Here is a 140,655-nt window from a genome sequence, read left to right as displayed (position 1 = left end):
GACTATTTGAGCACTTTTAGTATTGTCTAAGCCTACTGATGTTGCATCCCTCTTGATAGTACGGCATACCTATACTCAAGTGTATAAATGAAATATACAATTTTCACAATCACAATTGAGCTTCACATTTTGATCATGCCGTCCTTTCTTCAATACTTTGAGGGCATCAACATCTTCATTCTTTGAGCATACCCGCTTTGAGCTAGTGACTTTGAATCTTTGATTTGCATAGGAGTGAAATCCAACTTGATTCACAAGTCACTTTCTTTACTTGGATATTGACACTCTTTAACATAGAGCTCTCCATGACTCTAGGATCTCCGGCCTTTGACCCATATTGGTTTCTTTGCTCCCCCCAAGCCGTCGCTTGCGTAGCCTCTTGAAACACGCCTCTCGGTCCTCTACCTTTATCCTAGCCATCCATCTTTAACTCATATTGATTTGTGTCATGCATGAAATCTTCATTGTCAATTCGAATTCTCAATTCAATCTTATATGCAAGCTTTCCAATTTGAGACATCATATATGCATCAACTCATGTCTCATTCTCTTTTGCCTTACTTGCTTCTTTAGTTAATAACCATTTAACACATGTGACAAGATCTTCCATATTTCAGATTATGCATAAGCATATCACATCTCATTCACAAAACCTTTACTTGTCACTTTAAATCCCATTTTAAACCGAAACAAGTCTTCGCATATTAGAGCTTTTATATCAACCATGAATACCTTGCTCTATTTTCCTTTTCTTGTTTTGCTTGTCACATACACATTTTACCAATGGGATAAACACACTTGTTTGCAACACATGAGCCATCTCATTTAGTACCCATTACTTAATTAAATATCTGCTCATGATCTCATGCAAACAAGTTAGTCCTTTAATCATGTTGTCAATCAATACTCCAAAACCCACTAGGGCCCTAGATGCTCTTTCAATTTCGACTCAGGTGCTTCCTCCCACATGACATCTAATCCTTCCACTCTTTCTTTTGCTTCATCCCCATGGTATCCCTCTCCTTCCTCAATTGTTGTTGGTAACGGTTTACTCCTACCTGTCACTGCCACTGGTACAGCTCGCCTTCCAGGCCCCTTTTCTCTTAATAGCGTTCTCGTTTCTCCGAACCTTATTAAGAATCTTATTTATGTACACCAGTTTACTTGTGACAACAATTGTTCCATTGAGTTTGATCCCGTTGGTTGTTCTGTGAAGGATCTACAATCCCGGAGAGTGATCGCCAGGTGCAATAGCTCCGGTCCCCTCTACCCGCTGCAGCTGCCCACCACCACCTCTCTTGTCGCCGGTGCTGACGCTAAACTTTGGCACCGCCACCTAGGACATCCTGGTCTTGAGGCTCTCGCCATGCTTGCTCCCGCCATACCTTCATGTAATAGAAACAGTAGCAGCTCTTTGTGTCATGCGTGCCAGTTAGGTTGCCACATCAGGCTTCCTTTCCCTACGTCCTCCTCTCGTGCGTCAAATAAATTTGATCTTATATATTGTGATCTTTGGACATCTCCTGTGGTCAGTGTCTCAGGTCATAAATATTATTTGGTCATTTTGGACGATTTCTCGCACCACTTATGGACGTTTCCATTGCGCCTTAAGTCTGACACATTTTCTACGCTCGCTAACTTTTTTGCTCATGTGACCACCCAGTATGGCGCCACTATCAAGGCGGTCCAGTGCGACAATGGCCATGAGTTCGACAACTCCAGTGCCCGCATGTTCCTCCTTGCTCATGGGGTTCATCTTCGTATGTCGTGCCCCTACACTTCCTCCCAAAATGGTAAAGCTGAATGCATTATTCATTCCATTAATAATGTCGTTCACTCTCTACTGTTCCAAGCGAACATGCCTGCTTCATATTGGGCTGAAGCACTCGCCACCGCCACATACCTCCTTAACATTTTGCCTACCAAAACGTTGCAATTTGCCACGCCGCACTTTGCTCTTCATGGGTCACTACCGTCCTATGATCACCTTCGCGTTTTCGGTTGCAAATGTTATCCTAACCTTTCAGCCACTACTGCACACAAGCTGGCTCCACGTTCTGTCCTTTGCGTCTTCCTTGGCTACTCAGCTCATCATAAGGGATACCGCTGCCTTGACCTTGACTCCAACCGAGTGCTCATCTCTTTGCCATGTCATTTTCGATGAGGCTGCTTTTCCCTTCGCTGAGCGCTCCAATGGCTCCGCAAGCCTTGACTTCCTGGATGACTTCACTAATACTGAGCCGGCCCCCATTGGACCGACTCATGTTTTGTCTCGTGCAGGACCTCTTGGCGACATGGCGCCTCTCCCTGGACTGCCACATGCGGCAGTCCACCCCGCACCAAGCGTGGTGTTGACGCTCCTTAGCGCCCCTGATTTATATATCGCAAGCGCACGGTTTCGTGTAGCTTTTCCCTCAGAGTATTCCCCCAAGGTTTATCAATCCACGGAACCAAAGAGACAAGAAACAATCTACTAGCATAGAAATTCCTTTGTGTGAGATGGTGAAAACGAATCTAATCTACTAAAAACAAGACAAACACCGAAGGTAGCAAGAGAAAGTTAGAGATAACCAATCTAGATCACCTAGATCATGCATATGTTGTAGTTCCAGCTAGATAAAGTGAAGTAAGATAGATGTGAATCTCAATGAAAAGCCTCTTTAAACCCAAAATCTCCAATCCGATCCTTCGATACCCAACCTACTAAGTGGCAACGGCCTGTCACGACACCACCCCTTTCAACGAGATACCCTGAAGCAAGTCGAACCCCCTTTGGTAGTTCCGCCATGAACCTCTAGCCACCATGACTATAAGATCATGCTAAGTGATCTATCTCGATAGTAGATCTAAGATGAAGCGAACCCAAAGAAAAGAATGAAATCGAAAGAGGAGTACATGGTCGCTAAACATTCGGAAACACAAATAACTTCACCATGAATGATAATACATCACAAGATCACAACCGGGGCCCTACCTTGATCTTGATGATTCTAGCTCCAGAACTCCGACGTGGTCTTCCTTGCAAGGTTTCCACGTCGGCTAGGGCGAACCCTAGACAACTAGCACGACCCTCGGCTCTCCGACAGGTGTCCCTCTATCTTCTCTACTCCTTGGCGTCGTCTCCTGAATTGATCTCTGCGTGAACCTTGGGGAGGGGTCTTTAAATAGCCTCAGGGAACTCTTGGTCAAAGGGGAGGTCGAACCGACCTAAAAAAGGCCTGGGCCGGCCGGCCCAATGAGCCTAGGCCAGCCGGCCTGGCACTTTCCTTCGCCGGCTCGTGCTCAACTTTCTCCCCAAGCCTCCTGGAATCTTCTAGAGTTTATGTCTTTCACGATTGCACCCCTTTAGACGTCGTTATCTTCGAGATTTCTTTGAGGAGAAGGATAGGATGGAAAATCCTTTCTTAAATATCTCTTTGCTTTGCTTAGCTCCGAAGTATCTTGATCTTATCTTGTGGGCTTTGTCTTCTGGGCTTCATTGGAGGGTGGATGTGCATGAACGGGCCTCTAATCATCATGGCCTTCGATCCTTTATTCAGGCTTTGGCCTTCGTCTTTCTTCGTGTCATCGCGTGATCGTGGGCCTCGCCATTTCATGCTCCAAAATTGGTCAAAATCCTGCAAAAATGAAGTACCTCCAAAATATATGTGCAAACGCGAGAACGACCAATAATTGGGCCGAGGTTAGGATGGTTAGTGATTTTGATATTAAATTCATGGCATTATCAAAGTTAAATAGGGGATAAAATGGATACTTAAGGAGCGCCAACACGTGGCCAGCCAGGTTCCGAGCTCGGCCGGCCCGCAGCCACGTGCGGCCCTTCCCAGGATGGCGCTGATCATCCTACCGGGCTTCCAGCCCCTGCCAGCTGATCGGCAACCGGAGGATGCCACCCCGACGTCCTCGCCCTCGGCTGCGCCGGGTTCTCAGCGGATGCCCCCGGTCCGCAGCCCTCCAACCGGTAGTATGACACCCGCAGTCACCTCGGTGCCGGTCGTCGCCACGCCACCACCGCTCGAGCTGCGTCATGTCTACTCGCGCCGGCGTGTGCCTCCACCCGCTGCGCAGGCTTCTACCCCGCCGACCGCTGCCCCGCTGCCTCGTGTTGCGGTGCATGTTCCTCCAGTGACGAACCAGCACCCCATGACCACGCGGGCTAAGCGCGGCATTTGTCTTCCAGCACTCTACCATGCTGCGCCACTGTCCCCGCTTCCAAAGACCTTCCGTAGCGCCCTTGCCGACCAAAATTGGCGGGCTGCTATGGAGGAGGAACACGCCACCCTTCTGCAGAACCATACCTGGGATTTAGTTCCGCGTACGCCGCGGGCTAATATCGTTTCTGGCAAGTGGGTCTACAAGCATAAGTTCCAGTCTGATGGCAGCCTCAAGCGCTACAAGGCTCATTGGGTTCTCCGGGGTTTCACTCAGCGTCCTGGTGTGGATTTTGCTGAGACCTTCACTTCGGTGGTCAAGCCTGCTACAGTGCGTACAGTGCTCTCTTTGGCTCTCTCCAGAGGTTGGCCTATTCATCAGCTCGACGTGAAGAATGCCTTCCTCCATGGCACCTTGTCCGAGATAGTCTACTATGCTCAGCCTTTCGGTTTTGAGGATCCTGTTCACCCCGACTGTGTTTGCCGTCTGAACAAGTCGCTCTATGGTTTGAAGCAGGCTCCTCGTGCATGGTACAGTCGATTCGCCACCTACTTGCTGTCTCTCGGGTTCGTTGAGGCCAAGACTGATACTTCACTATTCATCTTCCGGCGTGGCACCGACATGATTTACCTGCTTTTTTATGTTGATGATATTGTGCTCACAGCTTCCTCCTCGGCACTCCTCCGTCGCACCATTCAGGCGCTACAGCTGGAGTTCTCCATGAAGGACCTTGGTGAGTTGCATCATTTTCTGGGCATGTGTCTGGAGCGCCAAGGTTCTGGTCTTCTCCTCATTCAGCGGCAGTACATGTTGGAGATCTTGGATCGTGCAGGCATGGCCGAATGCAAGCCCTGCTCCACTCCTGTTGACACCAACCCAAAGCTCTCAGTTGATGGTCCGCCTGTTCAGGACGCCACAGATTTTCGCAGTCTGGCCGGCGCCCTCCAGTGGCTGACATTCACCAGGCCTGATATTGCATATGCGGTGCAGCAGGTGTGCCTACATATGCATGATCCACGAGAGCCTCATCTTGCCGCTCTGAAGCGTATCCTTCGCTATATCCGGGGTACTCTTCATCTGGGACTTCTAATCCATCCTTCTGCCCAGGCTGAGCTGACTGTGTACACCGATGCTGATTGGGCTGGCTGCCCCGACACCCACAAATCCACCTCGGGTTATGCTGTCTTTCTTGGAGACAATCTTGTCTCTTGGTCATCGAAGCGTCAGAACACAGTGTCCCGGTCCAGTGCAGATGCCGAATACAGGGCTAAGGCCAATGGTGTTGCAGAGGCTTCATGGCTCCGACAGCTGCTCCTTGAGCTTCATGCTCTACTCCGGCATGCCTCGTTGGTCTACTGTGACAACATCAGCGCCGTCTACATGAGCTCCAACCCCGTCTAGCATCAACGCACCAAGCACATTGAGATCGATCTCCACTTTGTGCGGGAGCGTGTTTCCATTGGTGAAGTCTGCGTCATGCATGTTCCGACTGCCTCCTAGTACGCCGACATCTTCACCAAGGGGCTCCCCTCATCTGTGTTTTCGGAGTTCAGGTCCAGTCTTAATATCCGCGGTGCCGATGATCAGACTGCGGGGGGGTGTTAGCATGTTGTGTATAGGCTGGCCCACGGGCCTTGGTTAGCCGGCCTAATGGCCATTGGGGCTGGGCGCCCACTGTCTAGATGCCCCCCCTCAAGATCTCTCTGTTGATTAGGATAGGTAAGGATCCCCCTGATAGAGTTGTTTCCATCTACTGCGGCATCCTTGCCTATATGTACTTGTACCGTGCTTTGCACCCTAATCAATCAATCATATTCCTAGCCATATTCTCTTTCAGCTCGTATGGTGGCGGGCCCACTGATCTGCCAGTTTGATTATTATTTAGAGTCAGTATTACAAAAGAAGGTTGTAAGCATACGGAATAGGAAGAAAGGAGAGAAGAGAGAGCACAAACGACATGTAAGCTTACAGCCTGCTTGATACAGTAACTAAGAAAAATTTTGTGAGAAAAATAAGTGAACCATATATTAATACTGAAGGACTAACCACTATACGAGTGGGTTAAGAGATGGGCTACAAGGATATTTGCAGCCAGCAGCAGCAGGCTAAAATATTAATCCTACTCTTAGTAGTACTGTAGACACAAATCATGCAGGCAAGGATACATGGGGTAGTACAAGGCATATCCTGAGAGGATAATGAAGATGTGAGTAATTAGTACTTCCAACAAATACGGGTACACCGTATATGAAATTCATTAGGATTCCTATGAGATGTATGAACCCATAGAAAAATTTGGGAATGAACCTAGTGAAAACTTCCACGGTGTCCCCTCTCTCTCTCTCTTAAAATTCCTGTATTTGTCCTGTGCATCATTCAAAGCCATGCTACTTTAGAAACTTTAACCTTTGAAATTCATCATGCACCTCCAATGCTGTATTTTTTTAATCCTACATTTTTAGAATCTTTTGTTTCGAATATGTCCTGTATCGAACTGTGAAAATGAAGCACGATGACTAATTGTATGCAACTAGCATACCAACCCGTACTCCCACACGGGCTAATTAGAATTAATATAAAAATATATCTTATAGCTAACAATTATAATTATCTATCTCACGACCTCATTTATATTAAATATTCTAAATATATATTTATTATTATCTTATTGTAATATAATTCATTTTGCACCACACCTCCATGTGTGTTTTATATATTTTTAATTGAACCATTCATTTGTGAATCGATATTTTTATCTCTTCCATCATATATGAATACATGGTGACATATATCGTGGGTAGTATTCTTTTTAAAAAAACACATGGTGACACATATCGTGGGTAGTATTCTTTTAAAAAATAATAGCATAAATAACATATTAATAATAATAGAAATAGCAATTTAGAATTTTATATTGGTGCATTTAATACTTTGTTATAATTATATAATTTGGATTCAAATTTAGGGGTTACTTTAACTTTAGATAATAATATAATTGAATATTTTATATCAAATTTAGGGTTCTATTGGCATTATTTTTATAATCGCAGAGGTAGGTAATTTAAATATATGTTTATGGGGTTATTTTAGCCTATCTTCATAATGGTATAGGTGGGTAATTTATTGTAAAAGATAATAGATCCAGTGACCACTATGATTAGGGTTGTCAGATTGATGACCGTACGTTTCTGATTATTGTGAGAGTTTCTAGAATTTCTCTATTTTTTAGAGTGTCATTTTAGAATTCTAGATGGTTTCATGTGGACTCTTCAAACAAACTCTAATTAGTATAATTAGTAGTTAGTAATAGTAAAATACATACTCGCCACGAGCTCACGACCACATATCGATCTAGCCCGGCACCTAGTTACTAGTTAGTTCCATGGAGCAATGCGACGCCTCACCTCCTCCGCTGGTAGCTAGCAAGTAGTAGCAACACCGGGAGTGTGTGTCCGGCGATCATCCCCTGCCACAACAAAGAAACAGTAGTTGAGGTCCCTACAAGCGCACAATGCAGGCACCGCTGAAACTCTAGCAGCTTCAACACCGTACAGCGCGCGCCAAATAACCTCCAGCTTCAAGAGCGCTTAATTCTGTCGTTATTTGTCTGCATGCACCACCGTGCAATTGCTCAGGTGGTTCATATATAGTTTCATATTAATGCATTGCCGCGCACTGCATGATCACGTGGTGCGTTGTCTATTTTTCAAGACCACTCCACTTCGATCTGGTGTTTGTTTCTTCATATATATATATATATATATATATATATATATATATATATATATATATATATATATATATATATATATATATATAATACCCTGGTTATCTATAACTAACATAGTGTGCGTAGGTTACTACAGGTAATATAATAAATCTACATGATATCACCAGTAAAGTAATATCATCAACTTTGTAGTTGTTCATTCCGTGTACATACCATGTTGTGATCATGTAAGGCATTGATTATCTGGGATCCGATTGGAATTCCGATTGATTTGTCCAGGTTCCAATTAGGATTCCGATCGACAAAAGGCTAGTCCGACTCGCATAAGGGATGGACTAAGACCCACATGTTAATTATACAAGATAGACCAAACCAAAAATTTAGGCGGAAATCTTACTTGCTTTAAAAATATATAGGTATAGATTATGATTAGGCAGAACCAACAAGGTAATAAATAAACTAACTCTAGGTCCAACTAATTAACCCAAGCCTGCAGTGATTAATGCCTGAAAAATACCAATACGTATACTACCTCCGATCCAAAATATAGAAACTTTTAAATTTTTTGTCGAAGTCATTTTTTTAATTTTTAACCAATAATATCTCCAAAAATTATTATTTTTAAATTAAAAATTTACATAGTACTTGGTATCGTTTTGAATAAATTAATTATTTTTATAATATCAGGCTTTTTAATTTTTTGTTTTTATAAAATCTGTGGTTAAAGTTTAAAAGATTTGACGTGAAGAAAATATAAAAATGACTATTTTCTAATACAGCGGTAGTACTATTTTTAATGCAAGATAGGTACTTACACATGGCGCCGCTAACAGACAGCCTGAAACGTTCCCATCAGGAGTTAGCTGTTATCACGGGAAAAATGGCGATGCGGACATGTGAAGAAAATGCACGCTACACAGACATCACGGCCGGACCCCATCACGTACTCACCCCCCAAACTCTTCTCGCATCATCCAGGTCCAGGACGTAGCGTCCCTGTCGAAATCTCGTTCCGGAAGCTACCATCCCATCTGCCACACGCACTAATCCGATGCGCATACGGTGCACGCCACATAAGATCCAGAACGGCCGGCGAGGTTTTCATTCATGGCGGATCGGAAACGAGCACGAAAGAGAAGAAAAGACGTGTTCGTGCGAGAATTTTCATTCAGGTACGTGCCTGCTCGTGTCAGTCTCCTGTGGCATCGTCAGGTTAGATCAGGACGCCGGCGACGACGAGACCGCTCCGACGACGACCCGTCCATCTCCATCCACAGGTCGCTCCTGCACGACATGGGCGGATCTGATCCGATCGGCGGCCCTGCCGCTGAGCTCAGAAGATCTCGGTCGCGTCAAACGCCGTGTTTGGATTGTGCCAGCACGTTCATCGAAAAAAAGAATCTCCATAGATCTAGGACTAAATGTAGTCTATTTGTAAAATCTTTTCAAGAATGAGTGTAATTTTTCGTGACGAATCTAATGACAGTAATTAATCGATGATTAGCTACAGTGATACTATAGTAACCATTCTCTAATCGTGTGATCAAATGCCCCATTAGATTCTTCTCGCGAAGTAGCGCAAGAATTGTGAAATTAATTTTACAAATTATTGTTATTTAATATCTCTAATTATTAGTTAAAATTTGTGTTACTGATGCTGCTCCCAAAACCAAACAGAGCCAAAGCCTTTTCCCGACCGCCTCCTCTCTCGAAGGCCGTGCGGCGTGGCGGTGGCGAGGCGAGCCAGCGACCACCGGGCACGGGGGTACGGTCCGGTCAGGTAAAGAACTCGGCCGGCGTCGTCGTCGGCTTGCGCTCGGCAGATGCCGGGGTCTTGTCGAGCTTTAATTTCATGGCGATGTGACCGATCGTGGCAGCGGGGCGGGGGGCGAGTCGCCGGTCGCCGGGTGGCCGCTGGGCCCCGGCGGTGTCGCTCGCCGCCCCGACATGGCGTCCAGAGAGAGCCTGCCGGACGGTACCAGGTGACCGTCCTGCCCATGTCGCCCTGCTCATATTCACAGCTACTGCCACGGTACGTGTACGCCTTTCCGATGGCGGCGATGCGTCTTGGGCCTCTCCGGGGGTGTGTATAGATTATTTTGCATTTTGCATTTTTGTGTTTTAGAAAGAAATTTTTAATATTTAAAGTATTAAATGTAGACTAATTATAAAATTAATTATAATTTTCGTCTGTAAACTACAAGACGAATCTAATGAGCCTAATTAATTCATCATTAGAGCATATTTACTATAGTATTACTATAGCAATTTAGTGTCTAATCACGTCATAATTAGGCTTATTAGATTCGTCTCGCGATTTACCGTCCATTTATGTAATGCGATTTATTTTTTAACTACATTGAATATATTATATAAGCGATTTATAAAAATTTTATATTTTGTATTTTGGGATCTAAACAAGGCCGGAGACGAATCCGACTAGGCAGGCGAGAGCGGGGCGGGGAGTAATCGTGCACACGAGGGGTGTCTGCTGGGATCTAAACCCTAAACCCTAAACCCTGGCCGCGGCGAAGACGAGAGGCGTGACATGGCGCCGGCACGTCCCCGTCGAGGGCTCCACCTGGCGTTTCGTTTCCCAGCGTCACGCGCCCGCGTTTCCCGGATCTTGAATGCCACACTAGCTAGCTTGCATTTGCATGGAGCCCATGGTTTGGTTTTGACCCACCAGAGCGGGGAAAGAGAGAGATCGTCGGCCGCTTTAGTTAGCGACCTAACGAAGAAGGGCGGTTTCGTTCAAAAACGAAGAAGGCCGGTTGCAGCTTGAGAGAGGCAAACACCGATAGTAAGGTGCATGTTAGTGTCAGCTTGGATATGGCCGTGACGTCTGTCAGTACGTGCACCTTGGACTAATCTTCGAAGTAGCAGCAAGTAGAGCAAGTATTAAGTATTATGATGAGCTGCAAACCGGCTGAATCCCTGCTAGCGGTGAGAGAGAAAAGGAGAGAGAGTACGAAGCGGGCGTTTCGTGAAACGCAGGCTTGAAGTGGGCGAACTGGGCTGCTATTTGCTGCATGTACGGCTGTATTCCCGCTGGTTGGTTGCATGTGCTGCTACACAACGCTCGATGTTGCTGTCGTGCCACGCTGGCATTTATTTCGCTGGCAAGCGGGCAAAATCATTGTCATTGCTCGTAGACATCAGGGCATAGTCTTCACAGCGTCTGCGAATAAAATATATGGTTTTATTTTATTTTTATTGCTTGAGAGGGAGGAGATGGGTGTGGTGTGGTAGTGCCATAAGCTACTAGTAGAACACATTGAACTAGGTTCTTTTTCTCCTTCACCAGAGAAAAACCCTCTATCCTTCACATGAGAGAACACATTGAGATGGATGGATACACTAAAGCTCAACTAACGGATGAATATTTTAAGAAAAAAACTAAAGCTTCACCTCAAAAAAAACCTAAAGCAATAAATTCGTGGCAATTTATACCGCTACCATAATTTGCACCCCCTCTAACAATTTCCTTTTTCAGAGGAGAGCAAATAAATGTGCGATACTCCTCATTTGAGAGGAGCGAAATACGGAGTAGTGTTCAACTCAGTGAATTATTTACTGGAAGGGCATGTTTATACTGTCAATACGTAGCATGTTTCTCCAATCGTCGTCGTCGAGCTATAGCATGTTTTTAATTATACAAAACAACTGTGGACCCACATGCATGTAAAATAGAGTTATTTTTTTAATAACTAGATAGAAGTTAAATGTTGCATTTGTCTTCAAGTGCATTATAGAGTGCTAATAAGAAGTACCTTAGGATGTGTTTAGTTGGTGAAAAAGTTTGGATTTTGATACTGTAGTATATTTTGTTGTTACTTGACAAATAATGTCCAATTATGGATTAATTAGGCTTAAAAGATTCAGCTCGTGCTAATCAGTTAGATTGTGTAATTAGTTATTTTTTCAACTACATTTAATATTTCATGCATGTGTCTAAAGATTCGATGTGACGGATAGTGTGCAAAATTTTTGGCAAGAGTACAGTTTTTAATTTAAAAATAATCATTTTTGTCAAGTTTTTCGTGCTAATAAGTACCTTAGAGTGTGTTTAGTATAGTTTTTCGTGCTCAAAAGATTCGCCTCGCAAATTATAGTCAAATTGTGTAATTAGTTATTTTATTTAGCTATATTTAATATTTCATGCATACATTTAAAGATTCGATGTGATGGAGAATCTTATAAAGTTTTGGAATTTTTGAGTGCATCTCAATAAGACCTAGCTGAGGTGCAGGGTGCTGGGAGCCAGATAGGTCAGCAGGCAGCCGGAGTCTGTCAGCTCATACATGCAGGGCCAAGGGCCAAGGGCCAAGTGCAGTCCACTGCTGAGCGCCGCTGACTACCACCATCGCAGGAGGCGCGCAGAGCAGAGATGGCATGGTCCAGTGTTTTTACGTAGGAGTATCCGTCAACTACACACAGTGTTCGTCCATCGGTCCCGAGCGAGCTGACCAGCTGAGTTGGACAGTGCAGTGTCAGCTGGATGATCACTGTCGATATGGTCAGTATCTGGTCCAACGCAGCGTGTTAAGACATCCGGCAGCTTAGCTCTAGTACTTTCCTGCTAAATTTTCTCTGGATCTCTGTAGCATTACCTCTACCTGTCCAATTACTCATCAGTTCTTTATCAGGACGGTCCCTTTTTCAGCCCTTTCTACTTTGTTTGTAGGAAAACAAATGGAGTACTATTGTTTTATTAATATAGAGAATAAGTCGAAATAAACCAAAAGCAGATAAGCCGAAACAAGTCAGTGTCTTGTGTACCACCATCAACAGTTGCTATACATGTCACCACAACGTTCTGTTCATTTTTTTTTTGAAAAGAGACTCTGCTCTGCTTATATTGAAAGCCATAAGAGGTTCAACACAAAACTGGGTAAACCAGTTCTCCAAATAAGATCTATTACAACGCAAAAACCAACAGACTAGAGTTCAACGATATCCGACGGAAAAGTAACCAACGGAAAGTAGTCCTTAAGCCAGTTTCCTATCTTCAGCATCGTTTCTGCCAACTTCACTTGATCATCCTGCTTCAGAAGCCGTAGCCATTTCTGCATGAACGAGACAGCATGGTACAGAACATCAATCGGATTGTTAGGAAAAAATCGCATAATCCCCATCTTGTTGCGCGACTTCCATAAGGACCAAGCAATGGCACTGAAGAGAAACAAGCTTAGGTGCCCCTTCACCCCAAACATACATGATAACCTGCCCCCTGCAAGTCCCTCTAGTATCTTGGAGCCTGGTCCCAACCAAAGATCCGGCTCAAGCTACACCATATGAAGACGAGCGTTAGCTCGGTTGGTCGGTCTCCTAGTTGTGGAGCCACCACTCGCGGGATCGATCCCCGGCTGGGATGGTTCCTGCGTGCGTCACCGGGGATTTATTTCCCTGAGGGGTGCCGGGGTGTGGAGTGTGTAGGTGTGTGTGCTCCGGTATGCGCGTCCCTAGACTTCTCGGCAGTCCACCTGCATTTGATCGCGCGGTCGGCGCAGGTGCCCAACTGAGTTTTTATATAATTTCCCAGTGCTCCTGGGTGCTTTCAAAAAAAGCTACACCATATAAAACGAGCAAGAGAACAATTAAAGAAAATATGGTCAACTGTTTCCACTTTCCACAGAGGCAACAATTAGGACCCCCTCTCCATCCTCTTTTGCTAATAGCAGCAGCCGATTGGAGCTTGTTGTGGGCTAATTGCCACATGAAAACTTTAATTTTTAAGGGAAGTTTTGTCATCCAAATATTTTCTGACGCTCTTAGGCACACTCCCCTGTGTGTAATCATCTTGTAGAGAGAACTAGTGGAAAAGGTCTTAGATTTGTTAAGAGCCCATTCCACCTCATCATCCCGAGAGGTTAGTTGGATTGGTTGAAGAATATTCATTAAATTGCTCCAATCATTTGCTTCCCTGGGCGAGAGGCTCCTTCTGAGTTCCACATCCCACTCCATGTTCTCATAGCAATTTTCCACCGTAGCATCCGGGTTTGTACAAATGTTGAACATATTTGGAATTGTACATGCACGGGGTATCTCCCACCCAGATATCATTCCAAAAGGAAGTTCTAATCCCATTACGTTCTGTTCATTTGGAACACTGAATATACATATATTTGTTTTTATTGTGGACATCAAATTGTTTAATTTCCTTGTGCTCATGTCTAATCCTTGTCAACATCAACGAGCCTGGAATCGGACAATAATTAGTGGCCCTATGTATCTTACATATACAGTAAGCTAAACGTGGCACTTACTTGGCCTTTCGAGCTTTACATACGTCGTTGTATTTTCCCCCTGTATTATGCACATATACAGGCAATACAGCTTGTCTTGTTAACACTACTGGAAAAACGCACATTCGTCCGCGGCCGTTAGTACCGGTCACGGTTTCGGCCGGTACTAACGTGCAAATTTAGTACCGGGTCAAAGAAACAGTGCCCATGGGAGCCGATTAGTACCGGCTGGTGGCTCCAGTCGGCACTAAAGTGCGCCACCGACAGCCCCCGACAGCCGCATGCAATGGCTAGTGACAATTTATTACCGGCTGGAGCCACCAGCCGGTACTAAATTGGCGCCAGGAAACTTAGTACCGGCTGGTGGCTCCAGCCGGTACTAAATGGGGAGCTTTAGTACCAGCTGTAGCCACCACCCGGTACTAATGCTCCCACTATAAATTGGGGCTTCTTCCTCCCCGAGCTGAGCCAGCGCCCATTTCACCAGAGAGCTAGTTCGAGCTCGGTTTCTTCTCTCATATTAGAGTTGCGCCGCCATTATTTATCCATTTTTTGTGTGATTTGGATTCATTCAAGTGCGCCAAAGGTTTGCAACTTCATCATCTCTTCATTGATAGTCTTTATTCTTCGTTTTATGCTCTATAGTTAGAGAAATTTGTGACTTTTAGAAATAGTGAGGATGAGTTTGATTTCTTTGATTTATGCAATGATTTGAGATATATAGAACCGATGACTTGAATGTGGGAGTAGGTTTATTGGCTAGGTTGAATATGAAAAATTTATAGACACGGGGTTGCTGAAGTCCCTGTGAGGACCCCCTGTGAGCTTCTATTTCTGCTAAGGAAAAAACTGAAAGTAGTCGCTCACGGGGTTGCTGAAGTCCCTGTTCAAGGTGGGACAATCCATGGCATGACGATTCCAGAAGGATATGCTAGAGTTATGGTTGACCGTGTCGAGAAAGGATGGAAAGACCTCGACCTCGAGATCCCTGGAGGCGATGGAGAAGAGGAACTAGGACAGGCCCTCCACACTTGGATCTGTTGGAAAAAAAACAGTACATAAAAATTGCAGGAAGGAATCCTAGACCGTCTCTGAGGTCACCGCCAGCTGCTCAAGGGTCTCCGAGACCCAGTGTGGATCCACCGTCACCGCCCGCAGCCCAGGACCCCAGCGTTAGTCCATCGCCGTCACCGGCCGCTTCTGGGGAGCCTAGTGTTAGTCCGCCTCCGCCATCTCCTCGCCCCGCAAAGAAGAAGAAATCTACTTGGGTGCCGCCACCGCCACCTCCAAGATATAAGAAGACCCAAGAACGAAAGAAGAAAGAGAAGCCCGCGCCAGAGAAGTCAGGTTACGAAATGACTCCAGAGGAATTGGATGCTTGGGTGCAAGAAGACGTGTGCAAGCAGTTGAAGCCAAAGAAGCCTCCGCCAAAGGAACCAGTGGATCCGGCAGCGAAGAAATTCTATCTATCCATGATGTGCCAACCAAAGCCTCCACTGATGTCGGACTACGACCGCTCGATTACAAAATCATGGGAGAAGAAGAGTAATCGGAGGTACAACCAAGTCCCCCAGCTCGGCGAACAACCCAAACAAAGCGTACCCCCTCTAGTAGTGCTTTCAAAAGAGGATGAAGCCACTGCTGAGTTTGTCAAGGAAACGAACCTCACAAAAACTCAGTTCCTAGGTCAGGAAAAAATCCTGGTTCACCAAGGGGCAGGAAGAAAGCCATTTGTACTGGGGGAACCTCTGATGTGGCCAGAGTTGATTGACACCCTACCAACAAGAATGCGTGAGTTAAATCAGTGGTACTTGAAAGCATGTGTAGAGGGGTATATAATGCTAGCTGCTCGAATTAAACATACCCATTTCTATCGGGGAATGGATGACATTTGGATTGATTTTGACCATTTTTTGTTTCTATTCCATCAAGACGCCCTAGACAAGTCCCTCGTCATATAAGTGTTTTCTATCAATTGTATACTCTGGCTCTACTAAGTCGTTTAGATTTCTCATTCCCTCCTTTTATTTGTAATCGTGCAGGATGAAAATGCAAGAATGCCGGAAGAGCGGGATTTACAATGTTGGCTTCATAGATCCGAATGTTATACATGAGGAGTGTGTACGCAAATATCCTAATCGGACCGAGAATAATTTAGTCATGTCCTTGGAAGGGCAGCACGATCGCACATTCATTCTGTTGCCGTACAACTTCAAGTGAGTCCTTTCACTTTTTGAGTCACTTCAACTAGCCAATAAGTGTATATATCTAACATTTCTTGTATCCATATGTATGTATCAACAGTTTCCATTGGATCCTACTTGTGATCGAAATTGATCGGTCCCGAGTTACTGTGTGGGACTCCTTGAATAAGCCACCAGAATTATATCAAAATCTCGTAGACATCATGCAAAGGGCATGGTCTCGGTTCCTCAAAACACAATTAGGAGTCACGTCAACACCGACTGAGCTTGAATTCAACTATAACAAGCCGGTACGAATATCGCACATCTACTTTCATTTATTCAAACAGCATGAATATTTCATAACATGTATATATGTATATAGTGTTTGAGACAGCAACAAGGAACCAACCTCTGCGGATACTACGTTTGTGAGCACATGCACTTTTTTGCAGAGAAACCAAGAGGGTGACACAAGAAAACTTCGAAGTACGTATAACATTAGTAACAATTTCTTGTATCTAATTTCATGCAGGTACTAAATTAAACTATTGGTGTTTATTTGTTGTTGACAGATTTGGAGACTGAAAGAGAACCTCATCGAACCAGAAAGAATCAGGGCAATTCAAGAAGCACTCTGTGGATTCCTGTTGGATGAGGTGATAAATCCAAAAGGTGAATTTTATTCCGATCCAATGATAAGTGTGGCTCGTGCTGATAAACTCAACAAACGCCGCAAGAAGGATGCCGGTGCCGATGACAATGCAGATGATTAGAATTATTGAAGAATTTGTCGGAAAAAACTTATGAGAATTCATACTTGTAAATATTATTATGTTTTATCCATGTATGTATATAATTTCTAACATTTCTTTTATCCATGTATGTATATGTATATAATTTTTTTTATTTGCTTTGCTCCATATACAAATACGAATTCTAGATACGAGTACGAGTACGAATACACAAACCGCTGCGAGTACGACTACTAATACTAATTAATTGAAATTAAAAGAAAAAGAGAACAAATATAAAACATCAAAAAGAAAAAAAAATTGTTTAGTACCGGTTGGTATTACCAACCGGTACTAAACTGCTCGGCCTAGCTGCTGGCGTGGCCAGCAGTTTAGTACCGGTTGGTGTTACTAACCGGTACTAAACATGCCAGTTTAGTACCGGGCCAGCTGACCGGTACTAAGTGCGCGTGCACTTAGTACCGGAGGAGCGGTACCGGTCGGGAAACCGGTACAAACGGGGAGTTCCCGACCGGTACTAATGAGAGATTTTCTAGCAGTGTAAGTTGTAGGGTCAGCCTCTCAGATTCCAATTGCTTTGCCACCTTCGACCGTCACGCTCACCATCTTATCTCTCCAGATACACTCATCAGTCATCACTATCATACCCTGCAAAAAGATATCTCGAGCTAGTTTCACCTGCAAATTAAAACCAAATACCAAAAGAAAAACTTTTATAACTTTGTTCTTTTGGGAGAAAAGCAAGTTGCGCACCGAACAAGCTCGCAAGTTGCGCGTCCATGAATAATGCAGCAAGTGTTCTTCTTCGTTCCAGTAGTACCAGCAGCTGCAAGTTGCCCGGCCAAGCTGCCGCCGCATGGTCTGGAAGCTCGTGTGGGGGGCGGCCGCCGGCCGGACAACGACGGCTCGGGCTCGGCACGGGTGCTCGCTATCATGGCGACGGCGACCCGGATCGATGGGTTGGGTTCCCTGGGGCTCTGCCTGCCCACTCGAGCGCGACGGCTGACGGTAACCTGCTTCATCATCCGCGATCGATCTGGATACGTGTGCGTTGTGAAGAAGCCATTTTCGTTGTCGGCAATCAGTCTGCTTGTCTGAACGGCCGGTGAGCGATCTGCTACGCAATGTTTGCTAGTGCCGGCAGGCAGCCTCTCCGGGGTCCTCTACCTTTACGACGAAAGGCACGTGCGATTTGTCTTTCTTTCTCTGGGACGCGAGCCGTTGCCCGTTGGATCAGGAAAGCGAAGGACCGATCGATCAAACACCTTGTTAGCGGGTGTTTAGTTTCTAAAAAAATTACTACAGTACCCGTCACATCAAATTTTTGAACACATATATAGAGTATTAAATGTAGTTGAAAAAAATAACCACATATATAGAGTATTAAATGTAGTTGAAAAAATAACTAATTACACAGTTTAACTAATTATGATGAGATTAATTTTTTAAATATAATTAGTTCATGATTGGATATTAATTATCAAATAATAACGAAATGTGCTACAGTACCAAACCCCATTTTTTTCACCAACTAAACACCCCCTTATCTGATCGACTGTTCATCGACCAGCTCCAATGATTGGTGCATCGGATGGTCCATCACTCCTCTGACTCAGCCTAATCTGCCTCAGCAATCGGAGAGAGCCAGCTCGATGAACCCTAGAATTAAACAAGATACCCTAGTGCCTGACTTTCAGGTGCAGGTGCAGATATGCGCACACATGCCTTTGCCGCCGGCCGCCGCGGCGTCTGCTTACGCGATCGGCCGATCCGCGTCAGACGATGACCGTCGTCGCCGTGGTGGAGGGGTTGGGTTGGCCGGGGAAGATATAGTAGCTAGCAAGGGTCATGTCTCGAATCATGGAGGCAGATCTCGGCGGGGTCTAATAAAAAAGAAGTTGGGGAGCCGGGTGGCCGTCGAGCGTCCACATCGCCGGCGGCCGGCGACGGCATAAACAATTGCGGCCGATGGGACGGGAGCGGTGGCGGGATCCGGTGGCCGGTACGCGAATCTTCTGGTTGGATTTGTTTCGCTGGGCAGGAGGAGCTTGGACTTGGAGGGAAGCGCCAGGAAGGCATGTTGCCGGTTTCCTAGTTCTGCTGCAAACCATGAGACAGGGATGCCTGATGATGAGCCATCTAGCTTGGCTTGGGCGCTCAAGTTACGAGATGGCGTTGGATTTTTCCAACTGTGGCAATGGGAAAGATAAGGTATTCAGGCCCAGTTTAGTTCCAAAAATCAAAATTCCAAAAAAAAATTCCGGCACCTGCATGGAGACTTAAATCTAGACGAAATAAAAAAACGCATTGCGACTGCTGCCTGTAAATCGCGAGACGAATCTAATGAACCTAATTATGCTGTAAAAAGACGCTAAATTGCTACATTAATGCTACGGTAAACACCCTCTAATGACGGATTAATTAGGCTCATTACATTCATCTCGCGATTTACAGACGAGTTCTGTAATTTATTTTGTGATTAATCTATGTTTAGTACTTCAAACATAGAAATATGCATTTTCAAAAACTTTACGGAGTAACACGGCCTCAATCATGCACATGAGAAAGGACAGAAAGTTTCCGCAGCCGTTGCGTTTGTTTATGCCCAATTGGAACATAGGAGTAGAAAACACGAAAAACTAACACACCAACCACACACTTTCACCTCCAAGTGCATGTAAAATTTACTTTGAGACATAGGTCTCGTACCCGTTATCTTATACATGTGTATTTTAGGGGAATACTAATGGCAATCTAGTCTACAATTAAAACTCTGATAGACTGGCTGTGCACTGACAGTGTTAACCATATGGCTACAAAGTAGCTTCTGGTTCTACATTTTTAAAAAAAAAATCGTACTACTAGTTGGTTTGTGTGAAAGACAATGCTTTTTGAGCTCCATCTCTTTCTTGGGTTTTTTTTTTTGAGGGAGTCCATCTCTTTCTTGGTGTCCCACACGTAACGGTGGCCCAGGCATTTTATTCAACGTACAACGGCCTACAAAATTTTTTCCTCCGGCCCATATTCAATTGGCATATTTCTTTGTGGGGGTATTGGGCCACACCCACCTCATCTCAGCCCACTGACATGACAAAATGCAGTTCAAGAACTGGAAAGACGACTCCTTTTCAATCCTCCTTCAGCAATGTCACTAGGCAACTATCAGTTATTGAGTTAGTTAATCCATGCCAACATGCATGCTACATTGACGGCATGATGAACGCCTAAAACTATACTCCACCGCCAGGACAAGCGTTCACTAACCATTCACCTTTGTTTACACCCACTTACAAGTTGGAACACAGTAAAAAAAAACACTCAAACATACATTACACCACATGCGCACCTATGTACGCACGTCTTTTTACAGGTTCGAAATTTACCCAAGACAGAAAAAGCCTGATGTAACACAAACTGACAGACACTAACTTTTCCGCTGCGTGAATTTTGTAACTAAACCCTGATATACAGGCTACGGACAGACATAATTAACCATCCGGCGACATAGCAACTTTCAGTTTAAGCTTCATTCAAGAAAGAAAACACTGGATCCCACTGTGGTGATTTAGAGCTCTCTAACAGCTAAAATTTGGTGACTCAAAGTTATATATGCTAATGTTTCTACAGTTCTGCTATTAGGATGGCGAATATATGAGGTATGAAAAATACAAGAGTTCCATGGCACCTAAGACCTAACACCTGAAGTTTGTTCTGTGAAGCAACCACTTCATGACCTAATAAAAATTTATGTTGATACCATTGTACGTCAGTACGTGTTGTTGTTGGTACAAAAATCGTAATACTTTTTAAATCCACAAATTAAGGGATGTGTCCTAACTGCGTGGCAACAAAATTTACAATCCATTATGTATTGTTAAATCATCAAAATATATGGTAATTGGTTTTTAAAAATAGATATATGTCAATTGAAGAGTCTTTAAGATGACACCAATTTATTTGCCCTAGCAGATAATCAAATTATAAGACGATAAAGAGGAGGATATTCCTTTTTTTTAGTTCGATGTTGGATTGTTGGTTGGTTCCAAGTACTGCATTTGTTTTGAAACTCCATCAGTCCATCTTACTTCGTGTCAACACAGTGCTGGGCCAGGCTTATTATTGTTCAGGCCTTCGGGGTACCACGGCCTAACATTCTTTCGACCCGCGTAGTCAGATGTTAATTATCTCTTCGGCGTCTGTTTTATGTATTGGGCCATCCACCATTTCAGCCCACTAGCTTGACAAATGGCAGTAACCCCTTATGTCAGTTAACTCACTCAAACGTGATTCCAGGCGGTTGGCTCTCACGTGTGGAGCCACAAAGGAAATGCGATGCGTCCATCGCCTACGGAGTCATGGATTCCGGTGATCTCAAGAAGGACACGGTCTTAAGTTTGTGTGTAGTTGTAGGCCTGGTTGTACACGAGTAGTGAGTGTGGTGTGCGTGTGTGTGGAGTGGGTGCGTGTGTACGAACAGATACTACAGCTGTGCCCAAATGAGAGGAAAAAAAACCTGAGCATCATAATGACGCCATTAACGCAAACAAGCGTTCATTAATAATTTCCTCCTATAAATATCGAGGTTTTGTCAAAGGAATTGTTCGCCGCTAGTTCCTCCAGGTTCGTCCGCAGCTGCATCGATTCGCGGAGCCACGCATTCCTGAAATCCCATGGCCCGTGTCGGGAGGAGCGCCGCAGCCACGGCCGCCGTCCTCGTCGCCATCCTGATGGCGGCGGCGTTCCCAGAGCCGGCCCACGCATCCCATTCCACGGAGGAGCTTTCTGGTGGTAGGATCGGGTGGCCGGCGTTCCTGGTGTCCGAGAGCCCCGCCCCGTCAAGCCCGGACGCCGGGGCCATCGATGTCGCTGACGCCTTCCCCGATGCGGCCGCGCCGAGCCAGCAGCCGCGGCCGCCTCCGCGAGCGGGTTCCTCACCGGCGCACGGCGTGCTCGGCCCGCGATACTGCCCTGAAGACGCCGGCCGGGCATCGGAAGAACCGAGCGCTGGGTGGAGAGTGGCCATGAGATCTAGAATGTAGCTGGAGCACAGCACGGCGTCAAAAGGAGATTTATATACACGTGTATATTGAGACTGATGTGGGAATCAAATTTGAGAATAAAATCGTGGCTGGCCAAACAACAACTGCTTCTGTCGTCCATGTGTCTAGTCTAAAACTTGGTGCACTCTGAGTGGATGATCTGGTATGTGAACTTGGCGCACGACCAGGCGAAAAAGAAACCAAAGCAGCAGATCGAACGCTCTCTGGGCACACTAATCCCTCTCGCAGTCTCGCACGGTTGCGGGGGCGGGGAAAAAAATTTCGTTGAGGACTAATCGCCGACATTGCACGCTCCTGTTGGAGTAATGGGCTTGGCTCATTTATTCTAAAGCATTAAAAGAATTTAAAGCCCACTATTAATGCTAGGGAATCAATGTTTAATTCCGTACCGGGAATTGAGGAGGATCTCAACCGACTTAAAAGGTGGACTTCTTGTACACCACTTGTGAAGCCGGTAAGAGGAGGACGGTGAACCACACGCGCGCGCTCGCTCGCCGCGCCGCGCCGCGCCGAGGCCGAGGCGCGGCGCGATGCGATTAAACGTGCAATTAAATCTGTAATTAATGGCCATAACCGCATCACCTAAATGACTCTGATGGTGTCCAGGTTCAACGAGGCCGAGGCCGAGGCGCGGCGCGATGCGATTAAACGTGCAATTAAATCTGTAATTAATGGCCATAACCGCATCACCTAAATGACTCTGATGGTGTCCAGGTTCAACGATCCTGAGCACCTGAGTCACTATATAAGGAGTGACATTCCCCTCATCCATCCTGCACCAGAGCACTGAGGCAACTCGGCTCCTCTCTTCTCCCTCTCCAGTTGCAACAACTGAGTTCCCCAACGCTAATTTCTGCGCGCACAGAATTAGCGTGAGCAGGCCTCCGAAACCTTGCTCGCCTTGAGATCCTGCACGGGATAGGCGGGCAATCAGGTTTTTGGGTAACGCTTTAGCGTGACTGCTCAAAAATACTAAGGCTTTGCCCGATTGTACGACTACTTCCTGGTGGACGAGCCGAACGACTACGTCGACTACATTCTGGTGGCCGAACGACTACGTCGACTACATCTTGGTGACCGTTCGTGGGACTGCACTGCGAACTTCTTCCTGCACCGATTTAGTTCGACTACTTCGACTGAGGCCAACCGAGTAGATGTCTACTCCAGTTGGTAACAGCGCAGCCAATGCCTCCGGCAACGGCCCCGCTTTAGGGTACTCCCTGAAACTTTGGTTATTTATATTGTTTATGCTTATATGTGTGATAAGTATAAACATGTTCACATATTTTATTTTACTCCTTAAAGTCATAGAAATATTGCTAGTTTATACATTTAATTTTGGAATTAAAATATATCGAAAATTGCCTAGATTTCTAACAATCCAAAAACCTGACTGTATTAATAGGCTTTCGGTATCTAGCTTTGCTGCATCAATCAAACCATCACCTTTTGATGGTTCAAATTACAAACGTTGGCAAGAGCGGCTTATACTGTGGTTAACACTATCGAGAGTGATACATGTGAAAGAGGGTAAGCCTGAACAATTCTCTCCAGAGGAAGGGAGTGCGTTCAATGAGGCTGATATCCTCTTTCGAGGCTTGATCATTAGTGTTCTCGGCGATAACCTGGTGGATTCTTATATCCGGCTGCCAACTGGCAAAGCTTTGTGGGATGCTCTTGAGGCTCAATATGGAGTATCTGACGCCGGAAGTGAGTTGTATATCATGGAGCAGTTCCTTGAGTACAGGATGGTCGAAGACCGTTCTGTAGTGGAACAGGCTCATGAAATACATACTCTGGCAAAAGATCTCAAAAATTGCAGCAAAGAGTCCCCATGTGTGTTACCCAATAAGTTTGTGGCTGGAGGTATAATCTCTAAGCTGCCACCTTCTTAGAGGGACTTTGCTACTTCTCTAAAACATAAGAGACAGGAGTTCACAATAGATGGACTCATAGGGACTCTTGATGTTGAGGAGAAGGCGAGAGCAAAGGACATACGTGGGAAAGGAGTTGTTGGTGCTTCAAGTGCCAATCTTGTTCAGAAGAACAACTCCCATAAGAACAAGAAAAAGCCACCGCAGAACCAACCAAAGACTAAGAAGACAACCACTTTTAAGAAGAAGAAGAAGACGGGAGCCTGCTATGTGTGTGCTAGTACGGATCACTTTGCTGCAAAGTGTCCGAACCGCAAAGGCAACGACTCCGCCAACATGGTTATTAGCGAGCCTGGAGGAACTTCGGGGTACGGTAATTTATTATCTACTGTTCTTTCAGTCTTTGGTTCACCCGAGTGGTGGGTTGACACTGGTGCTAATATTCATGTTTGTGCTGATGCTTCTTTGTTCTCTTCTTACCAGACCGGCGGGACTTCCTCCTTGCTGATGGGGAACGGATCACATGCGCGTGTTCTTGGTGTTGGTACGGTAAATCTGAAGTTTACTTCGGGGAAGACCGTGCAGCTGAAGAACGTGCAGCATGTCCCCACCATCAAGAAGAATTTAGTCAGCGGCTCTCTACTGTGTAGAGATGGTTTCAAATTAGTCTTTGAGTCCAATAAATGTATCTTGTCTAAGTTTGGTACTTTTGTTGGAAAAGGTTATGAAAGCGGAGGTTTGTTCCGTCTTTCTTTGTCAGATGTTTGTAATAAAATTGCATACAATGTTATTAACGTTGATGAAACAAATGTTTGGCATTCGAGGCTTTGTCACGTTAATTTTGGTTGTATGATGCGCTTAGCTAATTTGAGCTTAATTCCAAAGTTCACTTTTATCAAAAATTCTAAGTGTCATGTATGTGTTGAATCAAAACAAACTCGTAAGCCTCATAAGACCGCGGAGGCAAGGAGCTTGGCACCCTTAGAATTAATTCATTCCGATTTGTGCGAAATGAATGGAGTGTTGACAAAAGGTGGTAAAAAATATTTCATGACTTTGATTGATGATAGTACTAGATTTTGTTACATCTATTTGTTGAAGTCAAAAGATGAAGCTTTACACTACTTTAAAATCTATAAAGCTGAAGTAGAAAACCAACTTGAGAGAAAGATCAAAAGAGTTAGGTCAGATCGTGGTGGCGAGTATTTCTCAAATTTATTTACTTTATTCTGCGAGGAACATGGTATTATTCATGAGAGGACGCCTCCCTATTCACCTCAGTCAAATGGGGTTGCCGAAAGAAAGAACCGCACTCTAACGGATTTGGTTAACGCCATGTTAGATACAGCGGGACTTTCCAAGGAATGGTGGGGTGAGGCTATATTGATTGCATGTCATGTCCTAAACCGTGTTCCTACAAAGAATAAAGAGATAACTCCTTTCGAGGAATGGGAGAAGAAAAGGCCAACACTGTCATACTTACGTACATGGGGTTGTTTGGCAAAAGTGAGTGTGCCAATAACCAAAAAACGTAAGCTTGGAGCTAAAACTGTGGATTGTATCTTTCTAGGTTATGCTATTCACAGCGTTGGATATAGATTTTTAATAGTGAAATCTGGTGTACCTGACATGCATGTTGGTACTATAATGGAGTCCAGAGATGCTACATTTTTTGAAAACATTTTTCCCATGAGAGATGAAACAAGTTCATCTAGGCAAGAGTTCATCAAGGATGATGGCTCTGCTGAGCCGATAGAACACAATGAACATACACTTGTAGAAAATCCTGAGGAGGATAACAATGATGCTCCGAGAAAGAGCAAGAGACAAAGGACTGTGAAGTCTTTTGGTGATGATTTCATTGTATACCTCATAGATGATACACCCAGAACCATTGAAGAGGCATATTCATCTCCTGATGCTGACTATTGGAAGGAAGCAGTAAGGAGTGAGATGGATTCTATTATGTCTAATGGAACCTGGGAGGTCGTTGAACGTCCTTATGGATGTAAACCGGTTGGATGCAAGTGGGTGTTCAAGAAAAAGCTTAGGCCAGATGGTACTATTGAAAAGTACAAGGCTAGGCTTGTGGCCAAGGGTTATACACAAAAAGAAGGAGAAGATTTCTTTGACACTTATTCACCAGTTGCCCGATTGACCACAATTCGAGTGTTACTTTCCTTGGCAGCCTCTTATGGTCTTCTCGTTCATCAGATGGACGTTAAGACGGCTTTCCTCAATGGAGAGTTAGAAGAGGAGATCTATATGGATCAGCCGGATGGGTTTGTATCAAAGGGTCAAGAAGGAATGGTTTGTAAGTTGTTAAAATCTTTATATGGTCTCAAGCAAGCGCCTAAGCAGTGGCATGAAAAGTTTGATAGAACTTTGACCTCTGCCGGCTTTGTTGTGAACGAAGCTGACAGATGTGTGTACTATCGCTATGGTGGGGCTGAAGGAGTGATTTTGTGCTTGTATGTGGATGACATACTGATCTTTGGCACTAGCCTTAATGTGATTAAGGAAGTCAAAGAGTTTTTATCTCAAAATTTTGAGATGAAGGATCTGGGAGAAGCTGATGTTATCCTTAATATAAAGCTGGTAAAAGAGATCAATGGTGGGGTGATTCTTACACAGTCTCACTATGTGGAGAAGGTGTTAAGTCGCTTTGGTTATAGCGACTATAAACCTGTCTCAACACCATATGATGCCAGTTTAATTCTTAGAAAGAACAAAAGGATAATGCGAGATCAGCTGAGATATTCTCAGATCATTGGTTCATTAATGTATTTAGCGAGCGCTACAAGACCTGACATCTCGTTTGCTGTAAGCAAACTGAGCCGGTTTGTTTCAAACCCGGGAGATGATCATTGGAAGGGTCTTGAAAGAGTAATGCGCTATCTGAAGGGGACAATGAACTATGGAATTCACTACACCGGGTACCCAAGGGTACTAGAAGGGTATAGTGATTCAAATTGGATTTCTGATGCTGATGAGATAAAGGCTACAAGTGGATATGTGTTTACACTTGGTGGTGGAGCTGTTTCCTGGAAGTCTTGCAAGCAGACCATCTTAACGAGGTCAACTATGAAAGCAGAACTCACAGCATTAGATACCGCCACTGTTGAGGCTGAGTGGCTTCGTGAGCTCCTTATGGACTTGCCGATAGTTGAAAAACCGTTACCGGCAATCCTAAAGAACTGTGACAATCAAACGGTAATTGTCAAGGTGAATAGTTCAAAGGATAACATGAAGTCATCTAGACATGTGAAAAGGCGGTTGAAATCTGTTAGAAAATTGAGAAACTCCGGAGTTATAGCCCTGGACTATGTTCAGACGGCTAAAAATCTGGCAGATCAGTTTACAAAGGGTCTTTCACGAAATGTGATAGACAATGCATCTATGGAATTGGGCTTGAGACCCACGTGAGTCATTCTATAGTGGAAACCTGTCCTATGTGATCGGAGATCCCGTGAATTAGGATGGTGAAACAAACTAAAGTCTGACTGTGAGAAGAGAACCTTTGTGAAAAGGGCTCATTCCGTGTATAAGGTGCATTTCTCTTCTAATCTGTATGGCAGGTTGGTCTATACCTTAATGTGTGCCAGGTGGTTTCTTTTAAACAAATGAGTTGTTTTCTTGAAACAAAGATGTTGTCCTACAGAACATCTGAAAGAAACACACCTATATGAGTTTGACCACTGGTCATGGTCTATGAGAATTGGGTATTCTCTAGAAACTCATGAAGGGCCTAGAGTATGACTTATAAGCTCCAAACCGCGGGGATGCTTTTGCAGCCTAGTACCAGTGTAGGGCTCTGGTCAAACTTGTTTGCACAAAACTGGCAATTCAAGGCATAGTCCATTGCACAGTTGTGAATAAGTGTAGCCTTTGTCCTAGATGGAAGTTCAACTTAACAGTCTCTGTCGAATACTGGTATATCAATGAGAGAATGAGGGTATTTCTAGTGTGGCTTAAATTTCTTGGTAGGGATTGTTGGAGTAATGGGCTTGGCCCATTTATTCTAAAGCATTAAAAGAATTTAAAGCCCACTATTAATACTAGGGAATTAATGTTTAATTCCGTACCGGGAATTGAGGAGGATCTCAACCGACTTAAAAGGTGGACTTCTTGTACACCACTTGTGAAGCCGGTAAGAGGAGGACGGTGAACCACACGCGCGCGCGCTCGCTCGCCTCGCCGCGCCGGGCCGGGCCGTGGCCGTGGCCGTGGCCGTGGCCGAGGCCGAGGCGAGGCGCGGCGCGGCGCGGCGCGGCCGGCCGGCCGGGCGGTGCGGCGCGGCGCGGCGCGGCGCGGCGCGGTGCGATGTGATGGCTATTTTGCCGTTGACAGCAATTAATCGTGCGATTAAACGTGTAATTAAATCTGTAATTAATGGCCATAACCACATCACCTAAATGACTCTGATGGTGTCCAGGTTCAACGATCCTGAGCACCTGAGTCACTATATAAGGAGTGCCATTCCCCTCATCCATCCTGCACCAGAGCACTGAGGCAACTCGGCTCCTCTCTTCTCCCTCTCCAGTTGCAACAACTGAGTTCCCCAACGCTAATTTCTGCGCGCACAGAATTAGCGTGAGCAGGCCTCCGAAACCTTGCTCGCCTTGAGATCCTGCACGGGATAGGCGGGCAATTAGGTTTTTGGGTAACGCTTTAGCGTGACTGCTCAAAAATACTAAGGCTTTGCCCGATTGTACGACTACTTCCTGGTGGACGAGCCGAACGACTACGTCGACTACATTCTGGTGGCCGAACGACTACGTCGACTACATCTTGGTGACCGTTCGTGGGACTGCACTGCAAACTTCTTCCTGCACCGATTTAGTTCGACTACTTCGACTGAGGCCAACCGAGTAGATGTCTACTCCAGTTGGTAACAGCGCAGCCAATGCCTCCGGCAACGGCCCCGCTTTAGGGTACTCCCTGAAACTTTGGTTATTTATATTGTTTATGCTTATATGTGTGATAAGTATAAACATGTTCACATGTTTTATTTTACTCCTTAAAGTCATAGAAATATTGCTAGTTTATACATTTAATTTTGGAATTAAAATATACCGAAAATTGCCTAGATTTCTAACAGCTCCATCGCACGCTCGTGGCAACTCCGGCTCTGTCGCTCGCGCCTTGCGTCTCGCAGCTCCGAGGCGACGCTTGGTTGCTCGGCTTAAGCCTCCTTCAGTGGTTGGAGCCAGCAAGGGCGACGTCGTTGGGTGGCACAACAGCAGCAGAGCCTCAGGTCGCATGCGCGTGAGCTGTGAGGAGGAGAGCGTTAGAGCATGGCTAATGGGAACCTCGACCGCCGGCTGAGACGCCCGCTATGATGGTGGCGGGCTCGAGTTGCTCACCCAATAGGAGTGGCGGGTCCGAATTGCTGAGCCAATAGGAGTAGAGGCAGCGGCTCTCCGCCGGTTGCTACGGGCAGATGGTGAGACGCCCGTCACCTTCTCTCTCATCCTCACGTACACTCTCAACCTGCTATACGACATCTATATAGCCTGCTATACGCCATCTATAATACTTGTTCTTATCGCAAGTGAGAACTACAGCGCTAGCGAAAGATATTTTGCACTGTTCACTAATTTAAAAATTGATTTAGCTAGCGACGTCGCCGGCATTGAAGGAGGTCTTAGTTATTACATTTGTGGGGATGGTCCTCACCGATTTTTTTTTCCCTGCAGGGACACCGCGTGATCTTGACTGTCAACGGACGCCAGAGGCGATTCACTGTTGACGGCACACCGCACTGTAAAAATAAAGCTGTAACGCGAACTTAAAACGTGCTTAGATTAATATATAACCGCATAACGAAAGTTGAGAAGAGAGTTCTCAATTTTGTAAGTTTATAAGCACAAAAAGGAAATGGACTGGATCTGAAAACTAACAAGCTTTTTAACCATCAGACCTCAGAAGTAAATCAGAAAGGGTCAAGACGAGAAACGCGAGCGTTTATTAGGTCCCGTCGCCACACCATCAGTCGCTTATATCTACTCGTTGACCAAGTTCAGTAGTCCTTCCGCCTGTCGCCGGCGCCGGCGGCCTCGTTCGCCCACCGGAGCACGAACCACAGGATGTCGGCGATCGCGCTGCTGCCTCCCTCCCGCACCCGGTCGCCGCCGGGAACCGCAGGCGGCGGGACGAGCCCCGACGGCGACTCTGCTTCCAGCGCCAGCTGGGGGGCAGGGCCCTCGCCGAACCCGGCGTCGTCAGCTGGCTGCTGGTGCTCGAGGACGCGGGCGCCGTGAGCCACCGCGACGGCCGCGTAGAGCAGCAGCGCGGCGGCAATAACCCCGCGGGCCATTAGTTAGCTCCGGGCCTCCGGTACGGTACGGTCGAGCTCGGCGCCGACGAGCAACTGGTCGAGATGGATCGACGAGACGAATTTGCTGTCGCCGCTAGCTAGCTTCCACCTTCCACGGATCAGTGCATTGCGACTGATCGAGCCGTGCTATATATACACACACGATTACACACGGTGGGATGCGTCTGGAGAAACGAAACTGAGAGTTGAATTGAATTGCGAGATGAATTGGCCAGCCAATTGCCTGCCATCAACTGGCGATCTATCGAAACCGCCGAGTTACAGGACCAGCGCGTTTCTTTTCGACTTTTTTTTTTTCGGCCCGTTCCATCGATGTTGAGGAGCCACTTCAATGCCGGTGAACCTTCAATTCGTCACCAGCCAGTCCAATCTGTCACCACACCAGGCCACAAACCCAGAGCAGCGAGGCGCGGCTACAGTGACTGCTCGATCAAGTACGGTTGATCTTTGATCGCTGATGGTTGGTAGCGTTGCTTGGAATCCAATCCAGGTATATACCTAACTTGCGGTCGCAAAGATCTCGGCGACGGCGACAGCTCACCGGACGCCGGCCCGGCCGAGCTTCGGCGGCGACGGCGATACGCGTGCCGCGTCCAGCGCGCCCCCGGGCCACGTGCGCGGCCCCAATCCGTTTCGCAGGCCATGAGGGCAAAATAGTAAAGAAAATACATAACGGTCACCATCCATAATGACGATCGCATCGCTGGAGACTTTATTTATTCCGGTCCCGTTTGAAATCCGGAAGAAAAACAATCGTATTTCAAAAGATTTTTTTCCTCGATGTATTTGGATGGGGGTAAATATCTATTGAAAATGGGCGCCACCGCATTTCAGTTTCGATGGGGAATTACTGCATTCTTCAGGGACGTAACGGCAAAAGCACCACCCAAGAAGGAGCGATTTCAAATTGGCCCATCGCACAGTGGCCCCTCCAATAAAAGTCCCTTCCCATCCCTCTCCTCCCCCCTTCACGCTCACTCCGCCTCCCCCAAACCTCCCAAACCCCACCGCCTCGCCGGAACCCTAGCCCCCCTCCCGCCGCCCCGCCCCCCGATCCGCCGCCATGAGGGAGATCCTGCACATCCAGGGCGGCCAGTGTGGCAACCAGATCGGGGCCAAGTTCTGGGAGGTGATCTGCGACGAGCACGGCATCGACCACACCGGCAAGTACGCGGGCGACTCCGACCTCCAGCTCGAGCGCATCAACGTCTACTACAACGAGGCCAGCGGCGGCCGGTTCGTCCCGCGCGCCGTGCTCATGGACCTCGAGCCTGGCACCATGGACTCGGTGCGCTCGGGGCCCTACGGCCAGATCTTCCGCCCCGACAACTTCGTCTTCGGCCAGTCCGGCGCCGGGAACAACTGGGCCAAGGGCCACTACACCGAGGGCGCGGAGCTCATCGACTCGGTGCTCGACGTCGTCCGCAAGGAGGCCGAGAACTGCGACTGCCTCCAAGGTACGTGTATATCCCACCGGATCTGATGTTTCCCCCCTTTTCCTTTCGGTTTGTGGAGCCGCGTGCCTTCTGGATCTAGGGTTTATGCGACACTGCGCATGTTCCGAGCTAGTAGATCTGAACTTTAGGGCCTAGATCTAAGCGGTTCATGAGATTTTCGAGGAATTGAGCGGTTAATTCCTGGCCATTTTTGTAGGATACTTGTAGTCCTTGAGTGGTGGTTCGATTATTGTTACCAGGCTTTTAGTATTTAACTAGCATTTCCTCCTTACTGCAGGGTTCCAGGTCTGCCACTCGCTGGGTGGAGGCACTGGCTCAGGAATGGGCACCCTGCTCATCTCCAAGATCAGGGAGGAGTACCCGGACCGGATGATGCTGACGTTCTCTGTCTTCCCATCGCCTAAAGTGTCTGATACTGTGGTGGAGCCCTACAACGCCACTCTCTCCGTGCACCAGCTTGTTGAGAACGCGGATGAGTGCATGGTGCTCGACAATGAGGCTCTCTATGACATCTGCTTCCGCACCCTGAAGCTTGCAACACCAACCTGTGAGTGTTAAATGCTCTTCAGCTTTATGTTGTTCAAAATGTTTAGAAGTTCCATTTTGCATTTCTGTCCTATCTGCTTATGTTGTTGATCCTTAGGTGGCATGTTCACAGTAGAAAATTTTGCTTGCATATTCTGCAAATTGCTGATGCAATGACGTCTTTCATGCCTTGTGCTGATATCCTGTTATTAATTATTGTATGGGCAGTGACTCACAGGAGTGTTACAATTTTACTCTGTACTCTTTTTTTTTTTTGCCTGGAAGGCAGCATATGTAGAATACTTGTTAATTGTGCTTGTAAACCTGCTTATCTTGTTTATTTCCAGTCCACATTTTTTCCCCTTTGTATTCTACTTGTTATATACATGTTAACACCCAATTACTAAGCTGTTTATCTTGAATAGTATCTCTGCATGTACTATTTGGAGGGGTTGATTTTTTACTTCATGTTTAATGGTCTTTTAGTTGATATTGTCAATCTTATAAGCCAAAAATTGCATGCCACTGTCATAATCTGCTTCTTGTTTTTGTACATGCATGTGTTTTGCTGATCTAGTTGGCATTTCATTTAACCTTGTCTTTGTTGTGCAGTTGGTGATCTCAACCACCTTATCTCCGCAACCATGAGTGGTGTCACATGCTGCCTGCGCTTCCCTGGTCAGCTGAATTCTGATCTCCGGAAGCTTGCAGTCAACCTGATCCCCTTCCCACGCCTCCACTTCTTCATGGTCGGATTCGCTCCACTGACTTCAAGAGGCTCACAGCAGTACCGTGCCCTCACGGTGCCCGAGCTGACCCAGCAGATGTGGGACTCCAAGAACATGATGTGTGCTGCTGACCCTCGCCACGGCCGCTACCTCACCGCATCCGCCATGTTCCGTGGGAAGATGAGCACAAAGGAAGTCGACGAGCAGATGCTCAACGTGCAGAACAAGAACTCATCGTACTTTGTGGAGTGGATCCCCAACAATGTCAAGTCTAGCGTGTGCGACATCCCACCCAAGGGCCTGAAGATGGCATCCACATTCATCGGCAACTCGACATCCATCCAGGAGATGTTCCGCCGCGTGAGTGAGCAGTTCACGGCCATGTTCAGGAGGAAGGCCTTCTTGCACTGGTACACGGGTGAGGGCATGGATGAGATGGAATTCACCGAGGCTGAGAGCAACATGAACGATCTGGTGGCTGAGTACCAGCAGTACCAGGATGCCACGGCGGAGGACGAAGAGGAGTATGAGGAGGAGGAAGAAGAGGTTGCTGCCTAAGCCACCTTCCTGAGTACTTTCTCCAGATGTGACATCGCTTGTATCGCTGATGCTTTCTGTTAGCCATTACGTCGATTGAGGTGCTTGTGGTGATGTTAGGTTATAGGTGGGTGGTTATTGCTTATGTATGCGAGGTTGCTGTGACAAAACTGCATTTCTTTGTGTTCTGGTTGCTCAAGCTGTTGTTAGTTATTACTATGAGGTAGTAGCATAACTGATTATTGTTATATCCTTATGCTGCACTACAAGTGTTATATGCAGTAGTAGAATTCATCAGTTATATATCCCGTGGTGCATTGGCAGTTTGTTCAAGCTTTAGACTCTCTAAGTTTTGAACCATCTTCAATTTACTTGCACACGTTACTCATTTGGACGGTGAATATACTTATTTCTCTGCCAATAAATGCTATTTGATGGCAATACGGCATTCTCTACCATTCTGACAAAATCGAACAACGGAGTAACGAGTTGCAAGAATGTAATGATAATTGGTGCCGAGTTGCAAGAATGTAATGATAATTGGTGCCGTCGCCATTAGAAGTTAACAAAAGGCGACAGCTAGGCTCTGTTTGGATGTGGTTTTACAAAACTATAGTATCAAGAAACTGTAGTTTTAAAAGCCAAAGACATGCAAAACTACTGTTTAGAAAAAAGAGGTCTAGGGTGGAGTTTTTAAAACTCCAAAAGACTACAATTTTGATTGTGCTACGGTTTTTAAACCATAAAGTTTGTTGCATCCAAACACCCATGAGCTTTTAAAAACCAAAGTATTTTGTAAAACCGTGGTATTTATTCAATACTCCAAAAATACTTTGTATCCAAACAGCGCCTTAGACAGTTTGGTTGAAGCAGAGAACGGAAGGACGGGCTGTGATGGATTTTTTTTGTGATACCAGCTCTTTATATTCTCAGGAATCATGAATGTCATGCCGCAACACCCAACCTCAAATAATCACCATGAATGAATACAAACAATGTACTCTCTTTTCTCTCTTACGCCCATAAAGAATGTAATGAACAATTGAATATCGAATCCACACGACCAACCAATTCACTCCTCAGCATAGGAGCGGAGCTCAGCACATCTCACGCGGCCTCCAAAGAATTCGGCTGCAGGTTTCGCTCGAGCATCAGCACTTCTTGGCGAAGGGGCTCTTGGCCTTGTGCCTGAACAGCACCTTCTTCGAACAGCACCTTCTTCTTCTTGTGCGAGGTGTTCTCGACGGTGAGCACCACCTTGCCAGGCTCGCCGGCGCGGAACGAGTTGCGGACCGCCTCCTCGCCGGCCCCCATCTTCTTGCCCTTCCTGACGATGATGGTGTAGGAGCCCTCGTCGGCCGGCACAAACTCCTTGTAGTTCACCTCCCAGCCCAGCACCATGTCAGGGTGGCATCCGCCTGAGATATCAAAACCAAACCAACTCGTGTCAGAACATCTCTGCATCATGGTCTGAATTGTTTGAAGAAATTTCTTACGGTACCTCAGTAGCTTCAATCTCAATGGTCTCGGTGGAGCTTCCCTTGACAGTGAGCTCTGTGACTTCGCCGTCATCGGCGGAGAATTCAGCGTCGTCGTCGCGTTTCAGGCCGCCGTACTTCACCGGGATGGCCTCGATCGGAATGTACCTTCAGAAAGGCGAATAATTTTTGTCAAAATTTGTCCAAGATTACACACAGCTATATTGCTTCTTGCAAGACTGGCAACAGGATATTTCCACAAATTCTGCTGATTCTTACTTGAGGAGGGTCTCGGTGACCTTGGACGGGCGAGCAATGACGAACTTGCTCTTGGTCCGCTGCGTCAGGAACGGGTTGAACAGGGTGCTGAACGCGTAGTACCAGAACGGCACGTTGATCAAGATCTGCAGGTTAAATCATACACAGAAAAAGGTAAATCACACGCATCGGCCAAGAATTCTGAGAAGAAATCCCTTTTGGTGATGGTACTCACGTTTCTTGCGACGAGCTCGGGGTAGTTGTCCTGGAACAGGTCGAGCACCTGCTTGACGGCGATGCGGAAGTCCTTGGCCGGCCCCGGCGAGTTCTTGAGGTCGGTCACCTGCAGCAGCGACGCGGCGCCGCCGGGCTTGAAGTCCAGCTCCGCGACGTGGCGCTCCATGGCGCGCACCCGCCACCGGAGGAACCGCGCCTTGCCTTCCTCGGTGCCGAGCGCCTTCTTGTACACGGCGTCGTCGGCGAAGACCCCGAGCGCGTTGTAGCACACCGGGTGGCCCTCGCGGTCCGCGCCGTCGAGGTAGCACGCGCCCGCGAGCTCCTCGGGGAGATCGGCATCGGCGGCGGGGTTGAAGCCGCTCCAGTCCCTGCGCCAGCGGAGGGTGCGGCGGAGCATCTCGAATGCGGCGCCGGCCTTGAAGTCACGCGCGCGGAGGAACTTGAGGAGCACGACGTCGGTGGCCTCGTCGCCCTTGCTCGGGAGCAGCGGCACGCCCCACAGGGCGATGTCCTTGTCCACGACGACGGCCGCCGCCGTCTCCGCTGCTTTCTCCTCCGCCGCCGCAGCATCCTTCTCGGCCTCGCCAGCTTCCTCCTTCTTGCCTTCCTCCTGCTCCATCCCCTTCTCAGCCTCTTCCTTGCTTTCTTCCTCCTCTTCCTTGCCCTCGGCCTCGGCCTCCTTCTTGCCGTCGTCCTCCTCCTTCTTCTCCACGGGTTCGGGCTCCTTCCCTTCCTCCTCTTTCTTCTCCTCAGGCGCCTTCTCAGCCTTCTTCTTGGCCTCCCCCTTCTCCTTCACCTCCGGCTTGCCGTCATCGAACAGCTTGCCCTCCAGGATGGCGGCTTCGACCTTGTCGCGGAGCTCGGCGAGCGCCTTCCGCTCGCTCTCCTTGAGGTCATCCAGGAAGTTGCTCTCCTCCCTGAACGACGCGTTCTTGGTGACCGTGGCCGCCTCCTTGGCCTCCTCCCACCTTGGCGCTCACCTCCTTCACCGGCGCCACCGCCACAGCCTCGCCGCCGTTCCCGGACACAGCCTCCACGGCCATGGCGCTCACACAACACCGAACACAAGAACTCGGCAGGAGGCAGGTGTGCAGATCCCCAAGTAATCAATGAAGGCGGCGGCGGCGGCGGAGAGAGAGAAAGGAGTGAAGAGCAGAGGGAAGAAACGGCTATATAGGCCTTGTTTGGCATGCTAGTGCACGCTATGAATAGTAAATTTTGACCGCTAATTACGGTGTCAAACAAAGCCAGTTTACAAAACCAACTTCAGAACCCCTGCGCTAGTGACCCTGAAGAATCTAATGAGGTCTTTGACCGCGCGATTAGAGGATGGTTACTGTAGCACCACTATAGCAAATTATCGATTAATTACCGTCATTAAATTCGTCGCGAAAAGTTACACCCATGCCTAAAAAAGTTTTGCAAATAGACTTCATTTAGTGCTTCATGCATGCGAGATTTTTTTTTCGGGATTTGTGCGTGCTAGAATCCTAGCGTTGCCAAACAAGGCCATAGTGAGGGGGCAACGGCGCAACGGCTACGGCGGGGGCGGCCAATGGGGTGGCGACAGGTAGGCAGGTAGGGAGCCGTTGGGTCGGTCCGTTGGGCTCGTGGGGCCCATGGGCTGCGGTGCACGGCAAGCTAACCACCCAACCTGCCAACGGCTAGCTGCCTGGCTTGTTAGCTTGCTTTGTACTAGTGGCTACAAAGGCTAAAGAGAGCAGAGATGGCCTGTGCTGTGCAGCAGCTGTGATGGCATATGCAAGGCTGTTCTCCCCTTTTTTGGGGGGCCTGAACGTTAATCTGACAGCTTGGTCTTTGACTGGACAGCTATGCAGCACAGGACAAAGTCATATGTTCACAACATAGTGTGCAATTATGCAGGATTTACAAGCTGGCCAAGGCAAGGAGGTGGTCTGGCTTGGCAAAGAACAAGTGCAGATTGGCCACACCACACAGCTGCAACAGATGTAGGTTAAAGGTAGTTAGGTACTCCCTCTGTCCTAAATTATTAGTCACTTTGTTTTTAAAATATATCAATTTTGCTATGTATCTAAACATGATATATATCTAGACACATAGCAAAACAAATGTATCTAGAAAAACCAAAATAACTAATAATTTAGGACAAAAGAACAGAGCAAATCAATTGACCAGGTGGTGCCTATGTGAGTGGCAAACCACTGCCAGTCACAGCCTCCTAGCTTTTGCCCTCATGTCCAGCAGCTGGTTGGCAAGCACCGACAGCTCTGAACAGTTTTTTTTTGGAAGTAAAGACAGCTCTAGGGCAAAAAGGAACCATTGATCTGAGATTTTGGAAGCATTCATTCATGGTTTCAGCTGCACAGCACAGCAGGCACAGCGCAGTTCCAGAAACAGATTGACAGTGGAGCTGGCCGATTTAAAATGCTTAGCACATGGTTGATAGATTGCTTTCCATGTGCCTGGTCGAAGAAACAAGAGCAACACCTGATTTCACAATTCTGGCACATTAAATATAGTTTCCCTGGTCAGGTGTATATAAGTGTGAACAGAGATCAACAGATGCCCTCCCATCTGCTACAGTTTTTGGAAAGCCCTACAAGATGACCCTAGCCGCTAAAAATCTACCCAACTGCTCATAGAGCTAGCGCCTGGTGTGGCAATTAATTACATAGAAGCTTACTATACACCACCCCGCCAATGTCTTGTATCCATCCAAGGGAGGTTAACCTCCAACCCCATCCGCAGCAGGAAGCAGGATTTCCAACCCAATTCAGGAGTGCCATATCTATCGCGAAAGAACTAGAGATCAGTTACCTATGTGTGAGGTGGACAGTGGACAGTGAACATAGCTGCAACAGGCCATCCCCAGAAACAATGGTGCAATCTCACTTGCGTCAAATGATACCAGTGAGTAGAGAAAAACACCAAAAACATGTCTATTTCTTCTGTGCCGCCGAATGAACGCAGGATGAAGGATTATGGCGTGCTACCATGCCAGGCAGTTAGTCTTCAGCAGAAGGCTGACCTAAAAGAGACAGTCTTGACCATCAACCGAGTCAGCTGTTTCAACATGCGGAAATGGCATCTCATTTGCCACATTGTCCTTCATACTCTTCACATAGCTGTTCTTTTGCTTTTGTACTGCCGTTGCGGCTGCTATGGTGGCTTTACCAGCATCCTTGAATTCACCAGTAACCCTGTAGGAAAACAAATGTTAAATTTGGCGATTCGCTTAGCCTAGTTGAAGATTTAGTAAAGTATAGAAACCAAAAGGTAAAGAAAATCCATGCTCAGGAAACTTAAATATTTTTTTAAAAAAGGACACACCGGTCATATGTCAAAAAAGCATCTCCTATTTGCCCAATCACTTTGTTCCGCACCTTCCTCACACAAACCTATAATAACAGTCCAGATGATAGAACGGAGAGCTAGGCATATCATTAAATTTCAACAGAAATAAGATAATATACAGAATCAGATTGAAGTAAGGATAAGCAAATGTAACCTGCACAACATCAAGAGGGCCTGCATTCTTATCCCTGTTTCTGTGGATGACAATTCCATTGTCACATTTGTTTATGAAATGTGCGCTTCCACTGATGTCATACATATTCGGTGGGCCACCATTCCAGTTATGGAGCTAGCAGAGAACATGAACTCCAAATAAGACCTCATTTTGCGACCAAGACTGAAAACTGATTATGTACAATTTAATTACCTGTCTAGGATGGGCAACAAACCATACATGACACGAATGGTGCTGAGCAAAGCGCTTAATCTTGGTAAGAATCTGGCTGACATACTCTGTCTCCGTTCTGTTAATGACATAAGTTAGTGACTTGCCAAGCATATATAAATACTATGTCGCACATGAATAACAATGATCAGAAAATCTAATGGACATCATGCTTTAAGAGAGGCAACAATGAAATGCATACTGGTTTGAGGGGCGCTGATGGTCAAGTTCATTGTAAGGATCAATCACAAGACCGCGCACTCCATGTCTTAGCACTGCAGCTTTCGCAAGGTCAAGAACCCAATTAATAGACGGAAGGCTATCATCTTCACACCTGTAGTAAGAAACATATGAATACGAAGATGCATATCATCATTCAGGAAAGACCTGATTGGAGATAAGGTAAATTCCAGTAAAGTAGGAGAAACTCGAGAAAGTTTCACATCTGCAATCAAATTTGATAAATACCGGATAAGATGAAAAGTTTCATTCAACCATTGTTTTCCTATTTCAAATTCGTCAGGAGTCATTCGCTCTGCAGACGCACCATACCTGCGCTAACAAAAACAAATATTGCTTGACCAACTCAACATAGATCCTAACCAAATAAGCACAATGAAACTTCGAATGATCCTCTGAGATAAACTCAAATAGGGGACACAACTGCAGACAACTTACCTAGCATCAAAGAATGGTTTCTTAATGCGCTTCTCTAAGAGTTTCCTAGCATGCTCCCTGACCTAAACACCAAAAGCTCCGTTATTGAAAGTTTCCAATCAGATTATTTACCTGGCATTGAATATTAAAAATGGCTTGCCTTGTTTTCCATTGAGCACAGAACAAATTTCCACCCACATTCTTTGTTTATATTGCACAACAATGCATCTATCCACTCACTCTTACCAGAATTTGGTACTCCTGTTACTATAGTCAACTCCCCAGGCACAACCTGAAAAGGGGGGGAACAAATAGGACAACATGACAAATTGCTGGTGATGAATGACAAACTGCAATTACAATCCCAACATCCTCCACGGTACTATAGGCCATATATTCTGTGCTTACTAACCATGCAATGCAAGTCATATTGTTCAGGTGATACTTATGGCTCACGAGTCACGAAGAAAAGGATGAGGGACTTTGTTGAATTTTAACCGGATAAACATTTCAACTTCTATAGGGTCAATAAAGCAAACAGATTGCCAAATTCAATCTCAGTCAGAGCAAAGGACCTTCTGCGATGAAATTCACAAAATATTGTGATCTTAAAATAAAGAAGCAAGCAAACTTCTGATTGAGAACCAACCCCCAACTTCAAGAATAAGGAACAATGGAATGCCACTAAGGCTCTGTTTGGACGTCCATATTGGAGGGCATGGCATTGAATTGGGTTCAATACAAAATTGGCCATGATATTGAAATGGGCATAATTTGAATTCTATTGTTTGGATGACCATGATATCGGATTTTGGAATCCTAATAAGCAGTCCAATGCAATTCATGTTTGGACGTAAAAAACATGGAATTGAAAGAGCAGGCCATAAGGACGACGTTGGCGACGAGAAGAGAAGGCGCCGTCGCCCCTCTCACCTCCCAACCTTCCAGTCCTCGGCGTCCCATGACTCCACCGACAGGGAGGCAGAGGGGCGCCGGCAGAGAGGCGGAGGGCACAAGGTGACGTGGGGACACGGCAGAGGCATGGAGGGGCTAGGCGACGCATCTTTGCGCCGGCGGCCAGCAAAGCGCTATCCAGCCCGCCATAGGGGTGGAGTGACGGGGCGGCATGCAGTCAGCGAGAAGCGCTGCGCCCTGCGTTAGTGGAGGGCTAGACGATGCAGGGATGCACCACACTGCGTGGCCGGCGAAACGCTGCCCGCCTGGCCGGTGGAGGGGCGGAGCGAAGGAGTGGCGCAGGGACACACCCACGCCACCGACACCGGTGGATGGGCGGGCCGACAGGGGAGCAGGAGTGGGACGTCGTAGGCAAAGAGACGAAGAGATGCGGGAGGGAGTGATTCAGCCGTATACGGAGGGTGAGGGGTCGGAATCGTGGGAGAAGGGGCAGCGGTGTGCCCAATACCGCTCAGTATTGGAGGAGGTTTCCAATGTCAATTCCTAGTTCATCCAAACAGCAGATATTGGATGCATCCAATAACAATTCCGAATTCTGGGCTTCAATACCTATATCCAAACGGGGTGTAAAAGTTACCTTGTAAAGGTCATCCATAGATTTCCATCCAGTACGAATACCGAGCTCATCCCCACTGATTCCAAGATAGTAATTATCAATCTCAGCGAAGAAATCTTTGAATGCGAAAAGGCCTCTTATAGGATACAATTCCGCATCTTCTATAACCTTTCTCAATGCTTGTGGACCTAAAAACATCAGTACCTGTAGATCAAAAGATGTGTTACAAGGGATGATTACATAGTGACAAAAGGAATTTTGACAAATTTTCAGGTACTGATTCATGAATACGTCAAATGAGACCATGTGTTCTATGACAATTAACAAACCTCATTTGCATCTTTGCAAGTATCTGTCTCATTCTTCTTTGGCCATTTGACTCTCCAACATCTGATTGCATCAAATAAGATAGGAAAAAGAAAATGAAAAAAATGTTGCAGAATCATTGGTACATATTTGTCACAAAGGTTAATGCTTGCTGATGCACAAACCTTTCTTTACCAAGTCGACGAGCAAGTTCTTCAGCCAGAGCCTGGCCTGGAGGATCAGCATCAGTTGCTAGTATTATCCTAGATGCCTATTCCCATGTGCCAGAAAAAAAAGTCAGTAAAGTGATACCTGTGCATTTCAGAAAATAAGTTTATAACTGATTGAATTCTGAAGAAAACTCCCACCGAGTCAAGATAGTCTTTGCAGTTCCACAGATATTGATACTTCTTATCCTAGCTTTACAGAGAACATAAGCAGACGTTAGATCACAGATCAAACTACTGTCTGACACTGCTAGATAAGCAAATATAGGTTGTCGATAGAGATTTACTTTGACCAATACCAGAAAATAGTTCCTAACCTGGTCTCTGTCTGGGATTTTAATGGATACTTTTGGTGGTGCACCATCTGGTACGCTGACGCAATTACGGTAGCCAGCTTCATCCATCGACAGCTTATCAATTTCACCCTCAACCTAAAATGCCAAACAAAAAAGGCAATCAAAATTATGAACATGGAATCAAATGGGTTGAATAAATTTTTCTGGGCAAAATGTCACTGTAAATCCAATTGGAGGTCATGAACATACAATGATAATATCTTGTGCGCGCTTTATATCATCTAGACCATAAAAAATTTTCTCCGTGTTTGCCTCCTGACACATAAGAAAAATGCATATTGGTAATAATATAGCAAAACTCATACATTGAAAAGAGGAAGAGGACCACAAACCTGTGAAAATTTCTTATCCACTTCCCTGTATTTGCAGCCAACAACGACACCATCACGTCTATAGGTGAAAGCAATGGATATCTGCAAATGAGATGGCATGCTTATAAATCATAATCCTATTGCAACAGATGATGCGTCCAAAGTAGAACTGCCGCAACAGTAGAGCTATACCTTATTCTTCCATTGACGTTGCATTACTTTATTCCTTCGAAGTGTTTCGGCGGATATCCTTCTCTCAGAAAAGTATGTTACAAGCTGCCAAAGCATTTTGTAGAACGATAATGTACAAATGTTTTCATTAGTATACATCAACTCAAAAGTAAAAGAAAAATAGCTTCTGGGTTTTAGTTTTATTTTCATGGTTTATGAAACACCTATTCTGGTCATATATAAGTAGCAGTTCCCAATTACCTCATCACAAAGTGGCTCAAGGTTGAGGTCCACTTCACTGATTTTTCTGTAAACCTTATTTGCTGCCTTGTTAGGTTCAACCTCTTGATCCGTTTCACTTTCTATGCCAGTTTTTGCTTGTGGTACCTTGGGAACTCCATCAGGCTGCAGAGGAAATGAGAGAGAGAGAGAGAGATTATTGTGATTTCTTACTCCATTTTTTTTTCATTTGTTTGGTGTACGCACCTGGATAAAACCTCTCCAACCACATTTCGATCTAAAACAATTCCATGATGCGTTCATACTGAAGACATGACATACAATGGACATCAGGAGACAGGCAGCCCCTGAAGTGTATAACTTAAGAAACAACTATGACCAACACAATCAGATATTGAGATGTGATATGTGACAACTCACCCATCCATTCGGATGTAGACACTGAGGCTCAACTCCTCAGTAGATCCACCATTGCACTAGCGAACAGAAGGAAAGTCATACATCATCATTTGTCACTAAAAAGCTCAAGGTCCAAATACAATGGATCGCTAAAAAGAAATTATACAGCCATGTTGCGTGTGGGTTAACATTTTATCTTGCATCAAAACAATTTCAATGTACAACTTAGCGATGGTCGCTTTTGAGGAACAATTTCTTATACTCCTTCATTATACCATAAATCATAACATTGCTAGGTTTTAAAGCTACATATAGTTCATGAAAGGAAAGTCAAATGGAAGCAGCACAATAAGGTTGCAAAAAAATGCATCATACCTTCGGGCACATCGTACGCTGAAAATTTCCAAGCTTCCACTGCTTGGGATTAATACCCTCGTTTTTCAACATCTGAACGAGCTGCCCAAGTCTCCCCTCAGAAGCAGCCTCGTAGTTGTTCGCCGAATGAACTGTTATGTCAAAAAGACATGACGTCAATTAAAACCGAATATGCATCTGCAGCCAATTGTTATAACCAGCAGGAAAATAATTAAACGGACAAAAGGTATGAGCAGCCTATGTAGACGATGTTAGCACCAAAACTGCTGGAACATTGAAATTTGGTGGCATAGTCAGTGCGTACCACCAATTAGCTTAATATACCCAACGCCATTTAACTTACATTTCTAATAACATCCGAAAAGAAAACAAGGTGCGCTGAGTTATTCTGCCACAATTCTTATACCGACTAGTCACATTATCAGCAGTACTTTTCGAGTGCGAGCTCTATAGGGACCATAAGGATTAAGGACACAACACTTCGGAGCTATTTAGATGTCGAAGATATAACAATAGGCAGCTAATTTAGTTTAGTTGAACATATCAGACGTGCAAATTAGCATCGTTCCCCAGGTGCTCAGCTCCCAGTCCAAAGTTCACTCCGTACTTAAGTTCCTTTCAAAAACAAAATTCCGTACTTAAGAAAATAGCACCAACACAGAGCAGTGAGCGTTCCAGAGAGGCGGAGCGCGTTTACCGTTCCTGGAGCGCACAGTGACGGGTCCCGCGAGGCGCGCGTCCGGGGCGCTCCGCACGCAGCAGGCCACCTCAGCCCGCCTGGGGACGCGGTCCCCCGGGAAGGAGTGGAGCAGCCGGATGCGGTGGCCCCCCGCGGCCGCCGCGGCGGGGAGGCGGCGGCGCGCAGCGAGGAGGAGGCCCGAGTCCCCGCCGGCCGCGGCGGCGGAGGAGGAGGAGGAGGCGGAGGCGGCCATAAGGAGCAGCGAGTGCAGGGACGGCCGCGGGGGCATCACGGGGGGCCGCGGCTAGGGTCTTGGCGGCCTTGCTTGCTGGTCAAGCGCGGGGGCGCGGGCGCATGGGGTGGAGCGGGAGCAGAGGAGGGGGCAAGGCGGAAGGGGTTTGGGGTGGGGGTCTTGGGGACGAAGCAAAAAAGAGAGGAGCAGAGCCGAGGATTTTCGGATGGGGTGGGAGGGGTTTAGGGTTTTGGACATCGGCCGGCCGCCGCGCGTGCGATGTTCCTGTTCCCGGGGGTGCCTTACAGGTGGGCCCCAGAGATTGTAGGAACTGAGGTGTGGGATAATTTGAAAAGATGGACGCTTGTTCATGCTTGTGTAGAGGAAAAAATGCAATGGAGAATGTTTTTGTTGTTTTTTTTCTGTGCGAGGCAGGATGTTTTTGAATGTAGCGAGAAAAAAAAGTTTCTGAAAACTACTTCATCCGTCCCACAAAGAGTGTTCGTTTAGAAAATTTCAGCACATTACTAGTAGTGAGGCCAGCCTCAATGCATAATTTTATGGCATAATTATCAAAATTGGAAATTAGGTAAATGTGGTGAGTTTTATAGCAATAAAACTCTTCTTTTATCTCATGAAACTCTCTCATTCTCTCTCCTTGCCATATCAGCAAAATTGATGATGTGGTATAGAATTTAATATCATGAAACTCTACATGAAATCTCCATTGAGACTGGATTGAGAAATGACATTATTACTCCTAATTAATTACAGCAGTTGTGATTGAAAACCCTAATATTTATTTGTTCCTAGGATTCTTAATAAGTGTTCATGCATTGGAAACAAATAAATAGCATCTACTCCCTCTGCCCCAAAATAAGTGTCGCTTGGGAATTATGTTTGCCTCACAAATATGTTTCCTGACCTGGCACTTAGAGCTTGTTTGGCAAGGCTCCGGCTCCTCCAAAAACTGCTCCGACTCCGGCTCATCTGGTGCAGTGCCTTCTCTAAAGAAACTGGAGCCGTTTTGGAAAACGTTTGGTAAAATAGCTTCACCTGTTGGATTGAGGTTGTCAAATGGGAGGAGCCACTTGGAGCCACGAAAATGTGGCTCCACCTCCCCAGTGGAAGCCGAAAGGGGCTCCAGGTGCGGCATCTTGTCTGAAGCTGCTCCATCTTGAACCGTTTGGTAGAGCTCCGGCTAGAGTCATTTTTGAAGCTGGATTTTGAAGCTATGTCAAACAGTGCCTTATTTAGGAATGGAGGGAATACATAAGTATTTAACTGGTTATGTACCTTTCTCCATATAATAACTCTTTGGTACTTAGCATTGCTTTAACTAGATAAATTTATTGTAGTCTAGCCGAACATATTTTGTAGGATAAAATTTAAATGCTTAACGAACACATTTTGTAGGATAAAATTTAAATACTTAACGAACACACTTTACGAGACGGATGAAGTATTAACTAAAATCCGGAACTTAAGCAAGTTGTGTGGCCAAGTCTGAAATAGGATTGGTCTCTCTCTCCAAATGCTCATCGTTTTGAGCAAGCGCCAGACCCCCAAACAGAGAGCCCCACAGGCGCGCAGCGAGGAGGAGGCCGGAGTCCCTGCCGGCCGCGGCCGCGGCGGCGGAGGTGGCCGTGAGGAGCAGCGAGTGGAGAGACGGTCACGGGGCATCACGGCCTCACGGGTAGGAGTGGTAATGGACTATGGTCTTAGTGGCCTCTTCACAGTTCAATAAGGTCTTTAAAAATTTTAGTTCAAAATTACATAAGATTAGAACCAGATTTTTTTAAGACCCGGTCCTTAAATTTTCTAATTCAAAATATTAAACCCTTTACCGCCCCTACTCACGGAGCCGCGGCACCGGTCTCGGCACCGGTCTCGGCGACCTGGCTGGCTGGTCAGGCGAAGGGGCGCGGGCGCATGCTGCGGAGCGGGAAGCCGGAAGCGGGTCTTGGGGAAGAAGCAAAAGGAGAGGAGCAGAGCTGAGGATTTTCGGATTGGGTGGGGAGGGGTTTAGGGTTAGTATTTTACCGTCTTGTCATTATCCCGGCGACTGAACATTAACATGGACACGTCCTTCAGCCATCGCCACCGTGCGCTGCCACCACGTGAGGTAGGGGCAACAGACATACGTTTTCCTCTCGCTCATTTGTTTCACTGACCCAGTCTATTGACTTCGTCAAACAGATTGTGACAGGGAGAGATAAAAGGTCGAGAAATGCGATGAAAAGTAACAGAGGCAAAGGAACACTGCACTGTCAACGTCGATGTTTATGAACGACAAAAAAACCCTCCGTCAGCAAAGACAAAAGAAAGACTTCGTTGTAGTGGAAATGGTAGCTGAGGATGACATAGCAATAAATCTATGGTACAATAAGTTCTCCTATCACAAATGTATACAAGTACATATAGATTTATGGCGTTCAAGCCAAGCTTGTCTAACTTTGATTATAGCTATTATCATAATTAATATATATTTATCAACTTTGATATGGCAATATAAGTTTTCTAAAGGTTTCTAATGAATATACTAATATCAGTTTTTTGTTGTCAATCTTTATAAAAGGTTGGGTTTTAATGATCAAAAGTTTAGATTTACTTGCAAAGAACTGCAAAAAAAATCACACACAATAGAAAATTAGCTCTTACTTTTCAAAAAGAAAATTAGTTGTTCGTTGCCTTAAGTTTAAAGATTGGTTTCTTAAAGGTTAAGTCAGCTCATCTATATAAAGATGGGATTGTATCTCTTTTAAGCAAGCAATGAAACAATGAACAAAAATCAATTCCCAAGTCCCCCAAAAATCTAATCTCTCTCCACGCCGACTTTGCCCGGCCATCTTCCTGGCAATGGTTATCCTCCCTATCCCCAAATGAACTAAGGTTCATAACAAAACTACAGCTTAAAAAACACAGAAACCTGAAGGCGAGCACCAATCTCACTGATGCTAAAAGTGCCATCCCACCATAGATACCGTGTGATTACCATTACTACTGTTACTCAATTTTCCATCAAGTTTTTCATGCACCTGAGACACACACGCTTGATCCTTCATCTGTACAGGCTGCACCAGGTGCTGCACAAATTTACAAAATTTGAAAATAAAATCAGCTGATTGAGGGATCAAATTAGCCCTTGATGAATGCTTGTTTCTCACTAACTAAACAGCAGTAACTTATTATTCACAGCAATATCTGTACAAACTTACTAAGATAATATGCCCTTAAATTTAGCACTGATATTGCCATCCATTTGGATATTGTTAAGTAACATTGACAGATGATATCTATTGAATGAAAATGAATAAAGATAGGGACAACACATTAGGAGTGTTTAAGCTCATCAAAGTAATTTCTTCTTAATAACATCTCCTACTGCATATCTTCCTGGCCTAGGCTAATAAGCTGTCAGAACCCTACCGTCCAAATCAACTTGGTTTGCTATCACATTGCAATATTCCACTATCACAAATTGCTAGTTGTTGAGTCTGTCGTCCAATTTTGATGCTAGTAACTAAACTATTACTCATTCTGAATATTGCAAAACCAAACTCCGAGCAAGATTGTACCTGGAGTGCAGAAGCTCATGTAAGGAATGGCAGTGTAGATGTTTTTGCCGCTGCAGACCTTCTTCACCTCATAGGTCTTTAGATCAATTGTGAGGAGCATGAGACCTACCCTTAGGAAAATCACATCAGTCCCATCAGCGAAGCCAACCACATTAGCCCAGGTGAAGAAGGCATCAGCTGGGAGCAGCGTCTCAAGCTCAATGGCTCTGTTATTGTGTGCATCCTGCATCTACCTCAGGGCCAGCCTTCCTCCAAAGGCAGAGTTTGCATTCTTGTAAGGTGGCTAATGCTAGCCCACCATCGAGCACGACATGTCGCCAGACGCCAGATGCAGAATGTTTGTGGCACTCCAATTACAGACACCTCGTGCGATTCCAGATCATACTTCAGGAGTGATTTCCTGATCAGGAACCCAAAGTAGAGTGCGTTCCCCACGAGCACACTGGGCATCAAGACGACAAAGTCCAGGGGCAGCTCTGTGCTGATCGGCTCGCTCCAGGTACCAGCATCGGACGAGTAGGTGCAGATGAACGCCTCCCCAGAACCACCAGAGCCCACATACACCACGACTCCACGAGGAATGGTCCCCAATGCAATCGAGGTGGTCCCAGGTGCTGCCGACGGCGCAGAGGATCGCCGCCGTCCAGCTGTAGGTGTACCGCCGGAGATCGGGGACGGGCAGCTGCAGCGCGTCGTTGGCGATGGGGTCCCAGACCACGAGGGCGTCCTCTGAGCTGTGGAGGAGTACGCGGCCGTGGCGGGCGTCGAGCGGGCGGAAGCCGTCGAGGTCCGCGTCCGGCGAGCAGAAGGCGGCCGTGGCGACGAAACCGGCCGTGCTGGCGTCCTCCGAGTCGTCCGCGATGTTGCAGAGGAACCCCAGCATGGGCGGCGCGCGGTGTAGCTAGCGGAACCTGCGGCGGAAGAGGGGGTCCGAGACGAGGCGGCGCCAGCGCTTGCAGACGAGGGAGGCGCGGACGAGGAGCGCGCGCTCGTGCGGAGGGAACCGGAGGAGGATCTCCTCCTCGAGCTCCTCCATCAGCGCCGGCGGCGGCGGCGTGGTGGTGGGTAGCGGCGGGCGCGAGGGTTTGGTCGGTCCGTCGGCGAGCAGACGAGTGAATCGACCCAAGGCCCAGCCAAGCCAGGTTGAGTGGCGGCTCTGGTTGACTGGTTGGGCCTCCTCCTTGAGCTCCTCCATCGTCGTCGTCGGCGGTGCCATGGCTGGTTGCGGCGCGAGGGTGTTTTTTATTTATTTATTTTGATTCATACCATTGTAATTTTTGTTCACTTCCCACAAAAATGTCACTAAATACGTATGGAGATGACTTAGACCTAGCTGCAGGTGTATATGAATACGTATACTTCATTGCAGCCTCTTTTCTCTATCAATGACATGCGGGTCCCACTTGTCATCTTCTTCTTTCTTCTCTTTTCATTTTCCATTTGCTGAGTCGCGTTCACTGTCGGGAATCTCGAGCTAGAAGGCTCGCCGGCGGCGTGAGGAAAGTTGGCGGAAAGCTAGAGGGGGTCAAGACGAACCTGTAGAGGGGCTTGGTTGGGGTTGGGATGGCCCGTGGTGGCGGCGCCACGGGTACAGGCGGCTGGCGGCGGCGCGTCGGTGAGGCAGGGAGAGGGTGGCCGAGCTTGGGAGCTTCACTGGAGCGAGAGTAAGCTTGTGGGCTCCTCGATTTGGGGAGGGAGAGGGCGGTGGCGCGGGGCGCTGTGGAGGCCGTGGGCGGCGGCGCCATTGGCGCGACAGCGAGCTCCGCTCGTGGCCGTGGAGGGCGGAGTAGAGGCCAAAGAGCTTCACGGGGGCGAGGCAGACCCGTTCCGGGGCTCGGCTCTGAAGGAGGATGGCCAGAGGTGGGGGTGCAATGTGCCGCCGTGCAGCGCACAGGCGCTACCGCGGCTCAGGGAGGCGGGGCGAGCACCAGCATGGTCAGGCGGAGCTGGGGCGCGTGACCCGCGTGGCCGGCAAGGCCGGCGCGGCGCAGGTAGCGGCGGCGGCGTTCGTGCGCGAGCAGGGAAGGCCAGCATAGTCTGGGCGGCAGCGGTGGGCTCGACTCGTGACCGTGGCGGCCATGTCTCGGAGCTCGCGCGAGAGGGAGAGGCGAGGGAGTGAGTGAGAGAGACGACGCCGTGGAAGATGGTAAGAGGAGGAAAAAAAGATGACAAGTGGGACTTGCACGTCGGTGATAAAGGAGAGAGACTGCAATGAAGTATATGTATTCACATACACTTGCAGTTGGGTCCAAGTCATCTCCATATATATTTAGTGGTATTTTTGTGGGAAGTGAAGAATTGTAATGGTATGTTTCAAAATATGCGAATTGTAATGGTGTTTCTTCAAAGTTCAAAAATTATAATGGTATGAATCAAAATAACTTTTTTTTATATCGGCGCGAGGGTGTTTGGTCGGCGGCTCGGCCGCCGCGGGCGCGATGTTCCCGGTCCCGTAGTGCCTTACAGGTGGGCCCCAGAGATCATTTTTTCAAAATAACCCCCAGAGATAGTGTGTGAGAAAATTTGAAAAGATGGACACTTGTTCATGGTTCTGTAGAGGAAAATGCAATGGAGAATGTTGTTTTTTTTTTCTGTCTGTACGAGGCAGAGTGTTTGAATGTGACGAGAAAAAAAGGGTTTCCGGAAACTCTGTCACGATGCACTGAGTTCGTGATTAGATTTATGCGTACATAGTATAACTACAACGTTAGATAAATAAAAGCAAAACTAATAATTTAGTCAATGTAATCTTAAGCTAATGTAATAGCCAACCCATATAATCGTTAACTGCACCTTTAATATTTAATTTATCTTTCTTCTTACATTCTCGTTTATTGTAGTCCGTGTTACAGCCGTCTCTTATATCGCACTTCTCTTCTCTCTCTTCCCTTCTCATTCCCTCCAATTCATCGTAAATATGATGTGGCATTACATTTAACCAGTCTACATCATTTTATAATACTTGCTCTAAATGAAACAATCTGTCGCACGAGGTTCCTAGTGACTGACAATTCCCCACAACTCTGTGCGCCACGCTATGCCATTTCTTATTCCTTTCGATGCAATTACATGATATTATTTGCAGTAGCATTGGAGATTACACAATCCACATGCATGCGGCCAGACTAGAGGCTCCACACCTCTAGTGCTCCGAGCAAGAACTATGCTGCCGCCGCTGCGATTTCAAGACCATGCTATGCCTGTGCATGACTACTGACCAGCGCCTGCGTGCCGGCGTCCCACAAGTCATGCTTTGCTAGATAGCGTTACGACGGCTCTAAAACACCTCTAAAACACAGGAAGCCAGGCAACTCTCGAACACTCTCGGCTGCACTAGATTTCAACTTTCAATCGATATTTGTTTTTAAAGTTTCAAACTTCAAGAATTATATGAGCGATATTGATTTATGCCGTCGTTAATGACTTTGCATATAGAATTGGTAGAACATACTTTTACAATAATATCATATAATACTAGTATGTATAACTTTTTTACATGAATTTGTTTTAGATGGATCTGACTTATTGGCAAAATTTATATATAATTATTATCACTATTCTTTAGAACTATTCTTTAGAGGGCTCCGACTCTAATCCCTTGCCCCGACGCCACAAATTCTCAGGCCCGGCCCTGGCGGCGGCAAGCTCTGCAGGCGGGAGGTTGGGAGCATAGTCACAGAATTCGGGATCGATGCCTCGTCCCACGACTCGGGAACGCCGTTCCGATTCGAGGGTCGATGTCAAAGAGGGTCAGTGTCCCATTCAAGGTTGGATCGCGTCCCGGTTTGAGAGGGGTCGTATCCCTATTGCTAGCAGATTTAATTAGGATAAGAAGGTTATTGATAGCGGATTGATGTGGTTTTTGTTAGATAATAAGCTAAGTACGTGTAGTATGATCTAGATGTACTATTTTGTATGTTTCTTATATGTTTGTGCAGATTAGTTTCTTCATTAGTAGCGCATATATATATATATATAGTTTTTGTCTTTTTAAAGACGCATCGACCCGAGAATATCGACCCGGATGAATCAGAGTCGCGTTCCACATAATAATTTATCGTTCCATAGAGGTATATCCCCATCGTACCACAATTTTATAAAGTGACGACCATCGATCCTCGACTCTGTTTCTCGACCCGGTCGACCCAGGAACTTTGTGACTGTGGTTGGGTGCAGCAAGCTCCTCCGTCGCTGGCGGGCCGCCGAGCTTCATCGTAGTGCGGACGCCGGACGGGAGCCGCGAGCTCCTCCGTCGCGTCCCGCCGGAGCTTTGCTGCTTGGCGCGGTTGAATCGAGGTACGGGCGTGCCGGAGCTTTGCTGCCGGGCGCGTCACGCGAACACCGCCACCGGGAGCGAGAGGGCGCGGCCAAAGCCGGAGGATGCGGCGGCCGGCGCGGGATGGAGTTTGTCCCTACGGCGGCGTTGGCTGTGTCCAGACGGTGGGCAATATGAAGGTGATGATATTTCGACCAAGCAGCTTAGGCTCTGTTCGGCTGAACTGATCTGGCTGGGCTGGAGCTGCTGGAGCAACCAGCCAAACCAGCTCGTGAGAAGCGTTTCAGCCTGGCCCCGATCCTCCCTGTGAACAACTGCAGCCTAGCTAACTGACCTATGCAGCTAATCAAACATGACCAAGATGCATTATACAAAGCCTGGCTAGCCTTTAGCCAGTAAACCAAACACCACCCTAAATGTCGGAGCGTAAGCAAGTTGTTTGTGTGGCCAAGTCTGAAATGGGATTGGTCTCTCTCGTGATGCTCATCGTTTTGAGCAAGCGGCAGGCCCCGAAACAGAGAGCCCAACAACGGGAACATGGCCCTGTGGTAAATTCAGCCTGGTCTGGCACAAACGGCCCAAACCGTGTTTGTCTTGGCAGGCACGGCTTCGTTCCCTAGGCTAATACTAGAGATCACATATATGATTGGTAGTCAAATCATTACATAAAGCTCAATAATTATTTTTGTTACTGGAATAAATTTTTTGTTGCTTGACCAATAACTATTGTTCCGGCAAAAATATATTCCGACAATAAAAAAATTATTCTAGCAATAATTTTTTTTAAACGAACCAGGAGGAGAGCTGCCCGCTATATTAAAAAGAAGGGTGCCCGATGGGCAAGAACAAAAGAATTAGCACTGTACAAAGCTCGAGCACAGGTCTTCGGAAAAAGAAGAAAACCAGCCGGCCCAAAAGGAAAAAAAAACAAGAGTAAAAACAGACTCCAGCTAAGCCAAGAGCGCAGCCAAGTGCTTGGCGCCCGCCGCCATCCAGTTACTCGCTTGGTCCTTGATCCTTGAGATCACCATCGGGCATGGTGTTTCCTTGTGTCTGGATTCTTGCATTGCGTTCTAGCTAGATCTTCCAAATCACCAGCATGATGAGGCTGCGTAAACTTTTTGCTTCGTTTGAAGGTAGCCGCGCTAACATGGTCCACCAGTCCTCCACTGATTGGAAAGGCTGCCCAGTTGCCGGACTTAGTCCCTCTATCCTAGCCCAAGTGCCAATGGCGTCCCAAATTCTCTTCACAAAGCGGCATTCTGCAAAGAGATGGATCCCCGTCTCTTGTGTTGCGCGGCATAAAACACAGCTGTTGTTGTGTGGCCACCCCCTTGCTGCTAAACGATCGGCTGTCCAAATTCTGTTTTGAATGGCCAGCCAGCTAAACATTTTACATTTCGGCGGGGCCCAAATCTTCCAGATGAAATCTACAAAGCTGGTGGCGGACGATCCTATGAATTGTGCCTCATAGGCCGACTTTGTTTTGAAAGTACCATCTGCAGTGAGCTTCCAAGTAATGTTGTCCGGGGTATCATGATGAAGTCTTGTTTGGGTAACTTGATGCCAGAGCTCGCAATATTCCCTGAAATGAGCCGCTGAGAAATGTGCGTTAAGCAAATCAAGGTCACGTACCAAGTTGTTGTTCAAAAGCGCAGCCCGGAGACTTCTGTTCTTTCTTCTTGAGATGCTGTGAACTGTCGGTGCAATGTCCCTCGGTCTGCGGCCCTGGAGCCAGGCATTTTCCCAGAAAGAAATGTTGTCACCGTTGCCCACAGTGATAGTCGTTGATGCCACAAAAAGTTGTTTGTCTTTGGTCGTGCATGGTGTTTCAGAGTCCAACCATTGGCCATTTTCCTTCTTGCATTGCTTCCAAAGCCAACGCAATCTCAAAGCTCTTGAGAATTTGTCCAAGTGAAGAATACCAAGGCCTCCCCCTTTTTTTGATCTTGCCGCTCTAATCCAATTAACTTTGCATTTTCCTCCCGTCAGTACCTCACTGCCCGCCCACAGGAATTGCTTTCGTTTGTTGTCGATCAGCTTGAGGATTTCTTTTGGCACACGCAAGGCTGAAAGGAGATGTATTACCTGTGAGGTCAGTACCGACTTCACAAGTGTGAGCCTCCCAGCCATAGTCACATTACGGCCGTTCCACGCATTCAGCTTGCCTGTCATTTTGTCCACCACAGGTTGGAAATCAACATTTTTCAGTCTTGTCGTTGACAACGGTAGCCCAAGATATCTAATTGGAAAACTTGCTCTTTTTGCCGCGAGGCCATTGAGTACTGGACTGAGATCAATACCTTGGCATCGGATGGGGATGACAGTCGATTTTTGGAAATTCATTTTGAGCCCTGTCACGTCACCAAAGGAGTTGAGGATACTGGCTAAAGTGCGGACCTCATCCTGAAATGGAGCGACGAAGAGGGCAGCATCATCTACGTACATGGAGATACATAAGTGTGGGCCTTTACCTCTCAGTTTGGTAAGAGCGCCCATCTCAGTTGCCAATTCCAGAATTCTCTGCAGAGGGTCAATTGCAAGGACAAATAGCAGCGGCGATAGGGGGTCGCCTTGCTGCAGACCTCTTCCATGGCGTATCGGTGGATTGGGCACCCCGTTAAGGAACACTCGTGAAGTGGAGGTGGATAGTAGTGCAGCGATCCAATCTCTCCAGCGCTGTGGGAAACCCAGGTGTTGGAGTAGGTTAAGAAGATACTCCCATCGAACCGAGTCGAACGCTTTGGTGATGTCGAGTTTAAGGAATAAAGCGGGGGTCTTGTTTTTGTGATACCGCCGTGCTGCCACCCTCACCGCCATGAAATTGTCATGTATGCTTCTTGTTTTGATAAATGCACTTTGGCACTGTGACACGATGGAGGGCATGTATTTCTATAGTCTCAGCACAAGAGCTTTGGTTATGACTTTGACAAAGGAGTGAATTAGACTTATTGGCCGGAAGTCTCCTACTGTGTCGGCACCATCTTTTTTGGGGATGAGAATTATGTTGGCCGAGTTAATAAGTTGCAGACTAGATGTCCTGAGGCAATGAAAAGCATTAGCCGCTTCCATGAAATCATTCTTGATGATGTCCCAGCAAGCTTTTAGGAAGGCACCGGTGAAGCCGTCCGGCCCCGGCGCTTTGTCCCCCGGCATCTGGTCAATGGCATTCTTGATTTCCTGTTCACTGAAAGGATCATCCAGCGCCCCCAGGTCATGTTGTTGAATACCTAGGAGGTCCTAGTTGAAGTCAGTATGTCGGGCTGGTGGGCGTTGCATTGTCTCCATGAAGTGAGACTGTATCTCAGCAACTTTTTCTTCATGTGTACTCACCCACCTTGTGTCTCTCTTCTTGAGTCGTTGTATGAAGTTCTCTCCTGCGTGCATTGACTCTACGGTGGAAAAATTTCGTGTTCGCGTCCCCCAATTTTAATTCTCGCAGTCGGGCTGCTTGACTGCGACGGGCGCGCTCGATGACCGCCAGCCCATGTACTCTTACCTTGAGCCTTTTACGCAGGGTTTGCTCCTCCGGCAATAGCGGTCTGTACTCCTGCGCCTCATCCAATCTGAGGATCACCTCAAGGGCCATGTGTAGTTAGAGTTTGGCGTCGGGGATGAGCTGCTTGCTCCATACACAAAGGGCCTCGGTCGTGACTTGTAGCTTATGGTAGAGCTTGTGGAATGGCTCATGATGCAGAGAAGTGTCGTTCCATGCAGCTGCAACCACCTCACGGAATCGCAGCAATTTGAGCCAAAAGTTTTCAAATTTGAAGGAGTTTGGTCGCCTGGGTCCAGTTTGGTTGGAGAGAACTAAAGGGCAGTGGTCAGAGAACGATGTTGACAGAGTGTGGAGGACGTGGCCACTGAAGTTGATGTCCCATTCCTCATTGCAAAAGACACGATCTAATTTTGCTTGCGTCGGGTTCTGTCTCTCGTTGCTCCATGTAAATTTTCTATTCTGGAGATGTATTTCTCTGAGATCGCACTCGTCTAGGGCCTCTCTGAAGCACCTCATAAGCCTTGTGTTCAGGCGGTTATTGTTTTTGTCACTTGCCTTGTAGATCAGATTGAAATCGCCTAGTAAAAGCCATTGCACTCCTGGCTGTGGCTTAAGCTGCTGCAGTTCTTGTAGGAAAGCTTGTTTTCTAGATGAGAGTGTTGGCCCATAGACAACTGTGAGGAAGAAGGCCGAAGAAGTGTCGGTGGTGGAGACGGTTGCCGAGACATGGAACTCTCTTATGATAATGTTCGAGATGTCAAGGCGGTCGTCGTTCCAGAGCAACAAGATTCCCCCTCTAGTGCCGCTCAATCCTCCTGCAGGTTTAAAAGCATACTTGTTCAGTCGAGGGCCTCCCAGGTAGGATGCCATGAACTGGTCAATGTCGTGCAGCTTTGTTTCCTGCAAACACGCAAGATGGCAGGAAGTGGTGGCAATTGTCTCTCGTACAGTGTCCCGGCGCGCTCTTCTGTTGAGGCCACACACATTCCAGCACAGAATTTCTAAATTGGTTGTTGACATTTGTTGCACGATGTTAACTCTGTTGCAGGTGCAAGTGACCTGACACTGCTCTGTTTTTTTGGAGGCCGCCGGAAGCCAACTGATTGTTGTCCACTGATGCTGATGAAGGGAGATGTAGAAGAAGCACACAACATGCCATGTAGTTCAGTCTTTAGAGTTACAACCGAAATTAATGCAAAGTCGCCGAATGAAAGGAGTTTTGAGCGTTGACAAGCCGCTCTGAAATGAAATGCTGGCAGTGGTTTAGTTATCATTAAACTAGGTGGGACGCTAGGAAGAATTGGCAGCAATCGCCGATCAGGCTGCTGCAGCCTGCGCCGACACCTGGAGGCTCGCTGCTTCATCTTGGAGATTCTCGATCGCATCCCCAGCTACAGCAGCGAGCGCTTCATCTAGCTCCTCAGCGCCATCATCGTCGAGGTTGAAGGCAGCCGTCAGTGCAGCGACGATGTAGTACGGTAGCGGTCCCTGGAACATGGCCAGGAATTCCTGCAATGCATTTTCAATAGGCAGCAATTCATCATTCAGCAAACCAAGCTTGCGGCACAGATTCCTTTGAGCACGTTGGATTGTTGTCATCGGTCGAGCAGTAGCAAGGCGGGCGCTCCGACGTACCGCAGTCATGTCAAAGACACGGCGACGGCGCTTACGCTTGGACGGCATTGCTAGTGTAGGCGGTGTTGGAGCGTCCTCGGTTGGAGCCTTGCCATTCTGTAGGATGTCGTCGTGGTTCAGCAGTGGTGGCGTCGGGGCGACGAAGAGGCAGTCAATCAGTGCCGAGCCTCGTGGGGTAGACGTGCCCTCTTTGTGCTGCAGCTCATTCATCTCCGGTGCGTTCGTAGCCGCCGCCGTTCCGTTCCCGGTGCCCGGCTCAACAGCCGGCTCGCCAGACACTGGAACGTTGTCCTCTATGTGCGCGCGACAGGCCCGCTGGTACAGGTCGACGAAGCTTCCATCAAGGGGCCCAGGCGTGGCCCGGGTTGGTTAGGGAGGGCGTTCGATCGTGGCGTCATTGTCGGAGATGTTGAAGAGGCGCATATGCTGCAGCGCTGCATCCACATCCCCCACTGACGGTGGCAGGTCGGTGAGGATGCGCTGGAAAACATCAGCCACCGGGATCAAGCGAGGAGCCGGCGCAGCGCATCCTTGCGCTCGCCGGACGCTGGACCAGGCTTCACCCCCTTCCTCCTCCGCGTCATGGAGTTGCAGCCTGTCTGCGAGTGCCGCTGCCTTGGCGATGTAGTCGTTGCAGAGGCTGTTGAGAGCTTGCATGTCGGGGACGCCGGGGAGCCGATTGCCGTTGAGGTAGTTTCTGGCCGCCTCCTGTATGGTTGAAGCCTGATTGCGAAAGAGAAATTGCAGTTCAATCACCTCTTTGGAGTGCAGGTCCATCAGCCTGGGCAGCTGCTGAGGGAGTACCACAAGCTGCGTTGGCACGTCGTCCTCGTAGCCCTTGCCGTCATGTGGGGAGCTGCCGTGCATAGCCGCCTCGTGCCTCTTGCCGCCGTGTGAGGAGCTGCCTCCCCAGTTTCGGCGTCTAGGGGAGCGCTCCCGCTCACGATATGCATCGCGGTCGCCCCCCTTTCGCCCATCGCCGTGGTCCCGGCCGCGATCGTCACGTTCGTCGTCGTCGTGGTCCCTGCGTCGCCAAACATTCCACCGATGATGATGGTCGTCGTTGTAGCTCCGTCATGGGCGTTCCTTATCCTCCCTATCCTTGTGGCGCTGCTCGTCATTGTGGCCGTCGTGGCCAGCGTGGCGGCCGCGTTCGCCAGCGCGCGGGGGAGACAGTCGCCGACCCGGCCGCTCCAGCATCCGTCGAGGGGCCGTTTCGCCATCGATGACCCCCATATGCCAAGGCGGCAGCTTGTGCGTTGTCGGCATGCATGTCCGGTTGTCGAGGTTGACCGACGCGGCGGTGTAGTCCTAGAACTCCTCCAGGTGCACGATGACAGGGTGCTTGACCCCTCTCTGCCAGCGCTCCGGTGGGGTGTCGGAGACCTGCACGGACGCCAGGTGGGGGTCGCGTGCTCTGCCTGTGAATGCAAGCCAGACCAGCTTGGAGATGGTGCTTGGGTTGGCCGTCCAGGCCCACAGATCGATGGTCTTCGTGTCCGCCGACATGTCGAGGTTGGTCTCGATCCCTTCGAGCGCACAGGTGCGGCTGATGATGCGCTCCGCCAGCTCAGCCGACCAGGCGTGGCACGGAACGCCGTCGAGGCATAGCTTGACGCGGAAGAGGAGGGTCACCCCCTCGGCGTCACGGAGGCTCCTCCACTTGATGAAGAAAACCTCTATGCCACGACATTTCGCCGAGACTTTCTCCAGGGCCACCGAACAATGGCGAGCATATTTGAACTTGATCAGACAGGACTCAGGGAAATGGCAGGTCGCCTTCACCTCGTCATGTCGCAAGTTGAACTCTTCTCGGATGGCCGCTTCAACCTCCATAGGCCCAGTGGACTCCGGGCCGCGCACCGCCCAGGTGACGGCGCCCGTAGTGTCCCAGTCGCGCAAATTGTCGTCGACGACGCGGGTGGACTAGACGAGGCAGTCCTCCGCATCAGGCCTGGTGGCAGGGTCGCCGAGGCACAACATCCTGGTCCGCGACGTCGGCTTGGGTGGAGGCGGGAGCTCCTTGTGACCGGTGCGGCGGTGGATGGCGGCCGTCGGCTGCGGCGACGCCGGTCGGTTGTGACGGGCGCGGTGGTGGCCGGATGTTGACTTGGTTGGCGGCGTGTGGCGCTGGCTGCGGTGCGGCAGGCCCTGGTCACAAGCACGTGCGCGGTGGCCGGAGCGGTTGCAGATGAAGCAGCGGTACTGGGCGCGGCAGGTGGCCGCGCGGTGGCCGGGGGTGAGGCAGATGAAGCAGCGCCCGTGCGTTCGCTCCCGGAAAGCTCGCAGCGCAGCGTTGTTCTGTTCTCTCGGACGGCTTGGTTGGTGTCAGCGTAAACACGGGGCGCCGTTGTGAAGTGAATCCCTGCATTTCCTCCACCAGTACGGCTCCTTGACCTTCACCCATCCTTCCTCAGCGGTCGGTGCAGGCGAATTGAAGGCGCCGCGAGCTGTCGCAGCAGGGGGGACGTGGTGGCGCCGCGCAGCTGTTCCCGCCGGAGCGGCCGAGACGCGAACGCGTTGAGCAGTATCCTGACGGGGTGGCGTGTTGGAGCCGGAGTAGTAATTGCTTCTTGTTGGGATAGTAATGGCGGACTTGGGCTTGGTGGCCGGTGCCTTGGACGGAGTGGAATTGAAGACCGGCTGGGCTTCTCCCTTGACAACCTCTACAAAGGAGCGTGGTGGAGGCGTGGGCATACCTTGCTGGGACTCCGGCGTGTCCGGCACCACCGAGCATCCTCGGAGCTTGCTGGCAGATCCAGATATGGGCGGGGCTGCGCTAGCGCGTGGGGCTTTGGATGTGGGTGGGGACGGCCAGGCTGCGGCAGAGGACCTGGGCGCGTCGGACGGGCGGTTGAGGAGGCGCGGCGGCGACGGCGTCGCCTCCGGCTGGTGGGGGACGAGCTTTCGCCAAGTAGACATTTGTTTTTGCTCCTAGCAATAAAATATGAGTTGACCGGTTTATTAGGCTGATTTTAAAATGAAAACACGAAATCGTGAAGGGGTGGGTTGCATGCGATATGTACATTCGGGGGATCGGGGTCACGCGCGTGACCACGAGCAATTCTTCTTTTCCCAAGCTCCCCCTCCGATCTTGCAGAAACAGGTGCCGGCACGACGAGACTCTGCTCGAGGCATCGCCTGCTTATCTCTCGGCCGGGTCGTGCCCGAAGCTCGCTGCTTCCAACTTGCTCTCTCTCTTTCTCTCTCTCTCTCTCTCTGCGTACGTTTTCACCACTGCTTTCCGTCTCCCTCATAACAAGACGCCCGGTCTAGGTTTCCGATGCGACCCGCGTGCAGGCTGTAGAAACTAGCTAGCTAGAGAATGAAGAATCGCCGGCGAGATTGGAAACGTACGGCTCCGGAGATTGGAAACGTGCTCCTATCTATACCAGCTTGCACTGGGCTTGACGTTTCTATGTCGTCGTGGGCCTAGACGCCTAGTACACGCGTCCATATTCAGACTGTCAATCGGCCGTGTGCCCTACGTTGGAGACCTGGGGGATGCGTGGCCAGTCGCTCACGTGAAATCCCACTTCCTTCTGTTGGGGAAAAAAAATCAGGAGCACATATCCTGCGGGTGTTGTAGTACAATATATCGGCGCTGCTAGTGCTAGGTGCGTGTGCGCCAGCAATGTGTAATGTGGTCGTACTGGTAGGCGTTGACATGTGGCGGTCAAACATTGCATCGCAGTGAGCACCATCGATAGTAGAGAGGGAAGGGAATGGGACAATCACTTTAATTCCTCGTCCACTTCGCAAAGGAAATGAGGTTAGGATAAGGGTGAGTAATGAGACAATCGCTTGGAATAAATTATCTGAAAATGTTACAAAGTTGCAAGAACATGGAGTAGCTTACGATGGCTCTGTTTGTTTCCGATTATAATCGGTTTATCGGTGGAAATAAGCGATAATCCTACCAAACGCCTCGCTTATTTTCGCTTCTGTGATAATCCGCTTCAGAGATTTGAACTACGAGAAGCGAGAAAATCTTCGCTTCTCTCGAACACGCTTAGATTATAAACTACATGAAAACAAACAGGGCTGACATCCCCTGTTCTCGCAAATTTCTATTCTGGCGCTTCAAAACCGGCCAACTACTCTGTACATGTGTGTGCGGTGTAGTCTTCAGAAAAATTGTTCTATAGTTGTTGGATTCAACTCTGACCGGTGACTAGTCTTCACTAATCATGAAACAGGATGTACAACACTCACTCTAATGTACTAGTAGCAGTCTAGCACTGTCGTGGAGAATCTGGACACCAAACACGACTAGTAGATGATACGCTGATCTACGATATTACTGAAAAGTTGACCCAAGTGTGTATTGATAACTTGAAAAACCTATGCTAGCTCTTTAATTTATCATCCAAACTCTGAAAACCTGACTTGAAAACTCGATTCCTTCTTTTCATTCCAAGTTGCAGGAGTGAAGCCAATACTGTAAGAGAAACATATGTGCAGACTGATCCATTATTTCCACTGAACATCGACAGGAGGCCTAACCTTAAATTACACGCGCACTGCAACGCGCTGATGCATGCTAGCTAGCAAGTCCTCTCCGTGGTCGATCTTGCCCAAACCAAGAAACCAAATAATTAACACAAAGAAGAAGAAGGAGGAGGAGGAGGAGGAGGAGGAATTAAAGTAGGTCAAGTAATCCTTGGTATCCCAACCATCATCAGCACTACGCTAATACGTAATTAACAGGTTATCAGGTGGCTCTTAATCCAGATCCGATGCCTCCGATTAACGCCTGAGTAATAATTTCGTGGATCAGTTCCTAGAGCGCGGCGAGGATACGGCGGAGATGGCGGCGAGGACGTCCTTGAAGTGGCGGACGTCGCAGGGGACCCGCAGGACGCCCTCCTGCTTGTACCCGAACTCCTGCGCCGCCATCTCCAGCAGCGCCGCGAACGACGGGTGCCGCAGCGCCTCCACGCGCACCACGAACCGCTCGCCCTCGCCGCCGCCGCCGTCGCACACCAGCACCGGCACGCACCCGCGGGGCACGCCGCCGCTGCCGTCGCTCACGCTGTCCGAGAAGCTCAGGCGCCGCATCAGCTCCCTCATCGTCGACGCCGGCGTGTCGATCCTATGATCGGCCAAGTGCAGGCAGACGACGGTCCTGCTGCAGATACGCAGCAGCTAGCTAGGCTGGTATGTGATGTTTACAGGTTTTGGTCTGCATGCCAGTGAATTGTGTTGGCTCTGCTTGGCCGGTCTCTGGCCTCTTGAGAGCTCCATTTATATATAGGACAGTACATGCCTAGGAGATGATGAGAAAGTAGACGATTACCCGTGACTTAGCGTATGTCGTGAGAGAGAATGCGCAATCCTGAATCTACGGTTGACCGTAAGTTCAAAATTTACGGTCGACCCAACTCCTTCACAGCACGCCATCCCGCAGCCTCCCCCTCCCCCCTCCCCATTTCCATTTCTTTTCCTCTTTTTCCCTTCCCTTTCCTCTCGATGGATCTAGCAGGGATCCCAACCGGTGCGCATTTCCCTTCCCCTTTCCTCTCGATAGATCCAGCTGGGATCCGGACCGGCGCGCCAGGCGGCGGCGAGAACTCGAGAGGACTGCAGGGGCGGTGACCAGTGGGCCAGCTGCTGGAGCCTGAGGCGCGCCCAGCGGCGGGCGGTGGCGGGGAGGCCGAGCGGCTCTGAGCTGCGGCGGGGCAGCGACCAGCGCATGGTGGGAGACAGGCGGTGGCAAGCAGCTGCGAGGGAGACGCGCGGCTTCCGGCTTCCCGCGGGTGGCGTATGGTGCGGATCTCGGCCGGCGCGTTCGAGCGGCTGCGGGTCGGCGCACTCGAGCAGCTACGGTGCGTGGTGACCGGCGCGGCGGCAGGGGGCGGCGACCGGCGCAGTGGCAGCGGGCGGCGTCGGGGTGGCGCGACGCGATGGGGAGGTGTGATGGTGGCGGGGTGGTGCGATGCGGCGGGGTGGCGCGGCGCCTGCTGGGAAGCGCCGGCAGGAGGCACAGCGGGCGGCGCGGAGGGGGCCGATGGCAGGGAGGCCCTCCTGCGCAAGCAGCATCGACGGCGGCCGCAGCTCCACAAGCAGCCATGGCTCCCCATATTCTCTCCGGCGACGACTTGCACTGGTGCTTGTTCTTTCTATTCCTATACTGCTCATCAGCACTCTAGATCTGGTTACATTTCTTCCTATCTGTTCTGTTTCTTGGATCTTAGATTTGCGGTTCTACCAGGCGTTTTTTTTAACTGAGTCCGGCAAATTTCACTTATTTTGGTGCATCAAATCTTAAAACTCAGGGACGCACCATTGCGATGGAAAAGATCCACTACAAGGACGGTTTACATAGTTTAGTCAGCAAAGTTTAATGGTTGGATCTACAACCAGAAACGCATATTCTCCTCTACTTAAGGTCGTACCTGTACATGTCAGGAAGAATAACCAAACAACTTAAGGTATTTTAATAGACCGCTTTATTTAAATAGTGTGCCTGCTGCATATGTTTCCATGCCCGGCCATCGCATGGCACCAATTTTTTGTAGCCATAGGGAAACATAGAAAAAAAAATTTAAGAAGCTTTTGTTACAATGCTAAATCTCAGTTAACACTTTTATGATGGTCTGAACAAATCTTATGACTGCTTGGGATACACACATATGCAGATTGGTATTTGCACCTTCATGTATCTTTCAGACAATTGGTTCAACAGAACAATGCAACAATCATCACAAGAAGGGATTCATTTTCTAGCAAAAGCATTCCACACTGTTTTTTTCCAAATGCATAATTACAGCAGCAGATAAGGGAAAATGGAGGTTGCTAATAAGTTCCTTTAGTTTCTGAAAAAATCATTATTTATGCCACTCTTTATTACATCATTATAGCAGGCATATTAGTGCCCTTCGTTTTATTTGAGTTATTATAATTTGTAATCAAGGTTCTGAAATCTTGAGCTACCCTTTTGTGGTTAATAATCAGCTACAAGTTTTTCACCCTTTTAGCATTTTTGTGCCTGTTCCTTATCCAGTCATAATGCTTAAATTGTTCTTTACCTGATATTGGATATCAACCATATCTGATTGCAGACTGCTCATGTTCCTATCTGGAGTGACAACTGTCATATCTGTTTGGATGAACAAGCTGTTACCGGAAATCATTGCATGTTGCGACATCTTCAGGTTTTAAATATGCTTCTGCATATTTCACAAGTCACAAAGGAGTTAGACAGGGGGACCCTCTTTCCCCTATCCTTTTCAAAATAGTTGCTGACTGTCTGGCTAGGATGGTCAGAAAAGCTCAACGAAACAATCTGATTTATGGTTTGGCTGATAATTTGATTGATAAAGGAGTGGCTATTCTCCAATACGTTGATGACACAATTGTTTGTGTCAAAGATAACATCGATATTGCAAGAAACATGAAACTTCTCCTCTACTTATATGAAATAATGTCTAGTCTCAAAATAAATTTCACTAAAAGTGAAGTTCTATTGATCAATGGGGATGATGAGAAATATATGCAGTACGCAGAACTATTTAACTGCAAAATTGGCAGGTTTCCCATCAAATATCTGGGTGTCCCAGTGAGTCCCAGTAGGTTGCATGTGTGTGACTGGACTCCCCTACTTGACAAGAATGAAAAGAAATTATCCACTTGTAAAGGAAGTTCCTTATCCATTGCTAATCGAACAACTTTGATCAATTCTAGTTTATCTAGCTCCTTCATTTATCATATGTCAATTTACCTCTTCCCCAAAACCATTGTCGCAAAGTTGGATAAGTAGAGAAGAATTTTCTTCTGGCAAGGGGGAGGGGCTAAAAGAAAATATCATCTTGTTAAGTGGGAAATAATTTGCAGAAGTAAGAAAAAAGGAGGACTGGGGGTAAAGGACATATATAATATGAACATTAGCTTGCTTTGCAAATGGTGGTGGAGACTTGAGAGTGAAGATGGACTTTGGCAGGACATAATTAAAGCCAAGTATTTGAAAGGGAGACCTATTAGCTCTGTGAAACACAGGCTAGATGACTTCCCCATCTGGTCAGACCTTCTGAAAATCAGAATGGTTTACCTGAAAGGGAGACAAATCCACACAAGGAATGGGAAAAAAAAACTCTTTTCTGGTAGGATAGTTGGTTAATGGGGAAACCGATTTGTATTGACCACCCTGTGCTCTACGACTTATGTGAGAACAAGATGATAACAGTACAGGAGATGTTAGCTATAAATAGTCGTTTGAACTTTAGCAGGTGGCTCCACCATTCATTGTTTGAGGAATGGATGGGGATTGTCGATAAGACATTCTCTTTTAACTTTGAGACACAAGAGGATATTGTTTCTTGGAGTTGGAGTAGCAAGAAGATTTTCACCACGAAATCTGTGTATAACCATACGTCCAGTGACGGAGAAATCAATAGTTTTAATCACATCTGGAGGTCGAAATTACCTTACAAGATTAAGATATTTACTTGGTTGTTGGAGAAAGGTGCCATTCTCACCAAGGATAATATGTTAAGGAGGAAGTGGATAGGGGATCCCTCCAGTAAGTTCTGTGATCAGCCAGAAACAATTGATCACCTCTTTTTCCAGTGTTTGATAGCCAAATGTGTATGGGCTATGATTGGACAATGTTTTGGTGCAAACAATACTTCGAGAGATTGTCGGCAGTATAAACAGTGGATTAGGAAGTGGCTGCCGGATGGGCATAATGTTTATCACTTCAATTTTGCAGCTGTGTGCTGGGCCATTTGGAAGTGTCGTAATAAAGCAGTTTTTGATGCCAAACTCATTCGGCACCCAGCCGAGATTCTATTACACTCATATGCTTTCATGAATTATTGGGCAGGGCTTTACACTTCGGACTTTCAGGGGAGGCTGCTGGATGGAGTGAAGACGCTTCTGGCCTGTGCCCACAAGGTGTTAGCACAACAGGCTGGGGGGGCCACCCGTGGGGTTGCTGCTGTCGTCGCCTGCAGATCAAGAAGATCAGGAGGGTTGATGCTGCAAAATAGCAAAAAGAAGAAGGAAAGGAATAAGTTCGTCAGAGTGAACTATGTGTGCTGCGGAGTCCAGTGGGGCTGCGTTTGTGTGATGTTAAAACCTTCTTTTGTCTTGGCTCATGCTCTGTCTTCTGTCGCGAGCTGGCCCTCACCTGGGAACCCTGGGTTTTGGGTCTGTCTCTGTTCTCTTCTAGCTTGAAAGTCAGGTTAGAGAGTGGTTTAGGCTCTGTTCCTCTCGTCTTAGTTTCTTTGCACCCTGCCTGTTTCTGACTTTGTAATTTCGTTTCTTCGAATGGAATTGGGGACGAGCCTCGTTTCAAAAAAAAAATGTCGACGAGATGCTCTGATCTTCTCGACGCCTCGACGGAGACAGTTCTTGGTGTGTTTCACTGGTTTTTAAAGAGCACGTGTTCGTGATCGATTTTTGGTTGCATGATACGCACATGCACGTGAGACAAAGATATGGAGACTAATTGTTGCGTTGGCTTGGTCCAGGCTGGGCTGGGAGAGCTTGAGATTCTAGTCGTTGAAGCGTTCAAAAGTAATTCCACGAGCCGACCACAAACCGGCCTGCATGCTAGCATCGTTAGCCTCATCTTAGTCGCTTGCTCGTCAGGCGGTGCGGGCAGGTAGCTCGATCGCTCGTGAAAACGCCATCCAATCTCCTTTCTGCCGCCGCGCCGCGTACCTAGTTTGAACATTCCAATTGCAGCTCCCGATCGCCGGTTAGGTCGGATTGGCACACATCTTGATCCGTACAGTTACATTTATAAAAATGACATTTACTGATGATTAAAAACCGCTACTAGTCGGAATCGATTCCAACCAGGTGGAGACCGCGTGGGGAGAAGGGAGGTGGATCCACGCCGGGAGTGGCAACGGAGAGACAGATCCAACAGAGAGCAGGATTCATACAGGATGGGGGATCCCAGAGGTTTCAGAACTGAAGAAGCATCTGGCAAGAGAAGGGCCATGGAGCCAACAGCCTCCGAGCGTGAGAATTACCAACAAAGCCAGCGCTCGAGGTATGACCAAAGCCACAACCCCTACCCCTCGGTGCTAGACCGTCTAGGACCTAAATCTGCTGATCAGGCTTCGATAGGGAAAATGGATTCCACCAACGACAGGGCAGGAGCTGATGCAGGGAAGGATGCTGTCAATGGAGTGTGCTTCTGGTGTCGCAAAGAAGGGCATCATCAAGCCACATGTACCAACCCGCCCTTCTGCTTCAGATGCAAAAAGGATGGTCACATCTCTGCCAAATGCCCAAGCAATCAAGGCTGTTCTCTGAACATGTATGGTTTTGGCTTCCCAAACCAGGGGTTCTACTGTCTGAAGATTCCGGGTGCGGCCAAACAAATGTCTACTGAAAATGTGGGGCTGATTCAGATCAGGAGTGGAGAGGCAAGTACTAAGAGGCTGGAGGACGAACTGAAGAATCTCATTGACAAAAACTGGGCATGGAAAGTGAGAAAGCTTACTGACAGAGAGTATTTGGCTACCTTCCCAAACAAAATGCTGCTTGACACCTTCTCTAGATCCAAAAGTTTGGATCTCGCCTTATACAGCATCTCTGTCACCATATCTCACTCGCCTATGGACCCAAGAGCGACCTCTGCCTTACAAACCGGCTGGGTGCAGTTATTCAATGTTCCTGATCAAGCTCTAAACACTGAGGCAGTAACACTGATTGCAGAGCTAGCAGGAGAGGTGGTGGCGGTTGACGAACTGTCGATAATCAAGGAGGGACCAGTGAGAGTCAGACTGCGTGCGCGAGATGTGTCCAAACTTAAAGGCTTCGTGGAAATCTTTGTCGATGGGGTGGGATATGAAGTAAAGTTCATACCAGAATTGAAACAAAGACCAACAGCTCCCCCACCTCCAACACAAGGAAAACCCAATGATGATGAAGACATGGAAGACGACGATGCGGACGATCTCTCGGACTATGAGGGGGAGATACGTCGCAGACTGCAGGAACCTATAGGTGCCAAACACTCCAGTGGCTCGAAATCTGGGAGGCCAGCAAGCAACAACCAAGTAAAATTAGTGGGAGGAAAAGTGCAGGAGGAGGGTCCACAATCTGGTGAGAAGCTAGGAGGGGGGGAGGTGCTAGAAATTCACCCACTAGCTATCTACGACCCCAAATCCGACGCCTTTAAGAACTTAAATGCGGATAAGGAGCTGTTTTCGCAAGAGTCTAACCAATCTAGTGTGGAACTTGACAATGAAGTGAGAGAGATCATTCCTCAAAACCACTTCTTGGTTCACACGGAAAATGGGGGGCACATGATACTACCACAAGAAAAATGGCCAATACCGAAACTGAGTCAGCAAACAATTTCAATGGAAAGCCAGGGAGCTGCTATTGATTCAGATCATATTCAGGATTCCCAAGAGTCTCTAGGGGGGGGAGAAGTAATGGAATACTCACTCACAATGGAAGAAGACCTAGTGAGGTTGAAGCAGGATAATCAGGAAGGGTGGGAGGTTTACTCAGCCAAGAAAAGTAAATGCAAGACCAGGAAGCTACCTGCGGTTGCAACAAGGAAAAGCGCGAGGGTCCCTTCAACCTGCTCGGGTGGGGGTGGTTTCACTGCTATTTCAGGTAACACCCAATCCACTTCTCGTGGCTTTACTATTCTTAATTCTAGTGAAGAAGAAGATCTAGTTAACATTGCCTTAAGTTGTGATATCACCTTGGGGGAGAATAAAACTGAAACTGATGTTACCATTAATGCTATGCAATTAGAGGAAATTTCTAGAGCTTCCCTTGCGGAGGCTGCCTACAACTTTAATTTAGCTAAGAGATTGAAAGAGGATCACAGCTTGGAGGGGGAAAATTTAAGCCTAGAAATAGTGAATAATTCACAAAGGCTGAAAGAAAATGGAATCTTATATGGGGGTGAAGAATTCAATGGTGAAACTCAGTCCTCTTTAAAAGGACCTCAGGCTGAAAATCTGGGCTTGAATCAACTAGGGGGGTGCTGTTGAAACAACAAACTGACTTGGAGCAGAGTGAGTTGGAACCGGGGGGAGAAGATATGCAAAAAAAAAATTCAGACCTGACTGCAACCAACACCCAGCTTGAGGCAGGTCAAAAAGGGGGGGGGGGCGAAAAGCTGCAGAATTGGGAACAAAGAAAGGGGGAGCAAGCTGAGTAGAGAACTCAAGCGCATAAGTATCCAATGAAAGCAATTATTTGGAATATAAGAGGGTTGGGGAAAAAATCTCGTGGCAGACAACTCAGAGAATTAATACAAAGTGAGGATGCTGATGTTGTGGGGATTCAGGAAACAATCAAAAAGGATTTCACGAACAGGGAGCTGGAAAGTTTGTCACCAAAAGGGGGATTTAGCTGGCATTGGACCCCGGCACATGGTCACTCCGGAGGGATTCTGCTGGGAGTAAAAGAAGACGTCTTACAAGTGGAAAACTGGGAGACTTCAGAGTTCTATGTGGGAGCCACACTAAGACACAGGCTCCTAAATATCAGATGGGATTTTATCACAGTTTACGGTCCAGCGGACCACACTCACTCCCCGGAGTTCTTGGACTGCCTTACTAGTAGATGTGAGAATGCTTCTCTACCTTTTCTTTTGGGGGGTGACTTCAACTTAATCAGATGTAGCGAAGATAAGAGCTCCGGGGTCTGTGACAACAGACTGATGGACCTGTTCAATAACTTTATTGAGAAGTTTCAGCTTAGAGAGCTACACCGAGGGGGAGGCAAATACACCTGGACTAATAAACAAGACATACCTATACAAAGCAACATAGACAGAGTCCTTGTCAGTACCGAGTGGGAGGAGAAATTTCCCTTAGCAACCCTGACCTCTCTCACAAGGCTGGGTTCAGACCACAATCCACTTGTACTAAGTCTTGGGGGCGACAACCTCAAAGGAATAAACAATTCTTCTTTGAGAAACAATGGCTGGCCGAAGAAGGTTTCTTGAACATGGTAGATGCCAAATGGAAAGCCTATAAACACAAGTGGCCGGCGGCAGCTTACTCTCTAGACAAATGGCACAGCGGATTATGCCAGCTTCGACAATTTCTAAAAGGTTGGGGTGGCAATGTTCATGGGGCCTATAAGAGAAAGAAACTTGAGATTATCTCTAAGATCAAGGGCATCGACCATCGGAATGAAAATACCGATCTCGGGGAGGAGGAAGTCCGGCAGAGAGATTGCCTGGAACTAGAGCTTGACAAGCTAATGGAAGCAGAAGAGCTCTACTGGCAACAAAGAGGGAGTGAGAAATGGGTTCTGGAGGGGGATTCTAACTCTGGTTTCTTCCATCTGGTGGCAAATGGAAGGAGGAGGAAAAAGACCATCCTATCACTAGAACATGACGGAGAGGTAATCACTGATCCAGGGGGGATCCAATCGGTCATATATTCATACTACAAACATCTCTGTGGAAAGATGCCTATTAGGACAGTCACTTTGTGGGGAGACGCCTGGAGGACTGATGGTAGACTCTCAGAGGCAGACAACATTGAGCTTACAAAACCTTTTAGTGAAGAGGAAGTGAGGAAAGTCATTTTCGATATGAAAGAAGACACTGCACCAGGCCCAGACGGATTCGGGGTGACCTTCTATAAGCAATGCTGGGAGAGTATCAAAGAAGAATTGATGGAGATGTTTAACGATTTCTATTTGGGAACACTAGACATAGCCAGGCTAAACTATGGGGTGATTACTCTGATTCCCAAAGTAGAAAATGCTAACAATGTGAAGTTGTTCCGTCCGATCTGCCTCCTAAATGTGAGCTTCAAAATTTTTACGAAACTAATCATGGCCAGACTCACGACAGTGTCAGATAAAATTATCTCCCCGTGTCAAACAGCTTTCATCAAAGGGCGTTATATCATGGATGGCGCGGTCATGTTACATGAGATTGTGCATGAATTGCAAACAAAAAAGATGAGGGGGCTAATTTTCAAAATAGACTTTGAAAAAGCCTACGATAGCATTTCTTGGGATTTTGTTGAGGAGGTGCTGAAAATGAAAGGATTCAAGGAGCAGCTTCGAGGATGGATTATGCAAACGGTTAAGGGGGGGAGAGTTTGTATAAACATAAATGGGGAGAACGGACCATACTTCAGGACACACCGTGGGCTCAGACAAGGTGACCCCTTATCTCCTATTCTGTTCAACCTGGCTGCTGACGCATTAGCTCATATCATGACTAAGGCCAAGGAACAAGGACTTGTGAAAGGGGTTGTGCCCCATTTGCTTCCGGGGGGATCACTCATTTACAATATGCTGATGACACGGTGCTCATGATGGAGGGAGACCTAAGCTTAGTTAGGAACCTGAAGTTCCTACTCTACTGCTTCGAATGGATGTCGGGTCTTAAGATCAACTACCACAAAAGTGAGCTGATCACCTTCGGAATGGATGAGGGAGATCAACAGGCCACAGCCAATATGCTTAATTGTAACATTGGGAAGATGCCCATGAGATACCTCGGTTTTCCTGTAAGCAGCAAAAATGTGGGTATGAGAGGTTTCAGTAACATAATAGAGAAAATGAGGCAGAAACTGCAACCATGGAAGAGCAAACATCTATCCTCGGGAGGGAGACTGATTCTAACAAATTCCTCTCTCAGCAGTATGCCAACCTACACGATGGGGGTGTTCATGTTACAAGAAGGAGTTCATAAACAGATGGATAACATTAGAAGCAAATTCTTCTGGGGGGAGATGGGGAGAATTTTAAATATCATATGATGAAATGGGAGAATGTTTGCTTACCAAAAGACTTCGGAGGGACAGGTATCATAAATACTAGACTGTTTAATGAGGCACTCCTGCTGAAATGGGTTTGGAGAATATATGTCAGTAAAGATGACGACTTGTGCTGCCAATTTCTAAAAGCCAAATACCTTAAGCTCAAACCGCTTCTAAGTTGCAAGGGGGGGAGAGGCTCGCAGTTCTGGAGGGGGATTAATAAGATCAAACACAAGTTTAGCTGGGGGGCCACTTTCTCAGTAAACAACGGCGTGCTAACCAGATTCTGGGACGATGTTTGGTTAGGCCATACTCCGCTAAGGATTGCTTTTCCGAGATTATATGATCTGAGCAACAACAAGAACGGAAGGGTCTGCCAATTCTATGTGAATGGCGACTGGAATCTAAATTTCAGAAGAACCCTCGGGCATCACGATCTTGAGACGTGGGGGATTCTCATGGACTTGCTCGAGGACACACATTTGAATAATAACCAGGACTTGGTCACCTGGGGCATGGAAAAATCTGGTGTATACACTACCAAATCCATGTATAGATGGCTCTCTCACCGGGGGGGTTGTCAACAAACGGCTACGTAGGGTGTGGAAGAGCAGAATTCCCATGAAACTGAAAGTGTTTTTATGGCAAATTTCACATGACAAGCTGCAGACAGGGGTGGCCCTTAAAAAAAGAAAATGGAAGGGGAGCCCGCACTGCAGCACTTGTGGGGCCCTGGAAACAGCAGAACATATATTTTTTGAATGCAACATAGCCAGGTTTATTTGGGTCAGCTTCAAAGAAGCCCTGGGCTGGAACCGGGCGCCTAGGGGGTGGCAGGATTTTCATGATATTTGGTTACCTTTTGGGTGTAATGATTACAACACTAAATTGTTCTTACTTGCAGTAGTTCTTTGGACACTGTGGGTCTCCCGCAACAAACGAGCAATTGAAGGGAAATTCCCAAGGCGTCCAGTCGAGCTGATGTTTCAATGTATGTGATTTTTGCAGAGATGGAAGCCACTGATGCGGGATGGTGAACAGTACAAGCTAAGCAAATGGGGCGAGCAGGTGACGCAGTGGATAGAGATGTTCCAGGAGCAATTACAGAGGAGACTGCCGGCTGACGACTTCATGTGATGTTTTGCGCTCTTTTCTGTCGCTTTTTGTCTCTAGGGGAGGAGAGCTCCAATCTGGTGTTTAATCTTAGCTTAGTGTGTGTTCTCAGTTTCACCTAGCTCCCAGTCAGAGGGTGTTTTTTTGGCGCTATCTTTGGCTAAACTGGTATCCCCAGTATGCTCGTGTCCTGTACCTGATACCTTTTATATGCTTTCTATAAAAGCTGGAACGTATTCTGCTTCAAAAAAAAAAAAAAACCGCTACTAGTTCCTTCCAAGCCAGGTGTACAATCACTTGACTTGCGGACGTAACTACCACCACCGGCTCCAGATGAAAAGTAGCACAGCGGCTGACGCAACTAAAAGCATTTCCTTTTCTTTTTTTAAGGGATACTAAAAAGCATTTGCTTATGAAAACACAACTAGCGCCCAGTATGGTTTTCCCTTGGAAGACGAAAAGCCTCTTTTTACACCATTATTTTTCACTTTTTCACGAGAATGAAAAGGCATTTTTCCCAACCTTTCCAAAGAGGCCAGTGAAAGTGAACTCCCCTCTAAGTCTATTCTATCTGTACTATAAAATCTATACTAAAAACTCGGATGGGGGGTTGAAATGGTCCCCGCCCACATTTCATTAAGAGGAAGCGACTACCTCGGCTCTTAACCCCAACTGAGAAACCCCCCGAACCCTGGCCGACCCAGCGAGGGGGATTTTTTCCCCGTGGCATCGGAAATTCGCGTCCCCCAGGACTCGAACCCGCGCCGCGGGGGTGCCACCAGCCCCAGCCGGCCAACTGGTCGTAGGGGCCTTAGGCATAAAATCTATACTACAAAAGTTGAAACAATTGAAACTCTTTCTCACCAAGATTAGATCCACATTTCCCCTCACGGAGGTCCCACTTGCCAGCCCAAAGGTTTGACAAAACGGGATGTAGACTCACAAAATTGATAGAAGTAAAATATTTCCACCAAAATTCTAATACTTTTTACACCAAGCACTTTTGTCTACCTACCTTTATACCATCACATCGAATCTTCAGACATATATATAAAGCATTAAATATAGTTGGAAAAAATAACTAATTACACAGTTTAGCTGATTAGGATGAGACGAATCTTCTAAGGCTAATTAGATTATGATTGGATATTAATTACCAAATAACAACAAAATTGCTACAGTGTCAAAACTCAAACTTTTTCACCAACTAAACACCCCTTTGTGTCCTCTGTCCAGCCGCGTTGGTGTAATTGTGGCATCTCGTCAGGAGAAACCTGGGGAGATCAGGGTTGTGTGTTTAGTCCCCCAACTCCTCCAAACTTTCCAAATTTTCTATCAAACATTAAATATAGCAAATGACATATGTATGAAGTACTAAATATAGATAACTAAAAAAACTAATTGCATAGTTTTGATGTACGTTGCAAGACGAATCTTTTGAATATAGTTAGCCTATGGTAGGACAATATTTACCACATACAAACGAAAAGTGCTACAGTGCTATTCGCAAATAATTTTCGCAACTAAACACAGACTAGCTATCGACCATCGTGGGGGCTGGCAGCAGGCTGCAGCTACGTGATGATTGGGTTCGCCGGGGTGGAGCCGCCAGGACGGAACGGAACGCGTGCATGATTGGGTCGATCCGGCGGCCGGCGGCCGGCGGCTCACGCGCTTTGCTTTGCGGTGGCCGGGGGAGAGACTTGTGGCCGTGCCCGTGTTGCTGCGTGTTCCCATGGAGCACGGCGGGGCCAGCGACAACGAGACGGTCCGGCCTTTGCGGTACTACCGGTCCAACCATGCAACCGCAGCGCGCAGCGGCATGCTGCTAGTAGTAGTAGTAGGTGTGTTGACGTCCTGCCGCGTCAGCAGCCATGACCCTCGCCGCCGCAACGAAAATGGCCGGTACGTGCTGCCACTACTACTACTGATATGCAGTCATGCAGACAGTGCACCGGCTTGCTCCCGTGGAGCTCCGATCCAGCCGGTCCCTGCCAGCGCCCACCGGCCTGCCAGTCCGATCGATCCCTGTCAGCGCCAGCTCGCCGGCACCGGCGACGGTGACCATGATGATGCCCGTGGCGCAAGGACGAAGCAAGCAGTACCATGGAAGTACGAGTACTGCTCAGCGCTTGTCAGTCCAAGGCGAGGACCGTACCGTCGGTTAAACCCAATCCATTATTAGCAAAAAGGATTACTAGTACTGTTGATGTTCGATTATCGGGAGGAGTAGGATTCCTTAACCTTAACGCGCAGCAAAGTACATATATACTCCGGTCAGTTAACCCAGTCGGCATTTAGACCTTCTCCAATGGCTAGCTCAAAGCTAGCTCATAGATTTTTTTATTCGATGAACAGTTCACACCATCTCCTCTTCAAGAGCTAGTTCGCACACGTCTCTAAACTCGGCTCTCTCACATCCCCTCGCCTGCTCTCCTGTTCTTTCATCTCTCTCCTGCTGTATGAGCTAGCAGTTAGCTCTTCGCCTCATTTGGTTTCCCAGCACTGTTTCCAGCACGAACTTCTTTTTTATACATGGAGTACTAAACGAAATTTATTTGTAAAACTTTTTTATGGATAGGTGTAACTTTTCGCGACGAATCTAATAATAGTAATTAATCGATGATTCGCTACAGTGATGCTATAGTAACCAATCTCTAATCGCGCGGTCAAAAGTCTAATTAGATTCTTCAAAATTCCTAGCGCGGAGTTGTGGAGTTAGTTTTATAAAGTGATTTTATTTAATACTTATAATTAATGGCCTGACAGACCAAAGCTGACAGGGCAGGAATTCTCCGTACACACGGACGCCGTACCACGAACGTTCGGCGCCTAGTTTATTCAACAGCTTGCGGTTCAAATCTGGACGTCGACGATGACGAACGACAATCGAACGACCTCACATTTGGACACTTGGTAGCCTAGTGAGTAGCAGACTAGCTGGGTAGATTCTCCGGCGCAAGTGTGCCCCCAAAAAGAAACGATCGCTTCCGGTTCAAATTTTCCTCCAGCAAAAATTAAAGCTGGAAACTGCTCCATGCCTCCACCCATGCAGTGCCCAGTGGCTGATGACTGGCTGTGAACGCGACCTTAAATCTGACCGGTCGCACCGCACAGCTCGTACGTACGTGCAAGCGTGCAAATTGACGCCCGCCCGTGCCGTCGCGTCGACTCGTGACAGCAACGGCCAAACCATTTCGGTCTCCATGGAAGAAGGGGAAGCATGCAGTTGAAACCCCGTGACGAATGATCTAGCGAGTGCGACGATCAATGGGTCACTGATTTGACTTATATAGTTTCTTTTTTTCTGCGAAGAAAAGAGTTCACATCCATAAATGATCGATCAACAAGTTTTAATCTGGCCGTGCTGATGAGTTGATCGATCGATTCGTGCAAGACATGGTTTAAAATCCCCTCGGTGGTGTTTTTAGATTTCACAAAATGACCTGGCATGGTTTAAAACCTTTTTGGCCGTGCGTGGTTGCCTGGACCGCGTGATCATTATGAACTACTCCCCCGTTTGAAATTACAGTTCGTTTGATTTTTTTAACTCTAAATTTGACCACTCATTTTATTCAAAAAATTTATACAAACATAGTCAAATTTAAATTACTTTTTAAGACCTTGTAGATAAAACAAACTACAACAAAAGAAATAATATTTTGCATAAATTTTTAAATAAGACGAGTACTCAAAGCCTCAAACTTAGAGTAAAATATCAATCAATGATAATTTGAAACGGAGGAAGTACTATTATAAACATCGCTTCCCTTGATACCTGCGTGATGCTGCTTGACGGGAATACCGGCCGGAGCCCGGAGCTAGAAATCATTGCGTACGTCCTGCTGCGTAAGTTGCGTGGAGGCCGGGGATTTCTACGTGATCTGTCCGGAAAATCAAAGTACCCGAATTTTCTAGGCCAAGCCCATGACGCCGCATCAAGTCATCAGTCAGCGCCACCACCTGCTCGACCAGGCAGTTTTCGTCGACGACGCGAGGCGCCGCGCATGGCGTCAGGCGATTTGGACCTCGGAAAATCGGCGGGATGTCACGGGAGAACTACACGCACCGGTAAACTGATAGGGACGATCTGGCCTACCGTAGACCAGTACGTACCCGCGTGCCCGGACTCGCCAGTCGCCACACCGGCTCACCACAGCAGATCTTCAGGATCGACTGCTGATGAGTGATGACCTCCCGTTTGCTCGATGGGACGACTCGCCTCTGAAATGAGCTCTATTGGTACTGCTCACTAATTGGGCGGTCAGGACGTCAGCATGCTCGAAACATCTCGGAACTCACTGCTCATGACTTGACTTGTCACCTTTAGAAATCGTTCAGAAACCGCATGCAGTGCTCTGGCTGGATGTTTAATTTGTCCTTATACCAGTCTTAGTCCCTGTTTAGTCCGTGAAAAAGTTTAGATTTTAACACTGTAACAATTTCGTTGTTATTTGACAATTAATATTCAATCATAGCCTAATTAGATTTAAAAGATTTGTCTCGTTGTAATCAGTTAAACTGTGTAATTAGTTATTTTTTCAACTATATTTAATACTCCATGCATGTGTCCGAAGATTCGACGTGACAGGGGTACTGTAAAAAAAATTTCGCGAACTAAACAGAGCCTTAATATTTGGTTTCATTGCACAGTTAGCTAGAACATAGACTAGTTAATCGAGCCGGTTGAGTGTTATGGGGATGAAACTCCTCCCACGTAACTATGGAAATCTCATGAAATTCCACTTAGACTGAACCAAGAGATGCCATAGGTGAAAATTGCAATTCGATGCTCAGGTGACTTGCACAACCTTTCCAAGAAAATAAAAGAAACGGCAAGCAAATTAAAAGCTACCGTACTTGTATCTGAAAGTCAGATATGGCGGTAGCAGCAATACCACCGTATCATTACGGAAACGTCAGTTTGTCGTGTGTCCAAACTTTTGCCGTGTGTACCGTGTGTCGATCAAAAAACATATGGTAAACTGTTTGCCGTGTGCCCAGATCTGGGGCACATGGCAAACAACCCCCACCCCACCAACCCACCCACCCACACACTTAATCGGCACCACCTCCCCTCCCCTCCCCTCTCCTGCCAGGCCGGGTGGCCCCTCCTCTGCCTCCCCTCCCCTCCCCCCTCCGCTCGCCCCTCACCGGTAGTGAGGAGCAGCGGCGGGATGAGGAGCGGCGGCGGCGTACTGGGAGCGCCCCCTGCCGGCAGCGAGCTCCAGGCGCGGCGCGAGCTTCGGCTCAAGATTCGGCAGCGGCGGCGGACTGCGCGGCGCGAGCTCCGGCAGCGACGGCGGACGACGCGAGCTCCGGCAGCGGCGGCGGACGGCGCAAGGTACGACAGCCCCCTCCCGGCGCGGCCCTCTCACGGTGCGGCGGCCCCTACTCCTCCTCTGGCGCGCGGCCCTCTCCCTCTCCTCTCCGGCCACCAGATCTGCGGCCCCCGGCTCCTCCTCCGCCGCGCGGCCCCTTTCCTCTCCTCTCCCGCCGCCGGATCTGTGGGCCTGGACCCTCCTTCTTCCCCGCCGGGAGGGCACACTGGGGGACGGCGACGGTGACGGCGACGAACTCTTCCTCCGGTGCTCGACGTCGACGGTGGAGGGGGATATGGCTCCTGCGGCGGCGGCTTCTAGTGGTAGCGGTGGTGGCGGCGGTGTGCGGCGGCCGGCAAGGCAGCAGCGGCGGGGGTGCGAGCGGCGGCGGGGTTGTGGCCGGGCCCAATTTTTTTATTTATTGTTCATTTATTTTGTCGTGTGTCGGAAGCTTCGCCGTGTGCCATAAGCACTTTACCGACACATGTATGCCGTGTGCGCGTTGCCGTGTGTTGCACACAACAGAGCTTTTGCCGTGTGCCCCAGGCACAGGGCAAACTACTCGATTCCGGTAGTGTATGCAGCCTGCAGGACCCGTCGTCCATCGTGTACACTTCAGAAACCAAACCACGTGCTGCGTATATTTTATGATACTCCTTCCGTCCCAAATTATTGATGTTTGATTTTTTCGCCCCAAGTTTGACTGCTCTGTCTTATTCAAAAATTTATGCAAAATATCATTTTTTTATTGTGATTTGCTTTATTAAATCAAGCTCTTCAAGAATAACCTAAATTTAACTATATTTGCATAAATTTTCTAAATAAAACGAGTGGTCAAATTTGATATAAAAAAGTTAAACGATCAATAATTTGAGACGGAGGTAGTACTACATAACGGCTCCCCCGATTGCTCACGAATATGACAGACATCACCTTCTTCTTTAAGCAAAGGAAAAAAAAGAAGAAAGGAAGAAAGAAAGAGAAATAAAAACAGCACGCAGCTTTCAGATGACGGTGGGGAGTCGAACCCCAAAACAACGGACCTACCAGGCTACCAAATCAACAGCTAAATATCAGCCGCAATGTGCATCCGGCACAAGTGGTGAAGTTTGTACGTGGCTTGAGCTCCACCACGCCGGGATGGTGAACGGAGACTCTTAGTGAGCGCCCTCGTCTCGGTAACTTGGGAGGTAACAAGACTCTTAGTGAGTGTCACAATGTGGATTAGGGGTGTGTGCCAACACATCGACACCACGGGAAAAAAATCCGTTTGTCTCTTGCCCACTCTTTACTTTCAAGCACTTACTTTCATGCAATTATTCATGTGCTTGACCTTAGAGATCATAGCTTAGCTCTACCTTGCTTAGTTTCATATCTAGTTGTATCTTTGTAAGCTTGTGTAGTTTGCTTAGCTAGCCGGTTGGTGAATTGAGCCTTACTAGTATTGCATAGGTTAATGTTGCTTTACCTTGTTTTAGAAATTTGAAAAATGCCCAATTCACCCCCATCTTGGTCCATCGATCCTTACACTCGCCCCCTCCGCCGGATCCCTGCCCCTCCTCCTGTGCGCCCTCCTCCCGCACCCCCGCCACCTCCCCTGCGCTCCACCGGCGTCCGGATCCAGCGCCAGGGACCTCGAGCTTGGCGCCCCTCCTCCCTCCCTCTCCTACGCCTCTCATTCATCCTCCCCCCCGGGCTCCCTCCCTCCACTGCATCGCCCCCGTCTCCCCTTCCTGCTCCGCCCCGCCGGCAGCTCCTCCAGCACCGGCGGCTCCGTTGGCCACGGATCAAGCCCAGCGCCCGCACGAGGGACGTGGCGGCGGCAAGCTCGGGGACGCGGGCGGCTCCTGCTGCCGGTCCTGGCGAGCGCTCCCCCGTGGGCGTGGAGTGAGGCCGTGTAGCGGGAGGCGAAGCTCAAGAGGAGGGAGACAGTTGCCACGACGACGAGCGCGAAGCCGAGAGAGAGCAGGTGCGCGCTTCCTCGGCGCTGGAGTTGTGCGGCCTCCCTTGGCGGCGGCGGGGGCGCGCGCAGGCGGCGCGTGGCCGCGGCCTTCCCTCCCTCCCCTTGTCCGGTCGGCCCCGAGATGAGCAGCAGCAGCCGGCCGCGGAGTGGCCATGGCCGCGCACTCACCAGCCGCGTGGCGTGCGACGGCCGGGCTCAACGCGGCGGAGGCTCGGCGCGGCGGAGGCGAGGCCGCGAGGCGGCATGTGGCGAGGCGGGCCGTGGCGGAGCGAGGCTCCTCCTTCCTCCCCTGCAGTAGCGGCGGGCCACGGAGGCAAGGCGCGCGCGCGGCGTTGAGGCGGAAGCGCACGCGTAGAGGCGAGGCGCGCCCTCCCTGCTCCCGGCGGCGCCACTCCCTCGTCCCTGCGCCGTCCGCTGGCCGTGCTGCGCGGGCATGGCCGCCGGCGCCATGGGGTGTGCGCACGCGGCCTTGACGTCATGGTTCTGGCCGGCGGCCATGGCGGTGGAGGCCTCGGCTTCCCGGCGGCGGTAGCAGCAATGGTCGAGGCGAGCCCGCTCCGTCGTACTCCAGCGGCAGCTCCTGCTCCGGCCGGGTCACGGCGGCTCGGATCCGCTCGTCCCTCGAGCCGATCTGGCGAGGACGGCGGCGGATCGGGAGCTCGAGCTCCGCCAGGCCTCCCTCCTCGGCACGGATGCTCAACCGGCTTCGAGGTCCGCGGCGGCGGCCCCTCCCTCCTGCCTTGTCCCTCCGGCCGGGTGCTCGCCGGCTGTCTCCATTCGCCAGTCCGCCGGCCGCCTGCATCCATTCCCAAGCAAAAGGGCCCAGCGGTCAGTGAGCATTCTTGGTGTCCATCTTCTTCCTCGCGTCGCTCCAGCAAGCAGGTGGGATCCCATTCCCCAATCTGTGCGCGCTCGAGCGCTGTGGCCACAAGTCTCTGCTCGATACGCCCAATCTCCCACGCGGATCGGCACCACGCTGTCCTGGAGAAGAGAAGGGCCGCGCCACCGCCGGCATGTCATGGAGGTCAGGTAGGCAAGAGGCTGCAGGGGAGGGCCATCACCGTCGTTGCAGGGTCCACCACTGCTAAGCTCGGACATGTATACTGACCAGTGTCGCTGCATCCGGCCCGCCGCAATAGCTAGAAGCTTCCATCGTGAGGGGCCTGTACCGCAAGCACACCATAAGTTCCTCCGACACGGGCCAACGGCAACGCCCTTGTCTGGCTTCCCCGCGCTCCTGCCGGCGCCGGAGATGAGCTTCGAGAATAAAAAGCTATCGGTGCAAATAGCATCCACAATTTCATCCACGAGCCAATCGATCCAGGCACTCATGAGGAGCGCCTCCTTGATGTCGGGATCAGATGAGGGCATGAGGCTGTACGTGAGGTGGAGCTTGGTGTGCGGCATGAGTGCTATCAGGCACGACGCCCTGGATTATTAGCGAATCAGAGATGAAATGGGAAGGACGATGGATGGACCTCACCGTACTCTGGGCGGATGGCGGCGAGGAGGCGATACGGGCACCGCGGCAGGTCCGTGAGGAACACCTCGTTTTGCTGCCCGGGGTGGTGGCCGCAGCACTCGAGCACGCGCAGATTGGGGAATGGGATCGCACCTGCTTGCTGGAGCGACGTGAGGAAGAAGATGGATGCCAGAAATGCTCACTGACCGCTGGGCCCTTTTGCATGGGAAGGGATGTAGGCGTTGGATTGAAAATGGACACTGGAGATGGAGCAAAGTTACAACGTGACTTCACTGAGCAAAGGTACTTAATCCGGCTCCTGCTCCGCGGAGGCGGTTGGGATGGCGCGCGGATGCACGGCCCCCCGCCACATCCGCACGTAGCGGGCCTCCTCTACGTCCGCTCAGAATAGCGGAGGCGAGCCCTTCCGCTTGTTTACCAGACGCCGTAGCGGACGCCGGTGCAGGCCATTTTCCTGTATATGCGCACTGCATCCTCCATCCCTAAATGGAACGAACGAATTATGATCAGTCCACCCAGTGCCGCGCCCCCCGCTGAGTTGCACGCGAACCAGTTCACCAACCGACTTCTACACAAAAACTCACATGTGTAAAAATCAATGGCTCCAAACACTCCAAACTCCATCCAACGGACCTAGATCATCCGCTTCAACGCGTTGAAGCGAAGACCCCCATCGCCCGCGCGCCCGCCCCTCTCGCCGGCCAAGGTTCAAAACCCAGCGATTCAATAATGTATCTGTATTTGTATGGACTTTGTATCCTTAACATCAAAACATGTATGTCTTGATAAAAAAACAAATCGATTTCCCCTCCCTCTTCTAAAAATCACGCGCAGCCTTCCCCTCCCGCGCGCCTCCCTCGAACCCGGGGTTGCCCTCGCCTCCCGCTGAACCCGCCCTGTGCCGGCTCCCCGAGTGACGCGAGCCCCGCCTCCCGCGCGCGCAGGGGGCTACTGGTAGGGCCGCTGCCACCGGGACGTGTGCTGGGGATGCGGGCTCCGGCCGTCGCCGCCTCCTGCGAACGCAACCTACGCCGCCGCCCCGCCCTGCGGGCTCCAGCCGCCGCCGCCGGGACGCGCGCGCAGGGGGCTGCGGGCTCCGGCCGCCGCCACCGTCCCGCGCGCCGGCTGCGGGCTCCAATCGCCGCCGTGCCCCGCGCCAGCCCTCATCCTCCCTCCCTCCGCTCTCTCCCTCAGCCCTGAAACCTAGGTCGTCTTCTCCACCTCCGTTTTGGGTCGTCGGAGGCCGCCGGGGTCTGAATCCACCATCCCAGTCGCCGGATCTACGCCCTCCTTGGCCGGATCTGTCTCGACGCAGAGTCCCTCCGTCTGGGCCCTCCCCTTTCCGGCGGCGGTGGCACGGCCTTCTGTATCGGTGCTCGCTCGCGAGGAGGCCCTGATTGGCTGCGCGACAGGGGGGCGCCGGCCGGCCGGCCGTGGCCTCGGTGCCCGCGCCCGCTCCTCCGCACACCCCAGGTAGGGTTCGAACCCCCTCTCCCGCACTCATTTTTTCCACCAAATTTCGGTCTTCCTCCGCGCGACTGCCGCGAACTGGCCGTGACCCGCGCCTGCTGCGGCCTCCGCCTGCCGCCGCAAACCCGGCAGCCACCAAGGACGCGTGCCGGGTGCGGCCTCCGCCCGGACGCCGCCGCCGCCCTACAAGCCGGGTGCGGGAGAAAGACGACACCGCCGCCCAACAGGCCGGGTGCAGGAGAGGAGACGGCGGGCTGGGATCCGGGACCCAATCCCCTACGCCTACCGTGAGGATGACATTTTTCCTCATTTGCTTTCTTATTTTTCTGTTTCTGGTATTGGGGATTCATATTTTTCTTGATTCTGCTTAATTATTTCACTCCTATTGGGGAATATTTTTCACATTTTGCTTCATGATTTCACTACTATTTGATTTTTGTTATTTCATTCTGCTTCATGATTATTCTTGTTTTCACTATACTATGATGATGATTTGTAGCTCCGATAGTGCGGAATTGACTCTATGGTACCATGTAATGGCTGTCCTTGTATATAATTTTGATCTAATGAGACTCTGTTATCACTCTGGTTTGCACTGTGATTTGTCTCTCCGATGGCGTTCTGGAAGCCGGAGAACGGCCTGAGGACGACGACGTCGGCGTCGAGGTAGATGCCGACCCAGCCCGGTGTCGCCGACGCCACTGGGCCCCCGATCCAGATCCAGGTATCAGGATGGCTTAGCTTTCTTCGACGGATTTATTGGACGCGGATCTGCTTGCTCTGCTGCGTGCTGCTGCTTCCGAGGCTTTTCGTCGTTCATTTGCAGCAAGGATGGAGGGAAGGAGAAGGCCCCGGCCAAGTCCGGAGGCGGAAGAAGAAGAAGAAAGTGGAGCAAGGGCAAGCAGAAGGAGAAGGTCAACAACGCCATGCTCTTCGACCAGCCCACCACCTATGACAAGCTGCTCTCCGAGGTAATCTACCTATCCTCCTGTAGCTTATACTATGTATTGTGTTGGCTTCGATGTTTGTCAATTTCTGGAAATAGAAGCTATGAGAAGTAGGCAATGTCTGGTCTGGAATTAGTGAGCAGGAGCACTTACGTCTGTCATCTTGTAATGTTGCCGTTATTTGACACTATCATCAGCAGCAACATGAATTTCTGATATTGATGCAAGAAGAATATGTTGGGTTTGTTTGCTGAAATTCTTTGGTTCGTTACTGACTGTTCATTCTGAGATGTTCATAACTAATTGCATCTCTTAAATAGTCAAAGTAACTGAAATGGATATACTGAAATGAATATATACCAATTCTCTGTCTTTTTTTTCGAAATAGCATTTCTCTGTCTTTAAGCTTTCTGAATTTAGACACTGTTTACCAGCGCTCTCAATGGTTGCTATGGCATACCATCGTTCCACTTCAAGGGTCGTCAGGGTGACTACTATATTATTCTCATGAGTTCACTAATTATATTCTAGATTTCTTTGCAGCTTAACAACTTCTATTCACTAATCTTTCTATTTTAGGTAATGGATATGCTTGGTCCCAGCCTTTGGGATGGTTCTGAAAAATTATTTTGGGAGCATCAAAAGGGTGGGGAAGGCAAAGGTAATCACAAAATGTTAAGTATTCAAATTTCTTATGGGTTAGATAAGTAGCATTGTGGCACTTGTAAAGGCTCGAGTTCCCTATATTTTTTAACCAATTAAGTGGAAGTATAGTTCTTGAATCAGTTCTTTGATTCTTTCTTACAGTGGTTATAACAGATGACATTTCATTGGTTATTTAAACCTATTCAGTGCTTAACTACTCATGCTATCCAAAAAAACACTTTCACAACATTATCTCAATGTATCTGTATCCTTCAAGCTTGCATTCTGTCTAAGCCCAAGCAGTATGACAACAAGATGCAGGTGCTACTGTAAGTCATATTGCATCAGTTTTGGTTTTTTAGCCACTTGACGTTGTGTTTAGCTCTCTATACTCACATTACTTCGTTTGCAGGTTTTGCATTATATTGTTGTAGCAGTTCTAGAGCCTCCTCTTTTCCTGGTATGTATATTACTTTCTACAGTGACAATGCTTGATCTCTGGCCTTGTGTACAATTGAATTTTCAAGTATTTGGTATCTGCCTAAGCAAAAGTTGAAATGAGGAAAGCGGGCTCCGCGTGGGATTTTTTGATAGAATCTACCTAATGAGGAATTTTTAGGAATAGAGAATGTTGTGTGATTGCGTTTATGTTAACCTCTCTGCCTTTTTCTGTTATTACCACAATCACGAATCACAAGAATGAAGAATTATATCATCCGTTTGATTCTCTGGTTATTGGGTATTTGGGTAAGTATTGATGGCAGCCTGGCAATGTGCTAAGCTAATGCCTTGCCGACTATAACAAACCAACATCAGCTGCTCAGCACCATGAGATATGGCTAATTTGATGAGTATATTGTTGGTAGTCTCACTGCTTTGCTTGGATTGCACTCTTAGGAAAAGACTGATTACAATCATTTTTCCTTGTTTCTGCTTGATCAAGATAGAAGATGGTAACAGTGTGCTACTGGATAAGAATATAGCCAAGCAAAGAGCCAGGTTGCTTCTTGCTGTGTGAGTTGCTTGAGAGAGAAGAGAGCAGAAATGAACTTCTCCATCAGAATAGGAAGAGCGGAAAAGGAAATTTGCTTCTTGCTGTACAAGGTAGCTAGCTCCTGATTTTGTTTTTATACGATCTGCGAGTTCATCTATACTTCTAAAGGCCTGAGAGTATCGTAAGAACATACTGTCTAAATCGAATGAAACATATATATTTTCTCTTTTCATTGTTTTGATGTGCATGGATGAAGTGTCACCCATAGCGATAGCACAGGCAAGCTAACTATCCGAGATAAGAGACGGGCAACCAAATTAACTGGATGACGTGTTCTGTGTCCCATTGCAGGGATGTTGAGGAAGCAAAAGCTGCGGCATGCTTGGAAGGGATTCGGCAAAAACAGAAGCTACAGCATGTATTGTTTTGTGTACGATTGAAATTTACTCGTGGCGTAAGCACGGGCACCTTACTAGTATCGTTTAAAGGGTGCCGGTGCGGATAGCCTGATGTGAGGCAGCGAGCGGCTCGGCTCGGCGGGCGCGCGCGCGCGCGCCGCACCTGCTCCGTACGCTCTCCCAGGAGTATATTCTCCGGTGGCCGCCGGGACGTACGCGGCGCGTAACCGCCAGGCGCGAGCTGGCTACGCGCCACCGGCCAGCGTATACGCGAGCTGGCACTGAAACTAGAATGGAATGGCTTTCCATTCGTGTTCAGATTCGAATGGAAAATTAAAATAGTTTGCCCGTACTCGTATTTGTTTATTTGGTCAAGATGGTAGTGCACCAGAGGGGTAGTGACGCAGACATCAGTTTTTGATTTGATTGTTTTCGGATTAACATATAACATATTCCGCGCAAAGCGAGTGGCGAAATTTAAGGATGAGACGCGTCAAGCAGGGAAGTGGGTGGAACGGTGCATAGAAAATTACGCATGCGTCAGCATCCATCGTTGACGAGAAATGGGTAGCATAGCATGTGGGAATATAATGATAATACTACGCAATACTCAACTGTCTTGCAGAGCAAACGTGACCAAGTCGTTGCATGCATGCAACTCTTTTCGTCGCAAATAAATGATTACATGATACAATTATAGAAAGGACGGGGGCAATTGTTTCTCTTCCATTTCCCCTCCCGTCCGCACATGACAATTTGAAGTCCAACGATCAGAATCTAAAATGCTAGTAAAACCACCGCTCGACGGCGTCGGAACCTTGAAGCATCCTTGCATTGCATGCACTCGGACCACCGGTGTGTACGTCGCGGTGAAATCCCACCTCGATCAACAGCGTAGTAGATGCACGCACGCACGCATCGACCAGCCCAAGGCTGTCCAAGCTGCACGCGGGACGCATCGCCGCGGCCCGAGATCCCGAGGAGGGATTTGCAATTTGTTTCAGGCGAGACGAGGGCGGGGAACGAATGGAAACGCTTGCGTGCCGTGCCGGGGCCGGTGCCCGGGCGGTCGGCCGGGGGCGGGCAGGGCAGGGCGGCGGCCGGCAGCGGCGCGTGGGAAACCGCAAACGCGAGGTCGCGCGCGCGGGCTGCCCGGTCCGCTGCTCCGTCAAATCGCCGGCCGCTGCCGCGCGCACCACGGTGAATCGGTGATGATGCTGATACCTTGCATGCCGGCAGCTCGATCGAGTACGCACGCACCGATTGCATGCATGTACGGTGGGTCACGCACTCACGCTGGCCGGTGCATGCCAGTCTACACGGCGAGGCGCGCAAGTTTTCAGCCGTGTTTGGATGGGGGCGAAAAATTTTCGCGAAAACATTTCGCCGCTTTCATCACTAATTAGACGTCTTAAATAATATCTAATTACAAATCTACCTCCACAACTATGGTTACATTAGCAGTACTGTAGCTAATGAGGTTTTTGACCCACATGATAAAAAAAATTTGGATCCAAAAACCAAATGGGGCCGGGGCCCGGGGCCAACCTAGACTAGCCTAGTACGGAGTCCTAGCCTAGCGTGTGGCGGCCGGCGCTGCGCCGTATCCGAGTGCCCCGACGGAAAATCTAATACGAAAATGAAACCCCATGACGCGCCTCCGGGCTCGCGCCTTCACCAAATGGCCAGTCGCGGCCGAGGATTCACGCGGACACTTGCCCAGCCTGCGCGCTGGGCTGGGCTGCTCGTGCTCGCCGCTGCACACCGCACATGTCCGGACCGGTCACAGAGGCGACGGCACACCACGTGGTGTGCCATCATGCGGGCGCCTGGGTCGCGCGATCCTGCTTTGTCGGTTTTTACCCAAACCGGCGCGCCCGTGAATCCCCTCCTCCTATCGTCTTCCGGTCAAGTCAAGCTCCTCGCCGTTCGTCGGCGCGCACTATCCAGCTGAATAGCTGATGCCTGGTGTCTCTCTGAACCTCGCAGCTCTCCTTCTCTCTTCTCTCCCCGCATTTGCTCGACCGGCCCTGCTCGCCGGCCGACTCTCGGCGCTCGCCGCGACCGGCGTGACTACTGACTTCACGGTTAGCCGTGGCTAGTCCGGCCGAGAAGGCGAGAAACGAACGGCGTGGTTAAAGAATGTGAGGATGCATGTGGTGGTGTCCGTCTTCCAGTGGGCGTGGAGCGACGGGCGGGAAAGTTGCGGCCACCTGACCTGGCGGCCTGGGGACAAAAGACGAAATTCTTATTGGGTGCGTGTGTGCCGCTAGCGGAAGCGGCGCACGGGGGTCGTCAACGCGGCGGCGGAGGGCGGCGGCGTCGGGAGGAAGAAGAAAGGAGAAAAGAAGAAGAAAGAGAATGCACCTGTTTGCTGGCGACACGCAGCGTCCCCCGACAAAAGAGGCGGGTGGGACGTAGGAGTAGTAGGTGCAATTATTTCGCACGCGCATCGGTGGAGCACTGGAGCTAGCGGCCTCGCCGTGCTGTGCTTGCATGGCCTGATGGCCAGGCCAGGGCCACCCTCTCACCCTAGGCTTGTTGCCGTCCGTCAGCTGTACGGAAACGGGGGCACTGCGCGCACGCAGCCAAAACGGTGGTGGTTTCTCACGGCACACCTCTACTGCGAGTGCAGCATTATCTTTTTTTTTTCAAGCCTGCTAGCTGCTGCGAATCCTCAGGAGGAGCAAGTGAGTAACTGATGAAGATCGAAATAAAATATCCGTAGTTTTTCTTATCTTTTTTTTTGGTAAGAGGTTGTTGATCGAGTTCAAGGGCAGCAACTCGACGCTAATCCTACATCATTATAAACTCCAGTTACCTTAGGCGTGGTCAACACTCAGCAACTTTGTGGTAGAGCTCGCACTGTCGAGGCACGTACGCGCTCATTGTCATGTCCATGGCTACTACCCAAACACTGTTTGCCGAGGAATCAGATACGCTCGTGCAGGTGCAGGGCAGCAGGAGCAGCCAGCGCCAGAGTTTGCACCGTGGGTGTGTTTAGATGCCCAAAAACCTCCCCAAAATCCAAATTTTCCATCACATCTCCATCACATCGAAATATTAAATATAGCAAATGACACATGTATGGAGTACTAAATGTAGGTAAATAAAAAAACTAATTGCAAAGTTTTGATGTACGTTGCGAGACGAATCTTTTGAGCCTAGTTAGATCATGGTAGGACAATATTTACCACAAATAAACGAAAAATGCTACAGTGTGCTAGTGTCCCATGCGACTTTTTCTCCTACTTATCCAGGGATCTAAACACATCCCGTGACTCTTGTCCACCCTCTCCACCGCTCGATGATCGACCTTTGATAGATCCGCGCGCGGCATGCCATGTGCTGCATGCATGCATGGATGGCGCCTTTTGATATGATCCTCGTCCGGCCTGCGTAGTGTACTGTGTACACATGCATGCTCGGAAACGAGGGGGGCCATTGGCCACGCCTTAGGCTAGGGCTAGCTAGGCACGGCGTGTCGACTGGGAGCGTCGACTCCGCCCGCCCAGTCCCCCACGCACAGGCACAGCAAGTAGTTGATGAGCCGTGCGTACGGTCCAACGTGCAACTTTTCTCCAAACGAGTCAGCACAGATGTACTAGGGCCCTGTTTATTCCAACCCCATAAACCTGTAAACTAAAAAAAACATCACATTGAATATTTCAACACATACATGAAATACTAAATGAAGTCTATTTACAAAACTTTTTGTATAAATGGGCTGTAAATCGCGAGACGAATCTAATGAACCTACTTAATCCATGATTTACAACAGTGATACTACAGTAACCATCCGCTAATTATTAATTAATTATGGATTAATTAACATCATTAGATTCGTCTCGCGATTTATAACCCATCTGTGCAAAAAAAATATAAATAGACTTATTTAGTACTTCAAATTAGCAAGATTCCACCGCAAATTTTTTTTGCAAAACATCTAAACACGGCCTAGTACTACTAGCTAGAGCTGACATTCCATTCCATTTACCACCCGACGACGTATTGACTCGGGTGGTGGGGGGTGTTTAGTTGGTGAAAAAGTTTGGGTTCGGATACTGTAGCACGATTCGTTGTTATTTGGTAATTAATATTTAATTATGAACTAATTAGATTTAAAAGATCCATCTCGTCCTAATCAGTTAAATTACGTAATTAGTTATTTTTTCAACTATATTTAATGCTCTATACTTGTGTCCGAAGATTTGATGTGACCGGTACCGTGCAAACTTTTTATCCAACTGAAACACCCCCTGAGCTTTCGGTCGCGCTAGTCGTCGTCATGCATGTCCGGCCGTCCAACTCCTATTACGACTGGCACTAATTTTGACGAAGAGTATTTTTGTTACCATAAATTACAAATGAAACTGTCCTTGAATAATCTTGTACGTACGGGTACGGCGTGCGTGCTGAGCAGTTGACCCGACGCGAGCTTCGCGAGAGGCGACGTCAAGGGCATGTCTCGACCTACATACCGGATCCTCCCGTCGGTCTCCAATCTCCCCGATGCATGAAGAATCAGCTGGCCAACCCCACTACGCCCTCGCGCACACCCACCCTATGTTTAGGCAGTCACCCCTGCCCGTCGAGTTTCTTTTGCTTTTGCCATATTAGAGCATCTCCAATTCACTGCGTTCGGCTTGTTGCTCCAGCTCCAGCCCAATAGTATTTATCTCTCACACCATTCCAGCCACCAGCTACAGCCAGCCCAACAGTATTTTTCTCTCACACCACTCCAACTCCAGCCTCCAGCTCCAGCCTGCCGAACGCAGTGAATAGATAAGGCTCGGCATTGCTATATCTCTCGTTGTACTAGAAAAAAATCACATCCAACGGTATTGGCATCCAGGTCCGCTCGTTTTTAGGCTCAGGATATCACTCCCCTCTCTCGACATCTATTTCGAGCCGCCCCCGCACACTAAATTGGTCAATCTAGTAGTTCAGGGATGAAGTTGATCTCTAAATCAAAGTTTAAGGACTAAAATGTATATTTTTGCCTTTTGAATTTTGGCGGTGAATACAATAAAGTGTATGGCAAAATATGCCTATAAATTCTTCACGTGTATTTCGCCAAAAAAAAGTTCTTTATCCTTGGTCGAAAAAAAGGTTTAGTTTTCGAATCTTTTATTTTTAAAAAAAGTTTTCGAAACTCAAACCAATGACCATGTCAAACGTTGCCATATATAAAAGGGAAATTTGTATGAGGGACATTGTGAAAGTGTGGATTTGTGTGCAGCACACTACGAAAACAGATTTTATTTTTAGCACACTGTGAAAGCTTCATTTGGTCCGTAACACACACCGCAGAGTATAATATTCACTTTTCAGCTGAGCTGTGGTGTAAATAGACTACTTTGCCCTTAGATCCACCCATCATCTTCTTCCTTACCCACTCTCCCGTCAACCCTTCTCTCTGCTAGGTAGCGGTGTAGTGCGACCTGAGGCCGAGACCCGTCCTGTTCGCGGCAGCCCTTGCGGACGACGACGTGTAGCGGTGCAAAATCAAGCATAGCAGACGACGACGTCGAGGAGCTCAAAAAGCTACCCCGATCTGGGCTAGCTTCAGCTTTAGCTCGATGAGATTAACATGCCGATCAACTGCACCTGACGTCGGCGCCGGCCGGGCGCCGGCCGGCGTCGCTACGGCGTCACGGCATGGAGCGGTGTAGAAGCCTCACGAGACGACGACTTCGAGGAGCTCAAGTGCTGCGCAGACATGGGCTTCGGCCTCAGCTCGACGAGATCTGCATGTCACTCCTCCGCGATGTCAAGGCACCAGGCTGACCTGCACTTGACGTCGGAGCTGTTAAGCAACACATATACATGTGAGTCTGAGGGTAAATTGGAACTTTTACACAACATCTAAGTTGAAAATTATTATTTTACTTGGTGAGGTGTGTTCCAGACTAAAATGTACATTCATAGTGTGTTGAAAACAAAATCAGGTTTCACGGTGTGTTCTACACAAAACCATTTTTTCATGGTGTGACAAAATTCTCTATATAAAAAGGGAAATTTGTCCGTAGGACATTGCGAAAGTGGGATTTTGTACGCAACACATCATCAAAGTTGAATTTGTTTGCAGCACATTGTAAAAGAGTTCTTTGGTCCGCAACACACCACTGCAAATAAACTAATCATTTTCGGCTGGGAGAAGAGGTAAAAAGTCTTATTTGCCCTCGGCCCCACCTGTCATCTTCCTCTCCCTCTCCTTTGCCTCTGCCGTCACGCGATGTACCGTGGCCGCCATTCTCCGCGCGCTCGCCGTGCTGCTGCGTCGAGCCGCGCTTGCCCTGCACTGCGGCCACACGTTCGCCACGTCCGCGCCACGCTCGCCTGCATGCCGCACCCAGCGCCCTCGCACCTACACCACGCTCGCCTCACCGCGCGCGCCTTACCGCCGTCAGAGCGGCTCCGCGCCAGCAAGCCGCCGCCGCCGTTCGATGATCTTATCCCCTTATTCATTCGCTTCGCACGGGTGGAGGCTCACGCAGAGCTGTGCACCTCTGCCCCCCACCCCCTGCACACCGAGGTCTCCCCTGGGTGCGCGCCCGCGACGGCGGCGGCGCCCTGCACACGGCCGTCCCACCCCTCGGCTGCTGGTCCTGCGCGCCCGCGTTCGCCCTGGATGCCCACGCCGCGGATGCCACGGACACCGACTTGCGCCTCGCGGCGGCGCCCCTGTCTGGCCTCCGCCCGCGGGCCCAGGCTCGTCTCCCTGCCGGCCTCCACCCCGCTGCTTCGCGATCCGGGACCCCGACCGCAGGCTCAGAAACGGCGCCGCGTCGTCGGAGCCGGAGGCGCCCGCCGTTGAGCCGCCGCCGTCGCTCCCGGAGTTACCGGACATCAGCGAGGCGGCGACAGGGGTGGAGGCGGAGGCGCGGGAGCGGGCCCTCCCCGTCCCCTTCACGCACCCGCCGGCCCCGGGCCCTGAGCCGGAGGACCCGCCGTCCCGAGCGGCGGGGGTCGCCGGGCTGGCGGCGGCCCCCGCGAGGCTCAAGCGGCGGCCGGGGACTTGATGTCGAAGCCGCCGTCGTCGGGGGAGGCGGGGCCAAGGCCGAGGCGGAGGGAGGTGGACGGGGACGGCTCGGGGGGAACGCCGGGAACGCCGCCGCGGCGCCGCGCCCACGCCGCCGCGTCACCGTCCTTCCGTTCGAGGAGGGGAGAGGAAGAGGATGGCAGGTGGGCCCGGGGACAAAATGGTCTATTTACATCTTCGTTCAGCTAAAAATAATTATTATAATTGCTATGATGTGTTGCAGACCAAATCAAGCATTCACGGTGTGTTAGAGACAATATTGAATTTTGTGGTGTGTTACACACAAAACTACACTTTCACAGTGTTCTGCAGACAAATTTCCCATATAAAAACCACCGCTGAGCGTACTGTGCGTACTGAGTTGCACTTCCACGCCTTCCTGAGGGGAAAAAAAAGACAGGCAAGGGATTCGAAGGAGCATGTGCCAGGTCAGTGGGCGGCGGGCCCGCGACAGCGACGCTGCGCACTGCACTCCAACCCCACAACCCACCACTCGCGGCGGACGGACGGAACCGTACGAGAGCGGCTACGGACGCGGCCGGACGAGCCGGGCGCGGTCGCGCACGCGAGCAGGCGGGCCCCAACGAGCGCACCACCCCACCACCGGGCGGGTCTCCGACCGGTCGGGGTCCGCCCGGGAGCCAAACCGGGCGCCCATTAAAGGCCGGGCCGGGCCCGCCACGCCGGCTGGCTTTCCGTGACGGCGCCTTCCGTGCACCTGCCTGCCGGGTACTCCAGCAGTACCCGTACCCGTACCTGAGTACGTACCTCCCATCTCCATGCTCGGCTTGCTACAGTTACGCGCAGTTTTCACTCTGCCTGTCGACGAACTGTTTCACCAAATGTTGAAAAGTTTAGAATCATTTTGAGTTTGTATGTTTGAAACGTTGTTTTTTCCCCTTCATATGAGTACCGAGCAAGAATTTGGCAAAATTTGGTGTGAAGTAGTAAAATTTTTCCAAGAAGGAAAGATATGGTTTGGTGTAGAATCGGGTGTCCCCAGAGCTTGGAAACTTTTTAGTGGAGTATCAAGTGGCCCCAAAACCAGCCTACCCTGAGGGAAGAATTTCCAAAGGAGAAATGAGGCGGGGCAAAAAAAATCAGGAGAAAGACCTTTGCAGTTGCAGCACCTCCGTTACTCCGGTCTGGCCGTCTCCTCCCCCGCCGTTTATAAATGGAGGCGAGCAGCCACACGGCCACCCCAGTACAAACGCATTGCTCGCTGTGCTCTGCTGTGCCGTGTCCTCTCTGCTCCCACCCCCGCCCCAAAGCGCTCCGACGCACCCGCCGCCGCCGCCGCCTCTTCAGCACGCTCCTTTCCGTTCCGCAGCATGAAGCGCCTGCTCCGGAGGCTCTCCCGCGTGGCCGCGGCCGACGCCGGCGACGCCGCCGCGTACCAGCCGCTCCGCGCGGCGCCCAAGGCCGCCGCCGCGGCGGCGGCCTCCGGCGCGCGGCTCCTGGGCGGCGGCGCGCGCGTGCCGGAGGGCCACGTGCCGGTCTGCGTCGGCGAGGAGGGCGGGACCGTCGAGCGCTACGCCGTGCGCGCCGAGCTCCTGGGCCGCCCCGCCTTCGCCGCGCTCCTCCGCCGCGCCGCGCAGGAGTACGGCTACTGCCACCCCGGCGCGCTCCGCATCCCCTGCGCCGTCGCCGACTTCCACGACCTCCTCCTCCAGCTCGCCTACCCCTCCGCCGACCACGCCGACGACGAGGCGGCGGTCTGCTACAGCTAGACGCCGCCGCACCGGCGGCATCCCCACCCCGCCGGCGCCCTCCCCGGCCCGCCCTTGCCATCCTGGGGAGAAACAATCGCGGAGGGGGGGCGTAACTGAGATTTGCCCCCACGGTGCAACGGTGGCGCCGCCGGTGTTCTTACCGATTTGCCCCTGCGTGGGAGGCCTGTACATACGGAGGATGGGGGTGCGACGGGGATTTCGCCCTCCGCATTTTCTCCTGCAGCTGGACAGTTTTAGTACCTGCTGTCTGGTAGGAATTAGGGGAAACTTTCCTTCTTTTTCTTTCTCCTTCTCCTTCTCCCTCCCGTGTTTTTGGGTGCTCGTCTAGATCTAGCTGTGGCAGCCTGGCTCCTAGGACCAGGGTTTAAAATTTCGGCGGCATACCGCCGAAATTTCGGTGTTTTCTTCGTTTTCGGTCTGCACCGGCTTTTGGTATACCGGTGTTTTTCGGTATTTTTCGTTTTGAATTTTAAAAATTTTAAAAAAATTATAAATAACTATCAAAAAAATTGGGAAAAAATATGATAAAAAACTAGGGGCTTTTATTAGCTAATAGCACTTAAAATCATTCAAATCTAAATTGATTTGGTAGGTAAAATTGATAATTTGGGTTCGAACCCGTTACAGACCCGCTGGTTTTCCGCGCGTGGGCACCGGTTTTCCGGGACCGGGCACCGGTATTCCGGCCGGTATCGCCGGCTTTCCGCAGCCGCAGATCTGTGAGTTTTCTGTAATGATTATTCATTATTTATTAGTGGATTTGAACTTTGATTATTCGTTAGAAATCATAAGGCTTTATTTCATAGAAAAATCCCTATAGGCTATGCATATTGCATGATTGAAATTTTTGAGTGCTATGGTATTGCATATAGAAATACCTAATGATTTGCATGATCGAAAAATACTTGAGTGTAATGATTTGCATGATCGAAAAATACCTTATCATATATAAATGCTTGAGTGCTAGGCTGCTTGCTATTTTTAGTTTACAAGCTTCCGTGAATGTCTAGCGTATTTACTTACACTATACTACTTCTTTGCATTATTGTAGTGTGTTTCATTTTTTATTTCTCATTGTGTGCTGGAGTTTATTATATATTGTGTATTATAATCTATCAATATAGACATAATTAGGCCAAACTCCGCCAAAATTTTCAATTTTTTCATAAACACATAATTTTCCATCATTTTCCAACCATTACCATCATTTTTCGGTGAAATGCACCGGAATACCGGTAAAATACAACGAAATTCCGGCCGGAAAACCGAAATTTCGGAATTTTGAATTTGAGAACTCTTTCCGGTCGAAATCACCGGAAAACCGCGAAATTTCGGCCGGTATACCGTTTCTGGTGGCCACCGAAATTTTTTTCAAAAACAAAAATGTAAACCCTGCCTAGGACTAGTGGTGGTGGTTGTAACGGACTGGTAGTGGGAGCACCTGCCTTGTTGTTTTTCCTAGGGGTTTTGAGATCTTAACAATACAATGTACAGCCGCAAGGCTGCTGATCTCGTGAGTGAGACCGAGGAAATTCCCAGTGCAAATTGCCTTTCACCCTGTTGCTGTTCTGCTCTAGCACCAGCCAACAGTATTTTCCTCACACCACTCCAGCAGCCACCAGCCAGTCAGCAGTATTTTTCTTCTTGCCATGTTCCAAGATCCGGAGAAGATGCATTGTTATTGCACGCATTGCGTTTCCCCAAAAATTTTCGGGAACCCTGTTAGTGCTACATTTCCCATGTCGCCCAAGATCGCAACCATGGTGATTGCTGAAATAACCAGTCCTCAGTTACCGACATTCAGAATGCGCCTCTCGAGTACTGCTGGTGCTCGATCGATCCGGCGAAGAACCGGATGCTGGCGAACGGTGGCGCTGAGCTGGGCCGCTGGGGTAAGCAGAGGCCGCCGTGCCGGCACCGGAATGGCATCTTCCGCCGTATATCCGCGAGCACCGGCCGGCCGTGCGCGCGGCCCTGCGGAGCAACGGCGCCGGTGGCTGCGTGAGCAGTCGGCCATCTGCGTCAGGTTCGTCAGGTGACGACCGAGCACCGGCCTGACCGGATGGAAATCCGGAAGTAGTCGGGTCTCGAGTCTACTCATCTGATCATTCCTACCGGAATTTCCAGGGATGCGTGTCGCTTGGTAAACCGACGAACATTTTCGATCTTAAACGTGGATGTTCTACGGGAACATGGCGAGAGCGACGAGCTGACAATTTTACCTACGCTCCGGCTAAGCGGTAGGTACCGACAACGAAAACCTGGAAACTCAAAACAAGCTTATGAATTCCATCAGTAGTCGGCGATGTCCGTACCTAGTTGTTTGCTGCAACTTTCAAAGGTTACGAATGTTCTGATGATGGAGAAATTGATGAATTTCAGCAGTAGTAGGTGGTGTATTCTGAAATCGTACTCGTTTTTTTGCTCCCTGCCGAATATCGCCATCAAATCTTTATCCTTTGCTCCATTAGCTACGCAAAAGGAAGGAAAAGGATTTAATAAAGCCAGGAATTGACCCCCTGAAATCTCCATTTGAGGACACAGCAACGCCAGCACGAACAGGGATTTGTGGCCAGTGGCCCGGACACTTCGGTCAAGCGACGGGAGCAGCGCCATGTGCTGAAATCTCGCCCGGTGCGGCGCCGCACTGTGGCCGAGCTCACGGAGGCGAGGCTAGCTGCGTGCCTTGTTCGGGCAAGACTCGGAGGAGCAGAAAAGCACAAGGCCACAAGCTTAATTGTGCTCCAATCGGAGCCTTCTGACCATTCTCTACGTGGAATCGTTCAGTCTGAATCCTGAACGCCAGATAGATACGGCGCCGGATGCAATTATGCAGAACGTTCAGGGAGGCATTGATCTTCGACTCGTCGTGCATGCATGTGATGATCGGGTCTAATCTGCACAACTGAAATCCCTGTGTGAAAGCAGCGGGCGCCGCCAGGGTATCGCACCGGAAAACTGAAATGGTTGCAGATTTTCTTTCTTATAATTTGTGTTATGCTATATACTGGACCAAAAACATGTGTGTTGGAGGGCAGAAATTCTTCGCGATGGGCTAAGCTGCACATGCCGTGCCGTGACGCCACCTCATCTTTTCGCCTTTTTCATTCCAGCCCGCGGGGGAGTCAACCGGCTTCAATGCATCGTCACATGCTGACAGGCCTCTCCAACCCCCCCTGTTATCCCGGAAATCCAGCACAAGCAAAGTGCGCGCGCCGTGACCGATGCAGATGTCCCGAACACCACAAGAAGAGCTGAAAAGCTGCGTTTCAACTGCCAGTCTCGTTTGGTTTTGGTACGGAGTGGGAGCTGCTTGCTGGCCGATCGAAGGCCACATCGCGGCACGCGTGTCGGGCTGCCCCAGGCGACGGGGGACGAGCCCCGGGGGCCGGCCGAGCGAAGGGCGCGGGCGCCATGCCGCGTGCTGCCCCCGCGGCGCCCGGCGCGCTGCGGATCCTGCCCCGGCCGCGCGGCACGTTGCAGCCGGTGCCACCACCCCGGAGGGCAGCGCTGCGCTGCCGTGTCCGGCAGCTACCGGGAACTGGCGCGCGAGGTTACGTCGAGGACGACGGCGTCGCGTGCGCCGCGCTGCGGGGCACTGTTGGTGATGGCCTTCGCCTGATGCGGTGAGATTTTTGGCGGTACGATAGGGTGGCAGCAGAAATGGGGAGGCATAGTAGCGAGCAGTGGCGCTATCTGATGCTGCTGCAGCAAGGTCGTTTGAGGCAAATGCAACTCGATTTTTTTGAACCGAAATGCAGCTCGATTTTTTTTTGAAACGGAAAATGCAGGTCGATTTTGGTAGTAGGACACAGGGATTATTCGAATCAGTAAGATTGACGCTGATGATTGGGGAGGCCACGCCTTGAGAGGAGTTCGGAGTTTTGGGCTGTCCTGGGCTTTGTTGGGCCCTAATAAGGACCGTGACCAGGCAAGAATGGACAGCGCATTGGAGCCCATAGCAGAACATTTAATTCAGGCTTTAATTCACCCCAAATGCAGGTAGCGAGAGTTCTTTCCAGCCCAAAAGCAAATGAGCGATAAAACTCAAAACAACCAAGCCCTGTTTTTGAATGCGCCAATTTTCTTGAATAATCCCGTATACCCATCATCATCATCATAATTCAGGATGTAAGCGGGCCGGTCTGCAGAGGGCCTGCAGGCCGCCGCAACTGCCGCGCGCACATGCGGTTTGCTCTACAGGAGCCCGTGTGCTAAAAACTTTCATCCTGCGTTGACCCGCTAGGCCTTGCCGGACACTTGCAGGCAGCCGCAACCGCCGAAAGCTAGATAAGGCTTGGCACTCAACCGCCGCAACCGCAAGCTAGATAAGACTTGGTCAACCGCCGCAACCGCAAGCTAGATAAGACTTGGCACTCAATTAGGAGAAATCATCCACAAGGTCAGAGTCAACATTCAATATTGTGCAACAATCTTACAAGATGCACAACACTTTGCATCAACGTTAAGGAGATAACCAATGGAGAAGGTTTCCTGATTACCACAACAAAGACAGTGAATGGGATACTGAAGTACAGCTTGGCTCCAGAGTTTTTAATGTAGTTTCAGCACGTTCTGCTCTTCTATCTCCAAAAAAAAGGAAAAAAAGAAGCATGTTCTGCTCTTCCGGGTAGAACACTTCCTTCTCTAGTAGTCAAGTGTCCACGTAGTGCAAGGATCACCAAAATTTTCTTGAATAATCCCATATACCCATCATCGTCATCATCATCAAACAAAAGACACAAGCATATGGATTTAGTAATTCCTAAACAACACGAAATGGCTCGATTCTTGGAGTTACACTACATCCATCCTACTAATAGTCCACATCACTAAGAAACCATGAAGTTATTTGTTATTTCATTCCATTTCGATTGGTGGTGGGTCACGGTGTTCAACTGCCGGTTCAGGTCTTCTTCTTCTTCCATATACGGTACTAGTCCGCAGCTACGGTTTCAGCAGCTATCTAGCGCTCACCGGCGAGTTCGCTGAGGCGTCAGTCAGTTGCTCACTCACAAGTCACACGCTGTACGTCATGCCCACCTCGATGAGGGAGGTGTGCGGGATGCCGAGCTCCGCAGCAGGCCTCCTTGAGTTGCGTCGGAGGAAGCCGTACACGACGTTGATGGCGAACTTCTTCACCGCGGGAGACGACTCGTGGGCCTGCACGCAGGTGTGGCCGATCATGTACGACCATGCTTTTAAATAGCGGGCTATACCCTCGTTATAAACCCGCTATATAGTTTTTTTTTAGAGGTTTTCCACTACGCTATTTGTATTTGTGCCGCTATAGTCTTATTCTTAGCTCAGTGCTACTATTTTGGTCTTTTGGACAAATAAATATTTGATTGCATGATTTTTATTGCATTGTCAACTTAAGTAATATTTCAATAGCTCTAGAAACATATTTATGTTTATCAAATTCGCTAATTACTATATTTTATGCATCTATTATTTATATTTTTTTATGATTTAGTAGTGAACCGCTATTTGTCATAGCCCGCTATAGCTTCCGCTATAGTCTCATAGCCTCGAAAAAAATATGCCGTTATTTTTCATAGTCCGCTGTTTAAAACCATGTGTAGGACACGCCGGACTCCCGCTCCTCCAGCAGCGTCTTCACCTCGCTGCTCTTCATCTCCTCCTCCTCGCCGGCGCCGGCCCATGGCTCCTCAAACCGAACCCTCCTGCTGACGACACCGGGGTCGATCTCGCAGGCGGACGAGCTGCTGCACGACGCCGTCGGCGCCGCGTCCACGTCCACCAGCTGCTGGGCACGCGGTGACGCCGGGATCGCCGACAGCTCGCCGGAGTCGGCCGGCTCGGACGCTTCCTCCTGCATCTCGAGGAACTCCACCACCTTCATCAGCAGCTGGTTCTCGAAGTTGAAGTGGTCCCACCGCCCCTCCTTGTAGCCGTACCGGACCACGCAGCGGAACAGCTGGTTCGCCGGCGGGCCGACCCGTCCCACCAGGAAGCGCTCGTCCGGGGAGACCTTGGGCACCGTCAGCGTCTGGATTGACACGAAGATGAGCACCCGGTGGAACGCCGGGAAGTTGGTGACGAAGTGCGCGAACATCGGCGGCACGCCGTTGACGGCTCTGGAGTACACGAAGCCGACGCCGGGGACGCGAACGAGGCCGATGCCGGAGCTCAGGCTGAGGAACCGGTCGAGGCAGACCTTGTTCTGTAGCTCATACTCCTTCTTCGTGCCGTAGTGCCACGTCGACATGGCCAGCAGCGTGATCAGCGACAACAGCAGAGGGAGCCAGCCACCATGGGGCACCTTGGCGAGGCACGCCGACAGGTACATGAGCTCAATGGATCCGAAGCCGATGGTAAAGAGCGCTGCCAATACAACATTCCGGTTCCACACGGTGGTGATGACGAGGAACATCAGGCATGTGGTTGCAAACATCACCAGGATCACAGCAAGCCCTGCAAGAGATGAGACATCGATCCATCAGTTGAAGTGAAGCAGAAAAATTATTGCCTCAAATTAAATAGGCAGCAGCGAACCATAATCTTCCATGCAGCTACTACATTTCAAATTATTCAAGAAAATTCATACCATAGGCATTTCCAATCATTTCGGTGTCGCGGAACCCGACCGTGACGGCTAGGCACAAGAACATGAGAACCCAGTTCACCTCCGGTATGTAGATCTGACCGTGGACTTGGCTTGATGTGTGTATGACCTTAATCCGCGGGAAGCACCCCAAGGCCCTGCACTGGCTTATGATAAAAAATGTAGCTGAGATGATGGCTTGGCTCCCAACGACTGTGGCTAGTGTTGCGATGACCAGAATAGGCCAAAACACTCTATCTGAAAAAAAAGGAAAGGGACACAATGAGATGCAAGAAAATTAATTAAAGTACTTATAGCTACATGAAGAAATTAATATGTGAATCGGTGCATATCCTGTGCATAGTAGAACCAGGAATACTGTAAATCAAAGTAAATGACTAAGAGTAGCAAAATGAGGGAAACAATGGAAAGAAAAGTATGTCCTAATACATTGAAACAATGGACCTTCACAGCTGAGCCTAACAGTTTAGAACACACCCCCCCCCCCCCCCCCCCCACGCACGCACAAAAACCCTATGAATGGCTAACCTTGCTATGCGTCGTTCTCCCTTCTAAATGCTCTGTTTTTTCTGTAATATATGAAACACATTCTGTTGACATTGTCCAAGAAATGTTCATATCTAATAGAGGAATAGGCATAACCTTTGATGACATTTATGGTAAGTAGGTTCCAAGAAATGACATGCTATGGAACTTGGAGGGAAAAGTGATTAGGCAGCATAAGCGTAAAAACTTATCTGACTAGATGCTAGCACTTTGATATACCTTAGAATTTATCATCAGATGTCTTGCTCTAACTATAGAGATATAAAGATAAGTTTTTTTATTAAACCAAGTGAAGAGAGTCCCCACTTGGATTTTCATTCAAAGTCTCACAAAAGAAGAATTGGAGGTAAGGAAAAATGTTGCCAAATCAACACAATGTAAACAATAAGCCCATATATACACTTGCAAGAAGCTACCAATTAGTGGATTCATGATTTTTTGAAAGGGAGAGGTTCTCTTCATGTTGTAGCCTTTACTGGTATTCAGTCAAATGTAAGGTGGAAAGCATATATTACGGTATTTGAAGGGAGAGGTTCCCTTCATGTTGTAGCCTTTATGAAATCACAATGATCTCACAAATTGCGGAAAATGAGCACCCGTAGTTATGTTTCCATCCGATCTTGCGTTAGAAAAGCATATTAGAAGAGCATGTTTTTTTTGGAAAATAAGGCAGGAGCACTATCAAATCATATTAGGAGGAGAAAAAGTTGAGGTCTTACAAAGGTTTGATTACATAAAAAGAGAAGGCTCTCTCCACTAAAAAGATTGAAAAACATTAGAAACTAAGAAATGCTCGGGGCACCGCACTAAGAAACATGTTTTCTCTTGAAAAGCATGTTTTTTGCGATGTCCAATCGAGTACTATATATCGCTCAAGGTATAGTTGTAGGCATCCGGGTGATTAGTCGTCGGCATCAACTAAATATGATTGAGTTAGTGATAGCTAAGGCGGTGCTTGGATGAAGTCAATCCTCTTGAGTAACAGGAGACATTATCAAGCACCATGTAAATCTAGGTATGAATACTTTGATGAATCATGGCCACTTGCTTGGTGGGATGGTAACCAAGAGAAGGTTGGTTTGCAACTCTAAACAACAAAGATGGTACTAGCGCGATAGATCACCATTGATGTTGAAATAAGGCTATTGATAGGCAGGCATTTGGGAAGTATGCACCTCTACGCCCAACAATCTATGCGTGCACGCACCCATGTGCATGTTGGGGAGGTGTATAGAACCTAGTGTGACATTGATTGACTTACAAAAAGTTTTTACTCCACACATAATACGACACCTATTTACCTAATTATATATATATATATTCCCTGCCATCTCCTTTCTTGTTTTAGACTCAAAAGAGGGGATCGAGAATTTCTACCTGAATTGATATAATTAATCCAAGTGGGACCAATACCAAGTATAGAGAAAGTTACAAATGTGCAACCCGGCATACCGGGGAGAAATTACATGGTATTGATATATAAGAGAATAATTCTTTCTAGATACATAGGGTTTCTTCTACTCATCTGTTGATAGATACACATCGTCTGGGAACATCATGGATCTAGTTGTCAAAGATAAGTTTCTTGCATTGTGAGCAATCCACACTCTTCAATCCAAGATCATGACAATGTCGAGTCAAACACTATAGGGGAAGGAATCCTACCAAGATAGGAGGCGGAGTGACACAAGGGCATAGAAAGACATGTCTTCAATGTGACGAAGGTAGAGCAAAAGGGGATTTGAGGTTCTCAGAAACTATGAACATCTTAGACCAGACGAGTCATCTAGCTTCATGATGGTCTTGTGCAAAAGGGTGGCCCTAGTGTTCAAGCAATTATTGCAAAGGAGTTCGATAAAGAACGTGATCTCAGGTAGTGCATGTGTTGAAAAAAATGTACGTAGTGCATGCATTGAAAAAAAATGTAGGAGACAGCTGGATTCTCCATCATCGGAGTGTCCACAATACCAACATAGGTAGGTACTAGTGGTAGTAAAACTCTTATGTGAGCCCTAGTCATAAGATGTCAGAGGGAGTGACACCCAGAGGAAAAGCTACATTGGTGAGCTAGGGATCAAAGGGAGATCAAGGCGGTCAAAAATTGCAAAGAAACATTAAGCCGAGTGGTATGAGATATGAGGATCATCCGGCGGCAAAAGAGGTAGCACCATCCTAGTCAATCTAGAAAGAGAAGATTTGCCCTAGCGACTTTGGTGATGGGATAACAATATTTCTTGTGCATACTCATCTTTTGTTTTCCACCATGAAGTCCATCGCGAATGGTTTGTAGATGTAAGCATTAGAGATGTGTCATTTGTGTATGACACCACCTGTTGATGCATGAATAGGTCCTATCAGCATGGCAATCCTTTAACTCTATTCCAATCCCTCTCAAGTGCATTACCATTGCACTCCAAATTTGCAATTTCTTGTTGATAAAAAAAAATTATGCATCTTCAATCCCAACAACCATTTCCCTCTCCAATCACAAGCACCTTCCGTCAGCAACTCAATGACAAAGAGTTGACATCTGCCTTCTACAATGAAGGTGCCACAAATCACACAATCATTTTGGCATATGCATGGAAATGCTTTTAAGGATAATAATGCATTTTTGCTCTTCATGAGGGTTGTTTTGGTAAAATGTAAGACAATTACAGTTTTTTCCCCGCATTCTACATGTTAGTTTTCATTTTCCTTCAATAGATGTTTTACCTTTTTAAGGAAGTGATGGTTGGGCCTTTTGCCGTCATAATTCAAATAAACTGTAATTGGACCCTACAACACTAGATGAGCCCAAGAAAAGCCTATCCCACTCCATTTGGCTGCAACGGAATGACATCAATGTAGAAAACGAGAGCAAGGAGTATGGTCATGTTTTTTTGGCCTTTTTTTTTCTTTTTTATATTAAAAAAAATCAAAATTTCAAAAATATGTGGCCGTTTCATGAAATTGCGAAAATGGGCCCATGTCGCCCATGGGGTGGGCGACAGGACCCTGTCGCCCAGGCAGGAGGCGACAGGCTCTTTTGGTAAAAAAATTTTACAAACAGGTCCCTGGGCAGCGTAGCGCGGGGACTCGGCGGCAGGGGGACCGGTCGCCCCCCCAACGGGTGACAGGGGGAGGCCTATCGCCCTCCCCTCGGGCGACAGGGTCCCCCACTCTATATAAGGCCTCCACCCCCATTCCCTCCTCATTTGAGCCCAAAAATTCCACCAAAAATCCAGAAAAAAAGAGGAGTGAGGAGAAGGGAAGCGGCGAAGCCCTGCCGGATTGCGCACTTGTGATCTGCAGGTAATTATATTTCACTTATATATTTTTCCATTGCTATTGTAGAGTAATTAAATTTAATTAGTGCCATAGTAGAACCATTTAAGTAGGAGTTTAAGGATATCTTAGTTACGTAGTAGTAAATTAGTTTAGGAAATTAAGATTACATGTTTATTATTACAATTGCAGTACTATTAGAGACGTGTTTATAAATTAGTTATGATTTAGACTAGAATTTCGGATATGCAGTATAGAATTCCAGTGTTATCACGTAGTTATGAATACTTATATGTTGTAGTTAAAATTCGTACTTAGTTTGTACGGATGATTGAATAATGTAGTGAAGTAAAGAGTATGACTCGATAAATATTTAGTGATGTACATATATGTCGAGTAAGATGCAGTTTCAAGTGTTTTTTTGGTAACTGTAATATTTTGTATGGACCAAATGGAGTAGACCTTTTTGCCTTGAAGTGCACATCTAGTGCCATAGATAAACCTCTAGAGAGGAGTTTTGGTTCTATATATAAGTGGCAGCAGCGTGGGTTCCGTGTTGATCCGGAGACACATGTGATGACCGTCCATGCTCTTGTGAATTGGGAGGTAGAAGGTGATTTATGGGAATTGATGATGATACACAGCACTAATGACTGGCAGAAGTACATGCAAGCAACTCTAGAGCGTGGGTGGCCTCTGGCAATTCTTGTTCAAACTTGGGAGAAGATACGAAATGAAATCTAACATGGTGCAGATCAAGCAACTCCGAGTATTCAAAGAGGTGGTGCAGATCAAGCAACTCCGAGTATTCAAAGGGAGACAAACTATATTGAGCAAGATGAGTCAGAAGAGATAGAGAACCCAAACATCGGACCACAGGGCCTTGCTGATGAGGGAGAGAGGATACATAGCATCGTGGACGAGATGAAGGCAGAAGACCATGCCGCAATGGAGATGGAAGAACATGAGGGCTCATCTGATGACGAGCAGTACTCATTGCCAAAAGAGTGGAATGAGCATGGTTTTGGCAATCATGTCGTAGAAGACGTACGACATCAGGAGTGGGAGTACAGAGGGAATGAGGTGGTGCAAGGTGCAACATATCCAAACATTGAAGCCGTAAAAGATACTGTGAGAATGTGGGCAATATCATTGAAGCGAAAATTTAGAGTCGTGAATTCTGGCAGTAAAGAATATGAGGTGAAGTGTGTGAATGCTGGGTGTCCATGGCGAGTACATGTATTCAAGGGTAGATGGAAGTCGAACTAGAAATGTTCCATCGTGACAGAGCACACTTGTTTGCGGTCAGAAGTTCAGGTATCACATCGCAATATATCATGCGACTTTGTTGCAAAGCAAATATATGGGTTGATTATGGACAACCTAAATTATGAGCAAAAAATGATTGTTCGACATATTGAGCAAATTTACCAGTACAGCATTAGTTATTTGAAGGCATGGCGGGCTAAACAAAAAGTATTCGAGATGCGGTTCGGCACATACGAGGCATCATATGATAACCTACCTCAAATGTTATCCTATGTTGTTGCTAGAAACCCTAGAAGTTTCTATGACACTTACCTCGTGCCAACCGTGAGGAGGGGACAAAGCTTTCTGCTTCGAGCCTTCTTTTGCCTAGGTGCATGTGTGAGAGCTTTTCTGTATTGTCTTCCGGTTTTATGCATTGATGGGACATTTCTGACTGGAAGATACAAAGGGCAGATACTCACCGTAATCGGGGTAGACTGCAACCACCAAATAGTACCGGTCGCTTTTGCATTTGTTGAGAATGAGAACACAGAAAGTTGGTATTGGTTCCTCAAACGAGTGACGATTCATGTTGTTGCCGCCCGTCCAGATGTGTGCCTTATAAGTGATAGGCATGCAGGTCTGCTACAAGCAATTATGAAATTACAAGTCGGAAATGGAACAACGCCTCCATTATGGCCAGATGTGCAAAACAGGTGGTGCATTAGGCATATGGGTGCAAACTTCTTTGACCACTTCAAGAACAAGGAACTAAAGGACTTGTTCAAGAGGTTGTGCACTCAGAATCAGCAGAGAAAATTTAATGCTTTGTGGCAGATGCTTGATCAGCTAACTGCGGAGCAAGTGAAGGCAAGGGCAGCAGGAACCAGCAGTAGCCAGTCAGCACATGCAAGGGCTTCTTTGGAGAAGCCATTTTCGCACTGGATTCGCGGTGCACCGAAGGAGAAATGGTCATTCCTTTATGATACAAACGGAATGTGGTACGGTATCCAGACAACAGACCACGCAGTGTGTTTCAATATGGTGATGCGATGTTATCGTGGCTTTCCTCTCGTGAGAATTGTTGAGTTCATCATGTATGGATGCATGAAGTATTTCAGAGAGTGATACATGGCTGCAACCATAAACATGAGCAACCCCCAAATTCAGTTTTGCACAAGAGTGACACAATATATGCAAGACAAGATAGCAAAGGCCAGACAGCACCACGTCATATCGACGGGTACAAGGGAGCATAGATTTGAGGTGCTATGCAAGGATAAAACTAGTCGTGGCATTCGTAGAGATAGGGTGGTGCAAGAGAGTTTAATTAGAGCAGATGGCACTGCCCGCTGCACCTGCATGAAGCCAAAGTTATTGCATTTGCCCTGTTCGCACGTCATTGCCGCTTGTGCAGAATCTGGGTTGCAGCCCGGAGTATTTGTGTAACCCTATTTCAGCAAGGAGGCAGCTACATCCACCTGGGGACATGAAATATACGAGATTGGCATAGTTGGACCCTTTATTACGGACCGGGAGGTTAAGACTTATGTTCCTGATCTAGCCGCTAAGAAAGGCAAAGGCCGTCGTCAGACGCGTCGTATAAGAAATGGTATGGACGAGTCCGAGGCAAGCAAGGCACAAAAGCGTTGCAGCCAATGTGGAGCATTGGGTCACAACTACAAAAGATGTCCTCAGAATGCAATTCACGGTGATGCAGACACTGGTCCTTCTGGAAATCCAACAAATGGAGCACCTCCTACGTTCAGACCACCATTGCCGAGAATTGCTCGTGGAAGGCACTCAGTGTCATGATTTAAGTCATTGTAAGTTCATTCTGTCGACTCGGTGCTATTGCTTGGTGGCACAATCCAAAACATATAAGGTGTTATATTGTTGAATGTGTTTCTATACGTATGTTTACCTTTGTACTAATCGTGCAACCCTATTTGAATGTTTTAATGCTGGTATGGGCTCGTTGCTAGACCCTGTTATCGACGCGAGCCACAGGTCTTTCGCCGCAGCAGTTCAGCGCCGAGCCCTTGGAGTGCTACGACCGCGTGCACCAGGAGAGGTCATCTCTATACACCAAGATTGGGTCGAAAGGTATGTATTTAAATTTTATATGTTAGTTCCATTGTTTATTTTATAATATTTGTAATATTTGTACTCACTTTTCTTCATTTGTTTCATTATTTCAGGTTACGTGAGTGCGGTCTACTGACTCTGGGCTGTCTTGTGGAGGGTGGGATTGTGAAGCTCGACCGATCCCTCCTGACGGCGCTAGTGGATAGATGGAGGCCGGAGACTCACACGTTCCACCTCCCATGTGGGGAGCTGACTCCGACGCTGCAGGACGTGGCCTACCTACTGGGTCTCCCTATCATCGGTGATGCCGTAGGTCCGCGTGTGGTGCCGGCTTCGTGGAAGGATGACCTAGAGGAGCGCTTTGCTCCGGTACAGCGCGTGGCAGCAGCAGGACCGATCAAACCGCACCCGCGAGCCGCAGGTCCTTCGAAGACCTGGTTGCTACAGTTTACAGTACGTATTTCGATTCATCTTTACACTATGTTTTTAAAATTCATATGTTTCATTGTGAGTTTAAATCGTACATCATATTTGTGTATGCAGCCTACCCAGTTGGATGCGGATGCAGACGAGTATAGTGTGACCAGATCGCTGGAGGCGTACCTGCTATGGTTGTTTGGTTACATCATGTTCAACAACACCCATGGCAACTCCGTCGATAGGATCCTACTTCCGTACGCACGAGAGATTGCAGATGCAGAGGATGACTTACCGCCCTACAGCTAGGGTTCGGCAGTATTGGCGGCCACCTACCGTGGACTCTGCGACGGGTGCAGCAAGACCGATGGTGAGGCTATTTTCTCGGGGTGCCCACTCCTGCTTCAGCTCTGGTCGTACGAGAGGATAGCGGTTGGTCGCCCTATCGTGAGCCAGGAGCCATACCACGACATCTTGTACGACGATGACGAGGAGGGTTGGCCCATGATGGGTACCCTCTGGAACTGGCGTCAGGTACATTCGCAGAAACTCTACTTCTGTCTTGGTTAGTTACTCGATACATGAAGCTCATTATTAATTTCATATGTTTCAATGTGCAGAGATCTTGGGCGCATGCCCAGGTTAGGCGCGCATATCCTGAGTTCGTGTCGGAGCTGGATATGCTGATGCTAGAGGACGTTATTTGGGAGCCATACACCCCAGAGGCGGTGGCGAGACGTGCACCTTTAGGCCTGTCTCCACACTGCTCTACGAATGCGGGCATGTGGCTTACTACAGCCGTCCTTGTTTACGACATCGTGGTTGAGGCGCATTGCTCGCACAGGGTCATGAGACAGTTTGGACAGCGACATGAGTTTCCGGTGGCCACGGCTTTGGACCGAGTCGAACGGCACAACCACAGGTAATTATGAATGCACTTGTATTATTCAATCGTATCGAATCTAATGATTTTTTTGTCTACCACATTTGTAGGTTGTCGAGGAGTGGCATACCGTGCTCAGCCGTTTGGCTCACCACGATGCAGCCGTGGTTGGAGCAATGGGACGATGTAGATGAGAACGTGGTCGAGCCGACAAGACCACACACAGACAGCTCTTTCAGGGCTTACCTCACCTGGTACTTGCCTCGGACTCGGGCTCGTTTGGTCTTTCCTGACACGAACCCGTAGCCACACCAGGCGAGTCTTCGGGATGGCTACGCCAAGCACCACGTGGAAGCACTAGCTGGCGCGGTGAGTCTCTTCATAGTGTTTGCGAATGGATTCAAATTCATAATATTATTCAGTATGCAAGTAAATTTTCCATTACTAAAATGAATGCAGTTTCGACTTTGCAACATGATGGAGGCGGACTGCTCCGCTTACCTCACGAGGGTGGATCACGGTTCCCCTATGACCCAGGTTGAGCAAAGAGAGGCATGGTCCAAGCACCGTGACCACTTGCGTACAGTACTGCACGATTTTGGTAGCCGTGTGGACTATGAAGAGAGCCAAGGATCGTCCCAGGCCTCGACGTCGTTCCCGTGTCCGGCGACGACGCACGAGCCGACCTCTCAGCCAGATCAGGGACGCCAGTGTAACACTACTGCAGATAACGTGGATACTGAATTTAAATAATATCAGTTTTTGCTATACTTTTACTAATCGACACAAACAGGATTCGGTTCTTCTTCCTCCTTCGGCCATACTGGTCATTGGGGCCAACAAGGATCCCACTTCGTCCCACAGCAGGGGATGGGAATGTTTGGAGGGACAGCGCCAGTTGGGGGACCGTACCTAGGGATGGGACCACCGCCATCGACACCAGCCTACCCAGGTTAGCTTATGATTCATATGTCATTTTCTACATGTTACTATGAATTACAATAGTGTACGCTGACGTGCAAGTTTTTTATGCATAGGATTCTATCCAGATGCGGGCGTCGGACCTTCTTCCTCAGCACAACCTGGTACATAACACTCTCAATTTTTTCACAAAGTTAAGATGCAACATATGTTGGTTCACATTTATATATTACGCAGTGTTCGTCTCAGACACGTTCGTTCCAGATAGCGGTGGCTTCAACTTAGAAGATCTCGACAACTTCACTTCCCTCTCACCCGCGGAGCAAGGTGACCCCGATGTCTTGGGCTCTTCATAGCTAGGAGGAGCACCACTTGGTTACTCTCAGCAGCAGACACCGTAGCCTTCTTTGCGTCCTCAGCGACAAATGAGGTCTCCGGATTGTCACACCTACTCGCAGGGCCATGTCCATGCCCAGCAGAGGGCGAAGAGGGTCCGACACCGTCGGGGTGGCTAGATATGACTTATGTTTGTATCTCGTATCTTTCTTTGTAATGACATAGTGGCCGAACGTTTATGTCTTATGGTACCAACGATGTTGTCTTCTCGTTGTTATTAACTACTTTTCAAGCATACGCCTCTGTTCTCTCGCGCATTTTCCATTACGTCTGAGTTATAGACATTGAAACCATAAACTAACATTTATTTATACACAACAAATGCAAACTTCTATGTTCAGTACAACACATATCATAGATCATGTCATGAAATCATCTACATCGTCATCCGAGTTCTCATAGGGTGCTGCTGCATGAGAGTTTGAAGACTTGGACGAATCTCCGGTTCTCTGATCCTATCTTGGAGGCCAAGGTTTGGGGGGCATAAAATCATCATCGTCGTCATCCCAGTTAACACAAGATGGTGCTGAAGGTGGTGCGTTACGACTGGACGAACCTCTGGTTCCCTGATCAGGTCTTGGAGGCCAAGGTTTGGGGGGCATGCAATCATCATCGTCGTCCCAGGTAACACAAGATGGTGCTGCAGGTGGTCGAGTACGACTGGACGAACCTCCGGTTCACTGATCAGGTCTTGGAGGCCATGGTTTGGGTGGCATGAAGTCATCTTGGTCGTCGTCGGGGTTAACAGAAGTTTGTGATGCAGGTGGTGCAGTATGACTTGATGAACTTCCGGATCTCTGTTCATGCGGACGCAAAGTTGTATTACCCGACGATCTTCGGCACCTCTTTCGTCTAGTTTGAGACATAGGGCCACCGAAGATTAATACCAATTTACGGAAATTGGGTATTGATTTGTTAATCAACTCCGTGTCCTTAGGAAAATCCTTGCATATAAATATAGAATAATATTATAGTTTCAAAAATATGAATTAAAAATACATTTAAATATTAAATCTGAATGAAAGTTACCTTAATGTGTATCTCATACACCTCTGGCCGCATCCATATCTTAGCAGTACTTTCTAAGAATCCAATAACATTAGAATGATTCGCAGGTTCATATATACGCATGTATACCTTACGGCGTTCTAGCAAATGTCCCTTTAGATCTTGCGTTGTAATACCATGAAACAGTGTGCAAACTTGAAACCCTAATACTTTGGCCATAACTATCTCATCGTACCATCCGCAAGTGGATCCAACTTCTTTCTAAGCACAAGATCTTTCACGATATCAAGTATTACAATAGATTTCTCTTCGGTCCAGAAAAAACCTCCAAAATTGGAGGCAGCCATGGCGAAATGCTGAAATAACAATAGCTACTATTATTCTAAGATTACGATCTAATATTTCAATATATAAAGATTACTTCTACTCTGATTCATAAGAAAATCACAATGAAAGGTCAAACGTTAATACCTGCAGATTACAGATGCGCACTTCGGCAGGGCTTCGCCGCTTTCCTTCTTCTCACCCCTCTCTTCTTTTTTCTATTTTTTCTAGAATTTTAGAGAATAGAATGAGGGGTGAGAAGGGAGGGGGGTTTAAATAGGGCAGCCCTGCCCTATCACCCGGTGGGGGGGGGGGGGGGGGGGGGCGACCGGCTCCCCAGCACCACGTCCCCCGCCAGGGACCTGTTCGAAGAAAAAAAATTACAGAAAGATCCCTGTCGCCCATTGCCTGGGCGACAGGGGCCACAGGGGGCCTGTCGCCCCCCATGGGCGACAGGGGTCCATTTTTGTAATTTCTTGAAACCGCCATATATTTTTGAAATTTTGTATTTTTTTAAATATAAAAAAGAAAAAGTGCTGTTTTTTTTGCTTGCCTCCACAAATTCAGCCCATCACATATAGCTATCCTACTTATCCTTGTCGAGCCCGTAAAAAATACCACGAGGCCACAAGTGAGGGTCCATGGTCTTCACAACCATCTCTACTCTCTAAGCTGCGTCGATGACAACCTTGGGCTCCTCGGTAGCATCCATCACCGTTCTTTTGTAATTTGTTATGTTGAAGTGTTTTTCTAATTTGGTTTTTAATGGTTTCGAGTGAATTTTGTTTCTCCTGTTTTCAGGCTATCTAATTTTTAATTGTAACTCATTTTGATCGGTTAATGTGCAACATTAAATTTTCTTGCCATTATTTATCAATAGAATCCACCATTAAATATATGAACAAAGCACATCCCATTTTCACATGTTTCTCCTACATTTTCCAATTTACAACTGTTATGATTATTTTGTATTATTAACCAAACACTATAAATGTGTAAACAACAAAATATAAAATATTTCATATCCCAACGGTTAATTAAAATGTCAAAATAATATAATGCTATGTTTTTTTTGGAAAAATGATACATGAATCAGTGAAATTTCAGTCTATCTAGCATAACATTGCCACCTCACCTGGGAGAGCTTTGTAAAAGCTACTTTCGAGATCCTCCCTGTGTTTAGATAGATAAGCAGCATCACCCATGTAAGCCAGGATTAAGCATGGATACACAACTATTGTGAATCCAAGCTGCAATTACAAAGCAACAGAAAGGACTTAGTAAAGATGTTTGCCATCGTTTGAAAACTTATGCATCCAGCATGTAAAGCTATATTATCACCATAAAAGAGAAGATATGATATACTATATTTACCCTTAGTGAAAGCTTTGAGAAATGTCCAAGATCAGCAAACATCGCCTCAGCACCTGAAATTCTAGCAGCCTCAGAAATGCCCAAGCACAACTATAAGTTACAGTTAATTAAGAAAGTTCTTAGTGATGCAGAATTAGATAGAAGATGTAAACCTGTGATGCATAGAACAATTCCTCCAAGTGAGCTCCAGCCGTCCTGGCCGGCCTTCCTGAAGAAGTTGTATATGTAGTACGGAGACAGAGCACGGATGACACTAGGGTTCCTCTTGAAAATGTTGTATATGCCGATACCACCAATGCAACCGAGCCAAGCAAGCAAAATTGGAGCAAATAGGAACCCAACCCGATGTGTTCCGCAGTGTTGCAGTGCAAAAAGGCCAACTAAAACGAAACAGGCAAAAAGCACAGTGTAATCTGTACACAACACAAAAAGGAGTCGATCATTTGTAGTTAGTCGTGCAAATTGCCAAAGATTAACAAGTAACCGAAAAATGTAGCTAGTTTGTGTTGCTAACAAAAGTAATCCATATGACCATATGAGCAATGAAGCAGCAGCCTCTTACTCTCATGTAGTTCTGGAAACTTAATTCTGAGGCCAGAAACTGCTGATAGAACTGCAGAAAAAGGATACCGTCTTTGTCAGTTGCAGGAATATTTGATGGACTTGGGTTACTAAATTTTCCCCAGAAAATGAGGAGCAGGCTGATCATCAGATAAATTACGTGGAGTATAGTACACTAAAGAGAGATTCTCATGACTTGAACTAAGCAAAACACTTATTCCTACAACACATTAAAACTGCAGTTCCAGGAAAACCACTTCAAGGAGCTCAATACGTAAGGTTCTTTACCTGACATTGTTGGGGTGAAGACACCGTCACCAATAACCATACTGGTGCCCATCAGAACGAATAGCAGCAGCACAACGCGAAGCGAGTAATGCTTCTCGAAGAAACATTTTATGGCCAAACTGCTCTTTAGCTCCTCACGAGGTTCCTTCTGGTTGTATGACGACATAGATCCCTCATGTATGTTGTTCAGAAGCCCAATCCTAGAGCGCCTGCACATTAACGAGTACAATGCAAATGTCCCACCTGTAGATATAGCACATTGCCAACAAATTCAGAAAGTTAGCAGTGTTTAATCGAAACGATAATCTGACAGAAAAAAATGTGCTGAATACAAGAGCACCTTCTCCATTGTCATCTGCTCCAAGAACAAGGATGATGTATTTGAGGAGGGGTATGAGAGTGAGGCTCCAGAAGACGAGAGATAGCACCCCAAGGATCTCCTCGTCCTCCTCATGCAGACGCAGCTTGCCAGAAAAAGTGTTCTTGTACACATAGACAGGTGAAATGCAGAGGTCGCCATACTACACGACCCCGAAGCTCTGGTATGCCAGTAAAAGCGTCGCTTTCTGAAGTCCCAGCAGGAACACGAGCAGTGTAAGTTTGTAGTTTTTTTATTTACCATCCGTAACATTGAACAAATGTTAATCTAGTAACATAAAACTGTAAATGCAGTTTTACATATTTTTTTTGACAAACTACATATACAGGTATAGGTAGTAAGCAGATAGCATTCAAAGCAACATAACAATACAAAATACGTTGAAAAAGAAAAAGAAGAGGAGCAGATAGACCAAAAGGAGGAAATGACGAACCTATGTGCACCGTAAGCAATTACATACATATACTTCCAAGGAATATACGACTGCAAAAATGGGTTGATCGAAAATATTAAACAGGGGGGCTGTTGACTTTTGCTGCCTAATCAATACATGGGTTCCTGCTCATGGACTGCGTATGATATTAGAGATAAACATGCATTACAGTTTGCAGCAAAGCCAACGCAGAATCCAAGGCTAAAGAAATTACTACAAGGAGCCTAATTGCCACCTAGATTCAGAACGAGTTTAATCGCCATTCTGAAAACTTAGCTTGCAACCTTTCTTCATCATCTCGGATTAATTCTTGGACCAGGAAAACGCAAACATCTCACTTAAACTCGAGAACTATCCAGCAAGTCGTGCCTCAGAATTCCACAGTGGGAGCAGACGTTCAGCAGAGACTAGTAGGTTCACTCCTTTCTAAAAAGAAAACCGCATAAAAAAAACCCAAACACCGAAACTGAACTCACCAACAAGAACCGTCAGTTGCATTGCAGAATCAGCCCCTAATAGTTACGCAGACCAAAGCCCTCTCCTTTCTCTCCAAGACTTTGGACACAAGACACACGCAGAGAGGCTGGAATAACCGAAACGGAGAAATCGCATGCAACTGAAACTTACCCATGATGATGAGCTCGCCGTCCTCCTCCCCGTGGACGACTGCACGGCCGGCAGGCCGCCCTCCACATCCATCTCCCCGAGGCCGGCGGGACGCCGGCCGCAGGAACACAGGACGGCGGAGGACGCGATCAATCGTCCCTCTATTATTCCGGCGTGGGCCGCTGCCGGGAGTTTTGCCGGGCGTCCACGCAACCGCTGCGGCGATGGAGGAAGAGTGGGAGAGGAGGAGAGAGGAGAGGCCAGTGCGGGGAGGGAGGGAGAGGGACTGAGGAAGGAGCGAAGCAGTTAAGGCGGAGGGAAAACGTGGTGGCTTCACGAAAAGAGAGAGAGGCCTACAAATGGTTAGGGCCTTGGCTCGTTCGTTCCGGCCTCTCCCTAGTATAACCTGTATATCTGTTCAGACACGCATGAACAGGTTAATTTGTGTGTCTGCCCAGCGGGACCCACCGTGGCCAACCAACCATGGTTATTGCTTTGGTGAAATAATTGGGGAACAAACCGCTCTTCTTTTGCTGTCACTATAGCTAGCTAACACACCTGCAGCTTTCCTTGTCTTCCTTATCAATCAGCCTGTAACCTTGATTTTGGTGACACTCACCTATCTTGTGATGTGAAATTACCTGTGCTAGACTAGGTAGCTCTTATTATTATGGAAATATGGAAGAAATAACATGTTTCTTTAGAGAAAGCATGTTGAGATTTAAAGTATTATTCTAGGGCAGGATCGGCAGTAATTTATCATGCCTTAATGAAGTGGAAAATATTTAGATATCCCATCTCTTTGGATTTCGTATATAGCAATGTTTTAAATCGCCGGCGAAGATGTTTAGCGGCAGGGCTGCCGTTACGGCGTTTAGCGGGCTATAACCGGCTTTAGCGGGCTAAATGCCATAGCATCTATCCTTCCTAATAGCTATAGTCATCTATAGCGGAAGCTATAGCCAGCTATTTAAAACTTTGGTATATAGTATCCAGTTCAGATTATTGAGCAAGAATGCTGGTGTGTCATTACTGTGGCTAGCGAGTTGACTTCGCTGATTTATTCTTTCAAATCTAAATAATATTCCAATATTTTATTTTCTCAGCCCATTTGACGATATTATTGCCATTCCTACTTGTTTAAGACTTTTAGTCGTCAGTGATGACTTATTACAGTTGCAATGCCGGAGATATTATCACTGACACTTGTAAAGCAGCGCTGCCATTCAGGCAACGTACAGTTGAGGTAGGTAGATTTTGCCGTCCAAGATTTCTTCAAGTCCAAGCATCTCAGATGATTGTTTTTTGACGGAATCTCATATGAGTTTAGATGTCTCATTACACAATAAATATAGTAGGACTTGGTTAGAGGCTCAGGAGGTGATGAGGTCAGTAAAATTTCGCCATGCCGAGTTATGTTTTCTCCGTATCTGAAAACATTGTCATTCTAGAATCTTCTCATAAGGTTACAATTCACATTAGCTTGCTTCGAAATCACAAAAGCTACACCTGATCTTGTCAGCATATCTTGACACGCCACCGCATATATATATATATATATATATATATATATATATATATATAATAGGAAAATCTTTGATAAGTACAGCATTTCCGTATGGATAGATAGATTCTTGGACCATGGAAGTTGAAAGAAATACTATGACAAAGCTTGTAGATAAATGAGGAACCAGATTTGGACTCCAGTGCCCACAAATTAGAGAATCCATGACCATGCTCTCCACTTAAATGCTGCTGAAATTGTGATGTGGAAGTTTGGGCTTACATATAGGCAGACACATTTATCACTAGGCAAATATGGATTAATTTATCGCCCTTTTCATTTTATTTGGTCGTTTATTGTTGGTACATTGTTGTGGATCGTGGAACGATTGCGCATATATTATAGGCCCACGAAATGTTTTGCAAGTAGTATTTGGTTCTTTGGAGTGTATCTTATGCCTTCATGTATCCAATGAACATTTCCCGCTTGCACTTACGACGTGTATCATTTAGATGTAGTATACTAATACTAATAGTCCATTACAAAATTCTTCAACATTTAGTAAGTTTGAAAGGACAAATCCATTTAGTATCTATGATAAGATTGTAGTATGACTTTTTGGTCTTTTCCTTTACCTTTATTTCAAGAATATTTTCAGTTATTTTGTTCGTACATAATTGATTGCATGCCATCCTATTGTTCGAGATGTATCTATATTCTTGAGACAGTTTCCATATATTTATACCAAGTACTCAAGTCATTCTAGCCTTCTCATTTATTTTGAGCTAATCCATGTCACTAGCTATATTGTTCAAGATAGATTTATATTTTCCAGTATATGGTAGCCGTTCAATTACTGCTTGAGATGGAATGACTAAGAAAATTATATCTTTGAGATCATAGATTGTATCTAGGCCATGTTTCTTTGTCCGGCCTTCTGGATTCTGCTCTACCCAGGGCACGCTGATGAACTTGTTATTTTAGTTCGTCTTCTATGTGTAAGGACTTAGAGAAGTATAGTACATAGATCGGTAAAAGTGAAATCTTGTCAATTCTAGACGAGCAACTAATTATTGTCCATTTGTCCTTGATCAGTATTCATGCCGTTTGTTGTGGGTACCAAGTGATGCCGTAGTACTGCAACTTACTTCAACCACCCTACGTATCCACATGTCGTTCCTACGAACAATCGGTCAGCAGATCTCAGAGCTAGCTAGCTCTGCAACAGCAATACTCCGTGTATTTTTTTTAAAAAAATATGACGTTTAGGATAAGCATGTGAATTTTTTTTCTACGAGCATTGGGTCATAGCTTTGTGTTTTCGCCATTTTTCCTTATTCATGACGTTGTCTATGCGATAATAATTTTGATCCAGGTTAGTTTCTGCAGAAAATGGTCGAGTAGTCGGTAAAAATAGGGAATAGACAATGGATGCTGTTCGGCTGGCTGTGACTGGTAGCTGATGCTGATTTGTTGTAAGAGAAAAGTACTGCTGGCTGGCTGTTGGCTGGTAGCTGATGCTGATTTGGTGTGAAAGAAAAACATTGCTGACTGGCTGGCTGACAAACCAGCTGAACAAAACGATCGCATCACTGTTCTTTAAACTGAAAAGTGTGCTCATGAAGGAGTGTCAACTGCTTAACTAAGCTCAGATGGGTTGTGGGCACGCGGCACTCAATAAAAAAAAGCATCCAAGAAGATGCTAGCTTTGGCTAGTCAAGGAGGTTTGCGTTTGCCCATGCCTTTTGTTACGGTTGGTGATATTCCATTGCTCGGGTAACTGCAATGGGGAGTCAGTTACAGAGTGATTTCAGCATTTGCATCAAGATACTGAATTACTGATACTGTTACAGTAATGGTGTTCCAGGAATAACCGGACCTTGTCGCAGGAAATTAAAACATCTGTTACTACTCTTGCATAAACAATGCAAGCAAACTTTGTTCAAGCATGAAGGCTAGATTCAAGCAAACTTTGCCCATTTCTTTACTGATGCTTGCTTAATGACGCAACTCTGAAAGAAACAGGGTCCTAGAAGGATAAGCAACTCACCATCAGAAGTACATATTCTGGGCTCTCTTTTCCTGTGTCATTTTACCTTGTTCTCTACTTCAACGGAACAGTGCATGCGTCATGCCTTTTCCAAGAACACTTACACTTTACCCACCTGCTCCACCTCAGCAGCTACACACACACACACACACACACACACACACACACACACACACACACACACACACACACACACACACACACACACACATGTTAATTTCATTTTTCCAAACAAGGAAAAGTACGGCAAAAGGAATGCTATTCCGTATGGCCCCCTGAAACTGAAGAAACCAGCGATGATACGCCGTCCTCTGCAACCCTCCGCATTGAAATTAAAGGGCCGTTGGTGTGGGCATATCCATTGCTCCAACCGATTCCGCCATGAAAGCTCGACGGGATCGCCGTCCACACCTTTTGCCACTTCGCCGTCGTCGTTGGATCCGCCGGTCACGCTCAACAGTTGGCCACAAAGCTGTACCTGCAACGATGAGTCCATGCCGTGTCAAGGGCATCATGAAACGAAAACGAAGGCTTGGAGAGTGAGACGAGATGCTACTCCATGGGTTTCAGGGGAGCATTGCGGGCCTTTCTGGGGCCTGCTTCACGTGGATGTGGTTGAAGGTTGGTGGGGATAAGGCTGCTGCTGTTGCGCATAAATTTTGTGATGTTTGCCCCCGAATAAGAGTGTGCTGCGATTTAATGGAAAATTTTCTTCTGTTCACACACTCATGATAGTTTGAAAAAGGAAATGCAAGCAAATCCTTTGCAAGAAGCTGGCTCTAACAGCCACAAATACTTTGCGCTCTGACCAAGGTTTGGTCAAAAATTTTATACTCTGAGCGTCAATAGTTCTCAAATTGTCATGTTTGAGAAGTATGACAAATTATAGAGAGAAGTCCAGTTTACACCTCCGACCTATCGCAGAAGTCCGATTTTCAATATTTAACTACAAAACCGGAAAATATACCATTCAAGTGTCAAAATCATGCAAATTTGGAGCTTGGGTGGTTTCCAAGGTGGTTTTACATTTTGTGAGAATTAACAATATTGAAATTGAAACTAAAATATTCATAAGTAATTCATTTTAGACAAAAAATATGAATGTTGTATCAAAAGTTTTCTAAAAATGTAACATATCTATTGCCATGATACATCTCAGTAATTCAAATCAAATTTTTTTATTTTCATAATATTTGTTTGCTTTTAGTTAAGCCTTTTATTTTTGAATTACTAAGCTGTCACACTTTTAGAAATTTTTTGGTACTAGTTTCATATTTTTCTGATTGAAAATGAATTAGATTTTATTTTTTAGATCTAATTAGAATTTTTAATTTTTTTAAAAAATACAAAACCACCTTGAAAACTATCCCAAGGTCTAAATTTGCACGGTTTTGATAGTTGGATGACCTATATTATCCAGTTTTGTAGTTGAAGGTTGAAAATCGGACTTCTGCGATGTTCGAGGGTGTAATTCAGACTTTTCCTCAAATTATATATAGGTATTTTTTTCTTGAAAATCACCCTCATAATAATCTTGTCAATTTATTATATATTGTAACATTAGACTGAATGTGCTCATAAATGCAAGCACCTCCATTTCTACTAGCTCAAGTCTTGGCCTCAATGCAGTGCTTGTATTTTCGTATCAGTTGTGTTTAGTGGTAGGCTTATAATCTATAGGAACACCAAACCGCACATGTACGATGTAGGAGCCGAGCCCTCTTTGCCTTTCAGTTGCATACACACCTCCGTTCAGTGTGTGATCCCCATGGCGTATATATGGAGGAGGCCGCCGCCGTACACTCGAGTAGTAGGGAAATTCGTAGTAGGGTGAGTGGTGGCCGCGCACGTGACGTACGTGTGTGTACCGCTTGCGACGGGTTTACCGAATACGTGTACGGCCAATGTGACGTTTAACTTGGTTGGATTCCCGTGCCGTCGACTTGCCGGCAACCAAACAATAGGCACCGCTCGCGCATCGGCATGACGACTAGCAAGGTTCAGGATTTAAGACGGCAGCACTGCCTAACTGACGTGCAAAAAAATAGCAGAAAAGGACTTGCTGGTCCTAATAAACATCTAGAATCCCGTTGGAGACTTGGGCCTTTCCAACATTCTTTGCTGGCGGAGAAAAGGGCAGAAAAAAGAGGAAGAGTTCATATGTTTTAGGACGATAACATGGCAAAAAATAACATACATGTGCTTGAAGGAGCTACTCACCCTAATTTTTTTTTTTGGAAATTTCAACTTGTTGAACGCCTCCTCAAGGAGGAAGCACCCTCCAAAAATTAGAGTATGCTGCATGCTGTGGTGGCGTGCACACGGTATTCTTTAGCAAAAGGCGAAAAAATAGTTCGCTCTGTGCTCACCACGCAGCTGCTTGGGTTTGAAGTCTGTATAGCTGCCGCCCTAAAAAAACGTGTCACTGCTGGCTAATCTCATCTAAACTAAGCAGTGTGGGACTAAACAGCATCCCCGGGCTGGGTGGTGCAGCTGCTTCTCAATCTCAAACACACCCTCCAGCATGGTGGGTCGCAGGACACAGGGTTCTTGGGGGGCCTTGTGGGTTTGCGGCCCATTATAGCCCACAGCCACACGAAATCGATGCAACCACCTGTGGAGACTAGGATGGAGCTCACTGGGCTGCTGGCAGGTGGGGTCACTGCGGGACCACTCGGATGCGTGAGGACCGGTCAATGCTCTACTAACCTAGTGACATGTGGAGCCACGGGCGGTGGAGTCTCGGCAGCTCGGAAGGCAAAGCAAAATCTTTGGGAGAAGAGGATGGCCTATCGACACCGCCGTTCAGCTCGTCTCCTCTCTGTCTCCAATGAGTCTTCTCACCTCCTCCGCATAGGAGGAATCTGGGCACGGCCTTCCGCTGCCCGCTCTGCAAGCACGCCGCCGAGAGCGTGGGGTGCAGGTCACCGGCATGTCTGACCATTGCTGGTTTGGATTGCTCTACTTTGAACAAAGCCAGCGCAAGCGTGTACTGCTTGACAAAAGTTCTCCAAATGAGTGTGCCTGATACATGGAGATCTATGGTAGTTAGTAGCATGCACTTGTCATTATCGGTTTTTAGGAGCCATCACATCTCCCAAATTTATTGGTGTTGCTTGTGTCAGACCTTCCATGCAAGGTGTATGATCAATTAGGGAATTGAATGCATGGAAAATACGCCTGCCAGCTTAGTTCCATTGCCTCTAACCTCCTATATAACTATTTCTTTTTGGCAAACCATGAAAAGTACTTGCAGAGGGAGAAACAGAGGAAGAACAGAGGAGGATTGAAGATTCGGAAAGGAGCTTCCAAAAGGTAACAGTAGGAATAGGAGGCAACAGGAACGTATACATCCGATGCAGCCAATGTCATTGTCGCCACACCTGGCTATCTTGTATCAGGTTGTTCTTTATGATTAATTTCCATTGTTCCATAGACTCAATGTCATAAGGAGCCGTGCCATAAAGCCATAATAGTGCAGGTATTTAACTTTATAGTGTTTTGAAATTAACATCTTGCATTCTTGCTTGCAGTAAAAGCTCTCTGGGTCTATTGTTTGAGCAGCTAACATGGTTCATTCGTAAAATATGTTATCTCTGTAAAAATGTTTAGTCATGGCCTGCACTAAAAGTTCTGCTCCAGTATAGTAAGCAGCAAATTAAGTAGTAAAGTTAAACGTCAATCACCTTTGCATATAGCACATTTAATTTTAAACATTCTTTGTACCCCAAAGTTTATTGACTCAATTTGAATTTTCTATTTTGGAACGCACGAGCACGCATGCTAATGCTGCAAACAGGTGTGCTTAACTGCATATATGATGATATCATACCTAAGTATCTCGTGAAGGCAAGTTCCCAAAATTTTACAGCGCAATCTATAACAGTTCAAATGATTGTGAACTTTTGCTGTCACCTCACATGAGCTAGTATTTTTCTTGAATGTGATTTTGAACTTCGGCTGTTACCCCTACATGAGCTAATATATATTTCTCTTGGATGTCTCAATTATATAATTAAGAATCAATATTTCTCTAAAGAAATCACTTTTGCATTACCTTTCCCATCAAGGGGATACAAATTAAGCTTTGAAGGGTCAAATTTCAAATTTAAACTTTCATGCATATATACAAATCTAGAGAGTGTAATTGCATATAACATATCTGCACCTACTGAATCGTATCATTGGCATTGATACAGCCCTAGCATTCCTTGTGCTAAGAAAAAACATATATATCAAAAGAAACTACGAGTAGCCTACAAGCTTCTTGATGGATGATATTAATTTAAGGTGGTAACCCAGAACAGAAAAGACCGATAAGCTGAGTCAAGTGTTACAGCTTGAGCTCCAGAGTTTTCAGTACATAGCGCTTCAGCAGTGAATGGTATTCCCTTCTGAACAGGCACAAGAAGCCACCGATTCCGTAATTGTAGCCACTGCCCTGGGCGAGCTTAACCTGGTATCCATTATAAATCTTTATCACTGATAAACTGATAGTGCCGCAGTTCAACACTAAGTTAAGCTGAAATGGTAAACATGTCTTGGGCTTATGTGTGTTTAGGCTGTCGACAAGAGGTTCTGCTCCTGTATGTATTTTTTAAAAAACCACTGTAAATCTTGTATTAACGCCATGTGCAATTGGTTTTGATTATTTTTTGAGAGAAATAAGGAGCAAGCCTTTTTTGTGAGTAGAGATGAGCATGATATAAAGATGGAAAGTCATAGTTGGGGTCAGATTTGTGTGTGGCAACCCTGGCTTGAACTGGCAGTGATACATCATTACTGCTGGCGGTTTCAAAGCAACTGCCCATGTGTGGGGGTAGTGATAGGTTTTGTACTTCAGCGAGTCATTCAATTCCATTGATCCCCATGCTGGTCAAATAATTAGTTGTGAAAGTAATTAGGCTTTGGATCTCTACTACGACGAAGATTAATTATGTGTCATTGTTACTTTGTTAGTAGACATGTCTACTGAGAGGGCAATAATAGCCTTAATATATATGCCACCTTGCATGTTCACTTATGTAAATTTCATTGTTTCTCTTTGAATCTACAAAAAATTGAAGTCTATATGATCCCCAACGTATCGAGGGTCAGCTACATGCATCACCCCCTCAACTATACGTTGGGGGTTTTGTAGTCTTTTTCCTTGAATCTATGGGCCAAATAGCTGGAGCTCGTGGTATATGGTTTTAAAATACTTGAACTGTTTAAGCTGTGGAACATTAAAACATTGTAACATGTGTTTTTATGGAGCGGAGATGGATATATAGAAGGCATCCACCACTTGGCCAACGTACAAGGCATGATATGTGTTCTTACCAGGACCAATATTCAGATAGAACATCCCTGGTTGTACCAGTTGGAGAACCTATATGTGAGCTGAATATTCACAAACATCAACATGTGTGACCATGTTAGTTATTGGAGGAGGACAATTCCTTGTAGATTATATAGCTAGGAATCGATTTTTGTGATGTCAAGCAGCAAAAGATAGGCTATCCATTTTGCATGGCATGATGGCAATAGCTGGAGTTCAGTTAGTGTGTTTAGATGCCTCATATCCAGTCTGTGGCTTTGCGGATATATGTATGATAACACACTTTCAGTACATGAAGACTCTAGCGTGGTCTTGAGCAAACTTGAGCAGTTGTAGGGATAGAAATTTTGGTCTGGCCATTCGATATGGTCATATCATCCGGATAGAAATGAAGAAGGAATCTGAAAGGAGATTCGAAATCTCTAATATAGAATCTTTCAAGATTCAAATACCGTCTAAGATAAGAGTTTTGAACTGTTTGTCTTTTTATTAGTAACAGTGTTTGGTCCCTGAGAGAAAAAAAAACTCCTAGAAAGTGAAAACATTTGTGGTCATCAAGAGGTCACTACAACTTTCTAACATGTACGGGGTATATATGGAGGAGATAACTAATCGGACTGATGATCATTAACAACTATTTTAAAATTTTGATGGATGTGTCTACCTTAGTTATGCCATGGACTGTGAGTGATTTCGTACTAAAAACTGTTTTGAGATACTTGTCACTTTTGATATTACTGTTCCAATGTTTGAATGTTTGTCCTTTCCACAACTAGCCAAAAATAAATGGCATGCATAAACAATTTTCCTGAAAAATCTAACAATATTTTTTTTGCTTCACTTAGCTGAATATTTGAGAAAATAGTATTGGTCAAAGCTTTAAAAATAAAAGTTATATGTAACACAGGTAAGCTCTGGAGACTTTTGTGAATCCTTCCAACTTGTCCTGCCAGAGTGCCACGCCACTGAGGTGACCAAGCCTTTTTCTTTCTAACGCTAAGGTGGGCAGGCATCCTTGTAATTGTCTAGGTTATCCGTACATGTCCACGCGCAAGATCACTCAAGAACAGACAGATCCTCTTGTGCGCAAGCAGTAATTTCTAGTTTCTTGTATATGTACTCCTTTCGCAATATAATAGCACAAAAATCACTAGTAAAGTGGAGTAGTATAGAGGAAAGGGACAAAGAATGGCTAGAGTTGGAAACCTTTCCATGGGATACGTGTGATAGAAATAGAAGGCAGAAGGGAAGAATACACCACCCACTTGTGGTCCAATAGTCTTCTTTTGGGATGGCAATAGAAGGTTGGACGCCACCGTAGTTCCATATGGAGGTGATGGTATATCAAAGAACTAGAACAATAATTTACAGTGACGAAGGTTATTTACTCTGTAAAATTATGTCAGTATAGGGTGAAGCATCATCCAATCTACAACCAGGGGTGCACCTACCTCTGGTGCCGGATCGACCCAGGCGCAAGGTCGTCGAGGCCTCGTGCTGGGCCTGCGGGACGAGCTACTCCGGCGCCGCTGATGCGCTGAAGGAGTCCATCGATGTCTACTGCGGGTGGATCGACGAGCGCCGGCGCGCCAATGTAGAAACGTATGTGGCAACGCTGGCAACTTGAGTTTCATTGATCAATGTGATGTACAATATATAGAGTACAACAATGCCATTGGCGATGCCGGTGCATGCACGAGCGGCGAGTGCCGAGCGAGCCGGGCGCGCATGCTGCGATGGAGCGTGCTCTGCGGGCGCGAGTGCGACGCGTTCGGCGAGCGTGAGTGTGCAACGTGCGCGCGGCGTGCGTGATCAGCTGGAGAGCCGGAGGACTTGCGAAGCCGTTAGCCAGGGTCGCTATGTATCCGTTGACACCCCCCCTCAGTCTCGACATCGCCGGCCGTGACGGAGAGACTGTCTCTGAAGTCCAGAAACAGCGCCGATGGGAGTCCTTTGGTGAACACATCTGCAATCTGCCGTGCACTGGGAACGTGCGTGACGCGCACCTCACCGATGGCGACCTTCTCACGAACAAAGTGAATGTCAAGCTCGATATGCTTTGTTCTCCGGTGACGTACTGGATTCCGCGACATGTAGACCGAGGAGATGTTGTCACAGAACGCCACTGTCGCGGATGGAACCTTGCAATGGAGCTCGCCAAGGAGGTGTCGGAGCCAGGAGCACTCGAAGATGGCGTTGGCGATGGCGCGGTACTCCGCCTCAGTGCTCGACCTCGAGACCGTGGTCTATCATTGGAGGACCACGAGACGAGGGAATAGCCAAGGAAGACACAGAACCCCGACGTGGAGCGTTGAGTGTCTGGGCAACCGGCCCAGTCGGCGTCAGAGTACACGGTGATTGTCGGCGTCCGTGCGGTGCGTAGCTGAAGACCCAGGCGTAGGGTGCCCTTGACGTACCGTAGCACGCACTTGAGCATCGTCTGATGCACGTCCCGTGGCGCGTGCATATGGAGACAGACTTGCTGCACGTCGTAAGCGAGGTCGGGCCGTGTGAGGGTCAGGTACTGCAGGGCGCCGGCGATGCTCCGGTAGCTCGTTGCGTCGGAGATGAGTTCGCCTTTAGTCGACGATGGCTTCGACTTGGTGTCTGTAGGTGTGGCCACGGGCTTGCAGTTCGCCATCCCGGCGCGCTCAAGGAGATCCTCGGCGTACTGGGACTGAGAAAGGAAGAACCCGTCCTTGTCCCGGCGTATGGTGATGCTGAGGAAGTGGTGGACCGGTCCCATGTCCTTGACGGCAAAGGCGTCGTGGAGCCGTGCAATGACGTGCCGGAGGAGTCGCTGCGTGGACGCCGAGAGGATCATGTAGTCCACGTACAAGAGCAGGTACTCCGTCTCGCCATTGCGGTTGTAGACGAAGAGCAACGAGTCCGCGCGAGACTGAACAAAGCCGAGCGTGGTGACATGGCCGACGAATCACTCGAACCACGCTCGTGGTGATTGCCGTAGGCCGTAGAGTGATCGAGACAAGAGACAAACGTCGTGGGGGTGTTGCGGATCGACGAAGCCCGTTGGTTGCTGGCTGTACACCTGTTCTTGAAGGTTGCCGTGGAGAAAGGCGTTGGAGACGTCAAGCTGATGAGCCGGCCAGTCGTGGGTGGCCACGAGTGTGAGCATAGTCCGGATTGTGGCCGGCCTGACCACCGGCGAGAACGTCTTGCCAAAATCGATGCCGGGTCACTGGTTGAATCCACGGACGACCCACCGAGCCTTGTAGCACTCGAGCGTGCCATCGGGGTTCATTTTGTGCTTGAAAACCCATTTGCCGGTGATGATGTGGGCGCTAGGTGGTCGAGGTACGAGAGTCCATGTCTTGTTGGCCTGCAAAGCATCGAATTCACGTTGCATCGCGGCAAACCAGTTCGGGTCCTTGACAGCCGAGCGGACGCTGCGAGGAACGGGCGAAATGGCAGTCACGGAGGCCATCATGGCGTACTTCATGTTCGTCTTGTGGACGCCGGCACGCACTCGAGTCACCATGGGGTGGCGAAGTGGCTCGGGGTCGACGGTGGATGCAGGTGAAGCTGCTGGCAAACACGCACTGGGCGGTGTCACGGGAGTTGTCACGGGTACCGAGGTCGGTGGAGATGGCACAGGTAGGCGTGATGCGGTTGGCGTCGCCGGTGTAGAATGCTCGGTGCGCGAGGAACGCGCGCGAGTGGGTGGCGGCGTCAGCAGGTCGACAAGGCGCGGTGGTGACGGTGCCGGTTGAAAGGCCCTTATCTGGTTTTGGTAATTGAGTGACAACTTAGGTGGACTAATAAGTGTTTATGTTGAGATACACAGGAGATTAGTCCACACAAAGACACTAGTATGAGCAACATGTGCCATGGAGGAGAAATGACTAAGGGTTGATGCTATGCTCATATAGTGTGATCGAGGAGCTCATTGCATATGAGACATGACATGGAGTTATGTGACCAAAGTGGAGAAGATCAAGACAAGGCTTGGCTTGATGGACCGGTTGCAATGGAGAATGGCAAGTCTAGGCTTCGAAGCGAGGGACCGCGAGGCAGTGAAGCTTGGACAAGATTTGGCGCCGATGGACCGAGGCAACGGTGAAGAGCGAGCAAGGTCAAGATCGATGGACCAAAGAGGTCATGTGATGATATGGAGTGGATCATATCATTTAAGAAAGATCAAGCCAAGTGTTGACTCATGATGATGATCAAAAGGCTTGATGGAGTTTGGTGCTTGTGTGGCATCAATATTTGGGAAGATGAAATAGAATGCGCAAGACAAATGTATGACTTGTAGGGCATTTCATTTCACCGGTCAAAGGTTGTGTAGAGAAGTGCATGACCGGATTTAGGATAGATGGCCGTTCTATCAAGAGGGGCAAACTTGTTTGCATATCGGTCATCTAGTGCCACTTGAGCGATCTAACATTGCGATGTTGCTAGGATCGAGTGGCGTGGTGAGATCAAGTGAAAGTTCTTTGAAAATGATTGTGAAATGCTAACACACATGCACATGGTGTTGTTCACGTGGTGGTGTTGGCACATTTGCAAAGGAAAAAGAGTTGGAGTTGATGTTTATCAACTTGGGGAAGCAAGAAAGGCTTTTCGGTGTTCTTCGGAGATTAGGTTGGCTCTTGGAGTGAATTACTGCTTTGATCCATTGTGTTTTGGATCAAATATTCAGTTGGGTTGTGTAGCCCTCTGAATAAGCTTTTCATAGAGTCCAAGATCACCAAATTTGGACATTGGAGCTAAGAGTTATGGCCGTTTTACCGAGGTACATTTCTGCTGGAAATAGACCTGCGGACGGTCCGCTCCTTTGGGGCGGACGGTCCGCCGTTATCTCGGATGAGCTCGAACAGAACCGTTTTTGTCTCTGTTGGTGGTCCAAAATGAACTGCAGACCGTCCGGTCCATGGGGGCGGACGGTCCGCCTTTAAAAGCTGAAACGGGCGCAGAAACTTGGTAGTTCTGTCTTGGGTGTCCAAATTGTACTGCGGACGGTCCGCCTCCTACTGAAAATTCTAGGACAGAAACACTGCGGTTTCTGTTTGTGCTCACTTTTTGAATGGCAGATGGTCCGCCCCTGGGGAGCGGACAGTCCGCCGGTCACTTCCAGATTTAGTCAGAGACGTTTGCAAATCGGTTGGTTCGAAATTTTGAACCGCGGACGGTCTGCCCCTGGGGTGCGAACAGTCCGCCCGGGGCTCTAACGGTTGACTCTGACACATAATCATTGCAGTTCTAGCCGTTGGTTTTGAATGGCGGACGGTCTGGTCTCTGTGAGGCGGACAGTCCGCGAAAACTCTGTTTTCACGGGATTTGAGTGTAACGGCTAGTTTGGGGCCTCCCTCTATAAATAGAGGGTGTGGCCGGCCATTTGAGGTTGCTGAGCACCTTGGAGACTTGGTGTCCATGTGTGAGAGTGCTTGAGAGCCCTCTACTCACTCTAACTTGATAGTAATCATCCGATCGAGTGAGAGAGCGATTCTAGTGCGATTGCTTTGAGAGATTGCATCGAGTGGCACTAGGTGATCGTGTTGCAAACCAGTGTGCTTGTTACTCTTGGAGGTTGCCACCTCCTAGACGGCTTGGTGGCAAGAGGCTCCGTTGAAGCCCGCAACAAGATTGTGCGGTGCTCCGGAGAAGAGATTGTGAGGGGTATTGTGCTCACCCCGCGGGAGCCGCGAAGAGCAACTCTAGTTGAGCAAGACGTGAAGAGCAACAAGTGGTCCGGCCGGATCATGTGCTAGAGCTCGGTGTGAGCACTCCACGTGGGAGAGTGTGACTTGAGAGTCACCACTAGCAAGAGGATCGGTGGCAACCTTGGAGCTTGTCTCAACGGGGATTAGCTTGGTGGCAACCAAGTGAACCTCGGGATAAAAATCACCGTGTCAATTTTGTCTACTCTTCTCGGTGGTTTGCATTCTCCAAATCATAAGCCTTGTATTTACATTCATCTCTATCTTGTGCTTATGTAGTTGCTCTCTAGTGTAACTAGTTAGCTTGTGTAGCTTAATTAGTTGCTCGTGCTTAGATTGTGTAGCTAAGCAAGTTGAACTCTTGGATTTGGATTGTGTATCCTTGTCCTTGAGCATCTAGTGAGCTTAGTTTTGGTTTTGTGCTTTTGCTCATTAGAATTGTGTAGGAGCTCCCCCGGTTTGTGAAGTACTAGTGCTCAGGCTTGTGTGACTTGGCATTAGAATTGTTAGGAGAGCTCTTACTAGCTTGGCACTCCATTTGCTTTGTGTATGATCTTTTTGGAGGTGCCTTAGAGTCATAGTTAGAGGGTGAAGTCTTGGCTAAGCAAATAGTTTCAATTCCGCATAAGTTTCGGTTAGCCGGCGCAATTAGTTTTAGAAAGGACTCCACTATCTTGGTAACACGCGATCAATAGTGCCTCCTGGTCAAAGAATCGCCTTGGCTTCCACCGCATCAATGCGGGTGTCCACCTACCACAATAAATGCAGTGGTAGGTGAGGCTTAGTATGGAGACCAAGCGGCCTTGAAATGTCGTGCTTGTAGACACGTGTCGCTCCGGACCACCCTGAGGCAGGGCGTCGACTTCTTCCCTTAGAGAGTGGTCCGGTTACCATACAAGGGGTCCGGGACCCTATGAGGGGTCCGGGGCTTCCGCGGGGGTCCGGACCCCTCGGGAGGTCCGGAGCCCCGGCTGTTCGGGCTGCCCGCCTCTTCCGGGACACGCGTCGTTCCCGGACCTTTCCCAGTCGTGAGGCAGGTCCGGAACCGTCGCCGAGAGATCAGGACTCCGGACCACAGGGGTCCGGCTGTTTGGACGTAGTCAAGGATAACTACAAGGCTCTTGCCTAGATACAGCAAGAAGGGGTACCCCAGTCTTGGGGTACCGACAGTGGCCCCCGGGCCCACCTCGGGAGAGGTACGAACCCGCGGGTGGGGCCACTATCGTGATGTGTTTCTACGTAACCTGATTACGCTGGTGTGCTCATACAAAGAGCGGGTGCTCCGGACCCCTGAGGCCGGTACACCGGTTGCCAGGTTCAGGCTCTAGAGTGCTCTCCGCAGGGCGATGAAGGTGTAGGCTTAGGGTACGGAACCAAGCTAAGCGGCTACACAGACCTCGGACCGCTCAGGGAGCAACACTACCTCCTGGACCTGGCTCTTGGCGACCGTGGCGAGCGGTCTCCGCCGGAGCGGGCCACCGGAGTGGACTTGAGTCGACCGTGGCGAGCGGCCTCCGCCGGAGCGGGCCACCGGAGTGGACTTGAGTCGACCGTGGCGAGCGGCCTCCGCCGGAGCGGGCCACCGGAGTGGACTTGAGTCGACCGTGGCGAGCGGCCTCCGCCGGAGCGGGCCACCGGAGTGGACTTGAGTCGACCGTGGCGAGCGGCCTCCGCCGGAGCGGGCCACCGGAGTGGACTTGAGTCGACCGTGGCGAGCGGCCTCCGCCGGAGCGGGCCACCGGAGTGGACTTGAGTCGACCGTGGCGAGCGGCCTCCGCCGGAGCGGGCCACCGGAGTGGACTTGAGTCGACCGTGGCGAGCGGCCTCCGCCGGAGCGGGCCACCGGAGTGGACTTGAGTCGACCGTGGCGAGCGGCCTCCGCCGGAGCGGGCCACCGGAGTGGACTTGAGTCGACCGTGGCGAGCGGCCTCCGCCGGAGCGGGCCACCGGAGTGGACTTGAGGCGTTGCTGACGATCCGATGAAATATACCACCGGATCTGAGTAGTAAGGTGCGAGAAACCAAGCCTTATACTAGAAGGGAGCTGGGGACCTTTAAAGACAGCAGTTCACGGATACTAGAGTACTTGTAACAGGGTAGTGAAGTACGTAAACTTAGGGTACATTACCAGGCTAAGTTACGCGGAGCTTCTCCACCCCAGGATACGGGTACTACTTCTCCGGACCAGGTCCTTAGGGGTCCGAGCTGCCTTCCAGCTTGAAGGGGTGTCCCCACTTGGCCACAGGCCAGCAACTTATCTTGAATTGTTAGCAATAATAGGGAGATTCCGTTTCAGTGGAAAGAAAAGCTAAACCAAGGCGAATAAATGTAATCAATGGTGGTGCCTAGATAAAACTGAGAAAGAAAATCTCCTTTATTGTTGTGGTTGTCACGGTATACATCAGAGGTCGGGACTACGAGGTCGGACCTCTACCGCTCCGGACCGTAGCTCGCCTGTTTGTGCGATAGGGCCAGAGGTCGGGTTTACAAGGTCGGACCTTGACCGCTCTGGACAGACACATAGGCGCCACGCTATTACAAAGGAGGAATTTTCTTTCCCTTAGGAGCAACCTACGGCTGCATGCTATACAGCGTGTTCTTCTCCGGTTGGAAGTGGTACGGCCACTCCTAAATTCTTCATAGTCGTCAGAGGCGACGGCGCCCTAGATGTGCCTGAACTGCATCATCCAGTATCACCTCAGGAGCTCGGGGGGCCACTCCTTGCCTAAGAGCTGTCATATGCTTAGGTAGCATGAGACAAATTCTTTGGCTTTGAGTGGGAGAGGCCCCCCTACCGCCGTCGTCGTTTGCCGATGGAAACCAGACGCCCTTGCGCAGCAGAAGGACCGGACGTGGAACGCGGAGAGCTGCGGTCGTTCGCCGGCTTGTCCTTGGTGCTAGCGCCAGGGGCCCCCGCGCCTGGCGGCGGGGCCTTGTCTGCAGCAGCACCGAGCTACGCTAAGGCGGATCTCCGGTGCTGGCGACGGCAGGACGACACGGCCAACTTCCTCCGGGATGGCCGTCGGCTCCGGGCTCCATGTTGAGAGAAAGCCTTGAGCCGACGTCATGCCGCCGGAGAGGAAGCATGGCCGTTGCTTGAGAGAAAACCTTGAGCCGACACTGGGATGGCGCGGGGCGGCACGCAACAGGCGTCGACCTCGCGCACCACCGTGCCGGCTCTGAGGCGTCGCCGTGGCGACGCACAGCAGGCGCCGCTGCCGTGCACCGTCGCACCGAGGGCGCTGGTGCCACAGCGTAGTAACATGTGGCGTAGGTGCCACCATGCCTCTCTTCATCTTCTTGTCCGTCGTTGCAGAGGATGAACACGGGCCCCAGAAGCCTGAAGATCCAGCCAGCGCCTGTTCCTCCCCACGGACGGCGCCAAATGTCGCGGGATTTCTAGGGTACCCACAGCCGGGTGGCGGAGCGCACCCGCCTATTCCCAGAGAGGGAGTACTCGGGGAGGTACTAGGCGATTGGGCTGATCTAGCTCTGAGGCGTGCACACAAGAACACACGATCTAAAGTGGTTCGGGCCGCCGGAGCGTAATACCCTACGTCCACTGGGAGAAGTTTTGATCTCTGTTGTGTATGAATCTATCCTCTACCGGGCCTTGGCTCTCACCCAGCCTGAGTCTTCCTTCTAGCGGGCGCCCCCTTTTATAGACCAAGGGGGCGGATACATAGGACGTTGGGGCCCCGACAGGTGGGCCCAACGTGACTGCGCAGCATACTACGCAGAGTATTCAGATGGGTACAGTGGTTACGGATCTTTCCTCCGATACGCTCTGCTAGCGCTACAGTGGTCTTCTCTTGTCCCGTCACCAAGGTGTCCGTTGGGGGAGCGTAGCTTGCGGCGTAGCCTGTGGAGGCTATTATGTAGGCATCATAATGGGTGAAGCCGAGCCGTCGTATCCATCTGTTATGGCAGACTTGGCAGGCGCGGCGTGGGCGGCGCCTGCGGCTCCACTATCTTGGTAACACGCGATCAATAGTGTCTCCTGGTCAAAGAATCGCCTTGGCTTCCACCGCATCAATGTGGGTGTCCACCTACCACAATAAATGCAGTGGTGGGTGAGGCTTAGTATGGAGACCAAGCGGCCTTGAAATGTCGTGCTTGTAGACACGTGTCGCTCCGGACCACCCCGAGGCAGGGCGTCGACTTCTTCCCTTAGCGAGTGGTCCGGTTACCATACCAGGGGTCCGGGACCCTATGAGGGGTCCGGGGCTTCCGCGGGGGTCCGGACCCCTCGGGAGGTCCGGAGCCCCGGCTGTTCGGGCTGCCCGCCTCTTCCGGGACACGCGTCGTTCCCGGACCTTTCCCAGTCGTGAGGCAGGTCCGGAACAGTCGCCGAGAGATCAGGACTCCGGACCACAGGGGTCCGGCTGTTTGGACGTAGTCAAGGATAACTACAAGGCTCTTGCCTAGATACAGCAAGAAGGGGTACCCCAGTCCTGGGGTACCGACAGTGGCCCCCGGGCCCACCTCGGGAGAGGTACGAACCCGCGGGTGGGGCCACTATCGTGATGTGTTTCTACGTAACCTGATTACGCTGGTGTGCTCATACAAAGAGCGGGTGCTCCGGACCCCTGAGGCCGGTACACCGGTTGCCAGGTTCAGGCTCTAGAGTGCTCTCCGCAGGGCGATGAAGGTGTAGGCTTAGGGTACGGAACCAAGCTAAGCAGCTACACAGACCTCGGACCGCTCAGGGAGCAACACTACCTCCTGGACCTGGCTCTTGGCGACCGTGGTGAGCGGTCTCCGCCGGAGCGGGCCACCGGAGTGGACTTGAGTCGACTGTGGCGAGCGGTCTCCGCCGGAGCGGGCCACCGGAGTGGACTTGAGTCGACCGTGGCGAGCAGTCTCTGCCGGAGCGGGCCACCGGAGTGGACCGGAGTCGACCGTGGCGAGTGGCCTCCGCCGGAGCGGGCCACAAGAGTGGACTTGAATCGACCATGGCGAGCGGTCTCCGCCGGAGCGGGCCACCGGAGTGGACTTGAGTCGACCGTGGCGAGCGGCCTCCGCCGGAGCGGGCCACCGGAGTGGACTTGAGTCGACCGTGGCGAGCGGCCTCCGCCGGAGCGGGCCACCGGAGTGGACTTGAGTCGACCGTGGCGAGCGGCCTCCGCCGGAGCGGGCCACCGGAGTGGACTTGAGTCGATCGTGGCGAGCGGTCTCCGCCGGAGCGGGCCACCGGAGTGGACTTGAGTCGACCGTGGCGAGCGGTCTCCGCCGGAGCGGGGCACCGGAGTGGACTTGAGTCGACCGTGGCGAGCGGTCTCCACCGGAGCAGGGCACCGGAGTGGACTTGAGTCGACCGTGGCGAGCGGTCTCCGCCAGAGCAGGCCACCGGAGTGGACTTGAGGCGTTGCTGACGATCCGATGAAATATACCACCGGATCTGAGTAGTAAGGTGCGAGAAACCAAGCCTTATACTAGAAGGGAGCTCGGGACCTTTAAAGACAGCAGTTCACGGATACTAGAGTACTTGTAACAGGGTAGTGAAGTACGTAAACTTAGGGTACATTACCAGGCTAAGTTACGCGGAGCTTCTCCACCCCAGGATACGGGTACTACTTCTCCGGACCAGGTCCTTAGGGGTCCGAGCTGCCTTCCAGCTTGAAGGGGTGTCCCCACCTGGCCACAGGCCAGCAACTTATCTTGAATTGTTAGCAATAATAGGGAGATTCCGTTTCAGTGGAAAGAAAAGCTAAACCAAGGCGAATAAATGTAATCAGTGGTGGTGCCTAGATAAAACCGAGAAAGAAAATCTCCTTTATTGTTGTGGTTGTCACGGTATACATCAGAGGTCAGGATTACGAGGTCGGACCTCTACCGCTCCGGACCGTAGCTCGCCTGTTTGTGCGATAGGGCCAGAGGTCGGGTTTACAAGGTCGGACCTTGACCGCTCTGGACACACACATAGGTGCCACGCTATTACAAAGGAGGAATTTTCTTTCCCTTAGGAGCAACCTACGGCTGCATGCTATACAGCGTGTTCTTCTCCGATTGGAAGTGGTACGGCCAATCCTGAATTCTTCATAGTCGTCAGAGGCGACGGCGCCCTAGATGTGCCTGAACTGTGTCGGTACCCTACAACTGGGGTACCCACTCCTACTGTGCCAAGACTCGCGTAGTTATCCGTAACTATGCCCTAAGGAGCTGAGCAGCCGGACTCCTGGGTTCCGACTCCATCTCACCGGACCAACGGTCCCGGACCCGCTTCCCGTTTGGGGACGGGTCCGGTGTCACCACGTGTCCCAGAGGTGGAAATGCTCAGCACCTGTGGCCGCGGACCCGGACCCCCGCAGGCGGGTCCGGGACCTCCACGTGCCATCCGGACTCCCGCAGGCAGGTCCGGGACCTCCACGTGCCTACCCGGACCCCCGTGAGCTCTCGGCTCAGCAAGCTGCTCGGGTGGGGTCCGGAGCCGCCACGTGTCACGCAGACGCGGGAGCGGGCGCCAGCCTTCCGCTGGAAGCTCCCTCACCCACCCGCATTAAGTGCGAGTGGTTGAGGCGGGATCTGCTGCCTCTGGGCACGGGGCAGCTTTTGTCAGTCCACACTGTGGATCGCCAGATACCGAGACAAGCATTAAAGACTCAGCGCTGCGCGCATGAGCGACGAGTCATGATGACCAGCTACTGACTGAAGCAACAGTGCATGCTGCTACAGTGGACTGAGTCAGTAGTTCGGCGCTTCATCGTGACCTCGACGCGCGACTGCAAAGGCTAGACTCTACTCTGACAGGACAACTCAAGACCATCCCTGGTCAGAAGCTACGCACAGAAGCCGACGACAAGATCTCCGGATCTGAGCCATTGAAGGCCAAAGTGTAGTTTATAATACATCGCCGGGTCCACATGTCGGGGCCCCGCTCAGTGTACGTGCTCCCCTTGGACATATAAAAGGGAGAGCACGCCCGCTAGAACAGAGGAGGTTCACACATCATCTCCACAATCCAGACAGGCAAAAACTCTCGCACCTTCTCACTGTCGTGGAAGGCAATACAACACACAGTGGACGTAGGGTATTACGCTCCGGCGGCCCGAACCACTCTAAATCCCGTTGTGTTCATCGAGTTCTTGAGGAAGATTGATCTAAGACTAGCTAACCCCCGAGTACACACCCTCTGGGCTAGGGCGGGTGCCTTCCGCCACCCGGCTGTGGTTTGCAGCACCACGACATTTGGCGCGCCAGGTAGGGGCGCTAGCTGGTCGCATTTCATCATCTTCTTCGTCCCCATGGTTCGCGTGGACGACGTGGAGATGACGGAGGGGGTGGCGTCCTCCACGCCACATGCCTCTCGCGTTCCTGCTCCAGGGGCAACTGTGCCTGTGGAGCAGCCACCGTTGGCGGCGGCGCGCGCCGCCCGCCGGCAAGAGTCAGGGCACCCGTCAAGGGCCCCCTCACAAGCTGCGAGCGGCGGAGCGACAAATCCCAGCTCACAGCATACCTCACTCATGAGAGGAAGCCCGCTCCGGCGGAAAGCCGACTCCGGTCGCACCAAGCCCGCTCCGGCGGACTGCCGACTCCGGTCGCACCAAGCCCGCTCCGGCGGAAAGCCGGCTCTAGTGGCTCTCTCCGGCGGAAAGCCGACTCCGGTCGTACCCCCGACTCTACATCTCTGTAAGTCCTACTCTTAGAGGCCCAGCAGGGAATAAAATCTTTTCCTTTGTAACTATGTAGTACTTCCGTGTGGTCCAGTCCGGTGAGCCTCCCCCGTGGAGGGGTCCGGACCTCTGCGAACCAGGTTCAGGGAAGCGTATTCACCCTCCGGGGAGGTCCGGAGCCGTGTAGCCGCTTAGCCTGGTTCCGTACCCTAAGCCTGCATGCTCTACCTCCCTAGGGTGAGTACCGTAGTACCTAAGACTGGGGGCCCGGAGGTCCGGACAGCTCCGGCCTCATAAACCCGTGTTCTGGCTTACATCGCACATCTCATGTACATCTAGTTATAAAGGAAAAGTTTATTCTCAGTTCGCCTCTAAGGATGTTACATTCCAATTTCGATCTACGCATTCTGTTTGCGCTAACCCCCACGTGGCTTCTTACTCTTGTGCGGTGATTGTGGTCCGAATTGAGTTGGCTAGTTAGTGACTTAGCTCGAGACCCCTCATGGAAGAGAGGGGTTCGGACCCCTGGGAACCTGCAGGTTCAGGGAAGCGCACTCATTCTCCGGGGAGGTCCGGAGCCGTGTAGCCGCTTAGCCTGGTTCCGTACCCTAAGCCTGCACGCACCACCTCCTGTGAATGAGTGCCGTAGTACCTAGGACTGGGAACCTGGAGGTCCGGACTTTCTCTTAACCTAAAGGCCGGCCCCTTGAGCTTCGTTCACTGAACCTAGCTATCCATCTCAAAGGATTACAGCCAACAGGATTTGGGACCCGTGGGCACGCTACTAAGCATCTACCTTGAGTCATGTGCAGGTCCAAACGTGATGATGCAGCAGGTGACCCAAGGGATGGACGATGCAGGGCAAGACCCTTGCGGCGCGCACCGCTGGGTGCCAGAAGCAGCCAAGTTGCTCACAGTAGTGGCCCCACCTGCGGGTTCGTTGCCTCTCCCGAGGCGGGCCCGGGGGCCACTGTCGGTACCCTACAACTGGGGTACCCACTCCTACTGTGCCAAGACTCGCGTAGTTATCCGTAACTACGCCCTAAGGAGCTGAGCAGCCGGACTCCTGGGTTCCGACTCCATCTCACCGGACCAACGGTCCCGGACCCGCTTCCCGTTTGGGGACGGGTCCGGTGTCACCACGTGTCCCAGAGGTGGAAATGCTCAGCACCTGTGGCCGCGGACCCGGACCCCCGCAGGCGGGTCCGGGACCTCCACGTGCCATCCGGACTCCCGCAGGCAGGTCCGGGACCTCCACGTGCCTACCCGGACCCCCGTGAGCTCTCGGCTCAGCAAGCTGCTCGGGTGGGGTCCGGAGCCGCCACGTGTCACGCAGACGCGGGCGCGGGCGCCAGCCTTCCGCTGGAAGCTCCCTCACCCACCCGCATTAAGTGCGAGTGGTTGAGGCGGGATCTGCTGCCTCTGGGCACGGGGCAGCTTTTGTCAGTCCACACTGTGGATTGCCAGATACCGAGACAAGCATTAAAGACTCAGCGCTGCGAGCATGAGCGACGAGTCATGATGACCAGCTACTGACTGAAGCAACAGTGCACGCTGCTACAGTGGACTGAGTCAGTAG

At 48.7% G+C, this 140,655-nt stretch overlaps 10 protein-coding genes, 1 non-coding gene and 1 pseudogene across 17 annotated transcripts; 5 read left to right on the top strand and 7 right to left on the bottom strand.

Moving 5' to 3' along the window:
• The first annotated feature begins 31,279 nt into the window (after positions 1 to 31,279).
• On the top strand, positions 31,280 to 33,922 carry LOC120671635 (tubulin beta-1 chain). Its single transcript, XM_039952028.1, has 3 exons — positions 31,280 to 31,799; positions 32,077 to 32,346; positions 32,937 to 33,922. The coding sequence occupies exons 1-3, from the start codon at positions 31,406 to 31,408 to the stop codon at positions 33,608 to 33,610; spliced, it is 1,338 nt and encodes a 445-aa protein (XP_039807962.1). The 5' UTR covers positions 31,280 to 31,405; the 3' UTR covers positions 33,611 to 33,922.
• A 559-nt stretch (positions 33,923 to 34,481) lies between these two features.
• LOC120671636 lies at positions 34,482 to 36,714 on the bottom strand (annotated as a pseudogene).
• A 1,307-nt stretch (positions 36,715 to 38,021) lies between these two features.
• On the bottom strand, positions 38,022 to 44,951 carry LOC120671634 (twinkle homolog protein, chloroplastic/mitochondrial-like). 3 transcript variants are annotated; one of them, XM_039952026.1, is made up of 21 exons: positions 44,554 to 44,947; positions 43,857 to 43,987; positions 43,503 to 43,558; positions 43,329 to 43,386; positions 43,104 to 43,247; positions 42,864 to 42,947; positions 42,693 to 42,773; positions 42,550 to 42,615; positions 42,322 to 42,435; positions 42,146 to 42,193; positions 41,963 to 42,048; positions 41,801 to 41,861; positions 41,493 to 41,675; positions 40,101 to 40,232; positions 39,962 to 40,023; positions 39,752 to 39,835; positions 39,486 to 39,617; positions 39,266 to 39,362; positions 39,053 to 39,187; positions 38,875 to 38,942; positions 38,022 to 38,744 (listed from the first exon to the last, which is right to left on the bottom strand). In XM_039952026.1, the coding sequence occupies exons 1-21, from the start codon at positions 44,822 to 44,824 to the stop codon at positions 38,573 to 38,575; spliced, it is 2,265 nt and encodes a 754-aa protein (XP_039807960.1). In that variant the 5' UTR covers positions 44,825 to 44,947; the 3' UTR covers positions 38,022 to 38,572. The 3 variants fall into 3 exon arrangements, 2 of the variants coding, with proteins under 2 accessions (XP_039807960.1, XP_039807961.1); XM_039952027.1 differs by lacking the exon at positions 39,752 to 39,835 and having other exon boundaries at positions 44,554 to 44,948; XR_005673735.1 differs by lacking the exons at positions 38,022 to 38,744; positions 38,875 to 38,942; positions 39,053 to 39,187; positions 39,266 to 39,362 and having other exon boundaries at positions 39,752 to 39,840; positions 44,554 to 44,951.
• A 2,540-nt stretch (positions 44,952 to 47,491) lies between these two features.
• Positions 47,492 to 49,537, bottom strand: LOC120670746. Its single transcript, XM_039950893.1, has 2 exons — positions 48,346 to 49,537; positions 47,492 to 47,853 (listed from the first exon to the last, which is right to left on the bottom strand). The coding sequence occupies exon 1, from the start codon at positions 49,226 to 49,228 to the stop codon at positions 48,725 to 48,727; it is 504 nt and encodes a 167-aa protein (XP_039806827.1). The 5' UTR covers positions 49,229 to 49,537; the 3' UTR covers positions 47,492 to 47,853; positions 48,346 to 48,724.
• A 7,784-nt stretch (positions 49,538 to 57,321) lies between these two features.
• LOC120671633 lies at positions 57,322 to 57,996 on the bottom strand. Its single transcript, XM_039952025.1, has 2 exons — positions 57,756 to 57,996; positions 57,322 to 57,629 (listed from the first exon to the last, which is right to left on the bottom strand). Exons 1-2 carry the CDS (start codon positions 57,963 to 57,965, stop codon positions 57,438 to 57,440), a joined length of 402 nt encoding a protein of 133 aa, XP_039807959.1. The 5' UTR covers positions 57,966 to 57,996; the 3' UTR covers positions 57,322 to 57,437.
• A 4,204-nt stretch (positions 57,997 to 62,200) lies between these two features.
• Positions 62,201 to 62,984, bottom strand: LOC120671632 (auxin-responsive protein SAUR71-like). Its single transcript, XM_039952023.1, has one exon. The coding sequence runs from the start codon at positions 62,826 to 62,828 to the stop codon at positions 62,532 to 62,534; it is 297 nt and encodes a 98-aa protein (XP_039807957.1). The 5' UTR covers positions 62,829 to 62,984; the 3' UTR covers positions 62,201 to 62,531.
• A 76-nt stretch (positions 62,985 to 63,060) lies between these two features.
• LOC120671630 lies at positions 63,061 to 67,061 on the top strand. Of its 3 annotated transcripts, XM_039952022.1 has the most exons (3): positions 63,061 to 63,864; positions 64,034 to 64,189; positions 64,820 to 67,061. In XM_039952022.1, the coding sequence occupies exon 3, from the start codon at positions 65,874 to 65,876 to the stop codon at positions 66,930 to 66,932; it is 1,059 nt and encodes a 352-aa protein (XP_039807956.1). In that variant the 5' UTR covers positions 63,061 to 63,864; positions 64,034 to 64,189; positions 64,820 to 65,873; the 3' UTR covers positions 66,933 to 67,061. The 3 variants fall into 3 exon arrangements, with proteins under 3 accessions (XP_039807956.1, XP_039807955.1, XP_039807954.1); XM_039952021.1 differs by having other exon boundaries at positions 63,062 to 63,864; positions 64,034 to 67,061; XM_039952020.1 differs by lacking the exon at positions 64,034 to 64,189 and having other exon boundaries at positions 63,066 to 63,864.
• A 492-nt stretch (positions 67,062 to 67,553) lies between these two features.
• Positions 67,554 to 73,824, top strand: LOC120671629. The gene is made up of 2 exons (XM_039952019.1): positions 67,554 to 69,341; positions 73,478 to 73,824. The coding sequence occupies exons 1-2, from the start codon at positions 67,652 to 67,654 to the stop codon at positions 73,504 to 73,506; spliced, it is 1,719 nt and encodes a 572-aa protein (XP_039807953.1). The 5' UTR covers positions 67,554 to 67,651; the 3' UTR covers positions 73,507 to 73,824.
• A 10,608-nt stretch (positions 73,825 to 84,432) lies between these two features.
• Positions 84,433 to 85,634, top strand: LOC120669458. Its single transcript, XM_039949206.1, has 4 exons — positions 84,433 to 84,485; positions 84,544 to 84,790; positions 85,346 to 85,427; positions 85,574 to 85,634. Exons 1-4 carry the CDS (start codon positions 84,433 to 84,435, stop codon positions 85,606 to 85,608), a joined length of 417 nt encoding a protein of 138 aa, XP_039805140.1. The 3' UTR covers positions 85,609 to 85,634.
• Positions 85,635 to 94,956: 9,322 nt separating this feature from the next.
• LOC120668490 (auxin-responsive protein SAUR71-like) lies at positions 94,957 to 95,936 on the top strand. Its single transcript, XM_039948213.1, has one exon. It carries the CDS (start codon positions 95,180 to 95,182, stop codon positions 95,576 to 95,578), a length of 399 nt encoding a protein of 132 aa, XP_039804147.1. The 5' UTR covers positions 94,957 to 95,179; the 3' UTR covers positions 95,579 to 95,936.
• A 5,141-nt stretch (positions 95,937 to 101,077) lies between these two features.
• Positions 101,078 to 117,273, bottom strand: LOC120671627 (probable potassium transporter 13). 3 transcript variants are annotated; one of them, XM_039952015.1, is made up of 9 exons: positions 116,931 to 117,273; positions 115,832 to 116,057; positions 115,492 to 115,734; positions 115,205 to 115,255; positions 114,795 to 115,055; positions 114,643 to 114,695; positions 114,404 to 114,518; positions 102,153 to 102,407; positions 101,078 to 102,019 (listed from the first exon to the last, which is right to left on the bottom strand). In XM_039952015.1, exons 3-9 carry the CDS (start codon positions 115,706 to 115,708, stop codon positions 101,151 to 101,153), a joined length of 1,821 nt encoding a protein of 606 aa, XP_039807949.1. In that variant the 5' UTR covers positions 115,709 to 115,734; positions 115,832 to 116,057; positions 116,931 to 117,273; the 3' UTR covers positions 101,078 to 101,150. The 3 variants fall into 3 exon arrangements, with proteins under 3 accessions (XP_039807949.1, XP_039807951.1, XP_039807950.1); XM_039952017.1 differs by having other exon boundaries at positions 114,643 to 114,711; positions 114,795 to 114,994; XM_039952016.1 differs by having other exon boundaries at positions 115,961 to 116,057.
• Positions 117,274 to 122,718: 5,445 nt separating this feature from the next.
• On the bottom strand, positions 122,719 to 122,841 carry LOC120671672. Its single transcript, XR_005673771.1, has one exon. It is a non-coding gene; the product is annotated as a U5 spliceosomal RNA (small nuclear RNA).
• Positions 122,842 to 140,655: the final 17,814 nt, after the last annotated feature.

This window comes from Panicum virgatum, chromosome 4N (assembly GCF_016808335.1).
Source record: "Panicum virgatum strain AP13 chromosome 4N, P.virgatum_v5, whole genome shotgun sequence".
NCBI classification, from domain to species: domain Eukaryota; kingdom Viridiplantae; phylum Streptophyta; class Magnoliopsida; order Poales; family Poaceae; genus Panicum; species Panicum virgatum.
This window is presented reverse-complemented; position numbering and strand designations above follow the sequence as displayed.

Coding starts and splice junctions, on each gene's coding strand:
- LOC120671634 (XM_039952026.1), bottom strand. CDS start 44,824: ATGCCCCCGCGGCCGTCCCTGCACTCGCTGCTCCTTATGGCCGCCTCC. Junction 42,774..42,863: donor AACGTCAATGGAAGAATAAG/GTATAGCTCTAC, acceptor TCTCATTTGCAG/ATATCCATTGCTTTCACCTA. Junction 39,188..39,265: donor TTGTTGCCCATCCTAGACAG/GTAATTAAATTG, acceptor GTTCTCTGCTAG/CTCCATAACTGGAATGGTGG.
- LOC120669458 (XM_039949206.1), top strand. CDS start 84,433: ATGGCGTTCTGGAAGCCGGAGAACGGCCTGAGGACGACGACGTCGGCG. Junction 84,791..85,345: donor ATGACAAGCTGCTCTCCGAG/GTAATCTACCTA, acceptor TTTCTATTTTAG/GTAATGGATATGCTTGGTCC. Junction 85,428..85,573: donor AAAGGGTGGGGAAGGCAAAG/GTAATCACAAAA, acceptor TCTTTCTTACAG/TGGTTATAACAGATGACATT.
- LOC120671635 (XM_039952028.1), top strand. CDS start 31,406: ATGAGGGAGATCCTGCACATCCAGGGCGGCCAGTGTGGCAACCAGATC. Junction 31,800..32,076: donor GAACTGCGACTGCCTCCAAG/GTACGTGTATAT, acceptor TCCTTACTGCAG/GGTTCCAGGTCTGCCACTCG. Junction 32,347..32,936: donor GAAGCTTGCAACACCAACCT/GTGAGTGTTAAA, acceptor TTTGTTGTGCAG/TTGGTGATCTCAACCACCTT.
- LOC120668490 (XM_039948213.1), top strand. CDS start 95,180: ATGAAGCGCCTGCTCCGGAGGCTCTCCCGCGTGGCCGCGGCCGACGCC.
- LOC120671629 (XM_039952019.1), top strand. CDS start 67,652: ATGGGGGATCCCAGAGGTTTCAGAACTGAAGAAGCATCTGGCAAGAGA. Junction 69,342..73,477: donor TGGTTTCACTGCTATTTCAG/GTAACACCCAAT, acceptor TGATTTTTGCAG/AGATGGAAGCCACTGATGCG.
- LOC120670746 (XM_039950893.1), bottom strand. CDS start 49,228: ATGCTGGGGTTCCTCTGCAACATCGCGGACGACTCGGAGGACGCCAGC.
- LOC120671630 (XM_039952022.1), top strand. CDS start 65,874: ATGGGGAAACCGATTTGTATTGACCACCCTGTGCTCTACGACTTATGT.
- LOC120671633 (XM_039952025.1), bottom strand. CDS start 57,965: ATGAATGAGCTGCAGCACAAAGAGGGCACGTCTACCCCACGAGGCTCG. Junction 57,630..57,755: donor GTGTCTTTGACATGACTGCG/GTACGTCGGAGC, acceptor AATGCATTGCAG/GAATTCCTGGCCATGTTCCA.
- LOC120671627 (XM_039952015.1), bottom strand. CDS start 115,708: ATGTGCAGGCGCTCTAGGATTGGGCTTCTGAACAACATACATGAGGGA. Junction 114,696..114,794: donor AATTGTTCTATGCATCACAG/GTTTACATCTTC, acceptor CTAGAATTTCAG/GTGCTGAGGCGATGTTTGCT. Junction 102,408..114,403: donor CTTTTACAAAGCTCTCCCAG/GTGAGGTGGCAA, acceptor CTTTTTTTTCAG/ATAGAGTGTTTTGGCCTATT.
- LOC120671632 (XM_039952023.1), bottom strand. CDS start 62,828: ATGAGGGAGCTGATGCGGCGCCTGAGCTTCTCGGACAGCGTGAGCGAC.